Source organism: Apium graveolens, chromosome 11 (assembly GCF_009905375.1).
Source record: "Apium graveolens cultivar Ventura chromosome 11, ASM990537v1, whole genome shotgun sequence".
NCBI classification, from domain to species: domain Eukaryota; kingdom Viridiplantae; phylum Streptophyta; class Magnoliopsida; order Apiales; family Apiaceae; genus Apium; species Apium graveolens.
This window is the reverse complement of record NC_133657.1, coordinates 103,714,355-103,858,533: the sequence shown is the minus strand read 5'-3', so window position 1 is coordinate 103,858,533 and position 144,179 is coordinate 103,714,355. Positions and strand designations below refer to the sequence as shown.

The 144,179-nt window shown below is 37.8% G+C and overlaps 4 non-coding genes and 1 pseudogene across 4 annotated transcripts; 3 read left to right on the top strand and 2 right to left on the bottom strand.

Moving 5' to 3' along the window:
• Positions 1 to 29,880: 29,880 nt before the first annotated feature.
• LOC141695744 (uncharacterized) lies at positions 29,881 to 100,691 on the bottom strand (annotated as a pseudogene).
• On the top strand, positions 33,172 to 33,278 carry LOC141699054 (small nucleolar RNA R71). The gene has a single exon (XR_012565544.1). It is a non-coding gene; the product is annotated as a small nucleolar RNA R71 (small nucleolar RNA).
• LOC141698773 (small nucleolar RNA R71) lies at positions 50,524 to 50,630 on the top strand. Its single transcript, XR_012565276.1, has one exon. It is a non-coding gene; the product is annotated as a small nucleolar RNA R71 (small nucleolar RNA).
• Positions 60,059 to 60,165, top strand: LOC141698736 (small nucleolar RNA R71). Its single transcript, XR_012565240.1, has one exon. It is a non-coding gene; the product is annotated as a small nucleolar RNA R71 (small nucleolar RNA).
• Positions 100,692 to 110,251: 9,560 nt separating the features above from the next.
• LOC141699210 (small nucleolar RNA R71) lies at positions 110,252 to 110,358 on the bottom strand. The gene has a single exon (XR_012565690.1). It is a non-coding gene; the product is annotated as a small nucleolar RNA R71 (small nucleolar RNA).
• Between the last annotated feature and the right edge of the window lie 33,821 nt (positions 110,359 to 144,179).

The following is a 144,179-nucleotide window of genomic DNA, read 5'->3' as shown; positions in this document are numbered from 1 at the left end:
CTTCTTAATTATATTGAAAGTATTTTGAACCCCTTCATTATTTTGCAATTATTCCAAACAATTCTTATTCTACATTGCAAGTACTTTGAAGTACTTAATCGTAAACCCTGATTCTTATTGATCTTGACCTATAAACCTGATTCTTCAAAAACCATTGATTGTTGAATTCTCAAATACGAACCATACCTATACGATACTACTCCTCAAATACATATATACCACACACTGATTCTTGATACTGAATTGCTTGATATACCAACCCTTTTGCTTTGTTTAGCAGAAGACCAATCCTTGTAACCCTTGAACCCTTGATCTTCTACTTTTTGATTCTTTATTTGATTGAAAGTCAATTCTTAAGATTCTATTGTTATATCTTCTTGGAATCATGAATCACCCTATGCTTCGAGATAAATGTTGTTTATGATTCAATTCATTGATTTACATTGTTAATCATATTATTATTCTGGAATTAGATTGTTTTTAAGTATGGACCAGATTCATGGTCGGACTAGATTCGTGGTCATAATAGGTCAATGTGTGACTTGTATCCAGTATATAGAGCAAATCTGGGAGCCTTGCTCGGGATTAGTGCGTGAATGATCAGCAGCCTAACCTTGGTATTTAAAATGAAAATGAATATCCAATTCTAATCATTGTCTATTAGTAAACTTCATTTCTTATGTCATTTCAATTGATCATGGTTAATCTCAATTACTGTCATCGTGACTTGCTGAGCTAGTTAGCTCACTCTTGCAAATCTATTTATATTCTTTTCCAGTGAAAAATGAAACTGTTGGTAGCGAGGATCCCCAGAAAAGTATGCGGTCTAGGTATCCAGGTTGAGATGGAATAAGCTAGCAGAGGATGTTTGGCTTAGTTTGTGTTGATAATTTGTAATAAAGTTTAAACTTCAGTTGTAAGATAAATAAATTGGGATTTGGTATGTTTGTAATATAAATAAGGTTGAGGCTTGTGGACATACATTAAACTGCGTCGATCCGTGGATTATGGTAAGTAGGGTCATTTCATATATATTATTACCTTCATAAACAGGTTTAAATGTGGTGTGTGTGTTGTGGACCCCCAAACTTCTGACCCGGGTTTGGAGGGCGTTACAAGAATGACTTATCGAGAAGTCCAAAATGGCTTATAGAGAAGTCCCAGAGATATCGACAAGTTAAATGAAGATATAAAGATTGGAGATATCGACAAGTCAACTTTTCATATAGAGAACTCATAGATATCTACAAGTCAAAATGAAGATATGAATATGGAGATATCGACAAGTTAATTTCTCATTAGAGATCTCAAAGACCTCGACAAGTCAAAATGCATAAAGAGTTCTCAGAGATATCGACAAGTTATTTCTACATGCAGACTTTTGGAGACCTCGACAAGCCAAGTTTAGTTACAGAGAACTCAGAGACCTCGACAAGTCAAAACACTTATGGAGAACTCAGAGATCTCGATAATCCATTATACTTATCGAGATGTTAGTTCTCTATACAACAAACTAGAGACCTCGATATGAACCTCAAGTACAGAAGGTAGACAAGTTATATATTCAAGATTATCAATCAACAAAACGATATAATCACTTAGATTGAAAAGTCTACAAAAGCATCTTAAAGAGTGCAACATCAAAGGCCAAGATTAACTGACAAAGGAAGGACACAGATCTACAAGATTTGCAAGGATATACTAAGCCAGAAATGGAAAGGTTTAGAGATAACTTAAAGAAGGGTTTAGTACATATTATTGCATGCTTTGTAAACCTGTGTTTACTAATCTATAAAGTAAACACTAGTCCTTTGTTTTAGCAGAGAAACAAATAGATCTAGATTTTCTTGTACTCTCTCAAGAAAGAAGCTGAATTCTTTACTTACAAAGAACCCGGAAATTTTAGCAAGACATACTTAATCTTAATACAAAGTTAAGTGAGTTTTGAAAATACTGTGTTTGTTGTGCATGTTATATTAATTTTGCTAAGCATAATATCTCTACAAAGTAGACTTCTTTGTTCACCATTTCCAAATAGTTTTGAAAAATCCTAAAAATCAAGAAAACACATTCACCCCCCTCTGTATTGCACTCAATATCTAACATTGTTCCTATGCGCAAACCAGAAATTAAAAAATTCTTTAATATTTCATCAGTGATGCCTCTTAATCCTAATGCTTCAGCATTAAATCTCTTCAAATATGCTTGCAAAATTTCCCCTTCTCTTTGTCTTACATTCGTCGGAACCGTCGCCGGTGGGGTGTACTTCACCGCAGGCTGAAATTGAGTTAAGAACATTACTTTCATTTATTCTCATGATGAAATCATCTCATGTCCCAACTTTTGAAAGCAATGTTGAGCATTATCCCTGAAAGTTTCCGCCAATAGCCTACATCTTGCTAAATCTTACACCTGATACACATCCATCTCAATATTAAACTTTCCCAAGAACTACACTGAATCAGAATTTCCATGAAAGAGTAAATCATGAGTGGAATTCTTATATCCGATGAGTAAATGTGCTTCCCTAATGACCAAAGTAAATGGCGACGTAGTTTATGCATATTCCATAACTTGCCCTCCTTCCAAGTAAGATAATAGCTTCTTTAAATCGACCAAATTGATGTTTCCTATTCTAGTTAAATTCTGAATATTAGGTTATGGAAAGAACGCAAGTGTTGTTATTATCTGAGTTTGAGTTTGTGTCACAGCCTATGTTTGCGATGGCACAACAATTTGTGATTGAAGCATGACTCCTTACGGTTGCGGTGGCGCAACAACTTGTGATTGAGGAACAACTCCTTGCGGTTGAGGTGGCGCAATAACTTGTGGTTAAAGCGTGACTCCCTACAGTTGTGGAGGTAGCACGACTTGTGATTGTGGCCGTGTAGAATTCTGAGAATTGATCCTTTGTTGGCTTGCCGACCATTGATATTCTTCTTGTGACTTCCTTCCATCATAATAGATGGTTGTGCGTAGATCTCAACTTTTCCTTTGTGATCGATTTGTGAATCCCTGAGTATCACTTCTAATTCCCAAGCTATTTCTCTTGCGGTTACCATCTTCAGGTTATTTTCCTTTTCTCCTATATTCAAGACTTCTTTTGATATGTCCATCCTCATGTTCCTCATAACGTTCATCTTCATGTTGTTAATAACATTCATCTTTATGTTGGTGATAATGTTCATCCCCATATTGATCTTGCATGTAGCGTTCATATTCATCAGATTGTAACCATTATCGCGAGAGTTTCCATCATTATTAGACATCTTTTCCTCCTAAAATTTAATTTGATTCAAGCCCTCTCCTTCTAGAACCAATTTATTAACGAAGGAATTTGGGTAACAAAAATTTGTCATTCGCGGTCGGAATCAAGATCGACAGTGGTGGTCGGTGATTGGAGAAATCACTAGAGTGCGTTGATTTGTTGTGACGCCTTCAATTTCAGGGTTAGGAAATGAGGATCCACACACCATTAAAATAATATAACAACAGCAGATATAATAAGCCACGATTAATAATAATAGGATCTAAAAAGGATTAAGTATGAAACAAGATTACAACTACCAACCAGAATAAATATATTACAACCCAAAATATAATTAAGTTCAAATTCATTCAATTCCGACATGGAACCGATAGATAACACATTGTATCTGAACCAACTTAAATAGCCCTTCCAACTAATACGCTTGCTCACACACACAACATCTACCTGCTCTGGCATTTGGAAACCTACAACACGGTAGGGACCTCCAGGAACGCTCTTTCGAGCGGTGTGCCTAAGTCTGTCCATCTTCTTTCTTAACTGTCATGGTTAGATCAAAGCAAATAAATGAGCAAAAAATCTCAACAAGTAACTATATAAACAGTTCTATAATGCAACAATAAATTCCATATCCAACTTTGAGGCATTCTACTTTAAATCTCTAGGTGGCAGCTATATATGACTGGTTAAGTAAAATTTATGAAGAAGGTTTGGGCTTTCAAGAATCAAGGCTCAGGATGGAATGAAAGCCGACATTCATCACAAATCATTAGCGGGACTCTGAAAGAGTTTCTCAATTGAAAAAGCGATCATTCAAGCTTCGAAATTCAATAACTAATTAGAGTGACAGGGTTCACAGGTTTCACAACTTTAAAGAAGATACAAATAATTATATTTCATTTCATTTAAAAGAAGCAAACTACTTTAAAAATTATATTCATTTTCTCTTTTATAAAACATAAAGGAACCCTTGATTGGACTATCCATCTATATAATATAATACGGGTGATCAGCCCGTACCGACTTCCATCTGGTCGTTATGGTACCTATGGCATTATTTTAGCCTTATATTGGACTAGCCCCGCTAGCCTCTTATGTGACTGGACTAGTCCCACTAGTCTCTTACGTCTCTATCCAATCCATCAGAAATTCGTTTGGAAAACTTTTGTGTTGGAAGTAGGAAAAGTTGACTAGGTTCATTTTATCATTACCAAAAATATAAAATCATTTGGGCTCATTCAAGTCGAAATTTATTCTTAAGTTCAATTCAAGATTTCAAGAAATGAGAATGAATCGAAAGTAAACAGGGATCAATATTAAGGATCTTGATCAAATGTTAAACAGGGTATACTGGTTCGGGATTAAAATAGTTCCAAAGATCAATACATAACAAGATATATGGGTTATCGAAGAATCCAGGTTAATTAAGACATTACATAAGGAGGTTCATAAAGGTTCTCTTAAGTTTACGAGATCAAAAGATAACAAAGTAACTGAGCAAGGTAATAAGTATCAGGATCAATAGTGTTACTATAAAGGATCAACAGGGATTGATAACAAGTTGTTAAAAGAACAATGTCAGGGTTTCTCAAAAATCAATAACAGATTTATCATAAACATAATTAGGATTCACTACTTTATCATGGCATTCATAATATCCTCTCTATAATTAAATTATAAGAGAAGGCAGAGTTACTTGCCTTAAACTACTTTCCTGCTTAACGGGTACTGAGCTAATGCCACCTAAGATATCCTTCCCTTTCCTACCTTGAATGTCTCCGCTATCCGAATCTACAATCCAAAACAGAATCCCTAATTAGCAACTTAATCCACTCTCGACGTTTCTCAGAAGGTCTAACGATTTCCCCAAATCGCGATATCACCTAACTTATGTACTCGAGCATAATCACGTAACACATAATATGATAAACTCATACATCCTTAATATCATAACTATACTTAACATTTAGCAATTGATCATTGATTCAAATATTGCGACACTAAAACACTTTATCTCCTTTTTGCTTAACAAAATTTCGACCCAACACAAACTATACCAAGTAAGTCCTTTTTGATAATCGACATACAAGTAATAAAACCGACATGAAACTTCAAGAACTTTATACCGCTTAACAACAATCATTATGCAAGTTCAAGAATTAAGCATAAACTTTAGTTCAAGCCAAGAACCACTCATTCGAATCATTTTCTTCAAAAACCAAACCTTATCATCCAAATTTTCGAACAAAAAATCCTTGGAAACTCAAATCAAAAATCAAATCCCATTTTAAACATACTAAATTCATTACTCTAAACCTCTCTTTACACAATTAACTATTTGACTCTTTATAAACTTAAATGTATAACATGAAATCATAAAAACTTGACATGCATATAACATTTAGCCCATAAATCAATCGAATCATTCATGCAATCAAATTAACACCAGAATTCGAATAAAAACTATGAACAATCATCGTATAAGTCGATTACAATAAGTATTTCAATCCAATCTCTTTTAAAATCAAGAACATCATTAGAAATTTTCAAAAAACATAATATGTCACACTCGAAATGAATATTTTTGAAATACTAGAGCTCAGTCAAGCATCATAGCTCACCACCGACTCACCAGAGTTCATCGCCGGTGGCATTGGCTTCTCGGTGGTGCCCCATCCCCATTCGAGGGTGTCCAACCAAAAACCACCAATTTCAACAATTAGCCAAGATCACTGGAATGCACATCACAATCATCATTTTCTTAAAAGAATCGAACTCAAAAATAATTTCAAGGTTAAGAACCAAATGGTTCTTGATGAAAACCGAGCAACACACCAAACAACACACATAATACACATATGCAAGAATCTTTATGCATAAATAGAGTACAAGGAACTTAAATATTTAAGTTTAATCGAGGATTTTTGAATGAAACAAGAGAGAGAGAGAGAGAGAGAGAGAGAGAGAGAGAGAGAGAGAGTTGTAACGAAAGAGACAAAGCCGAGAGAGAGAAAAGAAAAGAGAGAACAGAGCGAGAGGAAAACCGGGTGGACAAAAAGAAAAGGGAAAGGGGGAGGGGTGTATATATATACTCAAGGGTAGAATGGTAATTCTCCCTTTTAATTCTTTTCTACTTTTCTAATTTATGCAAAAACATAACAACACAAATATATTTTTTCTTCACACAAAGTGCAATTATTTGAAATTTTATTTTTCTTAAAGTAAAATACAAAATTAGCTCCTCGCTAGTATTTTAAACAAATTATTGCACAAATAGATTATTTACTATGGATTTTATAAATAATTCCAAGTAATAGAAATAAACTTCATAAAATCATTTTGAAATATCAAAACATCAAGATAAATCCAATTTCTATTTTTAAAAAGCCCCTTGGACTATTTTGAAGACAATAAAATAAATTTCGCACCTCGATCACATTTCTATAATTTTATAAAAATGTTTAAAGATCGATAAAAACTTTTTTTTTAAATCCTTTTATAAATATATAAAACTCCACAAATCACAAATTTTAACATGTACTCATTAATCAACATGCAAATACACAATATCATCAAATATATTTCACATTCATGTTCTTAAACACTATCAATCCCTTTTTATTATGGGTTCCGTTCAACTTGACGTCCTGACGACACAGCTTAATTCCTCAGCTGACTCATCAAACTGGAATGAGTTACTTTACGTTCCCAGTTAGTATTATACAACAATGACAATTAACCACAAAATAATTTAACCTTTTATTTATTCACATTTATTCACAATTACAACACAAAACTATACCTTATTCACTTAATTACGTTGCGAAATTCCCGGTCACTACAATATAACCCCTTAAAAGGATTCTGTCCTTAGAATCTTGTCTAAACAAATAGATAGGGATACTTCTCTCGCATTTCACTTTCTAGTTCCCCAGTTGGTTCCTATATATTAGGATTTCTCCACAAAACTCTAACCCAAGGCACCACTGTAATGACTATTTTATATTATATTAAATAGGTATTATATGATTTATGATATTATAATTTATGAATGATCTTAGAGATTAGTTGTTACGTGATATATGTGTTTTGTGTGGTTCAGGTTATTTTCGGGTATTTTATTACGTGTTAAATGGATTTATATTAAAAATTATACTATCCATGTTTCGTTTTAATAACTATTATTTCGTATAGAGCAACTGACATTATTTTGCATAATATGGCATATCCCATGTTGCGAACATCTGCTTAATTTAGAAAGTGTTTTGTTTCGTGAAAAATGACTTTTCCGGGGCCCTGGCGGGACGTAAAAGCCCACAAAAATCATTTTTTTTATAAAATCGTGAGACTGTCAAATATTTAATATTCTTGCATATTTGAATTATTCATAATTTTTGGGAAATTTTGACATATTTTTTGTATTTATTGGATTAAAATTATTCCGGTTTAATTTTTAATTTTGGGCTAATTATTTTTAAATGATATAATTAGGCCCTAGATAATTTTGAGGATATTATTTTTACAACTATAAATACCATTTATTTATTAATTAATTATTATTTCATTTTATAAAAATCAGAAAATAAAGTAAAATTCTGGAAATTGTTCTTGAGGTGTTCTTGAGAATCAAGGCCGATTTCAACATGATCCTGATATCCAAATTTCGAGTATGAATAACCAAAATGAAGCCCGGATCATCTTCTATCTGTTTATATCATCAGATCATTTTGAGGATAGGTCATTTTTCAATTCGTAATTTTAGAGTTTATAGGTGATTTGGGGGTTTCTTGTTCTTGAATCGTTTGATGATTTGGATGTGTAAATAAGCTTTATTACATGATTTGCAATCGATTGGTATATAAATTCGATGATTATAACCCCTAGAAGTATTAATTCGAGTTCAAAAGGTTTTTTTTTAATTTTAATTTGATTTTCTGAGTTTGATTATAATTGTTGACTTGTTTGGATTGTTGGGTTAAATTGTATATATATTGTAACCTTTAATTTGGCCAAATTAAGTCGTCGGTTTCCATGGTGGAGTCATCGGAATTGACGATGTGGTGATGGTACATTGTTGTTATTACTTTGTTTGAGATTGTGGATCGATTTTGTTGGATTTTGCTTAAAGAAGCGAACGAATTGATACCGGTTTGACCGAGATCGGAGCTCGCCAGAGCTCTTCCGGATTCTGGCCTCGCCGGATTCTGAAAATTATTCGGCGGAGTTCTTGATTGGCTCCTGACCCAGCTTCCTTCTCCACGACCCGCGAACAGACCAAGTTTTAGCCCGGGTTTGATCCGAAAATCCCCAAATTCTATTTCAACAAAGTGTTTCTACATTTCTTTTAAAAATTTAATTTAAAATTCATTTTAAAAATTCAAAAATTGATTTTAAATTCCAAAATCAATTTAATAATTAACTAAATTATTTTATATTCCAAACTTATTTTAAGCTTTTAACAATATATTTAGGTATTTAAAAAATCAATTAATATTATTAATAATTTCTTTATTCTTAATTTATTCGTAATAAATAAATCGTTCTTCCGTTTAATACGAAACGAACGCCTCTAGATTTAGAAAAATATTCAGCTTTCAATAAAAATACTTTCGAAACCTAAATTCTTTTGTATCAAAAGGTCGTTTGTTTTGTGAATCGTTCTGAGTCAATCATTGATCGATAAATACTCTTTTTGACCCGATTTCAATTCTAAACGTATCGGGATCTATCTTTTGATAGTTCAACTTATGTGTCACATGAATTATGTGACTACGTGTTATATGAATAATATGATTATGTGCCTTATGTACGCGTTTTGTGAATTATGAGTCAACGTGTCTTTTAAACGTAGAATATGATCCTTATTTGTTATTATCAGGTGGGTAGACGATAAGAATAAGCGTATAATAGACAGTTAACATTGTCGATTAATTGGAATAGTATTCTCTTATGATAGATACACTTAGTTCAAGGCATTCAAAGCTAGACACTGATAGTGAAAGTAAAGTCTGATTGTGTACGGTAATGGGACGAGTACATACAAAGTAGATGTGAGAAAAGAATGGTGATTGAAGATTAGAAAGCGAATCAATTGAGGCGAGTATTCCTAAACTTTCTTCTGATATACTGCAAATATTTCTTTCCTATTTTAAGTTCAGAATAGTTAAATATTTTATATTTCGTGGCAATTACTCTTAATTATGCACGTACCTTTCATTATTGTTCCTTTATTTTTAATTGATTTCTTGAGCAAATACATATTATTCCGGGTTATTTGCGAACCCTGAATCGGGATGCTTTGAAATCAAAATGATTTGACATCAAAATACTCTACAGGCTGGATGGTTACTATGAGGTCTAGTGAAGAACTGGACCCTATGGGCCGGGGTTGGACCGGACCCTTGGGCCATAGTGCCTAGGTACCCGAATGGATTTATACAGGTAGGTATAGATTTACACTATATCCTGACTAATCAACAGGATATGAGTGTGGACGTTGAACTAGTGTTCAGTTTAATTTATTGTTGATCACCATTAACGACATTCCTTCTCAAAAAGTTCTATGATTACAAAACTGGACAAAGACCGGTTCAGAAGGTAAATTAGTAAATTACTCATTATTTTTTATTTATGTTTAAAGGCTACTAAAGGCCAATGTTTTACTCTCTCAACCACTTCAAATGAATAAAAATGTTTATAAATTATTTAAAGATTATGTTCAGATATTTCTTTTGATAGTGGTACCTCGAAATCATTTATATTACTTGCTGGGCATTTTTGGCTCACTCTTTCTTTGTGAATTCTTATTTCTTTCAGAATCAAATGAAGATAAAAGTGAATAGCTCTTAATAGAAAACAAAATTCGAGAGATCCCGGTTGCGAGAGGATGAAGATGTTAGAATGAATAAGACAACGGAGTTAGTAAAGAGGTAATAACTTTTATTTAGTTGTTGTAAATATTAGAAGATTAGATTCGTGTTTCATACCATAACCTGTAAATGATCCGAAATCGAGGGGTCATATGTATATTATTTTAATATACAGATTTATATTATGTAAAGACTGTTTAGTGACACCCAATCTTGACCCCATATTTGGGGATGTTACAACCACTTTATTTCTAAGGGCTTTCTCTTTTCGATCTAGGATTCGCACAGGTTGTTCCACATATGATAGATCTTGTTGAATTTTGTTCACACTAAAAGACACGCGAATATACATGCAAGCGTACGTGATCAAAAGTAGTATAAGATTTAAGTCAAGTTCACTACCACAAGGATTGGTTTAGGTTAACTTTACATTATGCACTTATTCAACAATGTATGATTATCGTTCACAGCTAAAATAAGTAACAAGTTTGAGTGGATTAACTACCTAAGTGATTATACTAGCAAACTTAAACTAAGAGATTAAAACTGAATTACTTATATGAGAATAAAACATAGGATTCTAATTTCATTAAATACTTTCAAAGTTTATGTCTTTATCAATTGTATGCGATGGTGATGATAACTAATCAGAAAACACGAAATTAGTATACGATATCTTTCGATATACGCATACCCTACGACTAAGCATCCATAATCAAGATAGAATCCAAATAGACACCAATTATGCTTAGACCCTATATGTCCACAGAATTTGAAAATATAATGGTTGAAGAGCAAGTTATCTATTATGATTACATAGGGTGTGTAATGTAGGATTTTTAACGCAGCGGGGCCGTGGAAAAACACTTTTACACATACAAAATCCAAATAAAAGCATATAAATCGTGAATAAAAATTCGAGGGATCGAATCTAACCTTTTAAAATAATTCGGAGACAACGATCAGAGATCCTTAGCAGTTGCTCCTCAAGTGTGAAGCACTCCACCGGTATCCACCAAGAAAACGATGTTAAAGAGGAGGAAGAAGGTGGAGAGAATTGGGTTTTCCAAACTTTTTGGGTTTTCGGGTTTGATGTGGGTTCGAATAAAAATAGGGTCTATAATAGTGTATTTATAGGCAAAATTTTCAGCTGAAATTTTCCCATAAATATTATTATTATTATCCCATTTATTATTCTCATTAATAATTAAAACACCTTTTAATTATTAATCATTTTTCTAAACATTTTAGAAATAATTCTCTCTCTTGATTTAATTTCCAAAAATTAAATCCTTTAATTAATAATATTAAGAACTTTTCTTAATTAATTTATAATCAATTAAATCTCATTTAATCAATTATTAAATTTGCCAATTAATTATTTATTTCACAAATAAATAATTATTAGCCATTATTAATTAATTCATCCACCATTAAATCATTCTCTTTTTATGGTGTGACCCTGTAGGTTCAATATTAAGCCGGTAGTAGAAATAAATAATAATAAAACTATTTTATCTTTATTTATATAAATTCTTTAATTTATTAAATATGATTAATTAATTAATCACATTTATTCTACATCGTGAGTGATGCTTCTCAACATATCGCGACTATCCGGATAATATGAATTCACTGCTTAGAATACCAAGAACCTGTCAGTGAATAGTTACCGTACAATAAACTCCTTCTACCCTATAATGTCCCGATTAAATACAAGGCATGGATCTCGTGTCAAGCCTATCGAATTCAATCACTTGCTTACCATTTATTATGCGTAGTTCTATGCAAATTAGAAACTCCTTTCTAATTTCATTTACTCTGGCCAGAGATTCCTGAACTAGCATAAGTGGATCAGCCTTGAACATTCGCTTCCTTCACTGGAAGGGGTAGATCCTTTATTGATCATACACTATCTTCGTGTACAAATTCCTATACCCAGAAGAGCCCTAATAATTGTCCCTGGAGACTAAGAACTAAACCAAAGCATAGTTCAGTGTACACAAGATGACTATGATGACCTCAAGTCTAAGGATACTTGTACAACTATCACTAAGCGAACAACTGCTGACACGTGAGTGAACTCCATCAGTTGTTCAGCTGGGCGAGTCATGTTCAGTGAACTTATTCTATAATAAGCACCTACATACTAGCTATAGTGTCACCACACAAATGTCTATGAGAACAGACATCCTTCATAATGAAGCAAGCATAGTATGTACCGATCTTTGCGGATTATTAATTACCAGTTAGTAATCCTACAACCAGGAACTATTTAAGTTTAGAGTTATCATCTTTTTTAGGTCTCACTATTATGATCTCATCATAATCCATAAAAAGTTTTACTCTAAACTATGGTATATCTTATTTAAACACTTAAATAGATAGAGCCCTTAATAAAAACAAAACAAGTCTTTTATTAAAATCAATGAAATCAAAACAGATTATATAAAAAGTTATTCCTAAATCCTAATACATGATTGGACTTAGGACATATTCCTTTCAATCTCCCACTTGTACTAAAGCCAATCACTCTGGTATCTAATACCCATCTTGTCTTTATGACGATCAAAGTGACTTTCATAAAGTAGCTTTGTGAGTGGGTCTGCTATGTTGTTATGTGTGTCAACTCTATTTCAATACAATACAAGAAATGTTACCGCGCTCCCACTAACCCTTTTGTAGACGCATGGTTCATCTTCGTTTTTGATAAAATCAAACTCTTTGATTGTCTCATCAAAATGAATGTTCCATCTTTCGAGAAGCCTGATTTAAACCACATATGGTTCGCAACAGCTTACACACTAGGTTTTCATTTCTCTTGGAAAGAAAACCATCTGGCTAATTGCCAGATCTCATAGTCGTAGTAAGCAGCATTCGCAAGCAAAATCCGAACTGATTTTAACAGGGCTACAGGTAAAAGGTTTCATCAAAGTCAATTCATTTCCTTTGTTTGAATCCTTTTCCAAAAGCCTGGCCTTATAGGTCTCCACCTGGCCATCTGCTATAATCTATCTTTTGTATACCGTATACATAGATTCCATTCTGGATTTCATGGCACTATGCCATTTCTCTGAGTCAACACTACTCATAGCCTCATTATAGGTCACAGGGTCGTCATCAACAATGATCGACAACTCATTGTCATTCTCAATGACAAGGCCATATTACCTCTCAGGTTGGCGAGACACTCTCCCTGATCTATGAATGGGATGTTCCACAAAAGGTTGTTCAGTTAGAACAGGTGTTTCCACTTGATCCGTAGTAGTTTGTGCTTCTTGAACTTCATCAAGTTCAATTTTGCTCCCACTGTTTCCTTCAAGGATAAACTCCTTTTCCAAGAAGGTAGCATGTCTGGAGACAAACACCCGATGATCGGTGTAAAAGTAATACCCTAAAGTCTCTTTAGGATATCCCACAAAACTACATTTTACGGATCGATATTCCAGCTTATCTGGGTCAACTTTCTTGACATAAGCTAGACATCCCCAAATCTTAACGTGTTTAAGACTCGGTTTCCTTACTTTCCATATCTCATACGGAGTTTGAGGAACAGATTTGGAAGGCACCTTATTCAGTAAATATGCTGAGGTTTCCAATGCATAACCCCATAGGAATACTGGAAGATTTGCATAGCTCATCATGGACCGAACTATGTCTAACAAAGTTCGATTTCTCCTTTCAGATACCAATCTGGAGGAGTCCACTGGGAGACTATACCATTTACTTTGAGATAATCTAGAAACACTCCACTAAAGTATTCACCACCTCGATCTAATTGAAGAATCATAATACTATGTTTGGTTGTTTCTCCACTTCATGCTTATATTCTTTGAACTTTTCAAAGGCATCAGACTTGTGTTTCATCAAACACATATCCGAATCCAGATCTATCATCTATGAAAGTAATGAAGTATGAAAATCCACCCATGGCTTGCGTAGACATTGGTCCACATACATCTGTGTGTACCATTCCTAGCAAATTTGCAGTCCTCTCTCCATGTCTACTAAATGGAGACTGCAGTGCCACTATAAAGTGAGGTTTTTATCATCCCTTTTCTTTTATTAGTTTGTTCAATCTGAAATAAATTATGTCACATACATACAGACCTTTATTTAAAGCACCTCATCCATAAAGAATATTATCTCTAAGAATAGAACATTCATTATTCTCAATAATAAATGAAAATCCAGCCAAGTCTAACATGGGAATAATATTCCTCACAATCGAGGGAACAAAATAACAATTATTTAAAATAATAGTCTTGCCCGTAGGCCTATGTAAATGAAATGATTCTACATCTTCAGCAGCAACTCTTGCTCCATTTCCATCAGTAGAATCACCTCCTCTTCCTCAAGAGTCCTACTTCTCCTTGGTCCCTGCAACAAATTGCAGATATGAGAACCACAGGCGGTATCTAATACCCAAGTAGAAATTTGACATATTCACTTCTATCATGAACATACCTGAATCAGAAGTGGTAGTCTCACTACCCTTCTTCTTCTTCAATTCTGCAAGGTAAACCTTGTAGTTCCTCTTCCAGTGCCCCACCTTGTTACAGTGAAAGCAAACAACTTTGCTCTTGGGGTCTTCAGCTTTTGGTGGAACCGGCATTTTCTCACCTACTTTCTTCTTCTTGGAAGAGTTCCTCTTCCTTTTCTTAGGATTGGAACCTTTACCAATTAGAAGAACAGAACTCTTCTTAGGGGAAAAATTCGATTCCGCAGTCTTCAACATGTTGTGGAGTTCAGGCAGGCTAACATCCAACTTATTCATGTGAAAGTTCACAACAAACTGCGAGAACGAACTCGGAAGCGATTGCAAGACCAAGTCTTGGCTCAGCTCCCCATCCATGGCAAAACCAAGTTGTCCAAGACGTTCAATCAAATTGATCATCTTAAGTACATGGTCATTCACAGATGATCCCTCAGACATCCTACAACCGAACAGCTCCTTCGATATCTCATATCGAGTTGTCCTCCCCGCCACATCATACAACTCTTGTAGATGCATGAGGATAGTGTGAGCATCCATATGCTCATGTTGCTTCTGTAGCTCAATGTTCATAGAAGCTAGCATGATGCATTGAGCAACATTTGCATCATCTATCCACTTACGATACACAACATATTCATCATTATGTGCATCACTAGCAGGTTCAGTAGGCTTAGGTGAGTCAATCACGTATTCCAGCTTCTCAATCCTGAGAACAATTCTCAAGTTTCGAAGCCAGTCAGCATAATTAGGACCAGTCAATTTATGAGCATCTAGTATGCTCCTGAGTGATAGTGTAGAAGACATAATGTATATTGTAAATCTGTAAATGATAAACACATAACAACACTTAGCAAATATTCGATTTCATTTCAAAAACACTATATGAATCGGGTCTTTATTCATAAGTGGCTCCAACTAGTTTTCTTAATTTGTTCAACCCCCTACGTGAAAAATTAAGCATTCATAATGCTAGTGAGAATAGGGATCCTACATTCCATTACACGACCCCGGCTGTAGCACGAACCGCCATGTAATGTTCAATATGTAGACAACTCTTGTCAATTACATCTCATGTTATTCCCTAATCAAACTTTAGCCTCTTGAATAATTGAGTCTCGGCTGTAGCATGACAAACTCAATATTCTAAGTCAAGTCTAACCCAACATTCCGTACAGTTGAATCAGTCCCCAAAGGCCCACGACTGTAGCATGTACCGACCTTTAGATTCTTATTCAATGTACACATCTCTATGTAATAGACAAGTATTTCTTATTTCGAAATCAAAGCCCTCGGCTGTAGCACGAACCGACAATGATTCAAAAATAAGAACTACTTTTCTATGATGTTGGAAGGCTATGACCGACACAAGCCCGTTGTATCATTGGCCAATTACTACTTGATATTATTTAATTTTAGAGGGATTATATTACGTTACAATCATAATCATATTATAAAGAGATTCTTCCTTTTAAATTAAATATTTCAAATCAATAATCAATGATCAGATGATTCCCAGATCGGGTGGAGCATTGTCAAGAGGCGTCACTTAATAACCCTTTCTTACAGATAGAAATCTGTTGTTGACAGAATCATCCTTTCTCTCATATCGAAAATTAATATTCAATTACGTGTTTCACAAACACAAGAATCTCATGATTTTATTCATAATATTGTTATTAAGGTTATGAAACTATTTCACTATCCTAGGTTGTCTAACAAGCGCCTTATGTTCATTTAAGTTCATCTAAATCTATCATCGCATGATAAACTAAGCATATATCACATATATAAACATGAATAAGCATCAAGATAGGCATGTTACATCATCTAGCACATAGAACTAAGCATTATACATCTCTATGTATCACATGAAGCATTTAAAAGCAATTAAAACAGTCAAAAACAACTTTAAAACACTTCATGGGAATATAAACAGTTCAAAACTTTTATATAAACTAAAATTGAACACTCCATTAGATCCGTCTCGAAAAAACGAATCCAACGGTATATTGCACGCCTAAAACGGAGTTACGAAACTCCCAGAAAATCAATTTTAAAATCAACAGAAGGGCTGTAACGCATTACAGGAACGCGTTACAAGCCCTGTAACGCATTCCGGTGATGCGTTACACCCATTTTAAGCCATTAAAGGGTGTAACGCATTCTGTGAATGCGCCACAGGTGTGTAACGCATTCCCGGAATGCGTTACACCCCTATATTTATTATTTTTTTTTAATTTTCAGCAGCCGACTTCTATGTCCTTCTCGAAAAACGTGCGTGACAGCTGTTGACAGCCGTGCAGAACAGATAGCATACAACACAGACATAACAGCAGTATAGCTTTGCAGATGTATTCTTTTACAATAACAATACAAACAATTCATATATATATATAATTATTTAATTACGAATTTAATTGCAACAACTTCAAAAATTCATAATAAAAATCTATACATCATAAAATTATGAAAAAAATACCCAGACGATCTACAACACTTGTAGAACCCAGATCAACATTCAAAATTATTCTGAGAAACGATTTCTCATCAGGCAAAATTAATCCATGATATAACTTGTAAAAATCATAATTAATTCATACAAGCACATAAAATTCTGAAATTTTTACCACAGATCTATATGCATACAACCTATGCTCTGATGCCATTGTAAGATTTTTAACGCAGCGGGGCCGTGGAAAAACACTTTTACACATACAAAATCCAAATAAAAGCATATAAATCGTGAATAAAAATTTGAGGGATCGAATCTAACCTTTTAAAATAATTCGGAGACAACGATCAGAGATCCTTAGCAGTTGCTCCTCAAGTGTGAAGCACTCCACCGGTATCCACCAAGAAAACGATGTTAAAGAGGAGGAAGAAGGTGGAGAGAATTGGGTTTTCCAAACTTTTTGGGTTTTCGGGTTTGATGTGGGTTCGAATAAAAATAGGGTCTATAATAGTGTATTTATAGGCAAAATTTTCAGCTGAAATTTTCCCATAAATATTATTATTATTATCCCATTTATTATTCTTATTAATAATTAAAACACCTTTTAATTATTAATCCTTTTTCTAAACACTTTAGAAATAATTCTCTCTCTTGATTTAATTTCTAAAAATTAAATCCTTTAATTAATAATATTAAGAACTTTTCTTAATTAATTTATAATCAATTAAATCTCATTTAATCAATTATTAAATTTGCCAATTAATTATTTATTTCACAAATAAATATTATTAGCCATTATTAATTAATTCCTCCACCATTAAATCATTCTCTTTTTATGGTGTGACCCTGTAGGTTCAATATTAAGCAGGTAGTAGAAATAAATAATAATAAAACTATTTTATCATTATTTATATAAATTCTCTAATTTATTAAATATGATTAATTAATTAATCACATTTATTCTACATCGTGAGTGATGCTTCTCAACATATCGCGACTATCCAGATAATATGAATTCACTTCTTAGAATACCAAGAACCTGTCAGTGAATAGTTACCGTACAATAAACTCCTTCTACCCTACAATGTCCCGATTAAATGCAAGGCATGGATCTCGTGTCAAGCCTATCTAATTCAATCACTTGCTTACCATTTACTATGCGTAGTTCTATGCAAATTAGAAACTCCTTTCTAATTTCATTTACTCTGGCCAGAGATTCCTGAACTAGCATAAGTGGATCAGCCTTGAACATTCGCATCCTTCACTGGAAGGGGTAGATCCTTTATTGATCATACACTATCTTCGTGTACAAATTTCTATACCCAGAAGAGCCCTAATAATTGTCCCTGAAGACTAAGAACTAAACCAAAGCATAGTTCAGTGTACACAAGATGACTATGATGACCTCAAGTCTAAGGATACTTGTACAACTATCACTAAGCGAACAACTGCTGACACGTGAGTGAACTCCATCAGTTGTTCAGCTGGGCGAGTCATGTTCAGTGAACTTATTCTATAATAAGCACCTACATACTAGCTATAGTGTCACCACACAAATGTCTATGAGAACAGACATCCTTCATAATGAAGCAAGCATAGTATGTACCGATCTTTGCGGATTATTAATTACCAGTTAGTAATCCTACAACCAGGAACTATTTAAGTTTAGAGTTATCATCTTTTTTAGGTCTCACTATTATGATCTCATCATAATCCATAAAAAGCTTTACTCTAAACTATGGTATATCTTATTTAAACACTTAAATAGATAGAGCCCGTAATAAAAACAAAACAAGTCTTTTATTAAAATCAATGAAATCAAAACAGATTATATAAAAAGTTATTCCTAAATCCTAATACATGATTGGACTTAGGACATATTCCTTTCATGTAAGATGGTTAAAATTACTCACGAATTATGCATGTCAATTCATACATAAAACTATGCCAGCATGGCAAGTTCTAAACCTCTATATTCACTGTCGCTTCATAGAGATTAAAAAAAATCTTAGATGTTTGCTACGTATCAAAGACAAATAAGCACAACCAAACTAGGAAATCAGAAATCATCACACACTAAAGACTTAGAACAATCAACTATTGAAATTATTAGGGCAAAAACACGTGCTAAAATTACACGCAAGTATACGTGTTCACAAGTAGTATAAAATATAAATCAGATTCGTTCCCACAGAGACTAGTTTAGGTTGTTCAGATTATGCACTTATGCAATAATGTATGGTTATCGTTCAATGCTAAGACAATAACAAGTTCAGTTATTTATAACTAAGATTAAACTATCATGCAATTAACTAAGAGATTAAAAGTGATTGAATTAACTACATGAGACAAACATGAGATTCTAACTTCATTAAATATTTCATTCAAATTCATTGTTCTTAACCTTAGCATGCAATGGTGATGAAAACAAATTACATAACACGAAACTAGTAAACGCCAACTGTCGTTGTACGAATACCCTACTACCAGACATCCAAAAAAGAAATAGAAGCTGAATAGACACCAATTATGTTGAGACCCTATATGTCTATTGAATTTGACAACATAAATGTTTAATACACAAGTTATCTATCGTGATTACATAGGGCAAGTAAGATGGTTAAATTACCTACGAATCATGTATAACAAATACATGAACCTATGCTAGCATGGCAAGTTTTAAACTTCTATATTCACTTTCGCTTCAATAGAGATTAACACGCTATCTTATATGTTTACGACGCACATAAGATGAATAAGCACAACCAATACTAGGATATCATATAATAACCGCACACTAAGGTATTGATACAAATTAACTATAGAAATCCACAAGTAATCCGTTAAAACTCCACGATAACGATTAATTCATAACCGAACTCATCATCACCATGGCTTCCAATGAAAGCATGGTAAATAAATTAAGATAAAATTGGTCTGAAATCACTGAATAATTATAACAAAGTACGTTAACAAGAGTATTAGGTTCAAATAACAAAGAAAACAAGCGTCCAAGATTATAACTTAAGCAAAAAATCACAAGTAAAACTAGATTTTCTTCTCCTTCGTTGTGTTGTGCTATTACATCTTCTTGCTGCTCTCTCCTTGCTCTCGTATATCAAAAACGTCTTTTAAGAGTCTTTAAGTACCAGCCCAATTAGAGCAGAAGTCCAGAAAATCAGTCTAATAGAATCAGGATTATAAAAAATTGACTTAGCACGGCTGCCCTGAGATCCCGCGCGGCCGCCCTGGGTTTCCGTTAAACGAGCGTGGCTGCCCTGAAGACTGGAGCGGTCGTCCTGAGCTTCTGGAAAAACTTGTTTTTTCTATTTCTTGACTTCACTTGCTGGTTTCTTTCGCGCAGTCGACCGAGGCTCCATCCTAACACTATTTTAGCATAAAATAATAAAAGATCTAGTCCTTCTTTCGATTATGTCCTGAAATGCAAAACATTACAAAAACACATAAAAAACACAAATAACTTGAGTACAAAACACCAATTTGAGCCTTTATGAAGCGTTCTAAGTGGATATAAATGCCACTTATCACACGCCCAAGCTTGAATCGAGGCTTGTCCTCAAGCATAAAGAGTCTAAAAAACAAGAAATAAAAATGCATGAATACAACTAACATGAATTCAATGATCCCCTCAGAATAAGGAAACCAATCAATAAGGAACATCTCAAATAATGCAATTATTCGTACAAAGTTCAATCAAATCCCACAAATCAACTCACAAGCCAGAATATGTGTGTGTGCAATTGCTTAACAGATATACTCTCGAAACTAGATCAATAATCATAACTCACCTCTCGCCAAGATAATCACAAGGTTATGAACAAAATAAATGATAAACTCAAAATGACTAACAACACTTCAATTTTATTGGAGTTATACAAGGATTCATGCTTTTATTGATAACACATAACAAAACACATACATTCTTATTAGATCATGCAATGAGTGAGGTCCACAAAAGACTTATGCAACAATACCCATTTAGTGAGCGTTAGGTTAGCGGATCCCAGACTATAAAAGCCTTAGGTCACTAGGCACAAAGTCTCCTAAAACTTAATAACTCGAGTATTAAAGAGCCCACTCGTGATCAATTATGCATAACACATCTTTTTTCTTTTTCTTTTCTTTTTCTTTTCTTCTTTTTTTTCTTCTTTTTTTTCTTTTTTTCTTTCTTTTTTTTCACAATTTCTGAAAGAGTGTGTTTCGCTCCATCTCGTTCAACCCTAGACTACTCATATAAATATGAGTTGGCTACTAGCCATTTGACGCCTAGCCACAACTAGCATTAAAATCCAAGGTTTTCTCCAATTTTAAAAATCCATGTTATTTCGTCACTAAGAGAATAACATAAATTCTAGACATAAAAAGTGATTAAACCTTGAAAAACAAACAAGTCATGATCATGATCTAGCACTCAAGCAACCAATAAGACTTAGTAAAAATTTTATTGTTTCTAGCATGCAAATAAATTCGTTAGGACTTAATATTCCACTATACAACATCACTACACTCGAATCAACCTCACAAATTAATCGTAAAAGCAACCTAAGGAATCATGATATAATGCCAATGAAACTATATGAAACATACTAACATGATAACAAATACGCAAAAAAAAAAATAAAAAAAATAACTACATGACAAATATGCAAACTATATGAACTAAACTATCATGAATATGCAAACTATATGGACTCTCACACAAATATTCCATAACTACCACCCCCAAACATAAAAATTTCACTGTCCTTAGTGATGGTAATAGTAAGGAATCAAGGGATACCTACTCGGAAGCAGAATGATCATCACCCTCCGTGGGTGGAGTGTCAAGAGGCGTGTACATGGAATCCTCTCCAAAAACTGGCCACTGTATGTCAACCCCCATGGCTCTAAAAGCTGTACCCAATGCCTGAGTAAGATCTTGTGCAAACCTGCTCTCGATGTCATACATCACATTCATCCACCTCGTCAAACGCCTGTAATGCGCCGAACCTAAACCAGCACTATCCTCTGCCTCCTACTGTTGCTGCAAAGAACTAGCCTCACCCATCTGATGTCTACACGCTGCTCTGCGTGCCTCAGTTGAACCACCAGCATACGTCTGATCGGCTGGCTGGCCACCCGACAAATGATCATTGGTGTACCCAAGTCCTTTCTCATCATCCTTCCCACCAAACCACTCCTGCATGCTCAAGATCGTAGAACTGTCGATAGGGGTGCTCGATAACTGAAGCTGCTCGTGTATGGGCCAATGAACTCCCACCGCAACACAAAGCTTGGTCACAATCGAGGCATAAGGGATAGATCCTGTAGTGCTCCCATGCAAAAATCGTAAAATACCCTGATAAATAACAGAACCGAGATCCATATAATCTCCCTGTAAAATTCACCAAATAACTTTGCACGATCCACAGTCACCTCATGCACATGAGAAGAAGGCATGATATTCGCACATATAAAAGCATTCCAAGCATGAGAAAACCTGTTCATGCATGAGGCATGGATACACTGAGTGACCACAATCAAATCCAAATCAAAGTCCTCCCCATTCTTATTAACTCACTCCTCCTGAGTTGGTTGTCTCTCAGGTCGGTTGATAAACCTATGAATAGCCTCCGGCCTATAGTTCACTGTTAACCCATGCACCACTGAATACCCATTTTTATTATCTTTTACATTCGCATAGAACTCGCGAATGTTACTTATAGGCACAGCCGCGTGTGCCTCACAAAACGAAACCCATCCCATCTTCAAGATCATCTCAAGAAGCTTACCATCTTTACCCGAAGGTAGGAAACCCCTCTCATTTGCTATATGCTTAGTCAACAACCTTCTGTGCTCCGCTTTAGCCTCCAGAGTAACAAATTGTTGCCTCGTACCCCCGACACTCGAAGAATCGGTAGTGGCGGGGTTAGTGCTGCTGCTAACTTGAGTACGGGCTCTCTTTGGTGCCATTGGAAATTGATAAAGTGAGATAAGAGAGGTGTGTATAAAGATTTAGGGTTTGAGAGAATAAGAGTAAGGTGGAGAGGGATGTATGTAAGTGTAAGTATATATAGAGAATTAGAATTATGTTTAGAATAGAAGTGGGATATTATTATTGGTTTAATGGGGATAATGGGGTGTTTTTAGGTGTAAAAATCGGGTAAAAGAGATTGTAGACTGATGTGGGAAACTCTTCTTTTCTTCTGATTTTGGGATTTTTTTTCTCAGGGGGTCAACGCGGCCTCCCCTCCTAGGAGCGCGGGCTTAACTATTCCAAGATCAAGTTGACAATAAAACGGTATTAACCACCTCACGGTTTTCCGTATCTCCATAGTAAAGTTTCAAACGCTATCCATTCACCTTGAATACCTGGCCTGGATCATTCTCAAAAATTTCCACCGCTCCATGTGGAAACAAAGTTTTAACAACAAACGGCCCTGACCATCTCGACTTCAATTTTCCAGGAAAAAGACGGAGATGAGAGTTAAACAAAAGAACTTGTTGCCCCCGCACAAATGATTTGAGCCCTAGACCCCTATCGTTCCACCTCTTGACTTTGTCCTTATACATTTTGTTGTTCTCATACGCTTGAAGTCGAAACTCATCAAGTTCATTCAATTGAAGGATCCTTTTCTTACCAGCTGCATCCATATCAAGGTTCAATTTCTTCAAAGCCCAATATGCCTTGTGCTCTAGCTCCACAGGCAAATGACATCCTTTACCATAAACCAATTGAAATGGTGACATGCCTAGAGGAGTCTTGAATACTGTTTGATAAGCCCAAACAGTTTCATCTAGCTTTAAAGACCAATCATTTCTCGATGGACATACAACTTTCTCCAGAATTCACTTAATATCTCTGTTAGATACCTCAACTTGGCCATTAGTTTGAGGATGGTAGGCTGTAGCAATGGGATGATTTACATTATCTCTCTGCATCATAGCAGTGAACTTGCGATTGCAGAAATTTGATCCCTCGTCATGTTAGGGCGGAAAACACGCGCTAATAATACACGCAAGTATACGCGTTCGCAAGTAATATAGAATACTTTCTAGTTCGTTCCCACAGAGACTTAGACTAATTATGCTCAATTAACACTTACACACCAATATATGATTACTTCTCAATGTTAAGACAATAACACATAGAATTGATTAACTAATTATTAACTAGAATTAACTACGAGAATTAAACACTTAACAGATACTTGAATTAATAATATTAAACACACATGAGATCATAACTTCATTACTACTTCCTTCAATAGTCATTGTTATTACCCTTAGCATGTAACGGTCATGATATTAATCGAACAACACGAAACTGATAAAAGCCAACTTTCATTGTACCAATACCATTCTACCAAACATCCACAATTAAGATAGAAGTTGAATAGTCATCAATTATGTTGAGACCCTATATGTCTACAGAATTTGACAACGTAACGATTTAAGCACAAGTTATTCCTTATGATTACACAGGGCAAGTAAAACAGTTAGAGTTACCCACTAATCATGCATACACATACATGAACCTATGCTAGCATGGCAAGTTCTAAACCTCAAGATCCACCGTCGCTTCACGAGAGATTAACACCCTATCTTATATGTTCGCGATACACATAGGACGAATAAGCACAACCAATACTAGATATCATACAATCATCACACACTAAGGTATTAGAAAACTAACTAAAGAATTCCATAGCAAATCCGTTACGACCCCATGATCATGATTAGCCCATGATTGAACTCATCGTCACCACGGGTTCATATGAAACCATGATAATAAAACACGAGAATAATTTATAAAACTACTTATATTAAACTAGAGTACGTCACAAGAGTAAATAGGTTCAAAGCAAAAAAAAACTAGCATCCACTGTTACAACAAATAAAAGAATGACAAGAAACTATGCTTCCTCTTCGTTGCGGTGTGCTAAAACTGTCTTCTTCCTTATCTCCTTGCTCCTCGATTAATATCACGATTCAACACACGTGAAACGTCTCTGAAAACTACTTATATAGAAGCCCCACAAAACCCATCCATCTAAGAAGTCAGAAGTCCAGCAGAACAAGAACTCTAAAAATCATATTTTTAATTCACGCCCCTGAGCGGCCGCCCAGCAATCCTGAGCGGGCGCCCAGCTTCCTGAGCGGCCGCCCTGCTAGGCTGAGCGGCCGCCCATCACATTTCTGGAAAATTAATTATTTTGCTCCCGTTCTTTGCTGCATTTTGCTCCTAACTTCCCACTTGCAATGCCAAGCACATACTAAGGCTTATTCTTGATGAAATCTCCCCACAAATGCAAGTAATACCCTGAAATGCACAAACACTAGAAAAACGCGTCAAATACACAAAATACTTGATTTCAAGATATTAATTCAAGCCATTATAAGACATTCTAAGTGATATAAAATGCCACTTATCACACCCCCAAACTTAAATCGATGCTTATCCGCAAGCGTCACAGACTCAAAAATAAAACAAAAACATGCATGAATGCAATCTATATGTAATGCAGTGATCCCCCTTACTACGATCAAACCAACCAACTTATGACATCTCAACAAATGCAATTAGGCGAATAAAGATCAATCAAATCATGCAAACTAACATACAACGAGAAAAGTGGTATGTGCTGATGCTTAACAGATATGCTTCGAAACTAGATCAATTATCATAACTCGACTATCCTCAAGGCAATCACATGATTATACGAAGAATAAATTTATGGCACAAAATGACTTAAAAACTTCAAGATTACTGGAGCTCATCGCGGAATCATGCTTTTTATTCAACACAACAACAATGCTTATTTGACCGTGCAATGAGTGAGGTCCACAAAAGACTTATACAATGGCATCAATTTAGCGAGCGTTAGGTTAGCGGATCCCAGAATATGAAAGCCTTAGGTCACTAGGCACAAAGTCCCCTAAGAACTTAATAACTCGAATACCAAAGAGCCCACTCGTGATCAATTATGCATTAACTATTTACATTTTTTTTTCTTTTTTTCTTTTTCTTCTATTTTTTTTTTCTCTTTTTTTAAAATTTCTAAGCAAGTGCGTTTCGCTCCATTTTGCTCAACCCTAGACTACTCGCATAAAAATATGAGTCGGCTACTAGCCATTTGACGCCTAGCCATAATTAGAAATAAATTCCAATTTTTACTCCAATTTTTTCTTTTCATGCCTTTTATCATTAAGGACCTATTATAAATTCTAAGCATAATCAATAGATTAACCTCAAAAACCATCAAACCATGACAACAATCTAGTCCTTAAGCATACTCTAAGACTTACTGAAATTATAAGTGTTTCTAGCATGCATGTCAACCTACAAGACTCAACATCACTCTAACGCTATCACTACACTCGCATCAATATCACAAATCAATTGGTAAAGCAACGTAAAAGGGATCATGGTAAATGCATGAACTAAATGACATGATAAATAAAGCTATAAAAAAAACAAAAAAAAAAACTATATGGCAAAAATATGCACTTACTTATATGAACTAAACTATCATGAATATGCAACTATATGACATACACACAAAAATATTCCTTAACTACCACCCCCAAACTTAAAATCTTCACTGTCCCGAGTGAAGGTAGTAGAAAGGAACTCAGGGTATACCTATTCGGAGAAATCGTCATCATCACCCTCAGAGGGTGGAGTATCAAGAGGCGGATAAGAAGAGTCCTCACCAAAAACGGGCCACTGGATATCAGCTCCAAGACCTCTAAAAGCAGTCCCAAGTGCAAGGGTGAGCTCCTGAGCAAACCTACTCTGCGTCTTGTACATAGCGTCCATCCTCCTCGACAGCCTCCTATACTGGGCATCAGCCATCCCAGCACCCTCCCGAGCTCTAGAAGAGCCTGCCTCATCATTCCCCGGCCTAGCCATGGTAGCACCAGCTGCTGGACGTCCTCCTGGAAGATGATAACCCAGCCCATGCTCCTCGGGCTCTCCACCCGTCCACTCCTGCATCGCATTCAGAGTCCCTGAATCAATAGGAGCGGCCGGCATCTGCAACTGCTCGTGAGAAGGCCAATGAACTCCCACTGCTCGGCATAGCTTCGTGACAATAGATGCATAAGGGATGTTCATGTGCTTCGCTCCCCTCCAAAACTTCAGAATTCCTTGGTAGATGAACTAACCAAGGTCCACATAATACTCCTCATTCAAAATACCCCATAACAACCTTGCTCACTCAATTGTAACCTCATGTGCATATGAAGTAGGCAGAATATTAGCACAAATAAAGGCATTTCATGCACGGGCATACCTGTTTATCGCAATCGCCGGAGAAGAACGATACTCATTAGTTCCAATCTTGAACTTTGAAACTGTGCCCGGTTGACAGAGAGTAGCACAAATCAAACTCCTCGGAGGGCTTCTCATTCTAATTCTCCTCTCTGGGCTTCTGCTATCGCTGCCCAATCACACAGAGATTCGCCTCAGGATGATAATCCACCGTTAGCCCACGCACAACAGAAAACCCATTCTTTTCAGCATTTGTGTTTGCATAGAACTCGCGAACCACGCTCATCGGAACCGCCTCCGGCGACTCACAAAAAGAAATCCACCCCTTTTCAGCAATCATTGGCAACAACTCACCATCCCTCCACGATGGTAAGAATCCCCTCTCCTTCAAAATCAGCTTACCCAGAAGTCTACTATACTCCTCCTCAGCAGCCCTATCAAACAAACGAGGTCTCTCAGCAGTACCCCTCGAAGAATCAGTAGTAGGAACAGTGATGCTGCTATCAATAGTCCTGGATCTCTTGGGTGCCATTGAAACTGAGAAAAAGTGTTTAAGATGTGTGTTTTGGAATATGGGAGAGAGTTTTAAGGTTGAAAGTGTATGGGGGAGTATATGGAATAGTTGTATGTATATATAGGGTAGAGATTAGGGTTAAAATTTGATTAGGAGTGGGGTTGAGGATTAAAAACATGGTTTTATGGGAAAAGGATTTGTGGGTAGTGGGTTGTGTTTTTAGTTTTGTGTTTTTTGATTTTTTTGGATTTTATAAGGATAAAAAAAATACGGGAATTCGGGGGCTGAGCGGCCGCTCAGCAAAGCTGCGCGGGCGCCTAGCATCCTGAGCGGGCGCCCAGCAGAGCTGAGCGGGCACCCAGCAGAGCTGAGCGGGCGCCCAGCAGAGCTGAGCGGGCGCCTAGATGGTGACTTGAAAAAAAAATTCGTGCCCTTTTTTCTGATTTTTTTTGTGTTTTTGATAGGTTACTGATTTCTAAGGGTTCCTATAACAACAAATCTTGGGTTGCCTCTCATAAAGCGCTTCTTTTACATCATTAGCTTGACGTAGCATACCTTGATCAAGTTGACAATAAAACGGCACTAACCAATTCCCGGTTTGTCGTGTCCCTAGAGTAATGCCTTAAACGCTAACCATTAACCTTGAATGCTTGGCCCAGATCATTCTCAAAAATCTCCACCGCTCCATGTGGAAACACAGTTTTGACAATAAAAGGTCCAGACCACCTTGATTTCAACTTTCCAGGAAAACGTCGGATACGAGAGTTGAATAAAAGAACTTGCTACCCCGGCACAAATGACTTAGGATATAGCTTCCTGTCATGCCACCTTTTCACTTTTTCCTTGTACATTTTGTTATTCTCGTACGCTTGGAGTCGAAATTCATCAAGTTCATTTAACTGAAGCATTCGCTTCTTCCCATCTGCATCTAGATCAAGGTTCAACTTCTTCAACGCCCAATAAGCCTTATGCTCAAGCTCCGCAGGTAAATGACATCCCTTACCATAAATAAGTTGAAACGGGGACATCCCAAGTGGAGTCTTGTATGTTGTTCTATAAGCCCAAACAGCTTCATCGAGCTTTAAAGACCAATCCTTCCTTGACGGACAAACAACTTTCTCTAGAATGCCCTTGATCTCTCTATTAGACACTTCCGCTTGACCATTCATTTGCGGATGATAGGCAGTAGCAACACGATGATTCACATTGTAGCGCTGTATCATAGAAGTGAACTTACGGTTGCAGAAATACGACCCCTCATCACTTATGATTACTCGTGGCATTCTAAACCTTGTGAAAATCTGCTTATGAAGAAAAATCAACACTACCTTTGCATCATTCGTCGGTAGAGCCTTGACTTCTACCCATTTTGAGACATAATCGACTCCCAGCAAGATGTATTGATTATTACAGGATGAGACAAATGGTCCCATGAAATCAATTCCCCAAACATCAATGAGCTCGACTTCAAGCATCACATTTAACGGCATCTCATCCTTCCTCGTAAGATTCCCCATTCTTTGGCAACGATCACACCTTAACACGAACTGATGTGCATCCTTAAACAAAGTAGGCCAGAAAAAACCTGCTTACAGAATACGAGCTGTTGTCTTCTCACCACCATAATGTCCACCATAAACTGTGGAGTGGCAGTCTCGTAATATCCCCTCCGTTTCACAGAATGGGATACATCTCCTGATAATCTGGTCAGCTCCTTGTCTAAACAAATACGGTTCATCCCACATGTACCACTTTACCTCATGCAGAAACTTCTTCTTTTGAGCTGTATTCATATTAGGAGGCATTATGTTGCTGACAAGATAGTTCACAATATCTGCGAACCATGGCTCTTCCTCCTGAACTGCGAACAACTGCTCATCCGGAAAAGATTCGTTGATCAATGTCTTATCATGTGAAGTAGAATTGGGATTCTCCAATCTAGAGAGATGGTCAGCTACTTGATTCTCAGTACCTTTTCGATCCTTGATCTCTAACTCAAATTTCTATAGCAAGAGCACCCAACGAATAAGTCTAGGCTTCGAATCCTTCTTGGAAAACAAATAGCGAATGGCCGCATGATCAGTGAATACTGTCACCTTTGTCCCAAGCAGATAAGATCGAAATTTTTTGAAACCAAAGACTATAGCCAAGAGCTCCTTCTCAGTAGTGGTGTAGTTCATTTGAGCTCTATTTAGAGTCTTACTAGCATAGTAGACCACATGAAAAAGATTATTCTTGCGCTTCCCAAGAACTGCTCCCACCGCATAATCACTCGCATCACACATCATCTCAAAAGGATCTCTCCAATCAGGTGCCGTAATAACCGGTGCTGTTATCAAACTCTTCTTGAGAGTCTTGAATGCCGCCAAACATTCATCATCAAATTTGAAAGGCACATCCTTCTCGAGCAAGTTGCACAACGGCTTAGATATCTTCGAGAAGTCCTTAATGAAACGCCGATAAAAACCCGCATGACCAAGAAAACTACGGATTCCTTTCACAAAAATAGGGGTGGAAGATTTTCAATGACTCCCACCTTGGCTTTGTCCACCTCAAGACCCTTGCTAGAGACCTTATGCCCAAGAATAATGCCTTCACGCACCATAAAGTGACATTTTTCCCAATTGAGCACCAAATTAGTTTCCACACACCTTTTGAGCACCGCACGAAGATTATTCAAACATTCATCAAACGATTGTCCAAAGACGGAGAAGTCGTCCATGAACACTTCGACATTATTTCCAATCATATCAGAGAATATAGCCATCATACATCTCTGAAAAGTGGCAGGTGCACCACATAAGCCAAATGAAACTCTGCGAAAAGTGAACGTGCCAAATGGACAAGTGAAGGTAGTCTTTTCTTGATCCTCTGGTGCAATGCAAATCTGATTATACCTCGAATAGCCATCCAGAAGACAATAATACTCATGACCGGCCAACCTGTCCAGCATCTGATCAATAAATGGAAGAGGGAAGTGATCATTTCTCGTGGCCTTGTTCAAATTTCTATAATCCATGCATACCCTCCATCCAGTGACTATTCGAGTGGGGATGAGCTCATTCTTCTCATTTGCTACGACAGTAATACCTCCTTTCTTCGGTACACATTGCACGGGGCTCACCCAAGAAATGTCAGAAATAGGATATATGATTCCTGTATCCAGCCACTTCAGAATTTCTTTCTTTACCACTTCTTTCATGATAGGATTAAGTCATCGTTGTTGCTCAACAGTTGGCTTACTACCTTCTTCTAGCAAAATTTTATGCATGCAGTACGAAGGGCTGATCTCTTTGATATCTGCTATAGTCCATCCAATAGCCGATTTGAATTCTCTCAAAATCCTCAAGAGCTTGTCCTCCTCACTACCTGAAAGGTCAGATGCAATAATAACAGGTAAGGTAGATGCATCACCTAAAAAGGCATACCTCAAATGTTCAGGCAATGGTTTAAGCTCCAAAGTAGGTGCTTCCTCAATAGATGGTTTGAGCTTTCCTTCACCATTCTTAAGATCAGAAGTACCAAGAGATTCAAATGGCATGTCTAGCTTTCGCCTCCAAGGAGAAGCATTTAGATATTGTAGTTGCTCATTGCCATCCTCATCATCACTGTCAAACTCCCCCACTAAGGCTTTCTCTAATGCGTTAGACATTAGCATATGATCAAGTTCTGAAGTTACCACAGGATCAATCAAATCCACCTTTAAGCACACCTCATCTTTTGTATGGAATTTCATTGCTTTGAATATATTGAATATCACATCCTGATCCTGCACCCTCATAGTAAGTTCACCTTTTTGCACATCTAGCAAGGTACGGCCTGTAGCCATGAAAGGTCTTCCCAAGATTATGGGGATCTTTTTATCTTCCTCGAAATCCAAAATGGCAAAGTCTGCAGGGAAGAAGAGCTTATCCACCTTTACTAACACGTCCTCCACTATGCCTCGTGGATATATAATAGAACGATCATCCAATCGTAGAGACATGTAGGTGGGCTTTGGATCAGGCAAATTCAACTTTTTGAAGATAGACAACGGCATCAGATTGATGCTTACTCCCAAATCGTATAGGCATTTATCAAAAGACAACTTGCCAATGGTGCAAGGAATGGTGAAGTTACCTGGATCTTTAAGCTTTGGAGGTAATTTCTGTTGCAGCACAACACTGCACTCTTCCGTTAGAGCAACGGTCTCAAGGTCTTCCAGTTTCACCTTCCTAGAAAGAATACTCTTCATAAATTTCGCATAACTAGGCATTTGCTCCAGAGCCTCAGTGAAAGGTATGTTGATGTGAAGTTTCTTGAACACCTCCAGAAACTTACCGAACTGCTTATCCAGTTTTTGTTGTTGCAATCTCTTTGGGAAAGGTGGTGGAGGATAGAGCTGTTTCTCCCCTGTATTATCCTCATTAAGAGTGTGTTCAACAGTAGTCTTCCTTGGTTCCGCCGCTTTCTCCTTCTGCTTCTGTTCTTTATCACCAACTTCAGCATCTCCGTCTTTTGCCTTTTCAGTATCAACAACTTTTCCAGACCTTAAGGTAATAGCCTTGACTTGTTCTTTAGCTTCCTTCCTGCCTGGCACTTCAGTATCACTGGGAAGTGTGCTAGGTTGACGATTGAGCACTGCATTGGCTATTTGACCAATTTGATTTTCCAAGGTCTTGATAGAAACAGCCTGACTTTTGCAAAATAGCTTGAGTTCCTCGAAATCAGCACTAGAAGGTGGATCAGCACCTCCTTGTTGAGGATATGATTGCCTTTGGGCATACTGCTATGGTTGCTGGAATCCAGGTGGATTAAACTGTTTACTTACGCCTTGCTGATATGGTTGCTGAATAGCATTCTGAGTATCGCTCCAGCTGAAATTGGGATGATTTCTGTTATTAGGATGATAAGTACCTGGCATAGGCTGCTGTGGTCGCTGATAGTTGTTCACATACTGAACAGATTCATTAACAAGAGAACACTGATCCGTAGCATGAGAACCTGCACAAAGCTCACAGACCATAGCTATCTGATTGACTCCATAGGTGGCTAAAGAATCGACCTTCATAGACAGCGCTTGGAGATGCGCTGTAATAGCTGTAGCTGCATCAAATTCCAGAATACATGCTACCTTCCCAGGCATCATCCTTTGAGTTGGGTTTTGATGCTCATTTGCAGCCATAGTTTTAATAAGATTATAAGCCTCAGTATAGCTTTTAGCCCACAAGGCGCCTCCAGCTGCTGCATCGACCATGGGCCGAGATAGGGCCCCTAAACCAATGTAAAAACCAGTGATCACCATCTAGTCAGGCATACCATGATGTGGACACTTTCTCAAAATCTCCTTGTAGCGCTCCCAAGCTTCGCACATAGATTCTGTTGGTTGTTGTGCAAACTGAGTAAGGGCACTCCTCACAGCTGCAGTCTTTGCCATTGGATAGAACTTTACCAGAAACTTTTGCGCAAGGTCTTGCCAAGTAGTGATGGACCCAGCTGGTTCAGAATGTAACCAATCCTTAGCTTTATCCCTCAGAGAGAATGGGAAAAGCCTCAGCTTGATAGCCTCATCAGTCACACCATTATATTTAAAAGTACTACAGATCTCGACAAAATTCCTGATGTGCATGTTGGGGTCTTCAGTTGTAGCACCTCCAAAAGAAACAGAATTATGCACCATCTGAATAGTGCCCGACTTGATTTCAAAAGTGTTAGCCTGAATAGCCGGATGAAGGATGCTTGACGGAATGTCATCAACTTTAGGCCGAGAAAAGTCCATAAGAGCTGGATCTGCCGGAACTATACGATCACCCATGATTACTGGTTCTATCCGCTCACTCTTTTTATTCGAATCTTCAAAATCTATCTTCTCCGAAATATCAAGAACTGAGTCTGTCTCCTCAGCCGTATTTAAAGTCCTCTTGTGAGTACAAGAACGTATTTGCATAAATGCTCGCTAAAGTACCTGAAACATAACGGGAAACGATAAGTAACACGTCTTAATCAATGAGTCCTAATGACCACTGATGGTAAGTACATAAACTAAACAAATACGCCGAGTCCCGGCAGCGGTGCCAAAAACTTGTTAGGGCGGAAAACACGCGCTAATAATACAAGCAAGTATACGCATTCGCAAGTAATATAAAATACTTTCTAGTTCGTTCCCACAGAGACTCAGACTAATTATGCTCAATTAACACTTACTTACCAATATATGATTACTTCTCAATATTAAGAAAATAACACATAGAATTGATTAACTAATTATTAACTAGAATTAACTACGAGAATTAAACACTTAACAGATACTTGAATTAACAATATTAAACACACATGAGATCATAACTTCTTTACTACTTCCTTCAATAGTCATTGTTATTACCCTTATCATATAACAGTGATGATATTAATCCAACAACACGAAACTGATAAAAGCCAACTTGCATTGTACCAATACCATTCTACCAAACATCCATAATTAAGATAGAAGTTGAATAGTCATGAATTATGTTGAGACCCTATATATCTACAGAATTTGACAACATAATGATTTTAGCACAAGTTATTCCTTATGATTACACAGGGCAAGTAAAACGGTTAGAGTTACCCACTAATCATGCATACACATACATGAACCTATGCTAGCATCGCAAGTTCTAAATCTCAAGATCCACCGTCGCTTCACGAGAGATTAACATCCTATCTTATATATTGCGACGCACATAAGACGAATAAGCACAACCAATACTAGATATCATACAATCATCACACACTATGGTATTAGACAACTAACTAAAGAATTCCATAGCAAATTCGTTACGTCCCCATGATCACAATTAGCCCATGATTGAACTCATCGTCACCATGGGTTCATATGAAAACATGATAATAAAACACAACAATAATTAATAAAACTACTTATATTAAACCAGAGTACGTCCCAAGAGTAAATAGGTTCAAAGCAAAGAAAACTAGCATCCTGTTACAATGAATAAAAGAATCATAAGAAAATATGCTTCCTCTTCGTTGTGGTGTGCTAAAACGGTCTTCTTCTTTATGTCCTTGCTCCTTGATTAATACCACGATTCAACACACATGAAACGTCTCTGAAAACTACTTATATGGAAGCCCCACAAAACCCAGCCATCTAAGAAGTCAGAAGTCTAGCAAAATAAGAACTCTAAAATTCATATTTTTAATTCGCGCCCCTGAGCTGCCGCCCAGCAATCCTGAGCGGGCGCCCAGCTTCCTGAGCGGCCGCCCAGCCAGGCTGAGCGGGCGCCCAACACCTTTCTAGAAAATTAATTATTTTGCTCCCGTTCTTTGCTGCATTCTGCTCCTAACTTCCCACTTGCAATGCCAAGCAGATACTAAGGCTTATTCTTGATGAAATCTCCCCACAAATGCAAGTAATACCCTGAAATGCACAAACACTAGAAAAACGTGTCAAATACACAAAATACTTGATTTCAAGACATCAATTCAAGCCATTATAAGACGTTCTAAGTGGTATAAAATGCTACTTATCACGTCACTTATTATGACTCTTGGAGTTCCGAATCTTGTGAATATTTGGTTGTGAAGAAAATTAAGCACCACCTTCGCATCATTCATAGGCAAAGCCTTGACTTCCACCCATTTTGACACATAATCGACCGCCACCAAGATATACTGATTACTGAAAGATAAGACAAATGGCCCTATGAAGTCAATTCCCTAAACATCGAAGACCTCAACCTCGAGAAGCACATTAAGAGGCATCTCATCCTTCTTGGACATATTACCAACACGCTGGCATCGATCACACTTCAAAACAAACTGATACACATCCTTAAATAATATAGGCCAGAAGAATCCTGCTTGAAAGATACTAGCTGATGTCTTCTCTCCACCATAGTGGCCACCATAAATAGTTTAATGGTAGTCTCACAAGATACCCTCCGTCTTGTTATACGGAATACATCTCCTGATGATTTGATCAGCTCCTTGCTGAAATAAGAACGGCTCATCCCACATGTACCACTTCACTTCGTGAAGAAACTTCTTCCTTTGAGCAGAAGTTAAGTCTGGGGGCATAATGTTGCTCACAAGATAGTTCACAATGTCTGCGAACAACGATTCTTCTTCTTACACCCCAAACAACTGCTCATCGGGAGAAGACTTATTTATCAATGTTTTATCATGTGAAGTTATACTTGGATCTTCTAACCGAGAGAGATGATCAGTAACTTGATTCTCAGTACCATTCTATCCTTGATCTCCAACTCAAACAAATAAGATCGAAACTTCTCAAAACCGTAGACAATGGCCAATAGCTCTTTCTCAATTATGGTGTAGTTCAATTGAGCACCATTGAGGGTCTTACTAGCATAATAGACCACATGAAAAGTATTTTTCTTCCTTTGCCCAAGAACTGCTCCAACTGCAGAGTCACTCGCATCACACATTATTTCAAAAGGCTTATTCCAATCAGGTGCAGTTATGACAGGTGTCGTGATCAAACTCTTCTTTAAGCTCTCAAAGGAAGCTAGACACTCATCATCAAACTTGAAAGGGACATCTTTATCTAATAGATTGCACAATGGTTCAAAGATTTTAGAGAAATCCTTGATGAACCGCCGATAGAAACCCGCATGACCGAGAAAATTACGGATTCCCTTAACAGAAATTGGTGGAGGAAGGTTTTCAATGACCCCCACCTTGGCTTTGTCCATATCAAGACCTTTACTAGAGACCTTGTGCCCAAGAATTATGCCATATTGCATCATAAAGTGACATTTCGCCCATTTGAGAACCAGATTGGTCTCAATACACCTTTTAGGAACTACGCCAAGATTTTTCAAGCACTCGCTGAAAGAATCCCCGAACAAAGAAAAATCATCCTTTCCCCCCTAAATTCTGACCAATCATGTCTGAGAAGATGGCCATCATGCATCTCTGAAATATGGCAGGTGCACCATATAACCCAAAAGAAACTCTTCTAAAGGCAAAAGTACCAAACGGACAAGTAAAGGTAGTCTTTTCCTGAACTTCTAGAGGGATGCAAATCTGATTATAGCTCGAATAGCCATTCAGAAGACAGTAATATTCATGCCCAATCTACCTGTCAAGCATTTGATCAATAAAAGGAAGAGGGAAGTGATCTTTCCTCGTGGCCTTGTTCAGCTTCCTATAATCCATGCAAACTCTCCACCCCGTGACTGTTCAAGTAGGAATGAGCTCATTCTTTTCATTAGCAACAACGATGATGCCTCCTTTTTTTGGCACACACTGAACTAGGCTTACCCAAGAACTGTCAGAAATAGGATAGATGATCCCTACATCCAATTTCTGACTTGAACTCTCATTATTCTCAAAAGCTTTTCCTCATCACTACCTGAAAGGTCAAATGCAATAATAACAGGCAAAGTAAATAAATCACCTAAAAACGCATACCTCAAGTGTTCAGGCAAAGGTTTAAGCTCGAGTTTAGGAGCTTCCTCAATAGCTGGCTTGAGACGTCCCTCTGCATTTTTGAGTTATGAAAATCCAAGAGATTCAAAAGGCATATCCATCCTTCACTTCCAAGGAGAAGCATTCAAATACTGTAACTGCTCATCACCTTCATCATCTTCACTATCTGAATTCCTCATCAAGGCTTTCTCGAAGGCATCAGACCTTAGCATTTGATCAAGTTCTGAAGTAACCATAGAATTGACCAATTCCATTTTTAGGCACTTCTCTTTATCAGTAGGGAATTTTATGGCATTGAAAACATTAAACATCACATCCTGATCCAGCACTCGTATAGTAAGCTCACCCTTTTGTACATCAATCAAGGTTCGGCCAGTAGCAAGAATGGTCTTCCCAAGATTATGGGAATCTTTTTATCCTCCTCGAATTCAAGAATTACAAAGTCAGCAGGAAAGATGAGTTTGTCCACCTTGACCAAGACATCCTCCACAATGCCTCGTGGATATGTAATAGAACGATCGGCCAACTGTAAGGACATATATGTAGGCATTGGATCAGGTAAACCCAACTTATTGAAGATAGACAAAGGCATTAGATTGATGCTAGCTCCCAAATCACATAAACACTTGTCGAATGACAAGTTTCTGATGGTGCAAGGAATATTGAAGCTTCCAGGATCTTTAAGCTTCGGAGGCAACTTCTGTTACAGCACAGCACTGCATTCCTCCGTAAGAGCAAAGGTCTCTAAGTCATCGAGCTTCACTTTCCTAGAGAGAATACCTTTCATAAAATTCGCATAGCTAGGCATCTGTTCAAGAGCTTCAACGAAAGGTATGTCGATATGAAGTTCTTGAATACCTCTAGAAACTTAGCAAATTGCTTATCCAATTTTTGCTTCTGCAGTCTCTTAGGAAAAGGAGGTGGAAGATAGACCTGTTTCTCCCCTATATTACCCTCAAGAGGAGTGTGTTCCATAGTTTTCTTCCTTGTTTCCACTTCTGTTTCCTTCTGCAAATCTTCTTCAGCCACAACTTGAGATTCTGGAACTTGAGATTTTTCGGGGTTTGCAACCTTCCCAGACCTCAATGTAATTGCCTTAACCTGCTCTTTTGCTTCCCTGTTGCCTGGAACTTCTGTGTCACTAGGGAGTGTACCAGGTTGAAGATTCAACAAAGCATTGGCAATCTGCCCAATTTGGTTCTCCAAGGTCTTAATAGAAACCGCTTGGCTCTTACATATGAGACTCAACTCCTCCAGTTCAGACTTTTCATTAGATTGACTTGGACTTCCATGCGGTAGTTGTTGGAGCTGGAGTTATTGTCTTGGTGCATATTGCGGTTGTTGAAAACCAGGATGGTTGAATTGCTTTGCCACATACTGTTGATAAGGCTGTTGCACCGCATTCTGATTGTTGCTCTTGATGAAGTTAGGATGATTACGATTGTTGGGATGATAAGTGGCGTGAACTGGTTCCTGCGACCTCTGAAAGTTGCTCACAAATTGATCTGATTCACTAGAAATTTCACACTGCTCAGTTTTATGTGCACCTGTACAAAGCTCACAAACACTTGTGATCTTATTAACTCCATAATTAGCCAAAGATTCCACCTTCATCGTTAAAGCCTTAAGCTGAGCACCTATAGCAGTAGATGCATCCACCTCCAGAATTCCTGATTATAACGACTCGTATATTTTTGTATTATTTAAATATGTAATTATGGAAATTAATAAATAAATAAAATATGTGTATAGGTTTTGACCGCTATGTGCTGTTTGATTATTATCTATGTGTGATTTATGGTGTACCGTGTTGTCCGCGTAATTAATTATGGATTTTGTAGAATTATTTTCTCTTGTAAAAGTGGATTTAATGCAAATTTATTTGTATAAATATGTGGATTATCTTTAAAACTATTTTTATGGTTTTATAATTATAATAATTATTTTTAGGATTTTATAAAATTTAGAAATCAATATTTCATCAATTATTTAGCCCTGTATGATTTTCTGATTGCATTTAATTGTAAAATCCGTATTTAATTCCAGAATTCTTCAAAAATTACGAAACTTGTATTTATTGAAGTTTGGAATATTCCGAGAATTTTAAAATTATTTTGGAAATTTTTGGGATTAATTTTACCCGCACGTTGATTCGTCAATTGTTAAAAAGCGGGTATAAATTGTGTTTCAAAAATTGTTTTAAAATTTCTAAATTTATGTTTTTATAAACTTGGGATATTTATAACATTTTAAGACTATTCTCGTAATTTTCTGAAATTGTTTGTGTGCACCTCGGTCCCTTAAATTCGAATCGCGGGTATGTAGTGTGTTTCAAAAAGGCTTATAAAATTATGAAAATATTATAAAAATGCTTAAATATTTCAAGAATTTTAAAATTATTTTAAGATTATTTCGATAAACATTCATTCGTAGAATTATATCGTCAAATGCAAATTTCTGGTCAAATTAAGCCTGTAATTAGGGAATGCAGGACACGTGTTAAGTTTTTGTGTGATTTCATAAACGTGGCAGTAGTAGCATTATTCGAAAAAAATAAACAAAGGGGATGTACCCCCTGTTCTATTCTTCCCCACCCCGTTCTCTTCTTTCTCCCCTCTGTATTCCCCCCCCCCCCGTTGTCCTGAGCTGCTGCCGCCGCTTTTGGTCACCGCCGTGATTCCATCTTTTCCGGTGATTGTCGTCTTGATTTCTATCACATATATAGATATATACACAAATATATATAAGCGTATATTATCGTGTGTGTATGGTGTTGTGTATTTGGGTTGTGTATGTGCGGGGTTTGTGTGTGTGCAGCGCGCGCGTGTACCGCGCGTGTATGCTATTGGGTTTATGTTGTTCTAGCTGTGTAGTTTATGTGCGGGGTTTGCGTGTATTGAATAAGATTCGTGATATGAATATTCGTATAGAAAATTAAATTCGTAATTGGTGAAATTACGTTGGAACCCGAAATTAATCGGGTACCCGTAAATTTTGCCGCCGTCAGCGATGAGCCTCGGCGAGCCGACAGTGGGCTGTGATGATTATTCTGAGTCCTACAAATTTTAAAATATTATTAATTGATAGAATTATTTTCGAAACCGGAAATATGTATCCGGTGTTTAAAGGTTGTATTGAGATTTGGATTGCGTATTTATTTATGATTGGGTTATGAAGTTGAGTTGATTGGACTGATTGTTGGATGGTTGTTGGTTGAGACGTCGATTTTGTTCGACGGGTAGTCCGATAAGCAAAGGAGACGTTGCCCAAATTTTGAGAGCGTATCCTGGAAATTATCGGGGGGATATCCCTCGAGTGTATATAGTGATATACCTATAAACAAATGTTGTGTGGACCTACCTGTATATTGTGGTTAATGGTTAATAACCCTATTTTTACGAAATGTATCTGCGTGTTGCGAGAATATATTTTTATAAATTATAACTGAAAACCCTGTTTTCTAAAACGACAAGTACAGTGTTTTCTAAAAATGAATATCGAGTCGAGTTTGGAGTATGTGAACCTGATTGCTGTATGTACTATAATAGTGCTCATAAATACGAGTTGGGATTTAATATCGAATGGGTAGGTTGTTAGCGAGGATATGTCAAGCATACCTAGACGGCTAACGTAGAGTATTTCGACTCTGTAGGTGCTAGTTGAAGGACTCCAGAAGTGATATCGAACTAAAGATAACCTAGTGATCAGTCAACAAGCGTAGCGAGGTTCCATGCGAAGGACCTGAACATTGAAGTCGGATCCAGGATAGTTTGATAGTAAGGTGATAAAATCGAGTGTCCAAGTTAGTCCAAGGTTCATCAGTAATAATTGTAAAGCTCTGCAAGGCAAGTACCCCTGACCATTCTTTTATGGTTCGGTATATGTGAATAGCTAATGTTTTAATCTAGTAATGGAATAAAAATGTTTTAATTTACGTATCCCCTGTATTTGAAAATGTTGCTTAAAATGTTTTTGGGGAAAAGTAACATCCGAAAGCACCTATCTTTAAGCATGATTTAAATGAAAAGAAGTTTTGAATAGTGTGCTGTGATAGAATGATTTTAAAAATCGATAGGTGATAGTGATTTTGGAAACTGGATAAAGAGAGGTGTTTTGATCCACCTATGTCATGGAATGTTTTGATCCACCTATGTCGTGGAAGGTTTTGATCCACCTATGTCATGGAATATTTTGATCCACCTATGTCGTGGAATTTTGGAAAGAGGCAAAAAAAGGGGGAATTCAGTTAATCTATTGGAGTCGCGTAAGAGGCCCGTTATTCGGTAACGGCCCAGCAGGTGGTGGCATAAAAGGCTAATTCGGTTGGACGCTCTGTTTAACCGATTAGTCCAGCGTTGGGGGAAAGACCTAGCTAGTCTTTTCCCAAGTTCCGTAACACATTCTTTATTCAGGATGGCCATTAGTCGCTGTCCGGTGAGGGTAGACTGATCAGCTATCTTCACCCGTTGAACGTCCAATATATATGATTTGGAAATGAAATAGCATGCTAAGATTTAACTCTGATATTTACACACAACACATGACTGATGATATTGTTTTACGGAGCATGCTAGTTTTGAATATCCGGTTTATGAATGTTTACACTGTTTTGCAAATGAGCTATAATCTCTATTCCTATCACTGTTTTAACATAAATTGCTTTACTTGTTATTCATATAGTGGTACTGCTGAGCAATTGATTGCTCACCCTTGCAGAATGTTTTATATATGTATTGCAGATGCCTAGGAGATTCTTTCGTGGGAGTCAGGGCAGAGTTCCAGTGCCTTCCGTGTCAGGTTCCTCTGAGGTAGTTGTGTTTAAACCAGAGATGGTCTATTAAGTTGCTGTATTAAGTTAGTTGTGACATAATGGCTTGGGTAAGTTGGTGTTGTGATAGTTGTAACCTAAATCATACTTAAACCTGGAAAAGATCTTGGTAAAGGGGTCATAATTATATTTTATTATTGAATTATTTACTTTATAGTTGTTGGTGATGACGTCAACTCCTGACCCTGGGGTTGAGGCCGTCACAGTTGGTATCATAGCTACAGGTTTGAGTCCTTGATTTAGGTTATGAGTAGAGTCAAAAGAGTGAAGAAAGGTTCATAGATAGATGTCATTCAGCAACTCAATCAGAGGAGCGAGTATATGAGTTTAGTCAAGGGTTCGAAGGCGTAACCCTGGCATTTATTAAGGATTGGCTTGAACTGCCCTAGCCTAGAGTACGTCCCATTTGTATACGCATTATTGGTAATGTCCGATAGAGATTTCTAGTGTTCCTCTCGAGGAAACGAGTCTGATTGAGAGAATTCAGTTTCTGAGCGGACCTTGATGTGTCAGTTGAAAAGAAACCAACGTTATTCTTAAATATCACATTTTCTATGTTAAGTATTATTGTTGGACCGAGTGTGTGACCCTGGTGAGTTTGGATAGTATGATAATAGTCAGCGGCTGCTATGACAGCCAAGTCTCATAAGTGAATTTGGATCAGTACTGTGGTTTGTATCTTTGAATCCTTATACTTCTTCTTGAGACGTATTTTATTTCCAGAGTAATTGTTGACTGTCCCATAAGCTGTTTATTTTTCTTGTGAGAAAGTTAAGAGCACGAAGTAAACAGCTTAGGGTTCTGTTGATCTAATTATAAATTAGATTATTCCTTTCTTATTTGTGAATTTCTATTTAAATATTATTTCTTTCCTCGGTGATTCTATCGGTTGGTTGGGGAAAACAATGCATATGATTTGACTGTTTGTCAGTGTGACAAAGAGTCTGGTGGGACGCCACCGAATTATGTGTTGTACATTATATGGTACTAAGACGAGCCATCTTATGTACTTGTATGGTTGCTCTCAGTCATACCTACACCTTCTTCAATATTCCTTCTCATTCGATTTCCTTAATTTTGAAATTAATTTGGTATTCCATGATAATAAATTCCTTTAGTGACCTCTGCGATTAGACAGTCTTGATTATTGGGAGTAAATGAAAGTTGACTGTCAGGAATAGTAAAAGTCCTATATTAGAATAATATTTAAAAATAATGGTAACTGCGAGAGTTCAGGACCTAATGATGGAGTTATAGCCTTGGGAAGAGTAAATTAATGGTTGAGGAATCATTTGTGGGTAATAAGAAATCATCCTTAGAAGAATGGTTGGTTGGAATTGGACTATGGTGCCTAAAAGAGTCCAACGTTCCTTAAGTCGACCTAATTTACTAGTTTGATCTATGCAATTGATAGTTGATATAGCCAGCCAAGTCCCGTAGTATATTAGATTAGTGTTGATGTGGTAATAGAGCAGTGACGGGAAGTTAGTCAGTTGCTGTTGTATTAAGGAGCCATGCTACGGTGATTAGTTTCTTTATATTTCAGTTTTTCTGTACTATTATTGATTCTGCTACTGTCGTTTTTGTTATTGTTGCTAGTGCTACTAATCGAAATTTCTTTTGTAAATGGACCCCGATATTAAAGACATGGATACTGTGACTGGGTAGCATTTTCCTGATATAGGTGCACCGTTTAAATGATGATATCTTTTGTCAAATATTTTTGTTATGTTTTGAGTAAACTCATTTATATATTTCAGGAAGATGCCACCCAAGAAGGCTACCCAGTCTATAGAAAATAGTACTAGTTTTACAGAGGGTCCAGCTATAAATGAAATTTTAGACTTGTTGTGCCAGCAGCAGTAACAACATTTACAGTTAATCCAACAGGTTAAGCAACACAATTATTGTTGCAGCAATAAGGAGTGAACCAAAGTGCTAGTTTCAAATCCTTTCAGAATATTAACCCTCCTGAGTTTAAAGGTGAACCTAATCCAGTAGTTGTTGGAGCATGGTTAAAAGAGATGGAGAAAGCTTTCAATCTTGTTCAAGTAAGTGATAGTCTTAAGACTGATTATGCGAGTTACTTTTTAAAGAATGAAGCGAATTACTGGTGGGAGTCAACCAGAGCGTTAGAAGGAGAAAGCCCCGTTCCATGGGCTAGGTTTACTGGGTTTTTTTTAGAAAAGTATTTCCCATATTGTGTACGGAATCAAATAGAGATTGAGTTTCTAGAATTGAAGCAAGGTGATAGAAGTGTAGCTAAGTATAAAGCTAAGTTTACAGAGTTGGCTAGGTTTGTACCAGATTATGTATGTTCTGAAGCTCAGAAGGCAATAAGGTTTCAACAAGGATTGAAGCCTGAAATTCGTAGTGGAGTGGTGGCATTACAACTGAAGACGTATCCTTCCGTGGTTCAAGCCTCCTTAGTAATTGAATTTGATCAGAAGTTATCCGCTAGAGAAAAGAGAAGATAAGAAGCGAAAGATAAATAATATAGAAGAAGCATCAGGTCAAGAAGGATCCAGCTAGAAGTATCAGAAAAAGGTTGGACGGAGTAAGAATGAAGAATTTAGAGGGAAAAGTATTTCTTTAAACATGATTAGTAACACCTCAGCTAGCTCTAATAAAGCCAAATTGATCAATTCGCCTATATCGGAGTGTAAGAAATGTGGTAAAAGACACAGTAGAAGGTGTAAGGCAAATACTGAGTGTTTCAGGTATGGACAAAAAGGACACTACGCGTCAGAATGTAAGGTGGAAAACCCAGGAGTCGCTGTTACAACTGTGGCAAGGTGGGGCATATTGCCAGGAACTGTAGAAGCGTTTCCCAAGATAGCATGGGAGGTAGTGCACCCAAGACTAAGGCTTATAATAAGAGTAAAGGATCAATTGCTGAAGACTCTGACAAGGAACCAGGGCACTGATTGATTACCAGAAGAAGTGAATATTAATATCTATGAAAGCTACCAATAGGATGAGTATCCAAGGGCATTAGCAAGAATATAAGGTGTGACTAGCGCATGTAAAAGATAATAACGAAGAAGCACCTAAGTTGAAAAGAATCCAGAAAATAAGTGAGATCTCAAAAGTTTTATCGAATGACTTATCAGGATTACCTCAAAACATAAGAGATAATTTCTCATTGGTTAATGTATAGAGTCGGGCTGGTGTCAAAAGCCCCGGATCTTATGAACCAGTAGGAATCAAGTAATTAGTTAAGGAGACTTCAGGATTGTGAGATGAAAGAATAATGAGACAAGGTGTATTCTGTATTGTGTACTGATTAGCGGGAGTTTAACAAAATGATGAACAAGAATAAGTAACCCTATTAAGAATTGAATACTTATCCGACCTAATTCAAGAAGTGTGTTATTTCTCGGGAATTGACTTAAGATCCAACCTGAGAACATATCAAAGATTGTGATTAGAATGGGTTATGAGCGTTGTAAGTTCTGGTGATAATATGTGGAGTCGTAAGTGTATCGGCTGTATATTAGGGACATGGTGTATAAGGAATACTTGGGTGGTGTAGTTGTATTTATTGATTATACCCTCGCCCATTCAAAAACTAAGGGAGTACCAGTTGAACACCTAAAGAGATGGCCGCAAAGGGTTGAAAAGTATCCATTGTATACTAAACTCTTAAAGAATGAAGTTCTGGTCTTATGAGACCCGGTTGTTTGAGTAACTACCAACCAAGCAAGGTCCATTTAGGGACAGATGTCTTGAGTAGAAGAGAAGCATTGAATGCGATTAAGATTACTGAGGAATTTGAAAAGAGTAAAAGTCAGGGTTCGAATACCTAAGGGTGATAAGAAATGAATATATGAGATTGCTTTCTAACCTTGACGGATGAGAATGAATAAAAAGTGTTCGGATGTTTGGAAACCAAACTGAAAATGAGTACTACTTATCATTCTTAGACGAAGGGTCAAAGTGAGGCGAGGATTCAGATAATATAAGATATGTGGAGAGTAGATATGTTGGGTTTAAAAAAGAAGTTGAGGTAATACCCACCATAAATTGAGTTTTCTATGCTGATAGTTATCATGTTAGTAAGAGAATGCCACTTTCCGAAGCTTTGTATGGACATAAACGTGGGTCCTCATTCTATTGAGAGAAAGCGGGAGTAGAGATATTGTTAAGTCCGGAGCTAATTCAATACATCAAGAGTAAAGTGGTGTTGATTCGGAAAAGAGTTGGAATCGCTCGGGATAGACAAAGAAAGGAAGCGAATTTGCATCGAAAGAATATGAATATATAGAACTAGGATCGTTGTACAGGTAAAGGTCTCACCTTGAAAGATATTGGTTAAGTTCGAATAGAAGGAGCAAGTAGAGTCCGAAATGTATTGAACCCTGCGAGGTATAAAGAAATATTGGTAAAATTGTCTATGAGTTGGTGTTACTGCTGTAGTTGCAGTATATATATATATAATGTGTTCGGCATATCAATATTAAAGCGATATATCTTTGATGTAAAGCAAGTCGTTGATTAAGAGCCAATGGGCTCTCATCCAAATTTTTTCTGTGTGGCATAATCGATCCAGTCCTAGATCGTTGAGAGCGGGTCTCAAGGAAAGAGTTATTCATATAAATAAAGTATTGGGAGAAATCCTCAAGTAGAAGAGTCTACCTGGAAGTTAGAGTCGGATATGATTGATAAATATCCTCACTAGTTTAGTTAGATCAGATTCTGAGGACATAATCTTTTTAAAGGGGGGAGGATATAACGACTCGTGTATTTTTGTATTATTTAAATGTGTAATTATAGAAATTGTTAAATAAATAAAATATGTGTATTGGTTTTGACCGCTATGTGCTGTTTGATTATTATCTATGTGTGATTTATGGTGTACCGTGTTGTCCGCATAATTAATTATGGAGTTGTGTTGAATTATTTTCTCCTATAAAAGTGGATTTAATGCAAATTTATTTGTATAAATATGTGGATTATCTCTAAAATTATTTTTAGGGATTTATAATTACAATAATTATTTTTGGGATTTTATAAAATTTAGAAATCAATATTTTATCAATTATTTAGCCCTGTATGATTTTCTGATTGCATTTAATTGTAAAATCTGTATTTAATTTCAGAATTCTTCAAAAATTATGAAACTCATATTTATTGAAGTTTAGAATATTCCGAGAATTTTTAAATTATTTTGGAAATTTTTGAGATTAATTTTACCCGCACGTTGATTCGTCAATTGTTAAAAAGCGGGTATAAATTGCATTTCAAAAATTGTTTTAAAATTTGAAAATTTATGTTTTTATAAATTTCGAGATATTTTTAACATTTTAAGACTATTCTCATAATTTTCTGAAATTGTTTGTGTGCATCTCGGTCCCTTAAATTTGAATCGCGGGTATGTAGTGTGTTTCAAAAATGCTTATAAAATTATGAAAATCTTATTTTATTAAGTCTTAAATATTTCAAGAATTTTAAAATTATTTTAATATTATTTCGATAAACATTCATTCGTAGAATGATATCGTCAAATGCAAATTTCGGGTCTAATTAAGCCTATAATTAGGGAATGCAGGACACGTGTGAAGTTTTTGTGTGATTTCAGAAACGTGGCAGTAGCCGCATTATTCGAAAAAACAAACAAACAAAGGGGATGTACCCCCTGTTCTGTTCTTCCCCACCCCGTTCTCTTCTTTCCCCCCTCTGTATCCCCCCCCCCCCCCCGTTATCCTGAGCTGATGCCGCCGCTTTTGGTCGCCGCCGTGATTCCATCTTTTCCGATGATTGTCGTCTTGATCTATGTCACATATATATAGATATATACACAATTATATATGCGTATATTATTGTGTGTGAATGGTATTGTGTATCTGGGATGTGTATGTGCGGGGTTTGTGTGTGTGCAGCGCGCGCGTGTACCGCGCGTGTATGCTGTTGGGTTTATGTTGTTCTTGCTGTGTAGTTTCAGTTCTGTGATCCTGTGATTCTGATTCAATGTAATTATTTCTGCAGATAAAGTATTGAATAAGATTCGTGATATGAATATTCGTACGGAAAATTAAATTCGTAATCGGTGAAACTACGTTAGAAACCCGAAATTAATCGGGTACCCGTAAATTTTGCCGCCGTCGGCGATGAGCCTCGGCGAGCCGACGGTGGGCTGTGATGATTATTCTGAGTCCTAAAAATTTTAAAATATTATTAATTCGTAGAATTATTTTCGAAATGAGAAATATGTATCCGGTGTTTAAAGGTTGTATTGAGATTTGGATTGCATATTTATTTATGATTGGGTTATAAAGTTGAGTTTATTGGACTGATTATTGGATGGTTGTTGGTTGATACGTCGATTTTGTTCGACAGGTAGTCCAATAAACAAAGGAGACGATGCCCAAATTTCGAGAGCGTATCCTGGAAATTGTCGGGAAATTGTCGGGGGGATATCCGTCGAGTGTATATAGTGATATACCTATAAATAAATGTTGTGTGGACCTACCTGTATATTGTGGTTAATGGTTAATAACCCTATTTTTACGAAATGTATCTGCGTGTTGCGAGAATATATTTTTATAAATTATAACTGACAACCCTGCTTTCTAAAGCGACAAGTACATGTGTTTTCTGAAAATGAATATCGAGTCGAGTTTGGATTATGTGAACATGATTGATTTATGTACTATAATAGTGCTCATAAATGTGAGTCGGTATTTAATATCGAATGGGTAAGTTGTTAGCGAGGATATGTCAAGCATACTTAGATGCCTAATATAGGGTATTTCAACTCTGTAGCTGCTAGTTGAAGGACTCCAAAAGTGATATCGAACTAAAGATAACCAAGTGATTAGTCAACAAGCGTAGCGAGGTTCTAAGCGAAGGACCTGAACGTTGAAGTCGGATCCAGGATAGTCTGATAGTAAGGCGATAAAGTCGAGTGTCCATGTTAGTCTAAGGTTGATCAGTAATAATTGTAAAGCTCTACAAGGCAAGTACCCCTGACCATTCTTTTATGGTTCGGTATATGTGAATAGTTAATGTTTTAATCTCGTAATGGAACAGAAACATTTTAAGTTACGTATCCCCTGTATTTGAAAATGTTGTTTAAAATGTTTTTGTGGAAAAGTAACTTCTGAAAGCATCTATCTCTAAGCATGATTTAAATGAAAAGAAGTTTTGAATAGTGTGTTGGGATAGAATGATTTTAAAAAGAGATAGGTGATAGTGATTTTGGAAACCGGATAAAGAGAGGTGTTTTGATCCACCTATGTCGTGGAATGTTTTGATCCACCTATGTCGTGGAAGGTTTTGATCCACCTATGTCGTGGAATGTTTTGATCCACTTATGTCATGGAATTTTGGATAGAGGCAAAAAAAAGGGGGGAATTCAGTTAATCTATTGGAGTCGTGTAAGAGGCCCGTTATTCGATAATTGCCCAACAGGTGGTGGCGTAAGAGGCTAATTCGGTTGGACGCTCTGTTTAACCGATTAGTCCAGCGTTGGGGGAAAGACCTAGCTAGTCTTTTACCAAGTTCCGAAACACATTCTTTATTCTGGATGGCCGTTAGTCACTGTCCGGTGAGGGCAGACTGATTAGCTATCTTCACCCGTTGAATGTCCAATAGATTTGATTGATTCAGTTTTGGAATTGATTAACAAATCAATTTCTAAAAAAAAATGATTTGGAAATGAAATAGCATGCTAAGATTTAACTCTGATATTTACACACAGCACACGGCTGATGTTATTATTTTACGGAGCATGCTAGTTTTGAATATCCAGTTTATGAATGTTTGCACTGTTTTGCAAATGAGCTATAATCTCTGTTCCTATCACTGTTTTAACATAAATTGCTTTACATGTTATTCATATAGTGGTACTGCTGAGCAATTGATTGCTCACCCTTGCAGAATATTTTATATATGTATTTCAGATGCCTAAGATATTCTTTCGTGGTAGTCAGGGCAGAGTTCCAGTGCCTTCAGTGTCAGGTTCCTCTGAGGTAGTTGTGATTAAACCAGAGATGGTCTATTGAGTTGTTGTATTAAGTTAGTTGTGACATAATGGCTTGGGTAAGTTGGTGTTGTGATGGTTGTAACCTAAATCATACTTAAACCTGGAAAAGAAATCGGTAAAGGGGTCGTAGTTATATTTTATTATTGAATTTTTTACTTTATAGTTGTTGTTGATGACGTCAACTCCCGACCCTGGGGTTGAGGCCGTCACACTGATACCTTGCCTTGCGGTAGTCTCTGAGAAGGATTCTGGTATTGATTAGCAGCCATCAGTTCAATCAACTCATAAGATTCATCATAGCTCTTGGCCTATAAGGCTCCACCTGATGCTGCATCGAGCATAGGTCTAGATTGTGCTCCCAAACCATTATAAAAACAGTTGATAATCATCCAGTCAGGCATCCCATAATGAGGACACTTCCTAAGCATCTCCTTATAGCGCTCTCAAACTTCACATAAAGACTCTCCCAATTGCTGCGCAAATTAAGTAAGAGCGTTCCTGATTGTAGCTGCCTTCGCCATAGGGAAGAATTTAGTAAGAAACTTATGAGCAAGATCTTTCCAATTAGTAATAGAGCCTGATGGTAGAGAATACAACCAACACTTAGCTTTATCCCTCACAGAAAATGGGAAAAGCCTCAGCTATATAGCATCTTCAGAAATATTGTTGAACTTGAAAGTGTCGCAGATCTCGATGAAATCTCTAATGTGCATGTTGGGATCTTCCGTTGGAGAACCCCCAAACTGAACTGAGTTATGCACCATCTGAATCGTGCTAGACTTGATTTCAAAAGTATTAGCCGCGATGGCTGGTCTGATAATGCTCAACTGAATATCATTGATATTCGGTTGAGAATAATCCATCAAAGCTTTCGATTCGCTACTGGGTCTCCCATTGCAATAATAGCTTCTTCTTCAACTTTCTCAACTTCTGCAAAAACTTCTTCAACTACTTCGACTTCTTCCTCCGCTTTATCTAGTGTTCTCTTGCGAGATCGAGAACGCGTTAGCATAAACGCTCTCTAGAGTTCCTGAAACACAAACAAGCAAACAAGTAAGTAAAATATCCGAGTCAGTGAACTTTAACGACCACTGATGTCAAGCACATAAACTAAAAATTAACATCGAGTCCCCGATAACGGCGCCAAAAACTTGTTAGGGCGAAAACATGCGCTAATATTACACGCAAGTATACGCGTTCGCAAATAGTATAAGATATAAATCAGATTTGTTCCCACAAAGACTGGTTTAGGTTAAGTTCAGATTATGTACTTATGCAACAATGTATGGTTATCGTTCAATGCTAAGACAATAACAAGTTGAGTTATTTATAACTAAGATTAAACTATCCTGTAATTTACTAAGAGATTAAAAGTGATTGAATTAACTATATGAGACAAACATGAGATTCTAACTTTATAAATACTTCATTCAAATTCATTGTTCCTAACCATAACATGCAATGGTAATGACAAATAATTAGATAACACGAAACTAATAAATGCCAACTGTCGTTGTACGAATACCCTACTACCAGACATCCACAAAAGAGATAAAAGCTAAATAGACACCAATTATATTGAGACCCTATATGTCTATAGAATTTGACAACATAAAGGTTTAATACGCAAGTTATCTATCGTGATTATATATGGCAAGTAAGATGGTTAAAATTATCTACGAATCATTCATAACAAATACATAAACTTATGCTAGCATGACAAGTTCTAAACCTATATATTCACTTTCGTTTCAAAAGAGATTAACACCTTATCTTATATATTTGCAACGCACATAAGACGAATAAGCACAACCAATAATAGGATACATACAATCACCACAGACTAAGGTATCGAAACAAATTAACTATAGAAATCCATAAGTAAATCCGTTAAAACCCTAAGTTAACGAATAGTTCATAACCGAACTCATCGTCACCATGGATTCTAATGAAAGCATGCTATATAAACTAAGATAAACTTGGTCTGAAATAACTGAATAATTATCACAAAGTATGTTAACAAGAGTATTAGGTTCAAACAACAAAGAAAATAAGCATCCAAGATTACAACTTAAGCAAATAATCGCAACTAAAACTAGATCTTCTTTTCCTTCATTGTGTTATGCTATTAGGTCTTCTTGCTGCTCTCTCCTTGCTCTCGTATATCAAAAACGTCTTTTAAGAGTCTTTAAATACCGGCCCAATTAGAGCAGAAGTCCAGAAAATTAGTCTTTTATTAAAATCAGGATTCTGAAAAATCGACCTAGCACGGCCGCCCTAAGTTCCCGCGCGGCCGCCCTGGGTTTCTGTTAAACGAGAGCGGGCGCCCTGAAGACTGGCGCAACCTCCCTGAGCTTCTGGAAAAATGGGGTTTTTTTCTGTTTCTTGACTTCACTTGTTAGTTTCTTTCGCGCAATCGACCGAGGCTCCATCCTAATAAACTTTTAGTATAAAAACAATGAAAAATCTATTCCTTCTTTCGATTATGCCCTGAAATGCAAAACACTACAAAAACACATCAAAACACGAACAACTTGAGTACAAAATACCAATTCAAGCCTTTATGAAGCGTTCTAAGTGGATATAAATGCCACTTATCATAAATCCATAAATAAATCCGCTAGAACCCCATGACAACGATTAGTTCATGATCGAATGCATCATCACCATGGGTTCCAATGAAAACATGGTAGTAAATAAGTTCATATTACTATAATAGAATATAAAGGTAATAGGGCTTAGAACAAGAACATAACAAGCAACCAAAAGTATTGCCTAAATCGAAGAATACAAAAGTATGAAACTAATTCATCTTCTCCTTAGCCGTCTCGTGCGCTCTAGGTCTTCTTAATGTTCTCCCTAACTTCATCATTATTAAAAACGTCTTTTTATCTTTATATATAGGCCCCAAGTTGATATGGACTCTCAGAAAATCAGAACTATTATAGAATCAGGATTCTGGATTTTTGCACTGGCGCAGGTGCGACCTTCTAGCGCGGGCGCGCTGCCTTGCTGGACTTTCTTGCGCGGCTGCCCCGTTTCTGGCGCGGGCGCGCCTGCCTTCTGACAAAAATTCTGATTTTTGTTGTTTTGCGCTCCTTTCTTCGTGCGATCTTCCAAAACTCCATTCTTGACCTCTTATTAGCATAAAAACATTGTAAAACTCCTTCCTTCCTTCTGACTAGTTCCATGTAATGATTTACCACAAAAACACATTAAAAACACCACATACATGAGTCCAAGACACCAAATTAAGCCGATATGAAGTGTTCCAAGTTGATATAAATTCCACTTATCACACCCCCAAACTTAAATTGTTGCTTGTCCTCAAACAATAACATACTCGAAACTAAAAACATAACTAATGCATGAATGCAACTACATGAAAATGCAACGATACCCTCGGAATAACTATAACCAATCCATAAGCAATATTTCTAAGAATGTAATTATTTGGAATAGAGTTCAACTAAACCCCACAAATCAACTTACAACCAAGAAACGTGTGTGTGCGGTGCTTAACATATATACTCTCAACACTAGATCAATAATCATATCCTATTCTTTCTCCAAAAAAATCATAAGTTTATAAATAGAATAAGCGTTAAACACATAACGACTCACAACACTTCATTTTACTAGAGTTATACAAGGATTCATGCAATTACAGTGAACACATAACACATATGCTTATTTGACCGTGCAATGAATGAGGTCACAAAAGGCTTATAAATTAATAAACATGTAGCGAGCGTTAGGTTAGCGGATCTCGGACTATAAAAACCTTAGGTCACTCGGCACAAATGTCCCCTAGAACTTAATAGCTCGAGTACTAAAAATCTCACTTTTGGTCAATTCTGCATAAACACATAACAACACATTTTATTTTATTTTGCATTTTTCTTTTTTCTTTTTTTTTTCTTTTTTTTCAATGATTTCTGAATGAGTGTGTTTCGCTCCATCTCATTCAACCCTAGACTACTCAAAAAAATTTGAGCCGGCTACTAGCCATTTAATGCCTAAGATTTTCCCCAGTTTAAAAATCAGCGTTCCTGCGTCATTACGGGAATAACAAAAATTCTAAATATAACCAAGTGATTAAATTTCATCAAGCAAACAAGTATGATCATGATCTAGTTCGAAAGCAACCTATAAGACTTGTGAATGAATTTTGTTTCTAGGCATGCAATTCAATTCATTAGGACTTAAACATCCCTCTATTTAATATCACTACACTCAAATTAACATCAACAAATCAATTAGAAACAACGCAACCTAAGGGATCATGTTATATGCATGCAAATGCAACTACATGGACTCACATACAAACACTAACAAATATGCAATACAAAAATGCAGACACTATATAAACAATCATGAAAAAATATGAATGAACTACCTAAACATGCAATATGAATCTATATAGACTCAACATATAACTAATCCTTACATTATCACGCCCAAACTTAAAATATTCAATGTCCTCATTGAATGTAATAATAAGGATACAAGGCATACCTAGTCATCAAAAAGATCACCCTCTCGGGTGGTGTATCAGTTGGCGGATACACGGAATCAGCTCCAAAAATAGGCCAATCGACCTCGACACCAGTGGCTCAGAAAGTATTAACCAAAGCCTGTGTCAAATTTGCTGCAAAATGACTGTACATGTCATGCATCGCATCCATGTGCCTAGTCAATCGCTTGTACTGTGCATCTCCAAGTCCAGATATGTCCCCTTCCTAATGAGCACGTGAAGATCTAGTGCCTCCACGAGAGGATCTAGTAGCTGCTTGTTGTGCCTGAGCAGAAGCCCCTGCATAAGTCTGATCAGTTGGCCGGCCACCTTGTAAATGATCATATGTATAGCCCAAACCCTTCTCGTCGGCCTTACCTTCATACCACTCCTTCAGCTGCTGAATCAATGCGCTATCAATGGGAGCACTCGGCATCTGTAGCTGGTCATGCTCGGGCCACCTAATACCAACTGGGGTACATAACCTCGTAATAATGGAGGCATGAAGAATCGCCAATGTGGTCCCTCCTCGCAGAAAATGCAGCATGTTCTGATGAATAACAACACCGATATCCACAAACTCTTCATTCAGAATCCCCCATAGCAAAATAGCACGATCCACAGTAACCTCATGTGAGTGCGTAGATGGCATGATATTTGCACAAACAAATAGGTTCCATTCTCGAGAATACCTATTCATACATGAAAAAGGAAAAGTAAGCGGCTCATTTGTGCCTGCCTTGCACTTCCACTCTGTCCCAGGAACACACAACTCGGCCACAATATAATCCAGATCAAAATCCTCTCTAGTCTTTTGTACCCAATCCTCCACAATAGGCTTCCTCGCAGGTGGATTGATAACTCAATGAATAGCCTCAAGAGTATAATCAACCGTCAACCCATTATTATCCGCCTTAGCATTCTCATAAAATTCCCGCATAATGCTCATCGGGACTGCAAAGGGTGTCGCATAGAAAGTCTGCCAACCTAACTCAACGATCATCTCCAAAAGCTTCCCATCCTTCTCGTGGGAAAGAAACCCCTCTCCTTCGCAATTGACTTAGACATCAGCCTAGTAAACTCTGCTTGTGCCTCCGGAGAAAAAATATGTTCACCGCTCCACCCATGCTAGAATCATCGGTAGCCGAGGGATGTGTGCGACTACTCCCAGTGGTCCTCGCTCTTTTGTGTTCCATTACAACAGTAGAATAGAGATTAGTGTATACGAGAGGCTAGGGTTTGGAGAGTATAGAAGATGTATGTATAATGAGAGAAGATGTATATATATATGATAGGTAAGAGGAATGGGTAGGGTTTAGAAGTGTTTAAGATATAGAATTAGAGTAGAAATAGGTTAAATTTTGGGTAGGGAGTTGTTTTGATCTGATTTTTTCTCTCATTTTTTCTTTTTTTTAGGAGGGTCGTGCGGCCGCCCCATTTCCAGCGCGGGCGCACCGTGTTTCTGGAGAATATCGCGTGGCTGCCCCGCTTCCAGCGCGGGCGCGCCGTGCTTCTAGAAAATTTCTGAAATTTTATTTCTTTGCATTTTTTTTCTTGTCGAAACCACTATACAACAAATATGGGTTGCCTCCCATGAAGCACTTGGTTTACGTCGCTAGCTTGACGTGAATCTTAGAATCAAGTTGTCGAAAGAACGGCGCTCACCACCTCAAGGTTCGCCGTATCACCATAGTAATGATTCAACCTCTGACCATTTACCTTGAACGCTTGGTCCAGATGCTTATCAAAAATCTCCACAGCTCCATGTGGAAACACGGTTTTGACAATGAACGGCCCTGGCCACCTTGACTTAAGCTTTCCTGGAAAGAGTCGGAGATAAGCGTTGAATAATAGAACTTACTGACCAGGCAAAAATGACTTGCACACCAACCTCCTATCATGCCATCTCTTGACCTTCTCCTTGTATATCTTGTTGTTCTCATAAGCCTGTAGTCGGAGCTCATCGAGTTCATTAAGCTGAAGCATTCTTTTCTCTCCAGCAGTTTCCATGTCTAGATTGAGCTTCTTTAAACCCCAATACACTCTATGCTCTAGCTCCGCAGGAAAATCACATGCCTTCCCATATACCAAATGGAACGGTGACATTCCTAGAGGAGTCTTGTATGCTGTTCTATAGGCCCACACAGCTTCATCTAGTTGCAACGACCAATCCTTCCTTGACGGACTCACAACCTTTTCCAAGATTTGCTTGATATCTCGATTCGACACTTCAGCTTGCCCATTAGTTTGAGGATGGTAGGCTCTGGCAACACGATAATTCACATGATATCTTTCCATTAACGTAGTGAACTTGCGATTGCAGAAATACGATCCCCCATCACTGATTATAACCCTTGGAGTACCGGAACGTGTAATATATACTTACGAAGAAAATTTATCACCACCTTCGCATCGTCCCATTTGGACACATAATCTACCGCCAAAAGAATATACTGATAATTGCGTGATGAGACAAATGGCCCCATAAAGTCGATTCCCCAAACATCGAAAATTTGAACTTCAATAAGAATATTGAGAGGCATCTCATCTCTCTTGGATATATTTCCAACGCTTTGGCAGCGATCACATCTTGACACGAACTGATGAGCATCCTTAAACAAAGTAGGCCAGAAAAATCCCTCTTGGAGAATACGGGAAATTTTCTTCTCTCCACCATAATTACCACCATACATAGTAGAATGACAATCTCGCAGAATACACTCTATCTCACGATACGGAATGCATCTTCTGATAATCTGATATGCTCCCTGTCTAAACAAGAACGGCTCATCCCATCGATACCACTTCACCTCATGTAGAAACTTCTTCCTTTGAGCATAAGAGAATTCTGGGGGAATAATATTACTAACAAGTTAGTTCATAATGTCTACAAATCATGGTTCTTCTTCTTGCACCGCAAAAAGTTGCTCATCGGGAAAAGATTCATTGATTAACGTCTTATCTTGGGAAGCTTTTCCTTGATCTTTCAGTCGTGAGAGATGATCCGCTACTTGGTTTTCTATACCTTTTATGTCTTTGATTTATAGCTTAAATTCTTGAAGCAATAGAATCCATCCAATCAAGCGAGGTTTTGAATCTTTCTTTGAGACCAGATATCAAATAGCAGCATGATCAGTGAACACAGTCAATTTTTTCCCAAAAAAATAAGATCAAAATTTCTCGAAACCATAGACAATCTCTAAAAGCTCCTTCTCTGTAGTAGTATAATTCAGCTGAGCACCATTAAGGGTTTTACTAGCATAGTAAACCACATGAAATATGTTTTGCTTTCTTTGGCTAAGAACTGCTCCAACTGCATAGTCACTAGCATCACACATCATCTCGAATGGCTCATTCCAATCAGGTACAGTAATAATAGGTGTTGTAGTCAAACTCTTCTTCAGGCTCTCAAAAGCAGCTAGACATTCTTCATTGAATTTGAAAAGGACATCCTTTTCTAACAGATTGCATAACGGTTTAGAGATTTTGGAGAAGTCTTTGATGAATCTCCGATAGAAACCCGCATGACCTAGAAAACTGCGGACTCCTTTAACTGAGATTGGTGAAGGAAGCTTTTCAATAACCCCCACCTTGAACTTATCCACTTCAAACCCCTTGCTAGACTCCTTGTGCCCAAGAATGATACCCTCTTATACCATGAAGTGACATTTTTCCCAGTTGAGCACCAGATTGGTCTCAACACATCTTTTCAAGACCAAGCCAAGATTATGCAAGCACTCATCATACGAAATCCCGAACACAGAGAAGTCATCCATGAACACCTCCACATTAGAGCCAATTATATCAGAGAATATTTCCATCATGCATCTCTCAAAGGTAGCAGGTGCACCATAAAGTCCGAAAGAAACTTGACGGAATGCGAAAGTGCCAAAAGGACAAGTAAAATTGGTCTTCACTTGATCTTCTGGGGCAATGCAAATCTGATTATAGCCCGAATACCCATCCAAAAGACAATAATACTCATGACCAGCCAACCTATCAAGCATTTGATCAATAAATGGAAGAGGCAAGTGATCCTTCCTGGTGGCTTTATTCAGCTTCCGATAGTCCATGCATACTCTCTACCCTGTGACTGTTCGAGTAGGAATGAGCTCGTTCTTCTCATTAGCAACAACTGTAATGCCTCCTTTCTTAGGCACACACTGCACCGGGCTCACCCATAAATTGTCAGAAATAGGATAGATGATCCCTGTATCCAACCATTTAAGAATTTACTTCTTCACAACCTCTTTCATGATAGGATTGGGTCTTCTCTACAGCTCAACTGTTGTCTTACTTCCTTCCCCGAGCAAAATTTTATGCATGCAATAAGAACGGTTGATTCCCTTGATATCTGCTATAGTTCATCCAATTGCTGATTTGAATTCTCTCAGAATTCTAAAGAGCTTATCTTCTTCACTACCTGAAAGGTCAGATACAATAATAACAGGTAAAGTAGATGTATCTCCTAAAAAGGCATACCTCAGATGATCAGGCAGTGGTTTCAGCTCCAGTGTGGAAGCTTCCTCGATAGAAGGTTTAAGACGCTCCTGAGAATTTTTAAGCTCTAATAAATCAAGAAACTCGAATGGCAAATCCAATCTCCTTTTCCATGGAGAAGCATTCAAATACTGAAGATGCTCTACCCCCTTCTTCATCTTCACTATCAGATTCCCCTATTAAGGCTCTCTCTAAGGCGCCAGTCCTTAGTAATTGACCAAGCTCTGAAGTCACTATAGAGTCGACCAACTATAATTTAAAACATTCCTCTTCATCAATAAGGAATTTCATTGCATTGAAGACATTGAAGGTAACGTCCTGACCCTGAACTCTCATTGTAAGCTCACCCTTTTGCACATCAATCAAAGTTCGGCATGTAGCTAAGAATGGTCTCCCCAAGATAATGGGAATCTTATTATCTTCCTCGAAGTACAGAATGACAAAATTAGCAGGGAAGATGAGTTTATCCACCTTAACCAAGACATCCTCCACTACACCTCGTGGATAAGTGATAGAACGGTCAGCCAGTTGCAAAGATATGTTTACTGGTTTTGGATCAGGCAAACCAAGTTTCTTCAAGACAGACAAGGGCATGAGATTGATGCTAGCTCCCAAGTCATACAAACACTTATTATCAGTTGAACACCATAGTTGGTCAGAGAATCGACCTTCATAGTCAACGCCTTCAACTGAGCAGCGATAGTTGTAGCTGTATCCACCTCCAGAATTCCTGCTACCTTGTTTTATGGTAGCCCCTGAGTGGGATTCCGATATTCATTCGCAGCCATCATCTCGATCAGCTCATAAGCTTCCTAATATCTCTTAGCCCATAAAGCTCCACCTCATGCTGTATCAAGCATAGGTCTCGACTGTGCTCCCGAACCATTATAAAAGTAATTGATCACCATCCAGTCAGGCATTCCATGATGATGACACTTCCTAAGCATCTCCTTATAGCGTTACCAAGTTTCACATAAAGATTCACCCGATTGATGTGCGAATTGAGTAAGAGCATTCCTGATTGTAGCTATCTTTACCATAGGGAAGAATTTAGTAAGGAATTTCTGATCAAGATCCTCCCAAGTCGTAATTGAGCCAGCTGGTAGAGAGTGTAACCAGCTCTTAGCTTTATCCCTCGGAGAGAATGGGAAAAATCTCAGTTTCACGGCATCTTCAGAAACATTATTGAACTTGAAGGTGTCACAGATCTCGATGAAATCCCTAATGTGGATATTGGGATCTTTCTTTGGAGAACCCCCAAAATGGACTGAATTATGTACCATCTGAATCGTGCCAGGCTTGATCTCAAAGGTATTAGCTGCGATAGCTGGCCTCACAATGCTATATTGAATGTCATTGATCTTTGTTTGAGAAAAATCCATCAACAATTTCGTTGTTGCTGCTGGTTCTCCCATTGTAATGATCGCTTCTTCTTCAACTTTCTCAACTTGTTTAAAAACTTCTTTTTCCTCTTCTACAACTTCGTCTAGTGTTTCCTTATGAGATTGAGAAAGTGTTCACATACATGCTCTCTAGAGTACCTGAAACATAACAAAGTAACCGTATAAGTAAAATAATCTGAGTCAGTGAACTTTAACAACCACTGATGTCAAGCGCATAAACTAAAAATTAACACTGTTCCCCGACAGCAGCGCCAAAAACTTGTTCGCACTAAAATACACGTGAAAGTACACGCAAGCGTACATGATCATAAGTAGTATAAGATTTAAGTCGAGTTCGTTCCCACAAGGATTGGTTTAGGTTAATTTCAGATTATGCACTTATGCAACAATGTATGATTATCATTCACAGGTAAGACAAGTAACAAGTTTGAGTGGATTAACTACCTAAGAGATTATACTAGCAAACTTAAACTAAGAGATTAAAACGGAATTACTTATATGAGAATAAAGCATGGGATTCTAACTTCATTAAATTCTTTATTTAAAGTTTATGTCTTTATCAATAGTATGCGATGGTGATGATAACTAATCAGATAACACGAAATTAATATACGCTATATTTCGATATACGTATACCCTACTACTAAGCATCCACAATCAAGATAGAAGCCAAATAGACACCAATTATGCTTAGACCCTATATGTCTATAAAATTTGAAAACATAATGGTTGAAGAGCAAGTTATCTATTATGATTATATAGGGTGTGTAAGATGGTTATAATTACTCACGAATTATGCATGTCAATTTATACATAAACCTATGCTAGCATGGCAAGTTCTAAACCTCTATATTCATTATCGCTACAATAGAGATTAACAAACAATCTTAAATGTTAGCTACGCATCAAAGACGAATAAGCACAACCAAACTAGGAAATCATAAATCATCACACACTAAAGACTTAGAACAATCAACTATTGAAATCCACAAATAAATCCGCTAGAACCCCATGACAACGATTAGTTCATGATCGAACGCAGCATCACCATGGGTTCCAATAAAAATATGGTACTAAATAAGTTCAGATTACTATGATAGAATATAAAGGTAATAGGGTTTAGAACAAGAACAAACCAAGCATCCAAAAGTATCGCCTAAAAGGAAGAATACAAAAGTATGAAACAAATTCTTCTTCTCCTTAGCCGTCTCGTGCGCTCTAGTTCTTCTTAATGTTCTCCCTAGCTTCCTAGTTATTAAAAATGACTTTTTATCTTTATATATAGGCCCCAAGTTGATCTGGACTCTTAGAAAATAAAAATTATAATATAATCAGGATTCTGGCTTTTTGCATTGGCGCAGGCGCGTGACCTTCTAGCGCGGGCACGCTGCCTTGCTGGACTTTCTGGCGTGGCTTCCCCGCTTCTGGCGCGGGCGCGGCTCCCTTCTGACAAAAATTCTGATTTTTTTTCTTTTGCGCTCCTTTCTTCGTGCGATCTTTTTAGGGAGAAAACACGTGCTAAAATTACATGCAAGTATACGCGTTCGCAAGTAGTATAAGATATAAATCAAATTCGTTCCCACAGAGACTGGTTTAGGTTAAGTTCAGATTATGCACTTACGCAATAATATATGGTTATCGTTCAATGCTAAGACAATAAAAATTTGAGATGTTTATACTAAGATTAAACTAACATGCAATTAACTAAGAATAAAAGTGATTGATTTAACTATATGAGACAAACATGGGATTCTAACTTCATTACTACTTCATTCAAAGTCATTGTTTTTAACCTTAGCATGTGATGGTGATGACAACTAATCAGATAACATGAAACTAGTAAACGCCAACTTTCGTTGTATAAATACCCTACTACCAGACATCCACAAAAGAGATAGAAGCTGAATAGACACCAATTATGTTGAGACCGTATATGTCTATACAATTTGACAACATAAGGTTTAATGAACAAGTTATCTATCGTGATTACATAGGGCAAGTAAGATGGTTAATATTACCTATGAATCATGCATAAAAATTATACACGAACCTATGCTAGCATGACAAGTTCTAAATCTCTATATTCACTTTCGCTTCAATAGAGATTAACACACTATCTTATATGTTAGCTACGCACATAAGACGAATAAGCACAACCAATACTAGGATATCAATCAATCACCACACACCAAGATATTGAAACAAATTAACTATAAAAATCCATAATTAAATCCGTTAGAACCCCACGATAACGATTAGTTCATAACCGAACTCATCGTCATCATGGGTTCCAATGAAAACATGATAATAAATAATAAAAGAGTATTAGGGTTTAAAGACAAATTGAAAACAAGCATCCAAGTATCAACTATAATGAAGAATACAAAAATCTTCTTCTCCGTAGTCGTCTTGTGCTCTCTAGGTCTTCCTATTACTCTCTTTGGTCTCCTTCTTGCTAAAAACGACTTTTTATCACTATATATAAGCACTTAGTGGACCTGGACCCTCAAAATCATCAAATTATACTAAAATCAGGATTCTGGGGAAAAAAGGGCGGTGTGGCCGCGCTCAAATCAGCGCGGGCGTGCTGGTTTTTTTGGAAAAAAGGTGGGGCGGCCGCGCTGGTTTTGGGGGCGGCCGCCCATGACTTCTGGACTTTTTAGCAATTTCTTCTTTCGGCCGTATCTTGAGTTCTGCTCGTCAGAATTAGGCGATCCAACTACCCACGTGAAGCTAACGAGATTCTCTTCAACTTAAGAATGGACTAGGCTTCCAATTCTTAGCTCTTTTCAGCATATTTTCTTACAAAAATCCTTTCTTCATTTAATTAATGCCGAAAATGCAATAACACAAAAACATATCAAAAATACCAACAACTTGAGTCCAAAACACCAACTTAAGCTTATAATGAAGCATTCCAGGTAGATATAAATCCACTTATCACACCCCCAAACTTGAATCGATGATTGTCCTCAAGCATAAACAGACTCAAATCTATAAAAAAAACCTAATGCAAGAATGCAACTACGTGAATGCAACTAAATAATAATGTAATTGATCCCCTCAGAATAACCATAACCAAATGAATAAGCCAACGCCTCTAAGAATGTAATAACTCAAAAAAGAGCTCGAATAAATATCACAAATCTACTCAAAAACAAGAACGTGCATGTGTGGAATGCTTAACAGAAATACTCTCGATACTAGATCAATAACCATAACTTATCTTTCATCAAAATAATCACAAATTTATAAACAGAATAGACGTTAAACGCATAATGCCTCTCAAGACCTTATTTCTACTAGAGTTATACAAGGATTCACACTATTGTTGAACACATAACAACATGCATATTTGACCGTGTAATGAGTGAGGTCCCAAAATACTTAGGTTAGCGGATCCCAGACTATCAAAGCCTTAGGTCACTAGGCACAAAGTCCCCTAGAACTTAATAACTTGAGCATTAAAGAGCTCACTCGTGATCAATTATACATATACTAACACATACTTTTTTTCTCTTTTTTTCTTCTTTTTCGTCAACAATTTCTGAATGAGTGTGTTTCGCTCCATCTCATTCAATCCTAGACTACTCATAAAAATATGAGCCAGCTACTAGCCATTTGACGCATAGACTTATTCAAAACAAGCAATAAAATCCTGCTTTTCTCCAGTTTAAAAAATCAGTGCTCCTACGTCATTACGAGAATAGCAAAAATTCTAAATATAACCAAGTGATTAAATCTCAACAAATAAACAAGTATGATCATGATCTAGATCAAAAGCAACCTAAAAGACTTGTGATTTTTTTCCTGGGCATGCAAACCAATTCATTAAGATTTAAACATCCCTCTATTCACCATCACTACACTCAAATCAACATCAACTTATCAATCAGAAATAGCTCATCTACGGGATCATATTATATGCATGCAAATACAACTACATGAACTCACATAAAAACACAAATAAAAATGCAAACAAATATGACCTATATGAACAATCATGCAAAAATACGAATGACTTAACGACTATACAAGCAATATGAATCTATATGAATCTATATGAAAACACACAAACTAATCGTTACATTATCACCCCCAAACTTAAAATTTTCAATGTCCTCATTAAAGGTAATAATAAGAATTCAAGGCATACCTAGTTAGCGGGAGGATCACCCTCTTCGGGTGGAGGATCAGGTGGCCAATCAACCTCGACACCAATGTCTCAAAAAAAGTACCGAGAGCGCGTGTCAAATCTTCAGCAAAACATCGGTGAATGTCATGAATGGCCTCAATACGCCGAATCAACCTTCTATACCGCGCATCACCAAGACCAAACATATCAATTATCTATGGTGTACAAGTGGGACCCTCTATAAGCGCGGGAGGAACCGGCCGGTCACCCTTTAGATTATCATAGATATATCCCAACCCCTTGTCAGGGGGTGCACCTAATAATGCATAACTCAAGTGTTTTGGCAGTGGGTTGAGCTCAAGTGTGGGAGATTCTTCAATAGACGGCTCGAGACGCTCCTGAAGAATTTTCAGCTCTGGTAACTGAAGAGAATCGAATGGCATATCCAACTTCCTCTTCGACTGAGGTGCATTCAAAATCTGCAGTTGCTCTGCTCCTTCTTCATCTTCAATAACTGATTCCCTTATGAAGGATCTCTCTAAGGTATCTGACTTTGGTAATTGCTCAAGCTCCAAATTCATGACAGATTCGACCCGCTCTACTTTAAAGCACTTCTCTTCATTTGTGGGTACCTTTATTGCCTTGAACACATTAACAGTGACCTTCTGATCTTGAACCTTCATCATAAGCTTTCATTTTTGCATATCGATCATAGTTCGGCCTATAGCCAAGAATGGTCTTCCCAAGATGGTAGGAATCTTCTTATCTTCCACGAAATCCAGAATTACAAAATCAGCAGGTAAGATGAGTTTGTCTACCTTGACCAAGACATCCTCCACTATACCTTATGGATTAGTGATGGAACGGTCAGCTAGTTGCAATGACATGTATGTTGGTCTCGAATCAGGTAGACCTAGCATCTTGAAGATGGACAAGGGCATCAGATTGATGCTAGCTCCCAAATCACACAAGCATTTGTCGAAAGACAAATTTCCAATAGTGCAAGGAATCGTGAAGCTTCCAGGATCCTAAGCTTCGTAGGCAATTTCTGTTGCAAAACTGCACTGCATTCCTCCGAAAGAGCAACAATCTCTAAGTCATCGAGCTTCATTTTTCGAGAGAGAATACCTTTTATAAACTTTGCATAGCTAGGCATCTGTTCAAGAGCTTCAGCGAAAGGTATATTGATGTGAAGTTTCTTGAACACCTCCAGAAACTTAGCAAATTGCTCATCCAACTTCTGCTTCTGCAGCCTCTTAGGAAAAGGGGGTGGAGGATAGACCTGTTTCTCCCCTGTATTACCCTCAGGAGGAGTGTGTTCCACAATTTTCTTCCTTGATTCCACCTCGGCACCCTTCTGTACCACTTTTTCAGCTACAATCTCATCTTCTGGAATTGGCAAGGGTGCATACGCACCTGCATTCTAGACAGAGTTTTCATACTCTTCGTCTTGCTGAATTTGGTGGCTTGTGAACTTTCCGGATCTCAAGGTGATGGCGTTCACCTATTCGTTAACTTCCCTCTTGCCTGGATTAGCTTCTGTATCACTAGGAAGCGTTCCTGATGGTCGATTCAATAAGGCGTTAGCGATTTTCCCTATTTGGTTCTCTAGAGTCTTGATAGAAACAGCCTGGCTTTGGCATATAAGAGCCGGGTTTTTGCACATAAGCTGCAACTCCTCCAATTTATATTTTTCATTCAAAGATAGACCTGTACCTCCATGAGTTTTTTGTTGAAGTTGAAGTTGTTGTCGTGGTGCATATTACTGCTGAAAACCAGGCGGATTGAATTGCTTGTTTCCAAACTACTAGAACGGCTATTGCATCGCATTCTGATTATTGCTCCAGCTGAAGTTAGGATGATATATGTCTGGAACTGGTTGTTGTGATCTCTGAAAGTTGCTCATAAACTGAGTTGATTCACTAGATATAGCACATTGCTCCGTCGCATACGAACCCGCACACAGCTCACAAACACTTGTTATCTGATTAACATCATAGTTAGCCAGAGAATCGATCTTCATAGACAACACCTTTAGTTGAGCAGTGATAGTCGTAGCTGTATACACTTCAAGAACTCCTGCTACCTTGCCCTGTGGCAATCTCTGAGTTGGATACTGATATTCATTAGAAGCCATCAGTTCAATTAGATTATAAGCTTCCCCATAGCTCTTTGCCCATAATGCTCCACCTGATGCTGCATCGAGTACGGGTCTTGACTGTGCTCCCTAACCGTTATAGAAGCAATTGAAACTACTAGAAATATGGGATCAGACATCGGTTTAGAACCGATATTAAAAAAAATCTGAATCGATGTCTTCGTGTGTGATGTTAAATGTCATCAGCCTTTGACATCGGTTAATAGCCGATGTCTATTATAGTGTTATAGATCGGTTTTAAGATTAAATGTGATGTCTTTACAACAAATTTCAGGTTATATTACAGTATTTTTAGGTGAATATGAGTATATTATGAGGTATTTATCCATTAAAACATGAAATCTACAAGATCTAAAAACCATTTATTAAAATTCTTTTGAACAAACCGATGTGAAATGCTAGATCAGATATTGGTTAGATTAGTTTCCCGATGTGAAATGTTTGATCAGACATCGGTTATATAGACCCCCGATGTGAAATGATGGATAAGATACGGGTGTTCTTCAGGAAACCGATATTAAATCTTTTTATTTAATATCAGCTAATTTCTCTAACCGATGTTATTTGACTTAAAATACATTAAGTTTCTTTTCGGAACCGATGTCAAATGACTATTTCACATTTATTTTTTGGTTCTTTTTCATTTAATATTACTTTACCTGATGTCTTTTGTACATTTTTTACATCGGTTTACATTAATCATTAAGATGTTAATATTCTATAAATTGCATGCCATCCTGGTACTATTTACAGCCACAGGGAACCAATTGCATCTACAACCAAAATAAACCAAACAATGCTAACATCCCAACAAAAAAATTCCAAAAACATCCAACGGAAACACAAAGATAAATTGATAGCAAATTTCTTAATATTCACTACAACAAACTCAATTCGTACATATATTCAACTCTAAAATAAATATCCCAACAAAAAATAATTAAACCCAAATTCCCTAGTTATTACATCTGACATTATAAACATCTCTAATGCTTGCAAGTACCACTAACTGCATCATGATGTTGCGGAATTGCCAAAGTATCAGCCAAAACTGTCAGTTGTAGGCGGCCTGCTTCACTTCTTCCTTTAAAATGTTATAACAGTGAGTATGTGTGTGTGTGTGTGCGCGCGCGCGCTCCATCTTAGGAATGGTACCACAGTGACAGTGTAAAAGCCGAGTAGACCAAGCTCATGGTCCAAGAAGGAAAGTGACTGGAATTAAACTAATGAAGCAGATTTAATATTGGACTAGTAATCATCTTATAGTTATGTGTATAGATCTGTTGGCCTCTAATCCAACCTGTGACAGTAAGAGTGGCGGTCACAGCAGATTTGTTTTATTAATTTTAATAAAAGATAGATCAAAAAGAATTATAATTACCTCTAATCAAATGTATAAAGATCAGCTGCATATGGATTCAGAGATCCTTCTGAGAATAGATCACCTATATTTGAAGGTTTCTGAAGTCCACCTTCCTTGATTTACCTATAATCAATAAAAAGTGATGAAATAAAGGGTTTTTCTGGTTTCCTAAGTGTTCCATATGTCAAAATTTATTAGTACTACATCTATAAGAGAAACACGTCTTTAATATCTTTATAAAGATGCTACAAACACAGTGTATATACTTTTATCTGTTCTTAGCACGTGTGCCAGAGTTCTTACAAAGTTAAGTCAAATACAAGATGTGGTAACGATCCTCACATTTTCTTTAATGGTATTAAGATCATTTCCAAAGGAACCAGAAATGACACATACTTGTGATAGACTGAATTCATATTGATCAATTACTCGTGGTGCCCATACATTAATATTGGCTTTAGCTCCATAATACTGATCTCCAGTGGCAAATGTTACTGCATGCTATAGTCAGAGGATCATAGTTTAGTTAGAAGCACAATTTGATAAGATGGCATGCAGCTTCTTCTTAGATTTGTGCCATGCTTAATTGTATTTCTGTGAACTTTTTGATTGCTTAGCCCTTCGTTTAACAATATCGACATTCTGATAGTTTGTGATCAGTTAAAAAAACACCATATAGACAGATTTGTCTATAAATTGATAAATTATGTATCACAATACAGTTTTCTGTATCAAAAAATAGTGTAAATATATATAATTCATTAAGGAAAGGTTTTATTCCATGTGAAGCTTTAGAAAGTCCTTGGAAAAATTAGTTGTTCAATTGCCCAGTCTAAATATAAATGGTTATCGGATTTTAAAATTGAGTAAAGAATCAACCTCATGATCATTGCTCTGTAGTTTTTCTGATTGGAATAGTTCCTTCGGGACATGATTCACTTGTATTCACTTGCTGGTTGAAGGTGAGATACAACACACTCTACAACATCTCCATCAGGACTCTAATCGGCCTTCCATATTTAGCAACCCCAACAGAAGTGCAGACCTCATTTATTGTTGATAGAGACAACATAGTGGATTCAAGTATAGAGAAAAATCCAGTTCTGAGATGTGGTTACGGAGTTAATAGTTTTTTTCCACCTGCATAAGAGTCAGGGTCAACAATGTTTACACAGACTTAACTCAGCGAATAAATTATGACAAGTATATTCCACTTGTAATAAGCATTATAAGTATCATGGAATCCTAGAGACATTAACCATAGGAAGAAACAAACTCACTTTCTTCTTTCCTGTGTTTTCTGCATAAAGAATAAATTGAAAGGAATATGTCCTAAGTCCAATCATGTATTAGGATTTAGGACTAACTTTTATGTAATCTGTTTTGATTTCATTGATATTAATAAAAGACTTGTTTTGTTTTTATTACGGGCTCTATCTATTTAAGTGTTTAAATAAGATATACCATAGTTTAGAGTAAAGCTTTTATTGATTATGATGAGATCATAGTAGTGAGACCTAAAAGATGATAACTCTAAACTTAAATAGTTCCTGGTCATAGGATTACTAACTGGTAATTAATAATCCGCAAAGATCGGTACATACTATGCTTGCTTCATTATGAAGGATGTCTGTTCTCATAGACATTTGTGTGGTGACACTATAGCTAGTATGTAGGTGCTTATTATAGAATAAGTTTACTGAACATGACTCGCACAGCTGAACAACTGATGGAGTTCACTCACGTGTCAGCAGTTGTTCACATAGTGATAGTTGTACAAGTATCCTTAGACTTGAGGTCATCATAGTCATCTTGTGTACACTGAACTAAGTTTTGGTTTAGTTCTTAGTCTCCAGGGACAATTATTAGGGCTCTACTGGGTATAGGAATTTGTACACGAAGATAGTGTATGATCAATAAAGGATCTACCCCTTCCAGTGAAGGAAGCGAATGTTCAAGGCTGATCCACTTATGCTAGTTCAGGAATCTCTGGCCAGAGTGAATGAAATTAGAAAGGAGTTTCTAATTTGCATAGAACTAAGCATAGTAAATGGTAAGAAAGTGATTAAATTAGATAGGCTTGACACGAGATCCATGCCTTGTATTTAATCAGGACATTGTAGGGTAGAAGGAGTTTATTGTACGGTAACTATTCACTAAATAGGTTCTTGGTATTCTAAGCAGTGAATTCATATTATCCGGATAGTCGCGATATGCTGAGAAGTATCCCTCACGATGTAGAATAAATATGATTAATTAATTAATCATATTTAATAAATTAGAGAATTTATATAAATAATGATAAAATAGTTTTATTATTATTTATTTCTACTACCAGCTTAATATTGAACCTACAGGGTCACACCATAAAAAGAGAATGATTTAATGGTGGAGGAATTAATTAATAATGGCTAATAATTATTTATTTATGAAATAAATAATTAATTGGCAAATTTAATAATTGATTAAATGAGATTTAATTGATTATAAATTAATTAAGAAAAGTTCTTAATATTATTAATTAAGAATTTAATTTTTGGAAATTAAATCAAGAGAGAGAATTATTTCTAAAGTGTTTAGAAAAAGGATTAATAATTAAAAGGTGTTTTAATTATTAATGAGAATAATAAATGGGTTAATAATAATAATATTTTATGGGAAAATTTCAGCTGAAAATTTTGCCTATAAATATACTATTATAAACCCTATTTTTATTCTAACCCAAACCCAAAAGTTTTTAGAAAAACCTAATTCTCTCCACCTCCTCCTCCTCCTGAACGTCGTTTTCTTGGTGGATACCAGTGGAGTGCTTCACGTTTGAGGAGCAGCTACTAAGGATCTCCGATCGTTGCTTTTGGATCGCTATTAAAGGTTAGTAATCGATTCATATGTTTTAATCACGATTTATATGCTTTTATTTGGATTTTATATGTGTAAAAGTGTTTTACCATGCCTTCGCTGTGATTAAAATCCAACATAAATTGCATAACATAGGACCAGTTACTTATCTCGAGTTCTAAAAGTTTGATAATATCATAAAACTGAAAATTCTATTCCTTCAAAATGAAGACAGTGTGTCGCCCACCCAAATCATTGGCTAGTACAACTCAGAAGTCAGAAAATTGACAATTTTCATCTTATTTCGGTGACATGGATTTATTGTGTTGAATATATCTTGTTGAAAAGTAACAAATTTCATATTATTTCAATGGCATAGATTCATCAAATTGAATATATCATGTTGCACATATAGTCTAAAATATTGAGAAGAGGTGAAAACAATCAGTCAATCACAGTTACTGAGGCATTATAATACCTATTGTGTAGACATCATAACTTACTGTTCATTATTAAGAACCTGACTTGCTTTTTTGGCGAATCAGGATTCACCTTTACACACTTCTCTGCTCCAAACACTTCCAACTCACTCAACTGTCACAACTCCATTCCCAAAATGAATCATCAGCAACAACAATTTTTCTCTGATACATATAAAATACTTGATTATGTTTAGAATAAGTATCACTACATGGAACAAGTAATTCACCTTCAACAATAAATAAGATGGTTTGCTAATCTTCCTTAAATAATCTCTTGCTCTCTGGAGCTTCCTTGTCGCGTCTGGAGGCCTGAAAGTCTGGTTGACAGGATTATGATAACCGGATTCCAAGGCGACGACAGGAGTCAGGAGAAAAACCAAGAGGAGGAAAGAAACATTCATTATTGTAATTACACTATTAATCATTTCAGGCCTCACTCAGTATTTTTAAAAATATGACAATCTCATTTAGTCTTCGAATATGAGCAATACTAAAGTAAAAAATATGACTGCCTATAGTTAGGAGGTGTCAATATTTTCACAATATGTATTACATAACTCAAGCTTTAAAGCTTCAGATCTATGAACAAAAACCTAATTAAAATCACAACCTAAAATTTTAAAATAATTTAAAATTTACATACCTATTCAAACCAAACCAGTTGCTTACAAGGCTTGATTTTAAGCTACTAAATCAAATATTCCCAATTTCAACCTCAATTTGTTATGAAAAACTCTAACCCTTTCATCAAACCATTATCAATCACTTTCACCAAGGCCAGAATCTGACCTTCCACTAATCGATTTCGTATAAATCAAACCAAGGAAGTTTTTTTAAGATTATTAAGCATGAATCGAATCCATTTCAAATTGGGCATGTGCTTAATTACGGTACATGGTTTAAATTTCTTAATTAGTGAGTACTAATTTGTGAGGATGAAATAATTAGGGTTTCAGATGGGTTGATAGAGAGGTGAGAGAGAGAGACAAAATAGAGAGGATATTGAGTCTGAGGCTTGAGGTAGAGTTTCAATGTTGAGAGAGATGGAGGGAGAGAGAGAATCGAGGTTAATTACAGTGGGGTTTGAGAGAATGGAGAAATTTGAGAGAGATAATGTAGGAAAGGGGGAAATAAAAAATAAGGTAGCGGGGGAAAGAATTTTGGTAAAAGGGGGAAAGAATTTTGGTAAAGGGGGGAAATATATGTATTAAAATAGGGAAAATGATAAGTCAAATTTGAATTTTTTTAAAATTTGTCATACACAACGGCTCGTAAAAATAACCGATGTTAAAGTTGTATTTGGAAGTTTTTTTTGGGAACATAGACAACGGCTAGTATAAGAAACCGATGTCAAAAATGTTTTAAACATTGCTTATTTAGAAACTGATGTTAAAAAATATTTTAACATCGGGCGCTTTACGTGCCGATGTCTAAGCACCGATGTCTTATGCAGTATTTCTAGTAGTGTGATGATCATCCAATCAGAAATTCCATGATGAGGACACTTCCTAAGCATCTTCTTGTAGCACTCCCAAGCTTCACATTGAGATTCTCCCCGGCAGCGGCGCCAAAAACTTGTTAGGGCAAAAACACGCGCTAAAATTACATGCAAGCATACGCGTTCGCAAGTAGTATAAGATATAAATTAGATTCATTCCCACAGAGACTGGTTTAGGTTTAGTTCATATTATACACTTATGTAACAATATATGGTTATCATTCAATGCTAAGACAACAACAATTTGAAATGTTTATACTAAGATTAAACTAACATGCAATTAACTAAGATTAAAAGTGATTGATTTAACTATATGAGACAGACATGGGATTCTAACTTCATTACTGCTTCATTCAAAGTCATTGTTTTTAACCTTAGCATGTGATGGTGATGACAACTAATCAGATAACATGAAACTAGTAAATGCCAACTTTCGATGTACGAATAGCCTACTACCAGACATCCACAAAAGAGATAGAAACTGAATAGACACCAATTATGTTGAGACCCTATATAGCTATAAAATTTGACAACATAAAGGTTTAATGAACAAGTTATCTATTGTGATTACATAGGGCAAGTAAGATGGTTAAAATTACCTACGAATCATGCATAACAATTATACATGAACCTATACTAGCATGGAAAGTTCAAAATCTCTATATTCACATTCGCTTCAATAGAGATTAGCACACTATCTTATATGTTAGCTACGCATATAAGATGAATAAGCACAACCAATACTAGGATATCAATCAATCACGACACACCAATATATTGAAACAAATTAACTATAGAAATCCATAAGTAAATCCGTTAGAACCCCAACAATAATGATTAGTTCATAACCGAACTCATCGTTACCATGGGTTCCAATGAAAACATGATAATAAACAATATAAGAGTACTGGGGTTCAAAGATAAATTAAAAACAAGCATCCAAGTTTTAACTATATTGAAGAATACAAAACTCTTCTTCTCCGTAGCCGTCTTGTGCTCTCTAGGTCTTCCTATTGCTCTCATTGGTCTCCTTCTTGTTGAAAACGTCTTTTTATCACTATATATAAGCCCCTAGTGGACCTGGACCCTTAAAATCAAGAAATTCTACTAAAATCAGGATTCTGGGGCAAAAAGGGCGGGGCAGACGCGCTCAAATCAGCACGGGCGCTAGTTTTTTGGCAGAAAGGCGGAGCGGCCGTGCTGGTTTTGGGGGCGGCCGCGCCTGACTTCTGGACTTTTCTGCAATTTTATCTTTTAGTCGTATCTTGAGTTCTGCTCATCATAATTAAACGATTCAACTGCCCACGTGAAGCTAACGAGATTCTCTTCAACTTGAGAATGGCCTAGCCTTTCAATTCTTAGCTCTTTTTAGCGCATTTCCTTGAAAAGCTACTTTCTTCATTTAACTAATGCCTGAAATGCAATAATACAAAAACATATCAAAAATACCAACAACTTGAGTCCAAAACACCAACTTAAGCTTGCAATGAAGCGTTCCAAGTACATAAAAAATCCACTTATCAGATCTTCCGAAAATCCATTCCTGACCTTTATTAGCATAAAAACATTGTAAAACTCATTTCCTCCTTCTGACTAGTGCCCTGAAATGACTTAACACAAAAACACATTAAAAACACCACATACTTAAGTCCAAGACACCAAATTAAGCCGATATTAAGCATTCCAAGTGGATATAAATTTCACTTATTTAATTTCCACTGGTTCCAATTCGATCACATGACTAGCATATGCATTATACTTCTTTAGAAGAGAGATGTGAAATATGTTATAAAGATGTTGCATTTATGGAGGTAATGCTAACTCGTATGCCACTTTTCCAACTTTCTTTAATACTTCAAATGGCCCAATATATCTAGGACTTAGCTTTCCTTTATTCCCGAATCTGGATAAACCTTTCCATGAAGATATCTTTAATAACACTTTATCTCCGGGTTCGAATAGCACATCCTTTTGATTTTGGTCTCCATACCTTTTTTGTCGATCTTGAGCAGCTATCACCCTTTTGCAAATCATTTCTACTTTTTCTTTCATTTGTTGCACTAGTTCTGGACCAATTAGCTTGCGCTCGTCAACCTCATCCTTATACGTAGGAGGTCTACATTTCCTTTCATACAATGCCTCGTAAGATGGCATGCCAATACTTGCGTGATAACTGTTATTGTAGGAAAATTTAATCAATGGCAAATGATCATCCCAAATTCCTTTGAAATCCAACGCACAGGTTCTCAGCATATCCTCGATCATTTAAATAGTCTTTTCGCTTTGGCCATCAGTTTGAGGATGATATGTCGTACTCATTTTCAACTTAGTTCCTAAATGATCATAAAATTGTCACCAAAATCTCGAGTTGAATCTCGGATCTCTATCGGATACGATAGACACTAGTACTCCATGCTGCATTACGATTTTATCCAGGTACATTTTGACCAACTTTCCCAATGAGAAATGCACGGACTTTTTTAGTCGATCGACTATTACCCATATTGCATCATGATTAGACTTGGTCTTTGGAAATCCCACCACAAAGTCCATCACGATATGCTCCCATTTCCATTCAGGTATGTCTAGTGGCTGAAGCAATCCACTCGGTCGCTGATGTTCCGCTTTTACTCTTTGACACGTATAGCATTTACTTATCCATTCCGCGATTCCCTTTTTCATGTTCGGCCACCAATAATTCTCTTTTAAGTCCTTGTACATTTTCGTACTTCCAGGGTGAATACAAAACCTCGAGTTATGCGCTTCCTGAAGAATCTCATGTTTTAATTCCATAAAATTAGGAATCCAAATATGTGAGCTAACACGATATATTCTTTTCTCGTCCTTTGAGCTCTAACATCTTCTCCTGTCAATTCATCCTTCTCTTACTTAATCACTTGTTCTTGACAAAATCGAATCTTTTCCAAAAAATTTGGCTGAAATGTAATCGTTACGTTGCTTTATTTATAAGTTCTGGAACTTGCACCTTTATTTCCAACTTCTCAAATTCTTTAATCAACTCTTCGGATGAAGTTAACACATTCAATCTTTCCTTGCGGCTTAGCGCATCCGCTACAATGTTCGCCTTTCCGGGATGGTAACTTATCATACAATCATAGTCTTTAATTAACTCCAACCATCTCCTTTGCCTCATGTTCAACTCTTTTTGCGTAAAGATATACTTTAGGCTTTTGTGATCTGTATAAATCTCACACTTTTCTCCGTACGAATAGTATCTCCAAATCTTAAGAGAAAATACAATCGCTTCTAATTCCAAATCATGCATAAGATACTTCTGTTCGTGTGGCTTTAATTGCCTTGATCCATAGGCTATTACCTTTCTGTGTTGCATTAACACACAACCTAGTCCTTTATATGAAGCATCACTGTAGATTACAAACTCACCCTTCTCATCGGGTAAAACCAACACTGGTGCAGTTACTAACATTTTCTTTAGCTCTTGAAAACTTTCTTAACACTTATCCGTCCAAACAAACTTCTCATTCTTTCTTGTTAACTTAGTCAATGGGATAACAATCTTATAAAAATCTTGTACGAATCTTCTATAATATCCCGCTAATCCGAGAATACTTCTTACTTCTGTGGGAGTCTTTGGTATATCCCAATTCATAACAACTTCTATCTTTGCAGGATCTACTTTGATAACTTCAATATTAACTACATGTCCGAGAAACTGAACTTCTTTTAACCAAAATTCGCATTTAGAAAACTTTGCATATAACTTCTCTTTCCCTCAAATCTCCAAAGAAATCCTCAAATGTTCCATATGTTCTGTCGTCGACTTGGAGTATATCAAGATGTCGTCAATAAACACTATCACAAACTTATCTAGATATTGCTTGAACACTCTATTCATAAGATCTATAAATGCATTTGGCACATTCGTCAATCCAAACGCCATTACCAAGAACTCATAATGTCCATATCTCGTTTGAAATGTTGTCTTAGGTATATCTTCCGCCTTGATCTTTAGTTGATGGTACCCAGATCTTAAATCGATCTCTAAGAAACAAGTAGCTCCTTTCAGCTGATCAAATAACTCATCGATTCGCTTTAGAGGGTACTTATTCTTAATAGTTAACTTATTCAATTCACGATAATCGATACATAGTCTCATACTTCCGTCCTTCTTCTTTACGAATAGCACTGGTGCACCCCACGGGGATACATTCGGGCGAATTACTCCTTTGTTTAACAGCTCTTGCAATTGCGTCGCTAATTCCTTCACCTCGACAGGCGCCATTTGATAGGAAGCTTTCAAAACTGGTTCCGTTCCAGGTGCCAAATTAATTATGAACTCAATCTCTCGATCCTGAGGTAGTCCAGGTAATTCATCTGGAAACACGTCGGGAAAATCTTTAACTACCGGAATATCTTCAATCCTTAAGGATTCCATCTCTACATCCCTTACATGAGCCAAATAAGCTTCACATCCTTGTTGTAACAATCTCTTTATTTGAATATCCGTTAGAAATTTCCTTTCTTGCTTCTTTCCTCTGAATATCACTTCAGCTCCATCCTAGGTTCTCAATTTCAATTTCTTACTTTTACACTCAATTTGCACGTCGTAGTTTGAAAACCAATCCATCCCTAATATAATGTCGAATTCTCCTACCTTAAAAGGTATTGAGTCAGCAGAAAAATGCCGACCTTATATAACCAAATCGCAATTGGGACAGATTGTGATGGCCTCAACCCGGGGTCAAGAGTTGACGTCACTAACAACAATAATAACAATCATAATATAATCCAAATCATTAGTAATATATAAAGACCCATTTACCAAGACCTTTTCCAGGTTTAAGTATGATTTAGGTTACAACTATTACAAAACTGACTTATATTACAAACTATCCTGACGTAACTAACTTAATAAAGCAACTCAATAGACCATCTTTAGTCCAACACAACTACCTCAGAGGAGCCTGACATGGAAGGAACTAAAACTCTGCCCTGACTACCACGGAAGAATCTCCTAGGCATCTGCAATTCATACATAAAACATTCTGCAAGGGTGAGCAATCAATTGCTCAGCAGTACCACTATATGAATAACAAGTAAAACGATTTAAAGTAGAGCAGTTATAGGAACATAATTCATAACTTGTTAGAAAACAAGTAACACATGTATAAACTGGATATTCAAAACTAGCATGCTTTGTAAAACAATAATATCAGTAGTGTGTTGTGTATAAATACCAGAGTTCAATTCTAGCATGCTATATAATGCGCGCAACCGAATTAGCCTCTTATGCCACCTCAATAGCCTACTCTGGCCCCTATGTATCCCATATCTGATCGTTTTATCCAGTTTTCAAAACACTTGTACCTATCTCATTTCAAAACCATTCATTTTAACAGCACACGTAAAACTAGTTCACAAACCATTTTCATTCGAGATAGGTACCCTTTTTCGAAGTCACTTTTCTCCAAAAGAGGTTTAAAAACAATTATTTATAACTACAGGGGATACGTAACTTAAAACATTTACGTTCCATTATGAGAATAAGATATTAGTCTATTCATACATACTGAACCATAAAAGAATGGTCAGGGTACTTGCCTTGCAGAGCTTTACAACTTTTACTGATCGACTTTGAGCCGACTCGGATGTTCGGGCTTTATCACATAATTAGTATACTATTCTGGATCCGACTTCAACACTCAGGTCCTTCACTTGGAACCTCGCTGCGCTTGTTAACTGATCACTAGTTTAATTTAGTTCGACATCAACTTTTAGGTCTTCCGACTTGACCTACAGGAGTCAAAATACTCCATATTAGACGTCTAGGTATGCTTGACATATCCTCAATGACACACGTACCCATTCGATATCAAATCTCGACTTGTACTTATGTATACTATTATAATACATAAAGCAATCAAGGTTCACGTACTCAAAACTCGACTAGATATTTATTTCCAGAAAACACATATACTCGACGCTTTAGAAGACAGATTGATAGCTATGATTTACAAAAATATTTTGTTTATATTTATATATAACTATTTATATTTGGCTGCTATTTCGATAATTTACAGGATACGTTCCCAAAAATCGGACAGCGTCTCCTTTGTTTATCGGACTACCCGTCGAAACCATTCGACGTCAATCACAACAATAAACCAATCAAACCGGAAATCAATCCAACTTCACAATTCAATAATCCCCGAAACGTATTATTTAACTGCCACTTTTTATTTCGAAAATTAAAAAATAAATTTATAAATTGTTATGTGGATCAAGAATCATCATTGCCATTTATTCGGCAGCTCAACGAGTTCATCGTTGACGGCGGCATAACTCTGATGGTGCCCGTACGGGTTTCCTGTCGGAGTTTCGCCAAAATTTTCAAATCTGAATAATTTAATCAATCACATAATTCATTAAAATCACAGAAAATCATTGTAACCATATGCAATATAACAACAGTTAATTCGAACCATTACAGGGTATTCGGGTAAACCAAACACTCAATCAAATAATACAGCAAAAGCACAGGAATCAACAGAACTATCGCATACACAGGTGCACACATACGTCACGCGTGCACACCCACGGAACCACCACCATCTCGCTGGAATCCGCTGAAAGGCGGAAGCTACGAACTGGAAAAGGAACATAAATGCACCACAAATTCACACCCCTACTAATTAAACGACATATATCCATACACACAAGCATATACATATGTACACCCAGTCTAATCAATCGGGATAGTAACCAGAACAACGATGATGGCCGGAGTTCAAGGCGGCCGGAAAAGCAGAAACTGGTGGTGAATTTACCGTGAACAGCCAAAGAAAAAGAAGAACAGGGAAATGAACAGACAGGAAGAAAACAAAGGAGGAGGAGGATGAGGGATAGAGATCGTGAAGAAAAAGAGCAGAGAAGTGGCCTGTATCCCCGCGCGTGTGCCTGCGTGGGGATTATTTTGTTATATATATATATATATTTACATCTTCACAGGTGATAATCTGAGAAGCTGACACATTTTATTAACAATTCATAAGGCTGCCACGTGTATATTCTGACTGTAAACCTTATCTTTTTATCCGGGTTTTGCAAAAATAATGAATAAAAATGTGGGTAAAAATACACCTGAAAATTACCCAATTAACTTTAAAATGTTGTAAATATCCCAAAATTACTAAAAACGTAAATTTTATAATTTTACAGCCATTTCTGAAACGCAATTTATACCTGCATTTTACGATTAAACAAATCAACGCGCGGGTGAAATTAATCCCAAAAATTTCCAAAATAATTTTAAAATTCTCAGAATATTATAAACTTCATAAAAATAAGTTTCGTAATTTTTGAAGAATTTCAGAATTAAATACGAATTTTACAAATAAATGCAATCAGAAAATCATTAAGATAAATAATTAATAAAATATTGATTTATCAATTTTTTAAAATCCTAAGAATAATAAATAAAATTATAAAGAAATAAAAATAATTTTAGAGATAACCCAAGTATTTATGGAAATAAAACTTGAGTAAAATCACCTTTAAATATAAAAACAAAACAACATAGTTCCACAACGAATCACACAAATAATCCTCGAACACCAACGATCACACATACTTAATAACAAAATAATATCCAGCTGACCGAACCTATGCACATATTTTATATATTTAGTTATTCAATAATTACATATTTAAATAATACTAAAAATATACGAGTCATTATACCCTTCCCCCTTAAATAGATTTTGTCCTCAGAATTTGATCTAATTAAACAAGTGAGGATATTTGTGAAGCATATCTGATTCTAATTCCCAAGTGGACTCTTTTACTTGAGGATTTATTCAAAGCTTAGTCACTATAAATACAAACTCATTCCTGAAGCCCAGCACACCCTACTTAGGTTCAAGTGGAGGATATATTCTTTTGGGCATAAAGACACAAAAACATGCTACGAGTATGCTGCAGCTATGGCAACAACGCTAACTCATAGGCGACTCTACCTGATTTTCTCAGGATTCCAAATGGTCCACTATATCTAGGATCGGCTTCTCTTTGGTTCAAACCTAATCAACCCTTTCAAGGTAACATCTCTAACAATACCATTGATCCTATTTCTATCTTTCATATCCTTTCGATATAAGTTTGCGTTTTTTCTCTGTTTATTCTGAGGTGTTTCAACTCTTTTCCAAACCAACACAACTGCGTTCATGGTGTGCTGAATTAACTTAGGACTTGACATCTTCTTTTCTCCCACTTTCTCTCACTAGTGTGGGGACCTACACTTATGTCCATACAAGGCCTCGTAAGGCAGTATTCCCCTACTAGTATGATAACTATTAGCATAGGGAAACTTAATCAATGGTAGGTGATTACCTCAGTTTCCCTTTTAAATCCAAAATATATACTCTCAACATATATTATACTGTCTGAATCATCTTTCACTTTGACCCTTCATTTAAGGATAATAGGAGGTACTCATTTTCAACCTAATCTCAAAGCATTCAAACACCTCTTACTCATTTCCATCAATTAAGGCTGGAAAGTAATCTCATATCTTCACTTCTTCTCACCTTCAGGTATTTGAACTTCACGTTCCACTCTTTCCAATTCTATTATTAGCTCTTCAGTGATCTTAACCACATTTAATCCTTTTCTTCTACACAGGGCGTCTGTTATTACACCGGCTTTGCTTAGGTGATTTTTAATGGAAAGATCGGAATCCTTTATTTATCTCAGCTAAAATTCATACTTGAAAACTTAGCATATAGTTACTTCCCTTCTAATCTTCGTGAGGAAATCCTTGGGCATTCTACACAGACTTTCTTAATCTTTAAATAGCTGAGGATGTTATCGATAAATACAATTTGCTTATCCAAGTACTCCTTATACACTATGTTCTTTAAATCCTTAGAGACGACTCATACACTTGTTACTCCACATAATATCACCAAAACTTGCATCGCTCATAACTCATTCTAATCGCAATCTTTGATATGCCCTTAGGCTGGATCTTGAGTCAATTTAGAGCATAACACACTCCTTAAATTAGGTCACGTCAGTAATCAATTCTTATATAGGGGTTACTTATTCTTGTTCATCATCTTATAAAATTTCCAGTAATCGGTACATAATCTCATAATTTCATCCCAGTTCTCCAACAACATCATTGGTGCACCCCAAGGGACTATATCTGGTATGCTCACTTCCCTTTCCAATAACTTTTACAATTATCGAACTAATTATTTCGTTCCACTGGCCTCCAAAGAGACTCGAGGGCATTTATTTATTACTCAAGGTTCCTCCAGCTTAAGTATTTCCTTCTTCATATCTTTACACATGGTGGATCTACCTTATATCCTTAGCTTATTACTCCTTTTCTCGCATGATTGGAAGAACTTCTTATATTGCTTCTGCCTCTAGAAACTTACCTTACTATTGGCTTCTATACACTTTACAATTCGCTTCTTCTAAAAACCACTCATTGCCTTACTACAGGACAACCAACCCATTCATAAAATCACATCGAACTCTTCTAGCTCGAAGGGTGTCAGATCAGTTGAAAAATAATACTTGTGGGTTCCAACGGACAGTTAAGATGGAGGTGACTCACCGAAAGTCCATCTTGATTGACCACTCTTATGGTTAAGGGCTCGACTAAGTCTTCCAATATCAAATTCATTTTACATATTTTTTTGGTATAAATAGCTTAGATGCTTCTAAACCAAATAAAAATTTAACAGGTATGAAGTTGAGAGAAAATGCACCTGCAACTATGTCTGAGTTCTAGGCGCTCGATCTCTTGGTCACTTTGAAAGTTCTACCTCTAACTGTGCAGGATGTTGGCCCTTGGGATGTTGGCCCTTGGGATGTAGTACCTTGAGTAGCCGTTCCACAACTCCTTGCAATATGCCCAACCTTCCCACAATTGTAACAAGTAACTCCTGGATTTTTTGGATCGTATTCCGACACATAATGGCCCTTATGACCATATTTGAAACATTGAACATCCTTTTTGCACACACCACTGTGTCTCTTATCACAGGACTTGCAATCCACTGCTGACTTAACTGACTGAGTTGGAGTAGAAGCAACTGAGGTAGCATCATCCCTAGTCTGGAAGAAACTCTGTCTCCTGAATCTTTTATTCCTATTTCGGCCAAATTGTTTATGAAACTTTTGACTGGATTCTCCTTGATATGCCTTGTCTATAACATTCTCACACTTCCTTTTCATATCACACTCTTCCTTAAAGGCCAACTTTTGGTCACTTCTCATTACCAGGGCGGCATGAACTACGGAAGACTATATTTTGAGTTTCAATACAACAACTCCTATTCGAATTTCAAGCTTCCACCCTTGTTGAAACCTTCTTGCCTTCTGGGTTTCCATGCTTACATACTCAGGAACTAATCGGGCCAATTCTGTAAACTTGGCCTCATATTCCAACACACTTCTTTCACCTTGTTTCAGTTCTAGATACTCGACTTCCAACTGATTCCTTAGACAATTGGGAAAATACTTCTCCAAGAACAATTTTGTAAATCTCGTCAAGGGAACAGGGCCTTCTCCTTCCAACGCACGAGTGGATTCCCACCAATAATTTACTTCATTCTTAAAAAAATAACTCGCATAATCCGTTTTAAGATTGTCACTTACCTGAGTGAGGGTAAATGCCTCTCCATTTCCTTAAGCCAATTTCTGGCAACAACAGGGTCCACTTCGCCCTTAAACTCTGGGGCTTAACAAACTGAAAGGATTTAAAACTAGTAGCTCGGGTTGATTCTCTTTGTTGATGTTGTTGCTGAATCTGTTGGATTAACTGCAACTGTTGTTGTTGCTGCTGGCGCAACAAATCCAGAATTTCATTTATAACTGGACCCACAGCAACACTACTACTATTTTCTTTAGACTGGGTAGCTTTCTTGGGTGGCATCTTCCTGAAATATAGGGATGAATTTATTCAAAACATACCAAGAATGGTTGACAGAAGATATCACCATTTAAACGGTGCATCTATATCAGGAAAATGCTGCCCAATCAAACTACCCATGTCCTTGATGTCAGGATCCATTTATAATAGAGATCTAGATTAACATCACTAGCAATAATAGCAACGATGACAGTAGCGGAATCAACAACAGTACAAGAAAACTGAATTATAGAGATACTAAACATCATAGCATGCCTTCTTAATATAACAACAACTGATCAACCTCCCAGCACCACTAAAATACAATATTAACATATTCGATATACCGCAAAGTTAGAAAGACTATACTAGTCACCACCCAAAAGGGTAAACTGGTAGGTCAAGTCAAACTTAAGAAATCACGGACTTGAATGACGCACTAGTCCGAGTTTCAACCAACCATTTCTCTCAAGGCGATTTCTTATCTCTTGCAAATGACCCATCTACCACTGAATTACCTTTCCCGAGGATATAACTCCACCGATATATTTTTGAACCTTCGATGTACCCTTATTCTTAAATAACATTCGGATATAGGGCTTTCATTCTTCCCGAAAATCAACCTTTATTTACTCCCACAACCAAGACTGTCTAACTACAGAAGTCACTGATAAATTCACTACCAGGGAATATCAAATGGAATTTCAAAATCAAAGAATAAATGATACAGGGAGAACAAGAGAGGAAGACATAGATATGACTGAGAGGAACCATATGTTATGGATTAAAACTACTATATATAATTGCTGTATTTAATACTAAGGAACGTGAGCTTCGAGGCTCGATTTGACTGCTCTTGTGTTTCGTGACTCAATCTGCCTTAACAAGATGCCTACGTACCTTGCTGATTGCCAAGGATCAAGTCAAAAAACGTAGTTCTGATTTGTGGGGTGAGACCCCTTATATAGATGTGGGAGTCCTTGAATTGGACTTGGTATAGGAGACTTGGTGGACAAGCCTCTGAATTAGGATAGACTTAGGAGTCCTAGGAAGTAGGAAGCTGATTCCTTATCTTTTTAGGTCCCCTTGAGGCTAATCTCTAAGGATTTATATCCTTATCGGGACTCTTTTCAACATCTGATTTCTCCCTTATTAATTAATTACGAAATTAATTAATAATCAGGGCCTTTGGGCCTTTTTTTTATTCCATCAGGCCTGAACTGGTCCATCAGCTTTAACCTTTCTGGTTTGAGTATCGTATATCTATTTATTGGGCCTAGCAGCCCATACCTGGCAGTATTTAATTATACTATCATAATTTATTTATCCCTATCATTTGCCCCCCAACTTTTGAGAAACATTGATTAAGTTTCGCAGAAGTTAAATCTACTCGTTCCCTTACAGGGTTTTGTTTTTGCGTAAAGTGTGGAGCGACCTACACATTTACAATGAATCTTCCTTTTATTCAGGAATTATCTTAATTTCCAGGAATTTTTCCCTAATTTTCTGGGATTTTCCCTAATTTTCTGGATTTTTCCCTAATTTTCTGGGATTTATCCTTAATTTCTGGATTTTTCCCTAATATTCTGGGATTTATCCTTAATTTTCTGGATCTTTCCCTAATTTTCTGGGATTTTCCCTAATTTTCTGGATTTTTCCCTAATTTTCTGGGATTTATCCTTAATTTCTGGATTTTTCCCTAATTTTCTGGGATTTATCCTTAATTTCTGGATTTTTCCCTAATATTCTGGGATTTATCCTTAATTTTCTGGATCTTTCCCTAATTTTCTGGGATTTTCCCTAATTTTCTGGATTTTTCCCTAATTTTCTGGGATTTATCCTTAATTTCTGGATTTTCCCTAATTTTCTGGATTTTCCCTAATTTTCTGGGATTTTCCCTAATTTTCTGGATTTTTCCCTAATTTTCTGGGATTTATCCTTAATTTCTGGATTTTTCCCTAATATTCTGGGATTTATCCTTAATTTTCTGGATTTTTCCCTAATTTTCTGGGATTTATCCTTAATTTCTGGATTTTTCCCTAATTTTCTGGGATTTATCCTTAATTTCTGGATTTTTCCCTAATTTCTGGGATTTATCCTTAATTTTCTGGATTTTTCCCTAATATTCTGGGATTTATCCTTAATTTTCTGGATTTATTCCTTAATTTTCTGAAAATATTAACATTTTTCAGAAATTATTTAAGGAATTTCCTTATTTTTCTTTTTTTTTTATACAGATTTCGACCTGGAATCCATTAGGCCAGGATCCTGGTCGAATTAACCTTCAGTATGCCTTGGTCGACTGAATTTCGAGCAGGTTCTATTCGATCAGGAATCCTGGTCGATTTTCGGCCAGGATTTTCACCCCTTCCTCTTTTTTTTTTTTTTTTTTTTTTTTTTTTTTTTACAGTTTTCGAGCAGAAAATTTTCGAGTAGGAAATTTCAATTTCGGTCAGGATTTTCGGTCAGGAGTCCTAGTTTTGACCGAATTAACTTCCCTTGGTTGCCCAGGTCGATAGAAATTCGGGCAGGATCCATTCGACCAGGATTTGGCCTTGCTTTCTGGTCGACAATCTTCTCAGGGTTAAGAAAAGAGGATCAGGATTTTCGGTCAGGAGTCCTAGTTTTGACCGAATTAACTTCCCTTGGTTGCCCAGGTCGATAGAAATTCGGGCAGGATCCATTCGACCAGGATTTCTATATAATTCTTGGTCGAATAGGTTTAAATTCTGGTCGAAATAACCATTTTCTTTAGCCCTTGTCGACAGAATTTCGACCTCAACTCTTTGGATTAGGAATGTATCTGGGTTTATCTGGGTTTTGCATTTGGGCCCTAATGCTGGGCTAAAACTTGGTTTTTTTTTTTTTTTTTTAAATATAGTGGGCCTTATCCTGGGCCTCCCACTTTTAATTATATAGGCCCTTTTCTGGGCTCGCTTCTTATTGACCATCTTTTCCACAGGCCTTTTAATTGGGCTCCCAACTCTGGGCTTTCAATTTGGGCCAAAAATTTAGCTGGGCTTCTTTTTTATTGGGCTTCAGAGGCCTTTCAATTGGGCTCCCAACTCTGGGCTTTCAATTTGGGCCAAAAATTTAGCTAGGCTTCTTTTCACCCTTTTTTCCTAAAAATCAAGTGGGATTCATACAAGGCTTTTCAAACACTTGGGTTGTCAACTGGGCATGATTATTTCCTCAGGAACATTTTGGTCTTGATAAATATTTTTGACCGAATTAACCTCCTTTTCTAGCCTTGGTCGAAGCCTTTTCGATCTCAACTAATTCGACGATGAATACAACATGAAACCTGATCGAATTGGGTCTGGGATTTGGGATATATTACTTTCTGTGACTCCATATATTTGATTTGGGCCCTAAGTCTGGGCTGGATTTTTTCCAATCTCAAATTTGAGCCTAAGATTTGGGCCTGAATTCTTTTATGGGTACTTTATTTTTGACCCTGGGCCTTTTCCAAACCAGGCCTTTACCTTGGGCCTTCCCCTTTTTTGACTGGCTTTTTGTATTAGGCCCCTTACTTTTAACTGGGCTTCTTTGGTCCACCCTAAATTGGTCTTTAATTTGGGGCCATTTAATTTTCAGCTAATTGGGCCCTTTTCTGGGCTTACCTCTTATTGGGTTGATCTTTGCCCTAAACCTGGGCTAGATTTATGAAACCTTGTATTGGGTTTCAACTTGGGCCCTTCTGGGCTTTGATCTTTAATTGGGCACTTAGTATTGACCCTGGGCTTGATTTATTGATCCCTATACTGGGTTTTTTTCTAATTCAAGTAGGATTAGGCCTTATTTTTGGGCCTTCATTTATCCAAATCCTTTTTGGATTTGGGACTTATTTCTGGTTTTTGAAGATAATACTCATATATATTTTCTTCCAGTTTTTGGACCCCGGGTGCTGGGCTTTGAATATTTGGGGCCCTTATCTGGGCTTGACATACTTCCAGGCCCAACAAGTTTTAACCTTTTTTTTTTTTTTTTTGAATTGGGCCTTTTTATAGGGCTTTCATATCATGCATCTAATTTAATTGCCATGCCATAGAGATTCAAACATATTTCGAAAAATTCTCTGAGCTTCAAAAATTGTTTGGGATTCATCCCTTACACAAGTCTTAATAAACTTCATAATAAGACATATAAATCCTAAGCAAAGCTTCAAGGTGCTTTTCAACCTACTCTCCATCATGACAAGTGAGAATCGTATCCAACTGCCCTACACATAGTAAACCTTCAGGTTTTGTGCATGCCAAGTTCTCGGGACTTCAAAACCATCCATAGTCTCCAGCTTGTAGGTTCCTCTACCCTGAACACTCTTGACTCTGTACGGCCCTTCCCAATTCGGGGCAAGCTTCCCTTTTTGTCCTACACCAGATGCTTCTATCTTCCTCAAGATTAGATCGCCTTGTTTAAAAAACCTTTCTTTAACCCTTAGGTTGTAGTAGAATGAAGCTTTTTTCTGATATTCTACTATCTTTGCATGTGCTTTATCTCGCACTTCATCAATTAAATCCAGGGCTAATCTCTGCCCTTCCTCATTTTCTTTCTCATCGAAAGCCTGAATCCTTGGAGAGGAATGTGATATCTCCACGGGAACTACTGCTTCCGCCCCATATGCCAACATGAAAGGAGTTGCATCTGTCGTGACTCTACAAGTAGTCCTGTAGGCCCATAATATTGGAAGTATCTCATCTACCCAATTATTTCTTGACTTCTCGATCCTCTTCTTTAGTCCATCCAGGATTATCCGATTTGCTACCTCTGCTTGTCCATTGGCTTGCGGGTGAGCCACAGAGGTGAATCGTAACTCGATTTTATTTTCTTCACAATACTTCTTGAATTCCTCATTGTTGAATTGTGTTCCATTGTCAGTGACAAGGATACGGGGAATTCCATATCGGCACATAATGTTTTCCCACAGGAATTGTGCAACCTGCTTAGTAGTGATTTTGGCCAAGGGTTTGGCTTCAATCCACTTGGTGAAATAATCAATGGCTACAATCAGAAATTTCCTTTATGCCATGGCCATAGGAAAAGGCCCTAGAATATCCATCCCCCACATGGCAAAGGGAATAGGCGAGTTGATAGAGGTCAGCATCTCGGGGGGTTGTCTGGCGACTGGTGCATGCTTCTGACAACGATCACACTTCTTTACATATTCTTTGGCATCAGCCATCATTTCTGGCCAATAGAAGCCTAAACGAGTTATCTTATGAGCCAAGGCCCTGCCCCCCAAGTGTTGCCCACAAATACCTCCATGCACTTCCTCAAGAGCTAAGCGTGCCTCATCGGGCCTGAGACACCTCAAGTAAGGAACCACGAAAGATCTTTTATATAGAATCCCATCTATCAAAGAGTACCTTAGTGCTCGAACAGTTAACTTCCGTGCCTCAATTGTATCGCTTGGCAACCAACCGGTCTGAATGTGAGCCTTGATGGGATCAATCCATGACGTCCCCAAGCCTACGGGAGCCACAAGCTTAACATCTATGCTTCGTGTCTTCAAAACACGGAAGTACACACTTCCTGAACTTTCTTCAATCTCAGATGAAGCAAACTTTGATAGCGCATCTGCTTTAGCATTTTCTTCCCTTGGAATGTGTTCAACATGGCATTCATTAAATTGGGTCATCACAGCCCTTACTAGGCGAACATACTTTGCCATCGTATCATCCCTTGCTTCAAATTCTCCCTTTACCTGGGATATGATCAACTTCGAGTCTCCACGAACCTTTAAGTTTTTGACTCTAAGTGTCCCAGCTAGACCAAGGCCAGCAATCAGGGCTTCATACTCTGCCTCATTGTTTGTGGTTGGGAAGTCTAGCTTCATGGCATACTCAATTAAGAATCCATCAGGGCTTTGCAAAACCAACCCTGCTCCACTGGAATTTGTTTTTGATGCTCCATCAAAATAGAGAACCCAATATTCTTTCTCCTTGTCCCCATTGTCGACTCCCTTGTCTTGAGGTGTGGTATCTTCCTGCCCCCCGACTTCTTGGTTGGGTATGGTACATTCCACCACGAAGTCAGCTAGTGCCTGGGCTTTTATGGCCATACGTGGCTTATACTTGAGATCGAACTCTCCCAATTCTATTGCCCACTTAATCAGTCTCCCACTTGCCTTGGGACTGTGAATGATATTTCTCAGTGGCTGATTTGTTAGCACTTCAATTTGGTGAGCTTGAAAATAAGGACGCAGCTTTCTTGAAGCCATTACCAAGGCTAAAGCGAATTTCTCAATGGCTGAATAATTCAACTCAGCACCATGCAAAATTTTGCTGACATAGTATACGGGTTTCTGGACTTTCAGTTCATCCTTAACCAACACCGCGCTCAAGGCGCTTTCTGAAACAGCCAAGTACAAGAATAAAACTTCACCCAGAACTGGCTTGGCCAACAACGGGGCCTGGCCCATATACTTCTTTAACTCTTCAAATGCCTTCTGATTTTCCTCACTCCATACAAAGTCTTTAATGTTCTTTAATGACTTGAAGAATGACAAGCACTTGTCTCCTGACTTGGAGATGAATCGTCCTAGCGCAGCAACCCTTCCTGTGAGTTTCTGAACATCCTTGACAGTTTTTGGGGGTTCCATGTCCAGGATTGCCTTTATTTTATCGGGGTTAGCCTCAATTCCCCTCTTTGAGACCATCAATCCCAAGAATTTTCCAGATCCTACTCCGAAAGCACACTTCGTGGGATTCAACATCATCTTGTGGTACCTCAGGACCTCAAAAGCTTCCCTCAAATGGGTTATATGATCAGTCTTTACTAGACTCTTGACTAGCATGTCATCAACATAGACTTCCATAGTCTTCCCAATAAGATCCTTAAAAATTTTATTCACCAACCTTTGATAGGTGGCTCCTGCATTCTTGAGACCAAACGCCATAACAAGATAACAATAAACGCCAAAGTCAGTGATAAATGATACCTTTGGAATGTCATCCTTATGCATTTTGATCTGGTTGTATCCGCTAAACCCATCCATGAAACTCAGCATCTCATGTCCAGCGGTGGCATCAATCAAAGTATCAATTCTAGGCAGCGGAAAACAGTCTTTGGGGCATGCATCATTCAGATCGGTGAAGTCTATACACATCCTCCACTTTCCATTAGCCTTCTTCACCATTACAGGGTTTGCTAACCACTCCGGAAATTGAATCTCCTCAATGAAACCAGCCTCTAAGAGCTTTTCCACTTCCTGCTTTATAGCCTCTTGTCTTTCCGGGGCAAAAGTTCTTTTCTTTTGTTTCACTGTCTTCCGGCTTGGATCCACGTTTAACTTGTGGGTAATTAACTCCGGGTCTATGCCTGGCATATCAGCTGCTGACCATGCAAACACATCACTATTTTCTTGCAAAAATTTCACTAACTTCCCTCTAAGGGGCTCCTCTAATGTAGCTCCAATGAAAGTCATCCTCTCAGGATTCTTGGGATCTAAAGGAACCGAAACCAATTCTTCTGCTGGCCTTCCTCTATTCTCATCATTTTCTCGAACATCCATATCTTCAATAGGAAGAACCTGCCCCCCGACTCCATCTGCCCTCAAAGAGGCCACATAACAGCTTCTAGCCATTTTTTGATCTCCTCTCTCTTCTCCAATCCCGTTTCGGGTGGGAAACTTCATGACTGAATGGTAGGAAGAGGGGACTGCCTTGAAGGCATGTATCCCTGTTCTCCCCATGATAGCATTATAAGTTGAACTAGCCTTTACCACCACAAAATCCAGCATCTGCGTTGCTTGCCTTGGCTCCGTACCTATGGTGGTTGGCAATTTAATTATCCCTTCCACAGGACATTCTACTCCAGCAAATCCATATATCGGCATGTCGGTTGGTGTCAACTGGGAGTCGTTATACCCCATCCTTAGGAAGGTGTCGTGGAGCAAGATATCCACAGAAGCACCATTATCCACAAGGACCCTCTTAACAGGGCTATTTCCTATTATCGGCGTTATGACCAGCGGGTCGTCATGGGGAAACTTCACACCCTCTAGGTCGGAATCATCAAAAGCCAATGTTACTTCTGTCCTGGCCCTCTTCGGGGCTTCTCCAACAATATGCATAACCTCTCTAGTATATGCCTTTCTGGAATTTTTGGACAATCCAGCAGCAGTTGGACCTCCAAAGATCGTGTTTATCACAGGCCCTCGAGGTCTCGGCCCTCCATAAATGGTGTTTATAACTGGTCCTCTAGGTTGGGGGTTTCGCCCCTGATCGTCTTGGTCCCTCCTACGATCTTCAAAGTTCTTCCTTCCATTATTATTTTTGTCCCCTCCATCTCCAGTATACTTGTTCAATCTTCCTTTTCGAATCAAAAACTCAATTTCATCTTTCAATTGCCTACACTCATCGGTGTCATGGCCGACATCTTTGTGAAACCTGCAATACTTGCTCTTATCTAGCTTGGCTGGATCGGCCTTCAAGGGCTTAGGCCAACGAACATCTCGATCTTTCTCGATCTCCATCAAGATCTGGCTTCTGGGAGCATTCAGCTTAGCGTATTCGGTGAACTTTTGCCCAGGTCCTCCCTTCTTGGGGGTTGAATCAGGGTTTTGTTCGGTTTTAGGATACTTATCCTTAGCGATATACTCCAGATCAGTTTTCCGCTTCTTGCCTCCAGTGGGCTCATTACTTACTACGGTCTTCCTCATGCTTTCTTCAACCTTGATATACTTCCCTGCCCTCTCTTGGAGCTGCAACATATTTTCAGGGGGACGTTTGGCCAAGGACATCTTGAAAAACTCATCCCTAGTTCCTTGTTGCAGTGCTATCATAGCTACCTTATCATCAAGGTCTGGGACTTTTAAAGCCTCCTTTGTAAAACGATTCAGGTAATCTCTCAAGGATTCCTTAGCTTCTTGCACAATACTCATAAGAGATGCTGAACTTTTCTCATGGACTTTTCCACTGATGAACTGCTTAATAAAAGCCTGACTTAACTCTCTGAACGATCCAATAGAGTTTGGGGGCAAGCGACTGTACCATCTTTGAGCCATACCTGACAGGGTTTGAGGGAAGGTCCGACACTTTATAGCATCATTCATGGGTTGCAGCAACAGTGCATTAGAGAATGTCCTAACATGATTAGCGGGGTCTCCCGTGCCATCATAGGCTTTGATAGTGGGCATCTTGAATTTTCTTGAGATATGGGCATTCATTATCTCTTCTGTGAAGGGTGGAGTTGGATCATCAGGATCTCCAAGGGGAAGGAGATTGCTTGGATCAGTTCTTGGGACAGCAGCCCTTCTTCTTACCGGACCATCCAGGTCTATGATAGGAGGAGGATTTCTCCCCCTAGGAGGTATGTGGGGTCTGGTGGCTTGGTGAGCCTCCAAATCACGCCTCAGCCTTTGGATTTCAGCCTCATGAGCCCTGATCTTTTCCTGCACTTCTTGGGGATTCGCCCCTGGGGTGCTTTGGGGGCGTTGCCTTCCATCGGCCATTGGCTCTTTCCCAGGACGCCTCCTTCTCGGGGCCACTTCATCATCCGAAGATTCGGAGTCTCTCTCAGTGTATGGACCAGAAAATTCCCGATCCTCAGGGATAGGATCCAAACCTCGTATATAGGGGGGCGACCGCCCTCGTGCTTCGCTTCGCCCAGCATATCCACTTCCTCCAACCTCAGGGTGAAGAGGCATCCCATAAGGGGGGTTAGTAGTAACAATAGTTGAATATTCATACCCGACGGGTCGAGAATTCACAGGTATATGTATTTGTTGAACTTGAGGATTCGTACCTTGAATAGTCGGGGGAGTTGTCCCTTGTGGCTGAGGATGAGTTGCCCCTGTCTGGGCTTCCCCCTGAGTAGATGCATAAGTTGAATGGGGAGGAACCTCCACGGTTGATGAAATCACCTGGGTTGTCCCTGATGGTGTTCCCTCCTCCAGAGTGCTGGTTGTTCTCCGTGTTCTCGCCATGGTTGTTGTTCCGTTTTTCCCACAGACGGCGCCAAATGTTATGGATTAAAACTACTATATATAATTGCTGTATTTAATACTAAGGAACGTGAGCTTCGAGGCTCGATTTGACTGCTCTTGTGTTTCGTGACTCAATCTGCCTTAACAAGATGCCTACGTACCTTGCTGATTGCCAAGGATCAAGTCAAAAAACGTAGTTCTGATTTGTGGGGTGAGACCCCTTATATAGATGTGGGAGTCCTTGAATTGGACTTGGTATAGGAGACTTGGTGGACAAGCCTCTGAATTAGGATAGACTTAGGAGTCCTAGGAAGTAGGAAGCTGATTCCTTATCTTTTTAGGTCCCCTTGAGGCTAATCTCTAAGGATTTATATCCTTATCGGGACTCTTTTCAACATCTGATTTCTCCCTTATTAATTAATTACGAAATTAATTAATAATCAGGGCCTTTGGGCCTTTTTTTATTCCATCAGGCCTGAACTGGTCCATCAGCTTTAACCTTTCTGGTTTGAGTATCGTATATCTATTTATTGGGCCTAGCAGCCCATACCTGGCAGTATTTAATTATACTATCATAATTTATTTATCCCTATCACCATACAAGTACATAAGATGGCTAGTCTTAGTACCGCACAGTTCACAACACATAATTCAGTGGCGTCCCACCAAACCCTTTTGTCATACAGACAAATAGTCAAATCATATGCATTATTTTCCCCAATCAACCAATAGAATCACCGAGGGAGGAAACAATATTCAGATAGAAAAAAACACAAATAGGAAGAGGAGATCTGATTTATGATAAGATCAACAGAACCTTAAGTTGCTTACTTCACGTTCTTAACATTCTCACAAGAAAAGTAAGCAACTTATGGGATAGTAAACAATTACTCTGGAAACAAAATACGTCTCAAGGAAGAAGTATAAGGGTTCAGGATATAAACCACAGTACTGACCCACATTCAGTATGAGACTTGGCTGTGGTAGCCGCTGGCTATTATCATTCCATCTAAACTCACCGAGGTCACACACTCGGTCCAGCGATATTACTTAACATAAGAGATGCGATGATTAGGAATAACATAGGTGTCTTTATAACTGACACATCAAGGATCCTGTTAAAAGCTGAATTCGCGTGATCACACTTGGTTTTTTCTCGAGAGGAAAACTAGAAATCTCTATCGGACACTACCAATAATACCTATAAGAGGGAGACATACTAAAGGCCAGGGTAGTTCCAGCCAATCATCAATAGACGTCAGGGTTACGCCTTCGAAACCCTCGAATGAACTTTTAGACTCGTTCCTCTGATTGAGTTGCTGACTCTTACCTTTATATAAACCTTCCTGCACTCTTTTGACTCTACTCCTAACCTAAGTCAGGGACTCAAACCTGTAGCTCTGATACCAACTATGACGGCCTCAACCCGGGGTCAGGAGTTGACGTCACTAACAACAATAATAACAACTATAATACAATCCAAATCATTAGTAATATAAAACCACGACCCCTTTACCAAGACCTTTTTCAGGTTTAAGTATGATTTAGGTTACAACTATTACAAAACCGACTTACAACAAACCATCCTGACGTAACTTACTTAATACAGCAACTCAATAGACCATCTTTGGTCCAACACAACTGTTAAGGATTAGAAACTAGGGTATATTAATTGTTGTATTTATTACTAAGGTTCGGATGCTCAAGGCCTTAAGTGGTTGCTCTCATGTTTGATAGCTTCACTCTGCTTTTACGAGATGCCTACATATCTCGGTGAGTTAGAGAATCAAGCCAAAACATGTAGTTCTGATCTGTGGGGTGAGGCTCCTTATATAGATGCTGGGAGTCCTTAAATTGGACTTGGGTTAGGAGACTTGGTGGGCAAGTCTCTGAATTAGAGTGGACTTTGGAGTCATAGGAAGTAAGAAACTGATTCCTTATCCCATGAGGTTCCTTGGAGGCCACTCTTCAAGGAATTGTATCCTTAATTGGACTTTATTTATCAGCTGATTTATCCCTTAGTAATTAATTATGAAATTAATTAATATTCTGGGCTTTTGGCCCCTTTTAAATGGGCTTAGTTGTCAGCCCAATTCTGATATAATTAATGCGATATTAATTACGCAATCAGGGTTTATTTTATTTTTTATCATTTTCCCCCCAACTTCTGGGAAACCGTAAAAAGATTTTGCAGAAGTTAAGTTCATTCGTTCCCTTGCAAGGTATCGTTTTTGCGTAAAGTGTGGATCGACCTACACATTTACCACGATTTGCCTTGTACACAGCTTCAGGGATATTTGGGAATCTCCCTATCACTTTTCTTTACATTTATTCCTGTTATTTAGGAATTATCTGGTATTTTCCCCTTAATTTATGGGTTTTACCGGAATTTTTCTTTAATTTTCAAAATATATCCATTATTTTCAGGAATTTTCAAGGAATTCCCTTAATTTACAGGATTTATTCCAAATTTTTGTGATTTTTCCTTAATTTACAGGAATTTTCCCTTTAATTTCTAGGATTTTTCCTTAATTTGCAGGAATTTTTGCTTAATTCTGGGATTTTTTTTCCATATTTTGTGGGATCTTTCCCAAATTTATAGGAATTTTTAAGGAAATTACAGGATTTTCCAGAAAATATTCATAATTTCTGGAATTTTCCAAGGTATTTCTATTTTTCGAGAAAATATTCATAATTTTCCAGAAAATATTTATAATTTCCCCCCTTTTTTCTTTTTCCTTTTTTTCTTTTTTCTTCTCTCTCTTTTTTCTTTTTTTTTATATAAATTCAACCAGGAATCCCTTCGGTCAGGATCCTGGTCGAATAGACCTCCAGTTGGTCCTGGTCGAAGCTCATTTCGAGCAAGGGTCTTCGACTAGAAACCTGACCGAATTCGGTCAGGATTTCTTCTGTTCTTGACCGAATTAAACCCTCTTTTAGCCCTGGTCGAAGCTCATTTCGAGCAGGATCTTTCGACTAGAATTCCTGGCCAAATTTCGGTCAGGATTTGTTTTATTGACCCTAATTTTGACCGAATTAAGGGGCCTTAATTCCTGATCGAAGCTATATTCGACCAGAAGCTTTCGATCAGGATTTTGGTTTTAGTTTTGGGTCAGAAATTCTTATTTTTGACCGAATTAACGACCCATAATCTCTTATCGAAAGAAATTTTCATTAGGTTTCTTCGATTAGAATTCCTGATCGAAATTTACGTCGGGAATAAATAATTTTTCCTCTTGGGCTCATGATCTCTCTGGGATTTTTATAGGTCTTCTTCTTCTGGACCCTCTATTGGGCTTTTATTCTTGTGGGCCCTTTGCTGGGCTTTCCAGTTTTTTTTTATCTTTGTTTTTTTGTTTTTTATTTTTTGACCACAGTTGGGCCTCAACCCTGGGCCTTCCTTTGGGCTCCCTTTCTTTGGGAAATTCTATTCCTGGGCCTGGTTACTGGGCTTGCAATATTTTTTAGGCCCAAAAATATATGAGCTTTCTATGTTGGGTCACCTTTTATGGGTTTTAAAGCCCATGTTCCATATAATTCCAGAATTTTCTCAATACTTCTGAATTTATTTATATAATTCAATATATATATATATATTCCCTCCAGAATTCTCTGGATCTTTCTGTAATATTCCAAATTTGGGCCCAAATGGGCTTTTGACAGGCCCAAATGCTTGGTTGGTGAGGCTATATAAGAGTGGAGGGGGAGTGTGATTTCATTCACACTTCTCATTTCCCATTTCACATTCCGCACCTCTCAAACACTCCTCTCCCCTCTAGAATTTTTTCGGTGATCCTCCTAGCCTTTTTCGGCCTTCTTCTTCTCCTTCCAGGGTTTCAAGTTCTTCTCCTCTATCAATGGAAGACAAGAGTTCTGAGAGAGCGGGTAAGATTGCTTCTGCTTTAAAACAAGGTAACGATATCGAAATTCGCTCTTCTTATATGTCATTGCTAGACATGATTAACACTAGGGGGGATGAATACCCGTCCAATGCTCATCTAGATTCATTCGATTATTGTAAAAAATGGTACAATATAGATTTTGATAAAATGAACGCACTTTATAACGTGCGTCCCCCTCTTAGGCTAGTTCCCGCTGATGGTGGTGATCGTACTTGCCATTGGAAGCCCGACACTCTATTCATTTATGCAGATGCCCTTATCGCTGGGCTTAAGTTTCCTTTCCATGATTTCATTCCTGTCTTACTAGCAGATTTACAAATTAGTCCCTGTCAGTTTCCTCCTAATGCTTGGAGAAACATTCTATATTTCATGGTCCCGTGTCTTGGGGTGGTTTCCCTTTGTCAATAGCAGTCTTTAGGAAAATATTTTAGTGTTACAATAGTTCTCAAAACACTTGTGGTTGGGTCTATATTAGACAAAGGCCCAAATGTAAATACACATTTAACAGTGCTTCCATCCCCGACAATAATCAACACTAGAGGAGTAGTTTTGTCGGGATAAGGTGGGAGAATGAGGACTAGGGCACCCTCTTCAGATCTTCCTTCGGGAAGGTCAGTGATGGTAGCCTCAAATGTGACGGCCTCAACCCCGGGGTCAGGAGTTGACATCATCAACAACAATAATAACAATTATAAATCGATCTAAAATATAACTACGACCCCCTTTACCAAGAACTTTTCCATGTTTAAGTATGATTTAGGTTACTCAACTAACACAACTCAAACTTACAACAATCATCTCGACGCAGCTAACTTAACACAGCAACTCAACAGACCACCCTTGGTCTAGCACAACCATCTCAGAGGAGTCTGACACAAAGGGAACTGGAACTCTGCCCGACTAACACCGAAGATTCTCCTAGGCATCTGCAATACATATATAAAACATTTTGCAAGGGTGAGCAATTGCTTGCTCAGCAGCACCGCTATATGAATAACAAGTAAAACAGTTTAAAGTAAAGCAGTTATAGGAACAGAATTCATATCCTGCCAGAAACATGTAAAACAAGTATAAACTGGATATCAAAACTAGCATGTTCTATAAAAACAATAACATCAGTAGTGTGCTGTGTATAAATACCAAAGATTAATTCTAGCATGCCATTTTCATCTCCAAATCCGCTATATTTACTACTCATGCCCTTACAGGAATCACACAAAACCAAATAAGATACGTAGCGGATATGTGAAGACAGCTGATCAGGCTATCAATACCAGACGGCTCTAACTGCCATCCCATTTACCAGTTCCGGAACTTAGAGACTAGCTAGGTCTCTGACCTGCTGGACTAATCGGTTATACAGTGCGCGCAACCGAATTAGCCTCTTACGCCAACTCAATAGGCCTGCTCTGGCCCCAACGTATCCCATATCTGATCGTTTTAATCCAGTTTTCAAAATCATCACTTTTACCTATCTCTTTTCAAAATCCATTCTATCACAGCACACTATTCAAATCCTCTTTTCATTTAAATCACGTTTAGAGATAGGTGTTTTCAGAAGTTACTTTTCCCCAAAACACAATTTTAAACAACGTTTTCAAATACAGGGGATACATAACTTAAAATGTTTATGTTCCATTATAAAAGTAAAACATTTAGTTATTCATATATACTGAACCATAAAAGAATGGTCAGGGGTACTTGCCTTGCAGAGCTTTACGACCAACTCTAACTGATTTTGATAAACTTGAACGTTCAGGCTCTCATGGAAAAATGACTGTCTCACTAGAAGACATCCCTGCTTCGCAGCAATCTATCTCAAGATAATATCCAGGACTCTCAGGGTTCTTCGCTTGGGAACCTCGAGGCACTTGCCGACTGATCACTAGATTATCTTAGTTCGATACCCGTTCGTGAGTCCTTCGACTAGAACCTACAGAGTCGAAATACCCTACGTTAGACGTCTAGGTATGCTTGACATATCCTCGACACCAGATCTACCCAACGATATTCAAACCCAACTCGCGATTATACATATTTTAATAACACACAGCCACTAGGTTTCACGTTCTTAGAATTCGGTTCGGTGTTTGTTTTCAGAAAATACGCATACCCGCCATTTTGCGAAATTAGGGTCATTAAGTTTTAACAAAACATTCACCAACACATACAATCACGTTCTGCACACAAAATATATGTATATACTTATTTATACTTGTTCAACGTTCCGAAAACTACAGGATATGTCCTGAATTTCTGAATTTAATTTCCGAAAATTCGGGCAACACCTCAACTGTTTATCGGCCTACCCGTCGAACAACTCGACGTCAAATCACAACAAACAATCCAACAATTATTTCACCAATACAACGAAATCCAGTTCACAAATTTTCCAACACCAAATAAATATAATTATTTACATCTTATATTTTTATTCATATTTTTATATTTATTTATTTTGAAATATTAGGACTCAGATAAACATCATCATCGTCCACCATCCGCTCGTCGAAATACATCGCGGACGGCGGTAAAATACGCGGCTGCCCGATTAATTCGGACTTCCAACACGTATTCCACCAATTCATTACGCATTTCTTTACAGAAAAATATTTGTACTTTCACGAATCCCGTCAATTTATTACCTGCAAAAATTATTAAATTAAAACATAAAACAAACATCAATAAGCAGTCGAACAGAGCCAACAAACAACAGCAATACCCACGCGCCGTCACCACTACACGCGCCACCATCCCCTTGCAACAACAAAAGGGGCGGCGCCACAGAACTGGGCAACAAAAATGAAGATAACACAGTCATGCGACAATTGCACTGAGCACACGCACGCCTACAGCCCTCGCTGGAGATGAAACCGGCGGCGAGGGAATAGAACGGAACAGAGAAACTGCCACACAACAATTGACTGAATGTATACATATACATACAAATATGTATATAAATATGTATTAATCAAGCAGGGACATCCGAAACCACCAAAACTCGCCGGAGTTACACAACGACTCACCGCAAACAGAAGTCGAGGAAACAGCCGCGAATCACAGCAAAGAAACAAGAATGAAGGTGTTCCACAGGTGGAAGAGGTTAAGAGCAGAGAGAGACCCCCAAAAATCGAGCCCTCCCCCCCTTCTGCCCTCTCCCCTGTTCTGATTACCCCCTTCTCTTTCTCTTCTTTTCTTTTTTCTTTTTTTTTTAACTGAAAAACCCAGCTTCTTACACGTGTATGCAAAAGTATAAGGTTTTGACACGTAGCGAAAAGATAAGTATAACTTTCTGGTAGCCCAATATTGATTCATTTTTCACAATTTAATAAACAACTTGCAGGTGAATATAATTCGAAATATTACCAAAATAATTTGAAAACTTCCAGAGTATTTAAAATTAATAAAGCAAAAATTTCCCTAATTTTTAAATCTTTTTTGAATCGCACTTAGTACCCGCATTTTACAATTAATGAACCGAGCTACACTTAAAACTAATTCAGAAAATTACGAAAATAGTCTTCAAATGATATGAATATCCCGAAGTTTATAAAAACCTAAATTCCGAAATTTTAAAACAATTTTTGAAACGCAATTTATACCCGCTTTTTAACAATTAACGAAACAAGGCGCGGGTGAAATTAGTCCTGAAAATTCCCAAAATAATTTTAAAATTCTCGGAATATTCCAAACTTAAATAAATATGAGTTTCATAATTTTTTAAAGATTCCCATAATTAAATATGGATTTTATCATTAAACACACTCAGAAAATCATATAGGGCTAAATAATTGAGGAAATATTGATTTCTAGATTTTATAAAATCCCAAAAATAATTATTGTAATTATAAAACCATGAAAACAATTTTAGAGACATTCCAAATATTTATGCAATTAAATTTGCTCTAAATTCACTTTTAAAATTGAAAACGATTCAATACAACTCAATAGCTAATTACACAAACAACTCTGTACACCCTAATTCACACAAGGATAATAATAAAATAACACATAACGATCGAAACCAATACACATATTTTATTTAACTATTTATTTTAGTAATTACACTTTTAAATAATATAAAAGTATACGAGTTGTTATATCAAATCCATTCACCTAACCCCCGAGGAGACTATTATCTATAACGAGCTCATCCGGGATGATGGTGCCACTCCCAGCTGGACTCCATTAGAGGAGTTTTCCCTTATTCAAATGGGATTCTCCTCCATTTCTGCACAGGGTATTTTTCTTAACTTCTCGTATTTTTTTCCTTTTTCATGCATTATTGACACCACTTATTTTTGTTTCTCTTTTAACTTTGCAGCTGCTAAGGAAATCAACGAGGATGACGTGCCTGTCGTTGAAGAAACTGCGAGGATGAAGAAGGCTCGGCTCGCAGGGTTGGACACCCGAGGAAAGGCTTTGGAGCCTACCTTCTTGAGGAAACACAAGGAGCCTATGGTATAAGCTTCTTCTGGGGGAACTGAAGCCCCAAATGTCCATGTTTCTGCTATTGCTCCCACTTCTGTTACCACTGGTGCCTTCCTGCCTCTCTGGGAGTTCCGTCGTGGTGATACTGTGGTTGGATCCACGAAACATGCATGGGATTGGTCCTACCACGGTGTGACCCCCAAGGACTTTACTGACATCGTGGTTGTCCCAGACTTGGAGAGGATAAAGCTCATGGGTGCTCAGTCCTTGGCCTCAGTATGATCCTTTCTTAAAATCCTAATCCTTTTTTTATATACTTGTAGCATTCACTTGCCTTACATCTTTGTTTATTATTTTGTTTCAGTCTAATGCTTACTTCCAAGCTGTTGTGAGGCAAGCTGAATCGTGGAAGAAGGCCTTAGATAACGCTGATAACGCTCTTAGGAGGCAGCAGAAGATGTATGCTTCACTAGAGAGGAAGTTGAAGCGTAAGGAGGAAGAGCTTGGAGAGTCAAATGCTGAACTGGTCGTGATGAGGGCCGAGAAGGACAGGGTGATTGATTTTTATTTGGACTCGGAGGAGTTTACTCAGTCCATGAGGGTGAGAGACGACACGGTGTTCCTTGGGATATTAGGACTGGCTGGGATACGACCCTTGAAACCGTGAACGAGGCTTGTCCTGACATGAACCCGGCGGACTATGTTTGTCCTGATGATGAGACTTTACTATGGAGGTTTCGCACCTGAGTAGTTGTCTCGGATCGTACTCCTCAGGACCCATTTCTTCCTCCTCCCGAGTCATCTTCTCAGCCTTCAGCAGATGATCATAGCTCTTCTTCTTCCGAGTCTGAGACTACTGAGACATCTAGTGAGAGTGGCGGGGATGATGATATGGATGCCAAGGGTACTTCCGCTCCTTAGAGTCTTACTAGCCCTGCATGGCTTATTTATCTTATTTTTTTCTTGAGACTACCTTTATTTATCGAACTTTGTATTGCTTATTCGAATCTGGTTTATTTATCAAACTTTATGCTTTTATCTCATGCATTTAGTTTACTTGTCATGCCATAAGGATTTTAAACATATTTCGGAATCTTTATAAATTTCATAAACTTTTGGTACTCATCCCTTACACAAGTCTTAATAAACCTTAAACTTGAAAGAGTAGCCTTATAAAACTAAAATATGAAATCCTAAGCAAGCAAACCTTCAAGGTCCTTTTCAACCTACTTGTCAATTTGACAAGTGAGAATCATGCTCAACCATTTTACACATAGTAAATATCCAGGTTTTGTGCGTGCCAGGTTCTTGGGACTTCAAAACCATCCATAGTCTCCAGCTTGTAGGTTCCTCTTCCTTGAACACTTTTTACCTTGTATGGCCCTTCCCAATTTGGGGCAAGTTTTCTCTTCTGCCCAACACCGGAAGCTTCCACCTTCCTCAGAACCAAGTCACCTTGCTTGAAGAACCTTTCTTTAACCCTTAGGTTGTGGTAGAATGAAGCCTTTTTTCTGATATTCCACTATTTTCGCATGTGCCTCATCTCGTATTTCATCAATTAGATCCAAGGCTAATCTTTGCCCCTCCTCATTTTCCTTAGCATTAAAAGCTTGGATCCTGGGAGATGAATGTGATATCTCCACAGGAACAACCTCTTCTGCCCCATACGCTAACATGAAGGGAGTTGCTCCAATTGTGACTCTACAAGTAGTTCTATAAGCCCATAGTATTGGGAGTAATTCATCCACCTAGTTATTCCTTGATTTCTCGATCCTCTTTTTCAGTCCATCCAGGATTATATGATTAACCACTTCCGCTTGCCCATTGTCTTGCGGGTGAGCTACGGAGGTAAACCGCAACTCAATCTCATTCTCCTCGCAATACTTCTTGAAGTCCTCATTGTTGAATTATTTTCCATTATCGGTAACCAGGATACAGGGAATTCCATATCAGCACATGATATTTTCCCACAGGAATTGTGCATCCTGCTTAGTTGTGATCTTAGCCAGAGGTTTGGCTTCAATCCACTTAGTAAAATAATCTATGGCTACAATCAAGAACTTCCTATGAGCTGTGGCCATAGGAAAAGGCCCAAGTATATCCATTCCCTACATGGCAAAGAGGATGGGGGAGTTGATGGAAGTCAGCATCTCGAGGGGTTTTCAAACAACCGGTGCATGTTTCTGACAACGATCACACTTCTTCACATATTCTTTGGCATCGGCCATCATCTCTGGCCAATAAAAGCCTAAATGGGTTATCTTATGAGCCAGTGCTCTGCCTCCCAGGTGTTGCCCATAGATACCTTCGTGTACTTCTTCAAGAGCCAAATGTGCCTTATCAGGTCTGAGACACCTTAAGTAAGGAACCACATAAGATCTTTTGTACAAAATCCCATCGATCAAGGAGTATCTCAATGCTCGAACATCCAACTTTTGTGCTTCAGTCACATCATTTGGCAGCCAACCAGTTAGAATATGGGCCTTAATGGGATCTATCCATGACGTCCCCAACCCTATAAGAGCTACAAGCTTAACATCAATGCTCCGTGTTTTTAAAACGCGGAAGTATACATCCTGAACTTTCCTCTATCTCTGATGAAGTAAACTTAGACAACGTATCCGCCTTAGCATTTTCCTCTCTTGGGATGTGCTCAACATTACATTTATCAAACTGAGTCATCACAACCCTTACTAGGTGGACATACTTAGCCATTGTATCATCCCTTGCCTCAAACTCTCCCTTGACTTGGGATATGACCAACTTCGAGTCTCCACAGACTTTTAAGTTCTTGACTCTCAATGTCCCTGCTAGGCCGAGGCTAGCTACCAGAGCTTCATATTCTGCTTCATTATTTGTAGATGGGAAGTCTAACTTCATAGCACATTCAATCAAGAACCCATCGGGGCTTTGTAAAACTAGCCCTGCTCCGCTATAATTTGTTTTTGATGCTCCATCAAAATAGAGAACCAAATATTCCTTCTTCTTAACATCCTTTTCTTTGTTTCCTTTATCACCTTATGTGTCTTGAGGTATAGTATCTTCCTACCCCCCGACTTCTTGGTTCGGTATGGTACATTTCACCACGAAGTCAGCCAATACCTGGACTTTTATTGTCGTTCTTGGCTTGTATTTGATATCGAATTCTCCCAATTCTATTACCCACTTAATCAGCCTTCCGCTAGCTTTGGGACTATGAATAATATTTCTCAAGGGCTGATTTGTTAGCACTTCAATTTTATGAGCCTGGAAGTAAGGGTGCAACTTCCTTGAGGCCATCACCAAGGCTAAAGCAAACTTCTCAATAGTTGAATAATTCAACTCAGCTACGTGCAAGATTTACTGACATACTATATGGGTTTCTGGACTTTAAGTTCCTCCTTAACCAATACAGCGCTGAAGGCATTCTTTGAGACAGCCAAATATAGATTCAAAACCTCATTCAGAGTTGTTTTGACCAACAACGGGGCTTGAGCCATATACTTTTTTAATTCTTTGAATGCCTTCTGACTTTTCTAAGTCCATACAAAATCCTTAACCTTCTTCAAGGATTTGAAGAATGACAAGCACTTGTCCCCAGATTTAGAGATGAACCGCCCCAATGTAGCAACCCTTCTAGTGAGCTTTTGAACATCTTTGATAGACTTTGGGAGCTCCATATCCAAAATTGCCTTTATTTATCAGGATTGGCCTCGATTCCTCTCTTGGAGACCATCAGTCCCAAAAACTATCCAGACCCCACTCCGAAAGCACTCTTTGCCGGATTTAGCATCATTTTGTGATATCTCAGGACCTCAAAAGCGTCCCTCAAATGGGTTATATGGTCAGTCTTCACTAGACTTTTGACTAACATGTCATCAACATAAACCTCCATAGTTTTTCCTATAAGGCCCTTGAAAATCTTATAAACCAACCATTGATAGGTGGTTTTGCATTCTTGAGACCAAACACCATAATAAGATAACAAAAAAGACCAAAGTCAGTAATGAATGATACCTTTGGGATGTCATCCTTGTGCATCTTGATCTGATTGTATCCACTGAATCCATCCATGAAGCTTAGCATCTCATGACCAGCAGTAGCATCAATCAATATGTCTATCTTTGGCAATGGGAAATAGTCCATAGGGCATGCATCATTCAGATCGGTGAAATCCACACACATCCTCCATTTTCCATTATCATTCTTTACCATCACAGGGTTTGCTAACCATTATGGAAACTGTATCTCCTCAATGAAACTAGCCTCTAAGAGCTTCTCTACTTCTTGTTTAATAGCTTCTTGCCTCTCTGGAGAAAAGCTTCTTTTCTTTTGCTTCACAGTCTTTTGATTTTGATCCACATTCAGCTTGTGAGTGATCAGTTCCGGGTCTATTCCTGGCATATCAGCTACCCACCATGCAAAGACATCACTATTTTCTTGTAAAAATTTCACCAGCTTCCCTCTAAGGGGCTCCTCTAGTATTGCTCCAATGAAAGTAACTTTCTCAGGATCCTCGGGAGCCAAAGGAATCGAAACCAAGTCTTCTTCCGACTTCCCTCTTTTCTCATCATTCTCACGGATATCTAGGTCTTCAATAGGCAGAACCTGCCCCCAACTCCATCTACCCTAAGGGAGGCCACATAACAACTCATTGCCATCTTTTGATCTCCTCTCTCTTCTCCTATCCCATTTCGGGTGGGAAACTTCATCACTGAATGGTAGAAAGAAGGGACTACCTTGAAGGTATGTATTCTTGTTCTTCCCATAATTGCGTTGTAAGTTGAACTAGCCTTCACCACCACAAAGTCCAACATTTTTTTTGCTTGCCTTGGTTCCTGACCTATGGTCATTGGCAACTTAATTATCCCTTCCATGGGGCACTCCACTCATGTGAATCCATATATCGGCATATCGGTCGGGGTTAATTGAGAATCATTGTAACCCATCCTTAAAAAGGTATCATGGAGCAAGATGTCCACCGAGGCACCATTATCTACAAGGACCCTCTTCACCGGGTTGTTCCCTATTATCGGTGTTATGACCAGCGGTCATTATGAGGAAATTTCACACCCTCCAAGTCAGAATCATCAAACGCCATTGTCACTCCTGTTCTAGCCCTCTTTCGGGCATCCCCCACAATATGCATAACTTCTCTAGTATATGCTTTTCTTGAGTTTTTGGATGAACCAGCAGAAGTTGGCCCTCTAAAGATAGTATTTATCACAAGCTCTCGGGTCGTGGTCCTCCGAAGATTGCATTTATCACTGGTTCCCTAGGCTGGGGATTTTACCCCTGATCGTCTTGGTCCCTCCTACGATCATCAAAATTATTTCTCCCATTGTTATTCCTATCTCCTCCATCTCCAGTCTACTTGCTCAACCTTCATTTTCGAATGAGGAACTCTATTTGATCCTTCAATTTTCTACACTCATCAATGTCATGACCAGCATCCTTATGAAATCTGCAATACTTGCTCTTATCTAGCTTGGTAGGATCAACCTTCAGGGGTTTAGGCCAACGAATATCTCTATCTTTCTCAATTTCCATCAAGATCTGGCTTCTAGGAGCATTCAACTTAGCATATTCAGTGAACTTTTGCCCAGGTCCTCCATTCTTCGAGGCTGAATCATTGTTTTGCTCAGTTCTTGGATACTTGTCCTTAGAAATATATTCCAGATCAGTCTTTCGCTTCTTGCCACTAGTTGGCTCGTTATTCACTACCGTCTTCCTCATGCTCTCCTCCACTTTGATGTACTTCCCGTCCTTATCTTGGAGTTGTAACATACTTTCAGGGGGATGCTTGGCCAATGACATCTTGAAGAACTCGTCCCTAGTTCCCTGTTGTAGTGCTATTATAGCTACCTTGTCATCAATATCTGGGACTTTTAAAGCTTCCTTGGTGAAAAGATTCAGATAGTCTCTCAAGGACTCTTTTGCTCCCTGCACTATGCTCATGAGGGATGGTGAACTTTTCTCATGCACTATCCCACTGATGAATTGCTTAATAAAAGCCTGACTTAGTTCTCTAAAGGACCCAATAGAATTCGGGGGCAAATGGTTATACCATCTTTGATCCATTCCCGACAGGGTTTGAGGAAAGGCCCGACACTTAATGGCGCCGTTCACGGACTGCAGCAACAGTGCATTAGAGAATGTCCTGACATGATTAGCGGGATCTCCAGTGCCATCATAAGCTTTGATGGTGGGAATCTTAAGCTTTCTTGAGATATGGGCGTTCATTATTTCTTCAGTGAATGGTGGAGTAGGATCATCAGGATCTCCCAGGGGAAGAAGATTACTTGGATCAGCCCTTGGGACAATAGTCCTTTTCTGTAGTGGACCATCCAGGTCTATGATTGGAGGAGGATTTCTCCCCATTGGAGGTAGTGGGGGTCTAGAGGTCTGGTGCTCCTCCAAGTCGTGTTTCAGCCTTTGAAGAAGGCATACGAGAGCACAAGAAGAGGGCGTAAGAAGACCGTTTTAGCGTAATTCAACCAAGAAGAAGAAGATCTAGTTTTAACTTATGATTCTTTGTTTAAGTTATAATGTTGGATGCTAGTTTTCTTATTCTTGAACCTATACTCTTGTTTGTATTTTGTTTATTATTCGTTTATAAAGACTACGTTCATTATACCATGCTTTCATCGAAACCCATGTTTATGATGAGTCTGATCATGGGCTAATAGTTATCATGGGGTTCTAACGGATTTATTTATGGATTTCTTTGGTTGATTTATTTCGATGCCTTAGTGTGTGGTGATTGTATGATATCCTAGTATTGGTTGTGCTTATTCGTCTTATGAGCGTCGCGAACTTATAAGATAGTGTGTTAATTCTTAATGAAGCGAAAATGAATTTAAGGATTTAGAACTTGCCATGCTAGCATAGGTTCATGTGTTACTGTTATGCATGATGCATAGGTAATTTTAACCATCTTACTTGCCCTATGTAATCACGATAGATAACTTGTGCGTTAAAGACATATAGGGTCTCAATATAATTGGTGTCTATTCATCTTCTATCTCTTTTGTGGATGTCTGGTAGTATGGTATTCGTGCAACGAAAGTTGGCATTTATCAGTTTCGTGTTATCTGATTAGTGTTATCACTATTACATGCTAAGGTTACGAATGAAAAGGCTGTTGAATGAAGTATCTAATGAAGTTACAATCCCATGTTTGTCATATATATTAATTCAATAATTATTCTCTCAATTATAATTGTTAGCTTATGTTAGTTAAAAAAATCCCAATTTATTAATCTTCTTAGCATTGGATAATAACCATATCATTGTTGTATAGGTGCATATTCTTAAATTAACCAAAGAGTCTCTGTGGGAACGAATTTGATCTAAATTTTATACTACTTGCGAAAACGTATACTTGTGTATATTTTAGCGCCTGTTTAGCGACTAACAAGTTTTTGGCACCGCTGCCGGGGACTTCGGTGTTATTTTTTAGTTTATGTGTTTGTCATCAGTGGTCGTTAAGGTTGATTAACTCGGACATTGTGACTTATCTGTTTCCTTGCCTTAGTTCAAGTACTCTAGCGAGCGTATATGCATACACGTTCGTGGGCTCGTAAGAGAACTATGGATCAATCCAAAGAAGAAGCTGTAGTGGTTCCAAAGAAAGTTGTTGAGGACGAAGAGAAGGGAGAAGAAGAAAAGAAAATTGAGGAACCAGTTTTAGTACTGATGGGAGATCAAGCAGAAATTCCTAAGGCCTTGATGGACTATTCTCAGCCTAAGATCAATGATATTCAGTCAAGCATCATCAGGCCAGCCATCTCGGCTAACACTTTTGAGATCAAGTCAAGCACGATTCAGATGATACAGAACTCAGTTGAGTTTGGGGTTTCTCCTACAAAAGACCCCAACATGCACATCAGGGACTTTATCGAGAACAGTGACACTTTTAAGTTCAATGGTGTGACTGAAGATGTTATTAAACTGAGACTCTTCCCATTATCTCTGAGGGATAAAGCTAAGTGCTTGTTACATTCTCTACCACGAAGGTCTATTACTACTTGGGAAGATCTTGCTCAAAAGTTTCTTACTAAATTCTTCCCTATGGCGAAGACTGCTGCAATCATGAATGCTCTTACTTAGTTTTCTCAGCAAACTGGAGAATCTCTGTGTGAGGCTTGGGATCGATATAAGGAGATTCTAAGGAAGTGCCCACACCATGACATGCCTGATTGGATGATTATAAACTTTTTCTATAATGGATTAGGTGCTACTTCTAGACCCATGCTCGATGTACCATCAGGAGGAGCCTTGTGGGCTAAGAGCTATAATAAAGCTTATGAATTAATTGAACTGATGGATGCTAATGAATACCGACTCAGGGAAAACTAGCAGGAATTCTGGAGTTGGATGCAGCAACTGCTATAGTTGCCCAACTTAAGGCTTTGACGATGAAGGTGGACACTTTGGCTAATTATGGAGTTAATCAAATCTCTAGTGTCTGTGAGCTTTGTGTTGGTGCCCATGAGACTGATCAGTGTGTTATTTCTAGTAAATCAGCTCAGTTCGTGAGCAACTATCAGCGATCGCAATAACCTGTGTCAGCTACCTATCATCCTAACAACCGCAATCATCCTAATTTCAGCTGGAGCAATGCTCAGAAGCGGTTCAACAACCTTATCAGCAATACCTAGCTAAGCAGTACAACCCCCCTGGTTTTCAGCAACCATAATATGCACCAAGATAGCAACTTCAGCTGCAACAAGCTAATGAAAAATCTGAATTAGAGGAGATGAAGCTTGTGTGCAAAAGCCAAGTTATTTCTATCAAGACCTTGGAAAATCAAATTGGACAAATTGCCAATACCTTGCTAAATCATCAACCGGGTACACTACTTACTGATACTTAAGTACCAGGAAAGAGGGAAGCTAAGGAGCAGGTAAATGCAATCGCTTTGAGGTCTGGGAAGGTTGTGAATACCGAACAAACTCAAGTTTCAGAAGAAGAAGTTGGGGATGAAGAAGTAGAGCAGCGGGAAGCACAAGTGGAACCAAGGAAGACTATTATTGAGCACACTCCTCCTGAGGGTAATACAGGGGAGAAACAGATATATCCTCCATCGCCTTTTCCTAAGCGGTTGCAGAAGAAAAAACTGGATAAGCAATTTGAGAAGTTTCTGGAGGTGTTCAAGAAACTTCATATCAACATACCTTTCACTGAGGCTCTTGAGCAGATGCCTAGTTACGCAAAGTTTATGAAGGGTATTCTCTCTCAGAAAGTGAGGCTAGATGATTTAGAGATTGTTGCTCTCACAGAGGAATACAGTGTTGTGTTACAACAGAAGTTGCCTCCAAAGCTAAAAGATCCTGGAAGCTTCACTATTCTGTGTACTATTGGAAAAGTGTCTTACAACAGATGCTTATGTGACTTGGGAGCTAGCATCAATCTAATGCCTTTGTCAATCTTCGAGAAGTTGAACTTGCCTGACCCAAAACTGACTTATATGACCATACAGTTTTCCGATCGTTCTATTACATATCCTCGAGTTATTGTGGAGGATGTCTTGGTCAAGGTTGCTAAACTCATCTTCCCTGCTGATTTTGTAATTCTTGATTTCGAGGAAGATAAGAAGATTCCTATAATCTTGGGAAGACCTTTCTTGGCTGCTGGCTGAACCTTGATAGATGTGTAGAAGGGTGAGCTTACAATGCGAGTGTTGGATCAGGATGTAACTTTTAATATGTTCAATGCTATGAAATTTCCTATGGAAAATGAGGAGTGCTTAAAGGTGCAGTTGGTTGATTCTGTGGTTACTTCAGAACTTGATCAATTGCTAAGGTCTGATGCCTTAGAGAAGGCCTTGTTGGGGAATTCATATAGTAAAGATGACGAAGGTGAAGAGTAATTACAATATCTGAATGCTTCTCCTTGGAAGAGGAAGATTGATATGCCTTTTGAATCTCTTGGAATTGAGGAATTGAACAAAGCCCCTAAACGCCTCAAGCCATCTATTGAGGAAGCTTCTACTCTTGATCTTAAGCCTTTACCTGAACATTTGAGGTATGCTTTTTTAGGTGATGCATCTACTCTACCTGTGATGATTGCATTTGACCTTTCAGGTAGCGATGAGGAAAAGCTCTTGAGGATTCTAAGAGAGTTCAAATCGGCAATCGGGTGGACCATAACAGATATTAAGGGAATCGGCCCTTCTTATTGCATGCATAAATCTTGCTAGAGGAAGGTAGCAAGCCCATGGTTGAGTAGAAAAGAAGACTTAATCCAATCATGAAGGAAGTAGTGAATAAGGAAATTCTTAAGTGGCTGGATGCAGGGATTATCTATCCCATTTTTGACAATTCTTGGGTGAGTCCAGTTCAGTGTGTACCGAAGAAAAGAGGTATCACAGTTGTGGCTAATGAGAAGAATGAGCTCATTCCTACTCAAACAGTCACAGGATGGAGAGTTTGTATGGACTACAGGAAGCTGAACAAGGCCACTAGAAAGGATCACTTCCCTCTCTGCCTTTCATTGACCAGATGCTCGACAGATTGGCTGGTCACGAGTACTACTATCTTCTGGATGGCTATTCGGGTTATAATTTGATTTGTATCACTCCAGAAGATCAGGAAAAGACTACCTTCACTTGTCCATTTGGTACTTTCACCTTCAGACGAGTTTTTTTTGGTCTGTGTGGTGCACCAATCACATTTCAGAGATGTATGATGGCAATCTTTTCTGATATGATTGGCCAGAATATGGAAGTGTTCATGGATGACTTATCTGTATTTAGTGATTGTTTTGATGAATGCTTGCAGAATTTTGGACATGTTCTCATGAGGTGTGTTGAGACCAACTTGGTTCTCAATGGGGAGAAATATCACTTTATGGTGCGACAAGGCATTATTCTTGGGCACAAGGTCTCAAGTAAAGGTCTTGAGGTGGACAAAGCCAAGGTGGAGGGTCATTGAAAATCTTCCTCCACCAATTTATGTTAAGGGAATTCGCAGTTTCCTTGGTCATGCGGGTTTTTATAGGCATTTCATCAAGGAATTCTCTAAGATTTTGAAGCCATTGTGCTGTTTGCTAGAGAAAGATGTCCCTTTCAAGTTTGATGACGAGTGCCTTGCCGCTTTTGAGACACTGAAAAAGAGTTTAATCACGGCACCTGTCATAACTGCACCTGACTGGAATGAACCTTTTGAGATGATGTGCGATGCAAGTGACTATAGAGTTGGAGCAGTTCTTAGGCAGAGAAAGAACAACATATTTCATGTGGTCTACTATGCTAGTAAGGCCTTGAATGGTGCTCAACTGAATTATACTACTATGGAGAAAGAACTTTTGGCTATTTTCAATGGTTTTGAGAAATTTCGATCTTATCTACTTGGGACTAAATTGACGGTTTTCACTGATCACGCTGCAATTCGTTATCTCGTCTCGAAGAAGGACTCGAAGCCTAGATTGATCGGATTGGTTCTTTTGCTCCAAAAATTTGGATTAGAGATTAAGGACAGAAAGAGGACTGAAACTCAAGTCGCTGATCATCTATCTCGGTTAGAAAACCCTAATGCTACCTTACTGGACAAGACATTAATGAATGAGTCTTTTCCCGATGAGCAGCTGTTTGCAGTGTAAGAGGAAGAACCGTGGTTCGCAGACATTGTGAACTACCTTGTGAGTAATATCATGCCTCCCGACTTATCATATGCTCAAAGGAAGAAGTTTCTACATGAAGTGAAGTGGTATATATTGGATGAGCCATTTCTTTTTCGACAAGGAGCTAACTAAATCATCAGGAGATGTATTCCTTATAGCGAAACGGGGGGGGGGGGATCTTGCGAGATTTCCACTCAACGGCTTATAGAGGACACTATGGTGGTAAAAAAATAACAGCTCGTATTTTTCAAGCAGGTTTCTTTTGGCTAACCTTGTTTAAAGATGCTCATCGTTTCATTTTAAAATATGATCAATGTCAACGTGTGGGTAATATGTCTAAGAGGAATGAGATGCCTCTTAATGTGCTTCTCGAGGTTGAAGTCTTCAATGTTTGGGGAATTGACTTCATGGGGCCATTTATCTCATCTTGTAATAATCAGTACATCTTGTTGGAGATCGATTATGTGTCGAAATGGGTTAAAGTTAAGGCATTGCCAATGAATGATGCAAAGGTGGTGCTTAATTTTCTTCACAAGCAGATATTCACAAGGTTTGGAACTCCAAGAGTCATAATCAGTGATGAGGGGTCGCATTTTTGCAATCGCAAGTTTACTACTATGATGCAAAGGTATAATGTGAATCATCGCATTGCTACGACTTATCATCCTCAGACAAATGGTCAAGCAGAGGTGTCTAACAGAGAGGTTAAGCGCATTTTAGAGAAAGTTGTATGTCCATCAAGGAAGGATTGGTCTTTGAAGCTTGATGAAGCTGTTTGGGCATATAGAACAGCATACAAGACTCCATTGGGAATGTCTCCGTTCCAGTTGGTTTATGGTAAGGGGTGTCATTTTCCTGTGGAGCTCGAGCATAAGGCGTATTGGGCTTTGAAGAAGTTGAATCTGGACTTGGATGCAGCTGGAAAGAAGAGGATGCTTCAATTAAATGAACTCGATGAGTTTCGACTCCAAGCTTATGAGAACAACAAAATATATAAGGAGAAAGTCAAGAAGTGGCACGATAGGGGTCTAGTGCTTAAATAATTTGTGCCATGACAACAAGTTCTTTTGTTTAACTCTCGTCTCCGTCTTTTTCCTGGAAAGTTGAAGTCAAGGTGGTCAGGACCCTTCATAATCAAAACCGTGTTTCCACATGGAGCGGTGGAAATTTTTTAGAATGATCCGGGCCAAAGATTCAAGGTAAATGGTCAGAGGTTAAGGCATTACTATGGTGACATGGCAAACCGCGAGGTGGTTAGTGCCGTTTTATTATTCGTTTAATGTCAAGATTTTACGTCGAGCTAACGACATAAAACAAGCACTTCTTAGGAGGCAACCCAAGTTTGTTGTACATTAGTAAGTAGAGGAAGCAAGAGGAAACGAGAAAAACACAAAAAAATCAGAAAAAGAAAAAAATCCAGGGCCAACTTCAGAAGCCAAGCGTGCCCCCGCTGATCTAGCGCGTGACCGCACTATTTTTCCAGATTCCAAGCGCGCCCGCGCTGGTCTAGCGCGCGCCCGCGCCGATTTGGCAGAAGGCGAGCGCACTCGCGCTGATCTCACGCGCGGACGCGCCGGGGTCCCTACTCAGAAAAAAATAAAAACAACAGTATGTGAAGAGAAAATCGGGATTTTTACTACAAAATCAATTTCTACCCGAATTTTACTCTTCCACATCCCAAATTTCCCTCTCCAAATCAAACCCATTACTCCCACGATTCCGATAATCAATTCCCACTTCTATTCCATATGTAATTCTATTCTCATCACCTATATATACATACAATTATACACAACTTCTCCACCACTCACAAATTCTCAAACACAAATCTCTCTCAAATACTTAGCTTTTATTCTCTTTTATTCAATCCCAATGGCACATAAGAGACAAAGAACTCAAGTAAGCAGCACCACCACCAATTCTTCATCTGCGGGTGGTGTGAGGTCGAGGTTTTCGACTCCAGCGGCTGAAGAGGAGTACACGAGGCTTCTCTCGAAGTCTATAGCAAAGGAGTGAGGTTTTCTGCCATCAGGAAAGGATGGTAAGTTGTTAGAGATGATTCTGGAGATGGGTTGGGTACCTTTTTGTGAGGCTCCCGCTGCTATACCCATAAGTATTGTGCGAGAGTTCTATGCTAATGAAAAGGTGTAGAAGAATGGCTTTACGGTGGTTAGTGGGATGACTATGGAGTATAGTGTTGATGCAATAAGGAGGGTGATTGAGTAGCCCGCAACGAAGCCCGGTCAGGACACTTGGAACGATAAGACTCCAGAGGACTTTAACTTGGATCTGATCGTTGATACTCTGTGTGTGCCTGAGGCTCATTGGAAGTACAAGAGGGACACAACTGATTACTCCACGTTCCTTGCGTTGTGCATGAACAAATTTGCACGGGCTTGGAATTCTTTTATTTGTGCTAACATCATGCCATCCTCTAATGTGCATGAGATTACGGTGGAGCGTGCTCGTCTGTTATGGGGTATTCTTCAGGGAGATTATATTGATTTGGGGATGGTTATATATCAGGATATTTTGAGGTTCTTGAGAGGAGGTATTACGGGTTCTATACCCTATGCGTCCGTGGTGACGAAGTTGTGCGTGGCAGTTGGTGTTTGTTGGCCCGCACATGAGCAGCTACAGCTTCCTATTGCTACTATCGATAGTTCTACGTTGTTGAACATGACAGAGTGGAGAGGAGGAAAGCCTGATTTGAAGGGGCTTGGTTACTCTTTTGACCATCTGCTAGGTGGAAGGCCTCGCGATCAAATATATGCGGGTGGAACGCAGCAGGCGAGTAAGGCAACATGGAAAGCTCAGTTGGGAGAAGAGGTCGGTCCGTTGCAGCGGGAGCAGGAGGAGGTAGGAGCTGATGTTGGAGCCGGTTTGAGTACGACATAGTATACGTGTCTAGCGAGGAGGATGGATGCTATGCATGACATCCATAGTCGGTTTGCACGTGACCTCATCCAGGCACTTGAGACTGCATTCAGATCACCGGTGTTGACATCCAGTGGATAGTATTTGGTGAGGACTCCGTGTATCCACCTCTAGACACGCCTGACAGTCCACCCGTTGAGGGTGATGATCCTGATTCGGAGTAGGTATGCTTGATTCCTTACTATTACCTTCACTGAGGACAATGAATATTTTAAGTTTGGGGGTCGTAGTTGAAGGAATATGTTTTGTGTGAGTCACATATAGTTTTCATATTCATGTTAGTTTAGTGCATATAGTAGTTGAATATTTTGCCATGTAGTAGTTTTGTTATTATTATTTATTTATTTTTGGTAGTTTTTATGATAGTTTGTTCATGTAATTTCATGTATTTGCATAATAACATGATCCCTTAGATGATTTTTCCGATTGATTTGTGATGTTGATGCTAGTGTAGTGATGTCGTATTTAGTGATGTTAGGTCTTATCAAATTGATTTGCATGCTAGAGTCAATTATATTTCACTGAGTCTTATAGGTTACTTGAGTGCTAGATCATGGTCATAGTTTGATGTTTGTCGAGGTTTAATCGCTTATCTATATTTAGAATTTAGGATATTCTTTTAATAATAAATTATCATTGATATTTAAAAATTGGAAAAAAATGAATTTCATTGCTAGTTGTGTGGCTAGGTGTCAAGTGGCTAGTAGCCGGCTCATATTTATATGAGTAGTCTAGGGTTAAGCGAGATGAAGCGAAACGCACTCTTTCAGAAATTTGAAAAAAAAAGAAAAAAAGGAAAGAAAAAAAAAGTATTTAAGTGTTATGTAAAATTATCATGAGTGGGCTCTTTAGTACTCGAGTTATTAAATTCTTAGGGGACTTTGTGCGTAGTGACCTAAGGCTTTTATAGTCTGGGATCTGTTAACCTAACGCTCGCTACATGGGTACTATTGTATAAGTCTTTTGTGGACCTCACTCATTGCACGGTCAAATAAGCATATTTGTGTTGCTTTGTTGTGAATAAAAGCATGAATCCATGTAAACTCCGATATAAGAATTGAAGTGTTATAAGTTTTTTTGAGTCTAGCTTTTATTCTATTTATAACCTTGTGATTGTTGTGATGAGTAGTGAGTTATGATTATTGATCTAGTTGCGCTAGTATATCTGTAAGCAGTTGCACACACACATGTCTCTGTTTTGTAGATTGATTTGTGAGGTTTGATTGATCTTTATGTGTGTAACTGCATTTGTTGAGATGTTGCTATTGATTGGTTTAGTTATTCTATGGGGATCGTTACATTTATTTAGTTGCATTCATGCATTTTTATTTCTTGTTCTTTGAGTCTGTTTATGCTTGAGGACAAGCATCGATTCAAGTTTGGGGGTATGTTGAGTTACATTTATGACACTTTATTACGCTTCGCCAAGCTTTGAATTGGTGTATTTGTACTCAAGTTGTTTTGTTGTTTTAATATGGTTTCTAGTGTTTTTGCATTTTTAGACATTATCCAGGTAATCGGGTAAATTAGCATTGTTTTGGTGCTAATTTGGTGTTAGGGAGATGTTTGGAATAAAAGCTCTTGGAAAACCGGTTCGAATCAGCAAGGAAAAATGAAGAAGTCATAATTATCATCAGGGAGTCAGCGCGCTCGCGCTGTGATAGCGCGCGGCCGCGCCCAAAGTCGAGAACCTCAGCGCGCCCGCGCTGGCAAGCGCGCGCCCTCGCCAGGTCGAGAAAAGAAATATTGATACTAATGGGCTTTTAATCCAGAAGACTTCTACTCTGCATGGGGCTGCTATATATACATAAATAAGCTCGTTTTTCATGGAGAGACATACGAGAGCACAAGAAGAGGGCGTAAGAAGACCGTTTTAGCACAATTCAACCAAGGCAAAGAAGATCTAGTTTTAACTTATGATTCTTTATTTAATTTGTAATGTCGGATTCTAGTTTTCTTATTCTTGAACCTATACTCTTGTTTATAATTTGTTTATTAATTTTTTATAATGACTACGTTTTATTATACCATGCTTACATCGGAACCCACGTTGATGATGAGTCCGATCATGGGCTAATCGTTATTGTGGGATTCTAACAGATTTATTTATGGATTTCTTTGGTTTATTTATTTCGATGCCTTAGTGTATGGTGATTGTATGATATCCTAGTATTGGTTATGCTTATTCGTCTTATGAGCGCCGCGAGCTTATAAGAAAGTGTGTTAATTGTTGTGTATATGTTGTGTACTTGATGATTTCATGAACAAAACACCTTGGTAGATTTTACATAGTGAAATTATGTAGCACTCGATGGATAAGGTTTATAGTCCCGACGGATGACTCAATATAGTCCTGACGGATGATGACTTATTATCCATCGAGTGAGTAGCTTACGTAATAATAAGTCTGTAGCACATTTCTGCATACACACTGTTTAGAATCTGTAGTAGTACTTAAGTCATGTTGACTTTAGTTAGATATGCAGAATAGGTTGATTAATTGTACATAGATGATGTCTTATAATTCTGCATAAGTGAAATGAAGTCAAGTGCCTGTTTGCTACCCGACGGATAAACAACAATGAATTCGACGGATGATCAACAACCTGACGGATGATCAATAACTCGACGGATGATCATGAACCCGACGGATAAAGAATTCAAATATTTGTTGACAGTGACAACACAGTCACATGCGTCGAGTGGATGCAAATGGAATGTGGTAGCCTATTCAACTGGGTTTTCGAGAACAAAGAAGCATTGCCATTTCCATGCTATTATGAAGATATTCAAAGATGGTGGAATAGAGTAATGAAGTAGTATTGTAATAGACTAGATAGTTTTTATTTTATTATCCTGTCTCGTTACTTTGTAATCTTGGTGATATATAAACCAAGAAGTAACAACTAAGGAACTATCTGAGATACAAGCAGAGAAACATTTGTAAGCAGAATTCTTAGCATTTCTCTGCATTCTTAGTTGGTCAATATTTGTAAGCAGTTGTGAGCTTTTTGCACACAGAGTTCTCTCGATATATATTATATATCTCTGGTGGAATCATTCAAATCCACCAGAAATTTTTTAAAGACTCTTGTTTTTAATTACTTGTGTTTTGATTCATTTAAGTAACTATTCCGCATTGTGCTAATCAATTCACACTTATATATATATTCGAGTTAGAACATTTTTATTTCAAGAAAAAGTTTCAAGAATTCCATTCAACCCCCCCCTTCTGTAATTCTTGTCATATTGTTAAGGGACTAACAATTGGTATCAGAGCAAGCTCTTCACTTACAACGAGTTTAAAGATCAAAACAATACAGCAAGATGAACAAGAAGGATGTTGGAGTCAAGATTCCTTTTCTGGATAAAGATAATTACCATCATTGGAAGGTAAAGATGCATCTTTTCAAGATGAGGCCTATGTGGACTGCATAGAAAGAGGTCCTCATGTTCCAATGAGAGTTGCAACTGGAAATGAGCCATCTGTCCCCAAGCCAAGGCATGAATGGTCTGATCCTGACATTGAACAAGTCAGGAAGGATAAAAAGGCCATGAAAATCCTATTTAATGGAGTTGATGGTGATATGTTTGACAACATTATCAACTGCAAAACTGCCAAGGATGTTTGGGATACAATACAGATCATCTGTGATGGCACTGAGCAAGTTAGAGAAAATAAGATTAAGATGCAGCTACTGATTCAGCAATATAAGCATTTTCATAATGAATAAAGTGAGTCTCTCACTGACATTTTTAGTAGGTTTCAAAAACTGCTAAATGCTCTAAAGTTATATGGAAGGGTCTATCAGACAAAAGACTCCAATCTAAAATTCCTTAGATCTCTTCCAAAGGAATGGAAACCAATGACTGTCTCATTAAGAAACTCACAAGATTATAAGGAGTTTACTTTAGAGAGGCTGTATGGCATTCTGAAAACTTATGAGCTTCAAATAGAGCAAGATGAGAGGATGGAGAGAGGAAAGAAGAAAGGAGGATCCATTGCACTAGTTGTTGAGTTGGAAAAAGGGAAGGAAGAGAAGATGGGAGCTGTTGAGTCAACTTCAAGGGTCTGTGAAAGCAAGGGAAAAGGGCTGGTAGCTGAAAATGAAGATTCTTTGAGCCAAGATGACATGGAAGACATTGATGAACATTTAGCATTTCTTTACCGAAGATTTTCCAAGCACAAGTTCAAAAAGAACTTTGGAGCAGCCAAGCCAAATAGAAACATGGTGGATAAATCAAAATTCAAATGTTTCAAATGTGGCTTGGCAGGGTACTTTTCCAGTGAGTGTAGGAAGTCAGATTCCAGTAAAAAAAAGTTTAAGCCTGTGGATTATAAGCAAAAATACTTTGAACTGCTCAAACAAAAGGAAAGGGCTTTCATAACATAAGAAAATGACTGGGCAGCAGATGGTCTGGATGAAGATGAAGATGTCAGCTATGTTAATCTAGCCCTAATGGCCAAGTCTGATGAGACAGAAACAAGTTCTTCAAGTAATCAGGTAATTACTACAAATCTTGCACATTTATCTAAAGCTGAGTGTAATGATGCCATAAATGACATGTCTATAGAGTTATATCATTTGCATGTTACACTTAAGTCTCTTACTAAAGAAAATGCTAAAATCAAAGAAAATAATTTGTTTTTAAGTGAGAGGAATAATGTGCTAGAGTCTCAGTTCATTGATTTTGAAAAATTAAGAATTGAATGTAAGATTGCCAAGGTGGAATTAACTGAGTCCTTGAAGAATGAAGAAATTTTGAAGAAGCAGCTCAAGCGTGAATATGAGGTGATTAAGTCATGGAAAACATCTAGGGATGTCCATGCTCAAATCACCAAAGTTCAAGGAATTGATTCTTTCTGTGATGCAGCCTGGAAAAAGAACAAAGAGAAACTAGAACCAAATTTGGTAGATGGACTGCTAACAGATGTAGACTCGACGAATGATGAGGATCATCCGTCGGATAACAAAAAGGGTTATCCGTCGAATGATGAAAATCCTCATCCGTCGGCTGTAAGCAAGCCTATTAGTAAAGCCAAACTTGTTAAGTTGAATGAGAAGTATGGATCTGTTTCCAAGAACTTTGTTTCAGGAGAATCGAGTCAAGTTAAGAAATGGAAAAAGGCTAATGTTGGTCACATGACTGTCAAACAGTTAAGTGACGAACTTGAAAAGATTGAGGTAAAAACAGAGGCTAAAAAGAAAAACAATAGAAATGGTATAATAGGGATTAACAAACACAATAACTACACACCTGATAAATATGCTCCTAAAAAAATCTGTCAAGTGTGGTAGTGTAATTTATTTGTCTGTTAATTGCAAATCTGCCATGCCTACATCCTTATCTGTGCCACCTCACTTTCCTAACATGAATGTCATGCCTACCATGCCTATGAATGCTATGTCTACACAGAATATGAATGCACAGTTTGCTAACATGCCATTTGCACCTAATCCTTATTATGCTGCATTTAGTATGGCACAAATGCCATTTAGCATGCCTTACTGGAATAACATGTTTACTAATAGCATGCCATTCCCTGTTGATTATAAAATGCATGATAATTCTGTTGCAATGAATGGTTTCAAAGGCCAAACTCAAATGACCAAGGATGAATCTGATATCCCCAAGTCAAATGAGATAAAGCCTAAGAAACAGAAAAAGAAAGTTAACAAGGCAGGACCCAAGGAAACTTGGGTACCAAAATCAACTTGATTTGATTTTGATGTGTGCAGGGAAACATAAAGAATCTTTGGTACTTGGATAGTGGTTGTTCAAGAAACATGACTGGTGATTCTACCCTGCTCACAGAGTTTAAGGAGAGAGCTGGCCCAAGTATTACTTTTGGAGATGAAAGCAAGGGTTATACTGTGGGATATGGCTTGATTTCAAAGGACAATGTCATCATTGAGGAAGTTGCCTTAGTGGATGGTCTCAAACACAACTTGTTGAGTATCATCCAACTTTGTGATAAAGGCAACTCAATAACCTTCAACTCAGAAGCCTGTGTTGTGACTAGTAAAAGAAGCAACAAAGTGGTTCTCACTGGTATGAGAAAAGGAAATATGTACCTACCTAGCTGATTTCAACTCATCTAATGCAGAATCTGTTACTTGTCTTCTCAGTAAAGCAAGTCAGGATGAAAGTTGGCTATGGCACAAGAAGCTATCCCATTTAAACTTCAAGACCATGAATGAGCTAGTAAAGAAAGAACTGGTTAGAGGCATTCCTCTAGTGGAGTTTTCTAAGGATGGACTGTGTGATGCCTGCCAAAAAGGGAAGCAGATTAAAGTATCATTCAGGAAGAAACTTGATTCAACAATTGAAGAACCTTTGCAACTGCTACACATGGATTTGTTTGGACCAGTCAATGTGTTATCCATCTCAAGGAAATGATTTTGTCTAGTAATTTAGATGATTTCTCACAGTTCTCTTGGACATATTTCCTAAAGTCTAAAGATGAGGCTAGTGAAATCATCATCAATCATATAAGGCAAGTCAATAATCATCCTGATTTCAAGGTTAGAAGAATCAGGAGTGACAATGGAACTGAGTTCAAGAATTCTGTCATGAGAGCATTTTGTGAGGAAAATGGGATTCTGTATGAGTTCTCAGCAGCAAGGACTCTATAACAGAATGGAGTAGTGGAAAGGAAGAACATATGACTTATTGAAGCTGCAAGGACAATGCTTGAAGAATCTAAACTGCCAACATATTTATGGGCTGAAGCTGTTAATACTGCATGCTACACTCAGAATATTTCTCTGGTTAATCAAGCAAGATGCATGACTCCCTATTAATTGTTCAAGAACAAGAAACCAACTCTAAATTTTCTTCATGTCTTTGGCTGCAAATGCTATATTCTGAGAAATCAAACTGATCAAAATGGTAAGTTTGATGCTAAAGCAGATGAAGGAATTTTTGTTGGATATGCTGTTGGTAAAGCATATAGAGTCTATAATCTAAGAAAAAAAATTGTTGTGGAATCAATACATGTTGTGTTTGATGATAAAAAGATTGAAGGACTGTAAGATGGAGATTACCATGAGAGCCTCAAATTGGATAATATGGAGATGGTTAGTGATGATAGTGATTATGAAAGTGATCAAGAAATAGTATCTAAGGATAATGCAGAAAAATCTACTACCAATGAAGCACAAAACTCAACATCTGTCGAGTTGCATAATGCTTCATCCGTCGGGAGGTAATCTGTATTATCCGTCGGGAGACAACCAGCTTCATCCGTCGGTACTCAAAATTCACCATCTGTCGGGTTATCAAGAGGAGCAGAAAGTCAAGATAGATCACCTATAGAAAGTTCCCCGTTCTCAAATCAAAGATCCACAAACTCAGGGGGAGTTTCTAACAGTCAAAACTCAATCACACATCAAGATAACAATGAGGCCTCTTCATCTAGAGCTAATCTACCTCAACAAAGGAAATGGACAAAAGATCACCCCTTTGAGCTTATTATTGGTGATGTTTCTTCTAGAGTTCAAACCAGAAGAGCAACTTAAGAAGAATGTCTATACAGCAGCTTTCTTTCCAAGGAAGAACCAAAGAAGGTAGAAGAAGCTTTGTTGGATCCTGATTGGATTTTAGCTATGCAGGAGGAGCTAAACCAATTTGAAAGGAATAATGTATGGAAGCTGGTGCCCAAGTGTAATAACCCCAATTTTTGGAAATTTTTTGAAACCCTTATGAATAGTGTTTTGCTGAATGAGAAAACTTTTCATGCCACACTATGTAGGGGTTCTGTTATTGATCTTCTGGGATATTATTAGTACTCTATGTGGTATATAAGTGTATGTAAAGATCGTCGGAATCCAATTTCCGAACACTTGGATTTTTCCCGGAAATCCACTAGATACGGAAAGGATTGAGTATAAGGTAACAGGATAAAACGGATTTAAATTAAAGGATTATAATAGAGGATCATAAAAAGGAATATAATGTATTGAGAAAGGTTAAGGGAACCTAAGTAATAAGATCCCGGGTATGATCCTTCAAACGATAAACGAAAACGAAAACGAAAGTTAAGCGAACCGTATAACAGATCAGCGGTCATTAGGTAAACGATTAGGAAGTTAAGCAAAGGGATTAGAGGGAGTGATGTCACCCAACCAATGAGAGGAGGACAAAGAGGGAAAGATGACATCACAACATGACATAGGCATGACATGGGAAGGAAGGAGGTGTGGTTGAATGAGAACCACACAAATTCAAGGGCAACAAGGTAATTAACTAAATCAAACACAAAAACAAGCCAACCAAGCCAAGCAAAATCATTTTTCATTAAAATCAAAAAGAACCAAGGCTTGTTCTTGAAGAGCTCTCGGCTTTTTACTATTCAAAAGAGCAAGAAATTCAAAATCAAAGATCCAAGCTTCCTAAATTGGTGAGTTAATTCCCTAATCATCTTCATGCTTAGTTAGGGCTATATCATGAGTTTAAGCCATCAATTCCTTCTCCATCTTCTTCATTTAATCAAAGAAGAAGACTATGAATAGTGTTTTCAAGTTTTTAACTTGAAGTTTTTCTTGTTTTCCTTGAAGATCCAAGCATTCCTAAGACTTCTCAAAGCTTCTTAAGGCTTCCTAGCTCCTCCCACCACTTCAAGGAAGGTATACCATCTCCAAACCCTAGATTCTTATGTATTATAAGATGATTTTGATTAGTAGGATGATATTGTAGCTTGATATTGGTGATTTAGAGTTTGGGATTGAATTGGTATTGAAATGGAATGGTAAATGTTGTTGTTTTGATTAAAAGAACTTAAGAATGGTTAAAGTTAAGCTTAGGCATAAGTATGAATGTTAAAATTGAATTGGTTGGGGTTGTTATGATGTGATAAGGATGGATGTTGGTTGTATTTTGGATTTGAGGTTGAATTGGGTTGTGATTGTGGGTTGATTGTGAGATGATTTGGAGTTGTTTAAAATTGGGTAATTGCATAAACATAGCCGTCGTAATGCCCGATTTACCGTAGACTGTTTTTGTTCTTAAGATCAGAACCCTTGAACTCACTGTTAGGTTTTGACCATTGCCATGATTAGATAGTTCATGTTATGAGCTTCGTTTTGATATGTGGTTCGTTTGATTCCGATGAACGGTTTAGGAGAAACGGCCGTTTTAAGTAACGACGTTTCGCGAACGAACCCTTACCCCTCGCCTTACTTTGAAACATAGGTTAAAGACCAAAAAGGGTTAATTAGTGTATGAAACAATTATGGTAAGAGTGTTAGGCAGTTGGTAAGACACTCGCAAAAGAATCGCCTTAAAACCCTTAATGGTTAATTTATTAAAAATGGTGGAGCCGAGGGTACTCGAGCGACTTAAGCAAATCGTTAAGCGCGAAAGCGAACGTTAGGACTCTAAATGGTTAAAGTCTAGTTTCTTAAGCGACCGGGGTTTAATTCCGACTTATGTTGTTGTTCATAGGTTATCGGACCCACTCTAAGCTTAAGCCTATCCGGGAGCGCTCAGGCAAGTTTTCTACCCGTTATACTGTTGTTGTGATGTATATATGTATATGCATTATCTTGCGATAGATGCATGATGTTTATATTAGCAAATGTTGCAATATATTGAAGCATGCTGCTATGGTATATATATGCATGCCTGTTTCATATTCTTTCCATATATAATTGTTGATTCAGTTGATAATACCTATGCTAGAGGATAGCGGTAACTTGCATATACCCTTAGTATAGGGATCAAAAGGTGAATTTTTTCTAAAACCGGGAGGCGAGGCTCCCGAGTATAATATATATATTTATATATATATATATTGATATAGTTTTTAAAACTATTAATCGAATAAGGTTTATTCGATAACTTTAGCTTTATTTTATTATTGAATATTATTTCGAATATTATTCGAAGGCGTATGACTCCTTTATATTAAATGAATATTATTTTGAATATTCATTCGAGGACTTATGACTCCTTTTATTTTATTATCTGAATATTATTTGAATATTCATTCGAGGGCTTATGACTCAGTTTATATTATTTATTGAATATTTTTGAATATTCATTTGAGGATCTATGACTCCGATTATTTGCTGAGATATATTCTTTATTTTATTAAAGAATAAGGTGTCGATAATCAAACTCACTTTTGATTATTCAAATAAAGATGGTACTTTCGTATAGGTATATCTTTGGTTATTTAATATTCATTTCAAGTATAAGTTTTAAAACTTCTACTTCAATTATTTTTATAAAGATTATTCTTTATGGAAATATTATTTAAATAATAATATTCAGATATTTTTTAATATATTGGGACTGATTTATTTTGTTAAATCAGCATCACTCCAAACATTCTTAAAAATGTTTTGCGAGTCTTCAAAATGATTTTTAAAAGTTAGAGCGGATCCCAAAACTCATTTTAATATTTAAGATCCTCCTTTCGAAGGGGATCTAAATACTCGCTCAAAACCTGAGGGATCCGGCTCTGTGGTGTGTTTTATATTCGCAACAAGGTTGCTGTTTTGATAAATGAATTGATTACTTACCCAACACTCGGGAAGTAAAATTCTTGGAACAAGTTAATCCATTAACAGGCATCGTCTGGGAAATATCGGCGAGTTCTCCTTTCCAAATAGATACGACTTCTTGGTGGAGCCGTATCAACAAGTTTCTACTTGGGGAAAGTGGGGACGAGCTTTACGTTTCAGAGTCATGGATTTCATCTGAACTAGGAGTGGCATAAGTAGCCGAGTAGCGCCGGCCCAGCCTTATTATATTGGCCCAAATGGCCTGGAAGTTCCGCTAAGGCGGTCCATTCCTTAGGAGTTCAGTGTTCGGTTGACAAGTAAATCCGACAGGTTCTCCTCTACATGTAGAAAATGGTGGGGTTGTACTACTACGACTGATCATCGTAAGTGGTCTTCCTGGCGCGGCAAACTCCCGTAATGAGTTCATCATCCAATTGGATAATTTCTGCAAGACTACCCAGAGCACTTCGATAGAAAGGCTACGGTTGGGCGATTGTTGGGTGTTGGCAGGGTCAAGTTTTCAAAATGATGTTTATATCAAATGAAGTATCTCGTAACTTCATTTTATTTTGATAATATTTTAAAGATTTAATCTATTCAAATCTTGTCTTATAGTCTCATCTATGTGATGAACTTTTGAAATTAATTATAACTTGAACGGTGGTAGTTCAAGTAGTATTTGGAAAAGATATAAGTATATTGGAGTATTTGGTAACTTCATCTTTTAAGCTTATATCTAATTAATAATTGTCTTATGAATGACAAAGATTTTCAGAAAAACGTTGAGACAAGGTTAGATATATGAGATCACCTTGCAACGATATTTTTTTTATATACAGTTATACACTGGGACTTTGTGTATACTATGCATGGAAGAGGACTTCCAATATTTTGAAAAGTATATATGTATATATGTATATACTGAATATTTTGCGACTTCATCGCATTAAGATATCAACTTGGTTCATTTCTTTTGACCAAGACTTTCATGAGTATTATGAGTAGGCACATATATTATTAATCATTATACATATTATTTTGGTGGGCTTGCTGCTCACCCTTGCTTTCTTCTTTCATCACACAACATCAGATAGACAAGATGAACAGGACCAAGCTCCCAATTCGCGAGCGGATAGGAAATATTCTGCAGTTTCCTATAGGCGTTGATGTCGCTGTAGCTGAGGTAGGAACTACCAATAGGCTAGGCTTTCAACTTTTGATGTACCAGATTTATGTATATTTATGAATTGTAATAATGGCAAAGAACTATAAATTTATTCAGAAAACCTTTTAAGGTGTATTGGCAGATAATTGTGGAATAAAATGACTTGTGATTACTTTTGGATGTTCATCTCTGAGACTATAACGTGCAGTGTGTGTGTTTATTGTGGGGTCACAGTACAGAGTAGTTGATTAATTATTAAGGTTGGGTGTTACTAAGGGAAATGGAACTCGTGACAACCCGGATCCCCGACCCCGGATCTGGGGGTGTTACACCAAGCCTAAAGGAAAGAATCCAATAGACACCAAGTGGGTATTCAGAAACAAGATGGATGAAAATGGCATAGTAGTCAGGAACAAAGCTAGATTGGTTGCTAAGGGCCATTGTCAACAAGAAGGAATAGATTTTGATGAAACATTTGCTCCTGTTGTAAGACTTGAAGCCATCAGAATCTTCTTAGCCTATGCAGCCCATGCAAATTTCAAGGTCTATCAAATGGATGTCAAAAGTGCCTTTCTGAATGGAGATTTGGAGGAGAAAGTCTATGTCAGTCAACCTCCAGGTTTTGAAGATCCAAATTTTCCAGAACATGTCTATTATCTTTTGAAAGCACTTTATGGACTAAAGCAAGCACCTAGAGCCTGGTATGACACTTTATCAAAGTTCCTTTTGGAAAATCACTTCACAAGAGGTACTGTAGATAAAACTTTATTTTTCAGAAATGTTAATAGCTCTAGTATACTTGTTCAAAAAGTTTGCCAAATTGATGCAAAGTAAGTATGAAATGAGTATGATGGGAGAACTGACTTACTTTCTTGGTCTACAAGTTAAGCAAGTTAGTGATGGAATATTCATTAGTCAAACTAAATACATTTTTGATCTTTTAAAGAAGTTTGATCTAGTGGATTGCACATCTGCAAAAACTCCCATGGCCACTGCAACTAAGCTTGAATTAAACACTGCTGAAAAGTCTGTGGATATTTCAAGTTATAGAGGCATGGTTGGCTCACTTCTGTACTTAACAGCTAGTAGGCCAGATATAATGTTTGCTACATGTTTATGTGCTAGATTTCAGGCTGATCCTAGAGAATCTCACTTAATAGCTATTAAGAGAATTTTCAAATATCTCAAGGGAACACCAAAACTTGGCATTTGGTACCCTAGAGATTCTGGTTTTGATCTAACTGGTTATTCAGATGCAGATTATGCAGGTTGTAGAATTGATAGAAAAAGTACAACAAGAACCTGTCAATTTCTAGGAAACAAGCTTGTGTCTTGGTTCAGTAAAAAGCAAAATTCAGTTTCTACTTCTACAACTGAAGCTGAATATATTACTACTGGTAGTTGCTATGCACAGATATTATGGATGAAAAATCAATTGCTAGACTATGGTTTGCAAGTTGAGAGGATTCCTATTTTCTGTGATAACACAAATGCAATTGCCATCACTGAAAATCCAGTACAACATTCAATGACAAAGCACATAGATATCAAGTACCACTTTATAAGGGAACATGTAATGAATGGTACTGTGGAACTACATTTTGTTCCAAGTGAGAAGCAGCTTGCACATATCTTTACCAAGCCACTTGATGAATCCACCTTTTCAAGGTTGGTAAGTGAGTTAGGTATGCTCAATTATTCCTAAATCTTTATGAGTTAATTTGCAAGTTGAAATGCAGCCAGAAATTTTAATTGATTTTTCAGTCTAGGATGAAATTTTGGCTAAGTCAAAATTTACATCTCGGCGGATGATCTTTATCCATCGAGTTTGATCATCCGTCGAAATACCATTTGCTAATAAAAATCAATTATTTTTCTGGAATATTTTATGACTCGATGGATAACAGTTTATCCTCATCCGTCGAATTGTCTTAATCTTAGCCGTTAATTTCCTGAACATTATCCATCGAGTATATTTACAGTTTGTAAGCATAACACAACGGATAATGGGTGGAATTTTATAGTTTATTTTTAAATGGCTATTTTAGTCAATTTCTATTGGTTACTTTATTTTACTTTATTATTTTTAACAGTTATTTTTGAGATAGTATAAAAGCTTATTTCATTTCAATCACTTTTATTTTATCATTCTCAATTCAACTGCTCAAATTTCATTCTCTCTCAAAGCACTTACTCTCTTTCTCTTCAAGCTCTTATTCTCTAACAATGGCACATGTTGTAAAGATTATGTCTCAAACTGGGTTCATTTATGAGAAGAACAATCTCACTGCACTAGTGAACAAGGGTATTCAGCAATCTGGTGACTATCACAAGATGATGGACTTTGTGAGGTATTGCAAGCTTAGCTATGCCATGCTGGAATCACCCACAATCTTCTGTGAAGTTGTTGAAGAGATGTGGACCAATGCTACCTACAACTCAACAGATAAGACAATCACACTCACCATTAAAGGTAAAGAGTTCTATATCAATAGTGATGTTATAAAAGCATGTTTCAAGATTCCTGATAACAATGTGACCTCACCACACACTGACACTGATATAATAAATATGCTTAATTCCATGAACTATGCTCTTTCTACTTTTAAGTTAAGTGACATTAGGAGAATGGGTCTTAGGAAAGAATGGAGTTTTATGTGTGATGTAATAACAAAGGTCTTCTCAGGAAAAATCAGTAATTTTGATTCAGTCAATATATCCATGCTTAACATGCTCTACATGCTAGTTACAGATAAATTCTATAATTTCAGCGACCTTATCTTGTTTGAGTTAGGCTTTAAATTAGGAGAGTTAAATAAAAGAGGTAAGAATGTGTATTATGCTAGATTCTTTATAATGTTAGCTAACCACCTCTGTGAAGAGATTGTGCTTGAGAACCCAAACAACAAACTAGATTGTTGGGTTTAAGAGAGAAGGCTCATTGCAGATTTGAACAGGGCCAATCATCACAAGGATGTGCCATTTTTCTATTTTCCTTTAATGGAAGCATCTCAGGTAAGTGAGGTAAGTTCATCTATCCCTACCACTATTCCAACCTCACTAATTTCTTTGATTTCTAGTATGGCAATGGCAACTGTGTCAATGACCCAACAGTTGCCTACCCAAGCCACCAAACCTGTAATTATTTCAAAATCCAAATCTAAGAAAGCCCCCTCTGGTACCTCTCAAAAGATGCCAGTTGCAAAATCCACTAAAACCAAATAGGGGAGTGTGAAGGAGGGCAAGATAGGTGAGGGAAGGGGTGAACATAAAAGAAACCCTAAGGATAAGGATGGACAGTTCAGTGGATCCCAGCCTAGCCACACTGCAGTTTCCCAACAAACTGCAGTGCTTAAAAAGGTTAAAAGCTCATTTCTAGCTGCATCCTCCCAAAAGGATGTAATTATTGAACAAAGCTCTCAACCAAGAGCACAGGCCAAGAGGGTTAGGGACACAACCTCACCCCAAAGTTATGCCAGAAAGAAGAAGTCTAAAACCCTTAGGGATGCACAGGGTACACACACTGTGTAAACTGGTGCAAAAGACACAGTCACTGCACCTTCACAAATTCAGTTTGATGTGGCTCCAATAAATGTGGAGTCACAGCCAAAATCTCTAGTCATATAAGCACCTCAAACACCAAACTCACCCACAAACTCACTGGATGTGGATATGATAAACATATCAATTCCTGATTCCCCTTCTTTAACTTTATTGGGGAAGCCAAAATCTAGTGCAAGTGAGCATCATCTTTTAGATGATTTGTTGGCTCACTTGCCAATTCTTTCAAGAACTGTTGAATCATCTGTGCCCAAAATATCATCAATCAGCACAGAGTCCATAATAGTTTCTTTTCCAAGTTCATTCATTTCTACTTTCTCGATGGATATTGCTCATTCGTCGAGTAATGATTGTATCACGACGGATAAGCTTAACAGCAGTCATCTGTCGGATAGCAAAACCACTAACTCGATGGATATCACTCATCCGTCGAGTATCTCTGCATAACCTCAAACTTCATTTATTTCAAGTACAGAAGATTTAGTGGTTGTATAGTCACTATTAGGATTGAGAGAGAAGAGTATTTTGAGTGAGAGTCTGGGTTGCTCCCAGGAAAAAGGAGAGGAAATGAGTGAAACCATGCAATCCATTTCTTCAGGATTGGCAAAAGAAAGTGAGAGGAGTCCCACTTTAGTAGGTGAAGGTGAGGGTGTGAGGGTGGGGAGCCAGGGTGAGACCCTGATGCAACAAAAGAGAGAAAATGAGAGAAATGTAGGTACTGGAGATATAAGGATGGATGTCATTGCTAGTGAGTTAATGAATGTCCAGGATGCAGACATGGAGGGACTATCTAAGCAACCTAAAGCTGTTATAGATTCCACCTCCCTTGATGCTGAGGCATTTACTCACCCTGTTCCAGCTTATCAACTTATAGCTGAACAAGGCAATGACAATGCAGAAAGTATGCTCAATCCAGTGCATACCACTCAGTCTATGCTAAGAGCCAAGGATGCCATCACAGCTTTGCCTTCTACAGCTGGTGATGTGGACTATGAGACTGGTGGTTCAGCTAATTTCTTTGGTGATAGGAGTGGGGATAGTGAAGATGAGGCAATGGTTATAGGGGGAGAAGTAGGTTCAAGTTCAAGATCAGGTATGCCATCATGGGCATTTTCAAAGCACTGTGATGAGCACTACTTCAAGACAACCCTGATCCAACTAATCAATCAAACAACTACTGCTCTTCAAACCACTACTAATGCCAACACCAAGAAGCTCCTTCAGGCACACCTAGCCTCCCTTCAACTTCAACAAATCCAAGGCTTACAACATGCTAGGGATGTAAACACCATCAAGGGTGATATTGAGGAGATGAAGAAGGCCATTTCAGATAAGATGGATTCTAAACTTCCAGAAACTACAATGCTTGACATCAAGAGGCAATTAAGGAAAAATTATGATCTTTCAACCAAGATAGATGCCTTGGACACAAGAATGTCATCCATGGAAGCATCTTTTGAAAGAGATATGTCCTAAGTCCAATCATGCATGAGGATTTAGGAATAACTTTTATGTAATATGTTTTGATTTCATTGATATTAATAAAAGACTTATTTTATTTTTATTGCGGGCTCTATCCATTTAAATGTTTAAATAAGATATACCACAGTTTAGAGTAAAGCTTTTTATGGATTGTGATGAGATCATAATAATGAGACCTAAAAGATGATAACTCTAAACTTAAATAGTTCTTGGTCGTAGGATTACTAACTGGTAATTAATAATCCGCAAAGATCGATATATACTATGCTTGCTTCATTATGAAGGATGTCTGTTCTCATAGACATTTTTGTGGTGACACTATAGCTAGTATGTAGGTGCTTATTAAAGAATAAGTTCACTGAACATGACTCACACAACTGAACAACTGATGGAGTTCACTCACGTGTCAGCAGTTGTTCACATAGTGATAGTTGTACAAGTATCCTTAGAATTGAGGTCATCATAGTCATCTTGTGTACACTGAACTATGCTTTGGTTTAGTTCTTAGTCTCAAGGGACAATTATAAGGGCTCTGCAGGGTATTGGAATTTGTACACGAAGATAGTGTATGATCAATAAAGGATCTACCCCTTCCAGTGTAGGAAGAGAATGTTCAATGCTGATCCACTTATGTTAGTTAAGGAATCTATGACCAGAGTGAATGAAATTAGAAAGGAGTTTCTAATTTACATTAAATAGAACTAAGCATAGTGAATGGGAAAGCAAGTGATTAAATAAGAGAGGCTTGACACAAGTTCCATGCCTTGTATTTAATCGTGACATTGCAGGGTAGAAGGAATTAATTATACGGTAACTACTCACTGAATAGGTTCTTGGTATTCTAAGCAGTAAATTCGTATTATCCGGATAGTCGCGATATGCTGAGAAGTATCCCTCACGATGTAGAATAAATATGATTAATTAATTAATCATATTTAATGAATTAGAAAATTTATATAAATAATGATAAAATAGTTTTATTATTATTTATTTCTACTACCGGCTTAATATTGAACCTACAGGGTCACACCATAAAAGAGAATGATTTAATGGTGGAGGAATTAATTAATAATGGCTGATAATTATTTATTTATGAAATAAATAATTAATTGGCAAATTTAATAATTGATTAAATGAGATTTAATTGATTATAAATTAATTAAGAAAAGGTTCTTAATATTATTAATTAAGAATTTAATTTTTGGAAATTAAATCAAGTGAGAGAATTATTTCTAAAGAGTTTAGAAAAAGGATTAATAATTAAAAGGTGTTTCAATTATTAGTGAGAATAATAAAGGGTTAATAATAATAATATTTTATGGGAAAATTTTCAGCTGAAAATTTTGCCTATAAATATACTATTATAAGGTATACCTAGAATAAGGTATACCTAGGTGATCACTTAGCATGCAAGGAGTTTTATCAAATTTTTACCACAAAATTCAAGTCATTATCACATAAACATGCAAGAATTGATCAAAACAACAAGAATGATTTCAAGGATCATTCATTCGGCTCCCTTATGGTCATGGCCGAATGAAATGGATGGAAATGGCCATTAAATCATCAAGAGTTTCCTTCTCAAGACTTGGCATTTATCCATTCCTTGTAGTCCTCTCAAAAACAACCTTAAATCCATAAGAATCAAGATTGTATTTTGAGTTTCACTAAAACCTTTACATGCAACCCTTAAACTTAAACTTTCTACTCAAAACTCTTTGAAATATATATAGACAACATGTAGGGAGCAAGATTACTTGAATATAAGATGGATGTTTGAGTGAAAGAATGGAGAAAAGAAAGGGGATGGGGGCTTCGGCTATGGTGATTGCCGAGAGGGAGGAAAAACCGAGAGGTGAGGGAGGAGGGAGGGAGGAGAGAGTGAGGGTGGAGTGTGGAGTGGGGTGAATGATCACAACACTTTGTACTTTGGGTTTTTATGATTTTGATTGATTGAAATAAGTGAGTGGAAATGAGAATTGACAAGATTACCCTTCCCACATACTAGGACCATTTTGCATGCAAGGACAAAGGAGTAATTTGGTTAGCAAGATGAGAGTTAGTGGGGTTGTAATTGTCCTTTTTAGCCCTTTAGTTGAATAGAAGAGAGTTTGCATGCAAGGTTATTCATGTAATTCGATAAATATAACAACTAAAATTTATAATGATTTATTTTTATAAAATAAAATACAAGTTCAAAAATTATAAAATTTATACCATAAATTAACTTGGATTTTTAGAGACTTTATAAAATCATTTTCAAAATTTGTGAACAAAATACCTTTTTAAAAGAAAATCTTTCCAAAGCTTAGAATATTCCTTATAAATCAAAAAAAATAAAGAAATTAAATAAACTCTTGCTTTGAAAAAAAAATCATATACTACACAAAGCAAATTTATAATGCAGAAATTTTCACTCATACTAGCGTACAATCATTGAATATATTTTCATTTGACTTTAATATCATACCAAATCCACAAATAATATTACATAAAATGCCGATCGTAACATCCTCTCCCCCTTAAGGGATTCTGTCCCCAGAATCTAAGAGAAAAGATGAGGATGCCGGGAACGCATATCAGACTCTAACTCCCAAGTTGACTCTTCGACCTTAGGGTTCCTCCAAAGTACTTTTACTAACTTTACTGACTTATTTCTAAGACTCTTTACTTGCCAGTCGAGTATTTTAACCGGTTGCTCCACAAATGACAGGTCTGCCTGAATTTCTACAGGTTCATATTCTATCACATGGCTAGCGTCAGGATTGTACTTCTTAAGCAACGACACATGGAACACATTATGCACATGCTGATACTGAGGTGGTAAGGCCAACTCGTAGGCCACCTTTCCCACTTGACTTAAAATCTCAAAAGGACCTATGTATCTAGGTGCTAACTTCCCTTTCTTGCCAAATCTCATCAACCCTTTTCTAGGTGACACCATCAGCAACACAGCTTCGCCAATTTGGAATTGAACGTCCTTATGCGCTGGATCCGCATACTTCCTCTGTCTATCTTGAGCAGCAAGCAACCTTTTCTGAATTAACTTGACCGAGTCATGCAACTGTTGTACCAATTCCGAGCCGAGAATTCTTCCTTCTCCTACTTCATCCCAACTTATTGGTGATCTACACTTTCGCCCGTACAAAGCTACGTATTGTGGCATGCCGATACTGGAATGATAGTTGTTGTTGTAAGAGAATTCAATCAACGGAAAGTGATCGTCCCAACTTCCTGTAAAATTGATTGCACAACTGCGCAACATGTTTTCAATCGTTTGAATTGTCCTTTAACTCTAGCCATCAGTCTGCGGGTGGTACTCCGTGCTCATATTCAACTTTGTGCCAAGACATTCCTGAAATTGCTTCCAGAATCTCGAGTTAAATCGGGGATCTCTGTCTGAAACTATTGATACGGGTACTCCATGCCTTAGTACGATTTCGCGCACATACAGATGAACCAACTTGTCCAGTGACGACTTCTCATTTATTGGAAGGAAATGCGCCGACTTCGTAAGACGATCAATTATAACCCATATTGCGGCATGCCCGGATTTCGTTCGCGGTAGTCCCAATATAAAGTCCATAGCGATATTTTCCCATTTCCATTCTGGAATTTTCAGGGGCTGAATTAATCCGCTTGGTCGTTGATGTTCTGCCTTTACTTTCTGACAAGTATAGCACTTCGCAACCCATTCTGCCACGTCTCGCTTCATATTTGGCCACCAAAAGTTCTTCTTTAAGTCTCGATACATCTTGGTACTTCCCGGGTGGATTGAAAATTTCGAATTATGGGCTTCTTGCAAAATCTCATTCTTTAATTCAGGTACATGGGGAATCCATATTCTGGATGAAAACCTTAGTATCCCTTGCTCATCCCTTTGAGTATTAATCTCCTCTCCAGATAACTGATTCTTCTCTTTTTCCATTACTTCCTCTTGACACTTTTTTATCTTTTCCACTAGTGTTGGCTGAAAGGTCATTGCACGACAAACTTCCTCGACTTGTCCATAAGCACAAAGTTCCAATTCCAATCTTTTGATTTCTTCAGATAACTCTTTTGATGTTATCATCATATTCAATCTCTCCTTCCTACTCAGAGCATCGGCCACTACGTTCGCCTTTCCAGGATGGTAATTTATCGAACAGTCATAGTCCTTGATCAATTCTAGCCATCTCCTCTGCCTCATATTGAGCTCTTTCTGAGTAAAAATGTACTTTAAACTCTTGTGATCCGTGTAGATTTCACACTTCTCTCCATAGAGGTAATGTCTCCAGATCTTGAGTGCGAACACTCTGGCGGCTAGTTCCAAGTCATGCGTCAGGTACTTTAACTCATGCGGCTTCAACTGTCTTGACGCATATGCGATCACTTTACTGTGTTGCATCAATACATAATCCAAACCCTTATGTGAAGCGTCACTGAATATTACCAAATTCCCCTGATCATCTGGAAGTACCAACACCGGAGCTGTTACCAACTTCTGCTTTAACTCTTGAAAGCTATCTTCACATTCTGCACTCCATTCAAACTTTTGATTCTTTCTGGTTAACTTGGTCAATGGTGTGGCGATCTTCGAGAAATCCTTGACGAATCTTCTATAGTATCCATCCAATCCTAGAAAACTTCGCACTTCCGTAGGAGTCTTTGGCCTCTCCCAATTCATAACTGTCTCAATATTTTCCGGATCCACTTTAACTCCCTCATTTTCAATAACATGCCCCAAAAATTGAACTTCCTTTAACCAAAACTCACATTTGGTAAACTTGGCATACAACTTCTCTTGTCGGGGTATCTCCAATATTATCCAGAGGTGCTGCTTATGTTCTTCTTCCGACTTAGAATAAATAAGGATGTCATCAATAAATACCACGACAAATTTGTCCAAATACTTCTTAAATACCCGATTCATCAGATCCATAAAGGCGGCCGGAGCGTTGGTAAATCCAAACGGCATTACTAGGAATTCATAATGCCCATATCTGGTCCTGAATGCGGTCTTAGGAATATCTTCTTCTTTGATCTTTAATTGATGGTATCCCGATCTCAGATCAATCTTCGAAAAGCATTTTGCTCCCTTCAACTGATCAAAAAGGTCATCTATCCTTGGTAGCGGGTAGCGGTTCTTGATCGTCACCTTATTTAACTCCCGGTAATCTATGTATAGACGCATACTCCCATCTTTCTTCTTTACAAACAGAACAGGTGCTCCCCATGGCGACGTACTTGGTCGTATCACTCCTTTATCCAATAATTCTTGTAGCTGGCTCGCCAACTCTTTCATTTCTGCTGGTGCCATCCTATATGGGGCCTTTGAAACTGGTTCCGTGCCTGGAGCAAGGTTGATCTCGAACTCAATTTGTCGATCTGGTGGTAAGCCTGGTAGTTCGTCGGGAAACACATCGGGGAACTCGTTAACTACAGGAATATCTTCCATTCTGAGGCTGCCTCTCTTTGAATCCACTACATATGCTAGGAACGACTCACAACCTTTTCTAAGTAACTTCTTAACCTGAAAAACTGTAAGAAATAGTAGCTCTTGCCTCTACCCCTTAAATACTACCTTATCTCCACTCTTCGTCCTTAAAGACACTCTCTTGGTCTTACAATTTATCTGAGCGCTATTCTCTCCTAACCAATCCATTCCTAAAATTATATCAAACTCTCCCAACTTGAAGAGTATCTAGTCGGCTGAGAACTTATACCCCGAAATATCAATCTCACACTTTGGACAAAATTGATTCACAGGAATCTTCTCTTGGTTCGCAATTACCACATTTACTACCTCACTCATAACCATTTTATCACATTGGAGCTTATCAACAAAAGATTCTGATATGAAAGATCTTGTTGCTCCCGAATCTATCAATACTTTAGCTTTGACATTATTGAGTAAAAATGTACCTGCTATCACCTCTGAATTCTGTACAGCATCCTTCATCTTCAAATCAAATGTCCTTGCTGTTGCTTGTGGGGTTGGTGTCGATGGTGGAGGTAATGCCAATACCTCAACTGGCACACTCGCACTAGTACTTGCCACATTCATCAGCTTTGACTGGTCCTGTTGCCTTACACTCCCTAGCCATGTGTCCAGTCTTCCCACACTTGTAGCACGTAACTCCTGGCTTCGGCATCTTGCACTCATTCGCCAAATGTCCCTTCTGATTGCACCTATAACAGGTCATGCTCAGCTTATTGCATACTCCGGGGTGCCTTCTTCCACAGTGCTTGCATTCCGGTCTCTGGAACCTGTTTTCTCCAACTTGCCCTTGGCTTACCTGGTTGCTCCCTTTTGATTCTTGCCTTTTGCCCAAATTTCCCTTCTTTTGAAAATTTCCGCCCTTCTGGAAACCAATCCTCTTTATATTCCGATCTTGCGAACTTCCGGCTTCAGACTTTTCTCCATAAAATGGAACATTTCTCTTCTTGTTATCCCTCTCTTTCCTTGACTGCATCTCATTATTCTCAATCAGATCAGCTTTCTGTACTACTCCCGCATAAGTTTCAAGCTCAAACATAGCCACCCTATCTCTGATCCAAGGCTCCAATCCTTGCTGGAATTTCTTTGCTTTTTCCTCCTCAGTGCTGGTATACTTTGTCACAAACCTTGACAACTCAGTGAACTTCTTCTCATACTCCAATACAGTCATGTTCCCTTGCTTCAACTCCAGAAATTTTAGCTCCATCTGATTCTGCATGTACTTAGGGTAATACTTGTCCAGAAATAACTTCTTAAATCTCTCCCAAGAAACCTGTTGAGTGACTTCCATAGCCTTTACTGATTCCCACCAATAGATAACTTCTCCCTTTAAGAAGTAAGTAGCATACGGCGTCTTCTAATCGTCTCCTAACTGTACCAACTCAAAAGCCCTTTCCATCTCCTTGATCCATGTGTTAGCTATCACTGGATCAGTGGTATCATGAAATGCAGGTGGATTCACATTCTGAAAAGCCTTGAAAGTGACAATTTGTCTAGGTGGTACTAGTGGTTCAGGTGGTTGGTGTGGCTCACGGTTATCTTGGTTTTCAATTCGTTGTTGAAGAGTTAGTTGTTGTTGAGCTATAGCATTGGTTTGCTATTGCAAGGTTTCCGGTAGTCGAAGAATATTTGGGTCTGTGGTGGAGGTGGTTGTTGGGTTCTTCTTTTTGGGAGGCATGATCCTGAAATAAGAGTTGTGTCAAAATAGATATGAATGATAAAATGATTCGAGGGTTTCGCATGGCATTCTCATTTACATATGGGGTCAAGTTTCCAAATTAAGCAGATATGATGATAAAAACATAAAATAACAGTTGAGAGCAAATGGAACAATAGCACATAATTATTGAAATTTTAAAGGTCACAATACATAGGATTAGGACAAAGTCTGATTCTAGGAATAACAGGTTTATTTAAAGGAAACAACAGAAACAACTGGGGATTCCACAGACTCTGACAGTACACCAACATGAAAGGTAAATGGAAAGAACTAAGGCTCCACTCCATCTGAACGGGGCTTGGTAGTCTTTTCCTCTCGAAGCGTCTTTACAATGCTCTGGAGCTCATCCGCCACCATCTGAATGACATACTGGCTGGTACGGTCCCGGTGTGCTGGCATCTCCTCAAGCTTAGTGTTGACGTACTGAACCAAGGTCTCAAGTCTCGCAGTCATCTGCTCCTTGGGCTTCCCTTCGTAGTTTCGGCTATCCGGATACACGTTCTTCAGTCGGTCTATCAGTCGGTCGTACTTGCCCTGAAGCATGTCGAACTCGCGCCTCAACTCAGCATACACGGAGAAATCAATAGTGTCTTCTGACCCAGAGGATGACGAGGAATGCGCCCTTTGCTGACAACCAATAAGAGGAGTATTAATAATAAATTTACTTATCCTACTCTCTCACATATTATCTATAACCTACACCCATATCCTATGACCTATTTGGGTTGTCCAGGGACTCTAAATCGTAGCTCTGATACCAAAACCTGTCACACCCCCAACTTAAACAGCAAAATAAATATAGTTATTACAATATTTTAAAAGAAGAATACACAACCAAATCCAAGATCTTACAGTTTAGGGTTTGGAACAGCCCAACACTACCAACTATTACATCTGATTACAAATACCGAGTCCTCACACAACCATTATTACTTATTCTACCTGAGCTCGAATATAAGCATCAGCATCACAGGTCTTACGGGCAGTCTGCTTGAATCTAACCATAGCTGCTAGCTGTAATATCAGGGTAAAGCAAGAAGTGAGCCAAATGCTCAACAAGTGCTAACAGTACGACACAAAGCATAAATCGAGATATACTTTTAAGAATGTCAATGGAAAGACATAACTAATGATAACGAGAGATAAACTATGAGAGATGGCATCATTTTGCTTGTATCAAAACAATTTTAAAATCATGTCTTAATCAAAATCGTTTTATGACGCTACGGATTACAGCCGGTGATCAGCCGCGAAGTAATCCCGAACCTCGCTGGGTTCTAAAACATTAACGGGAATCCCTAGGCAACTTTTAAGCCTAATATAAGTGTGGAAAGGACTCACGTCTCAGTCCAGATCCACTATTCAAAGAAAACATTTATCCCCCTTTGGGACTGAAAACCCACATTTTATTTATTTCAAAAAAAACTGATGCCGAATTATAACAAAGTCTCTTTTAACAGTAAACATTTTTATCAAGGGATTATAGATCAACTCGAAACACGGGAAATATGGTACTAAATCTCAGAGCCATGATTCACAAAACTAAACTCTATTAGGGTAACTGAATGGTTTTCATGTATCAAAGTTTGGACAAGGGAATTTAGTGAGGCTATTGGATATCATGAAAGGAAGTGCCAAATTGGGCTTAAAGCAATGGTTTCTCATCAAGGTTCAAGTGCTGGATCATCAAGAATGTAGGCTTCATGAATACTAAGGGTGTTAAGGTATGAAGAAATGATTTTTAGCTCAGGATATACCAGAATTGACAAGCTTTAGGATAAGAAAGAGGGTATCAATCAATGAGGAATCATGTTGGTAAGTTTCTGACTATCAGAGATCAAGGTAAGGTTCTATAGGGGTTCAAGTATCAGGATGAGATATCAATACTTAGGAATCATCGGTATGTTAATCAAGAGGATCAATCAAGTAATATAACAACTCTTTATTTTATCATGGCATTTAACTATCATGAAAAGACTTTTGAACGACTTGCAATACATACTCGAGGGTTCATGGCATTTCTATATAATTCAAAGATAAGCGAGAGATACGCTTGATTTTAACATATCAAAATGACTCAGGATGATTGCATCGATATATATATATGAACTGTTTATAGTAAATACGAAGGTCAAGTTGAATCACTTGCCTTGAGATAGGCTGATCTGGTCTGACTGGTAGGAGCAACAACTGGAGCTTCACTCGACCTTTATGGCAAGTTTTCCCTCGTCTCGAGATCCTACATAAATAATAATAATCCTCATTATAATATATTCTCACTAATTTAACCTATTTATAACTTGAAATTAAACACGGATGGCACTTAGGCCTATACGCACTTAATTTATATCCACCTTTATATTTCAAATGTACACACATAGCCACATAATCACATATCATATATTAACACCAAATAACACCATATATACCATAATGCAACACTAGGCTTGGATGATCTCGACTCACCACTTAAGTCACTTGGTCGCTAAACTAGACATAGTCTTTTAATTTTGGCTTCCTAACTCGATGTGCCTTTCCTAAATTATCCAAAACCTATTGACCCTCACTTGTACCTTTTGCTCTACTGACCTTATACTATCTTACAACTATGGTGGTCGACCTAATACTCACTTCTAAGTGTTCTAAAACTATGTGATAAGTGAAAGTGCTCACCGGTGCAAATTTCAGAATGACAACTATGGTTTCTTGAGTACATTAGACACTCTTAAACTACAAGGTTTTCTTCAAAACTTTTACACAAGACTCTCATGACCTAAGGGCATCTCACAAACTTGATGTGGCTCAAGGGCCTGGCTTGGGCCTTCTTGGGCCTAAGCTAAAAGTCCAAGGTTCCCCTGTTTTTCTGGGAAGAAAATACCCTGACTTGAATTAACTTGTGACACATGGTTCTAACTCATATCCTATGAACTATGGTTGGAAAAACTTCTATTACACTCCCTCTAACTAAGGCCCAATTGGGCCTAATGAGGGCCTACCCATGACATGGTCAAATCTCCCTATTTCTAAGTTGCAACAAAACTGTCCCCTGCTGGACAGATTTTGTTATTCTACTTGTGCACCTAACCAAATGACATGCAAACCTCTAACCAACTCCTAAAACCTTTTATATACTCCCAATACTAACTTCTGGTAGCTTGGGCCTCAAAGTGCACACCAATGACATGGTCAAAACACACTCTAAACCTCAGGGTACTAAACTGATTTTCTGCAGAAACTATAATTCTCATTTCTCCAAGGTTTTGACTTGACAAACTCAACTACCAACAACCCAATACTCAAACCAAGACTTAAACATGGTATTCTACTGAACTAACTCCCTTATTCTCAAAATAACCTTGGTGAGATCATCCTTACCTTAAGTACAATTATGGAAAAACAAGATAATCTACACTTCATAAATCATAAATCTTCATGCTTTTGAAACAACAAGGTATGCATTTTTATAAAAGATAATCATGAATTATTACCATGCAACAAGAAGCATAAATTAATATTAACACATTATACCTACTGAA